The sequence below is a fragment of the Adelges cooleyi genome, unplaced genomic scaffold (assembly GCF_023614345.1).
Source record: "Adelges cooleyi isolate 19-005CV unplaced genomic scaffold, UGA_ACOO_1.1 ACOO_flye_CR_arks_rails_tigmint_CR_PRNA_247, whole genome shotgun sequence".
Taxonomy (NCBI): Eukaryota; Metazoa; Arthropoda; class Insecta; order Hemiptera; family Adelgidae; genus Adelges; species Adelges cooleyi.
In genome coordinates this window covers 765377-909555 of record NW_026095912.1, presented here as the reverse complement: position 1 = coordinate 909555, position 144179 = coordinate 765377, and the positions used below count along the sequence as shown (strand labels likewise).

At 34.3% G+C, this 144179-nt stretch overlaps 4 protein-coding genes and 3 pseudogenes across 8 annotated transcripts in view; 5 read left to right on the top strand and 2 right to left on the bottom strand.

Annotated features, from left to right (window-relative positions):
* The window catches only part of LOC126836976 (protein BCL9 homolog), a 13544-nt gene extending 2393 nt beyond the window's left edge, over window positions 1–11151 (top strand). The window contains exons 3-11 of one of the 2 annotated variants that reach the window (XM_050570697.1): window positions 3983–4343; window positions 4419–4508; window positions 4919–5130; window positions 5203–5454; window positions 5521–5707; window positions 5788–6270; window positions 6328–7086; window positions 7199–7418; window positions 7601–11151. In XM_050570697.1, coding sequence (XP_050426654.1) covers window positions 4034–4343; window positions 4419–4508; window positions 4919–5130; window positions 5203–5454; window positions 5521–5707; window positions 5788–6270; window positions 6328–7086; window positions 7199–7418; window positions 7601–9566 — 4479 coding nt within the window. In that variant the 5' untranslated portion in view covers window positions 3983–4033 and the 3' untranslated portion in view covers window positions 9567–11151. The remainder of the gene's footprint in view (window positions 1–3982; window positions 4344–4418; window positions 4509–4918; window positions 5131–5202; window positions 5455–5520; window positions 5708–5787; window positions 6271–6327; window positions 7087–7198; window positions 7419–7600) is intronic. The other variant, XM_050570698.1, reaches the window with a different exon arrangement.
* Window positions 11152–30001: 18850 nt separating this feature from the next.
* On the top strand, window positions 30002–78532 carry LOC126836977 (probable nuclear hormone receptor HR3). Of its 4 annotated transcripts, none has more exons than XM_050570701.1 (9): window positions 30002–30608; window positions 63536–63763; window positions 66827–67325; window positions 67422–67804; window positions 72646–72824; window positions 74719–74851; window positions 74976–75200; window positions 75316–75508; window positions 75766–78532. In XM_050570701.1, the coding sequence occupies exons 1-9, from the start codon at window positions 30590–30592 to the stop codon at window positions 75869–75871; spliced, it is 1965 nt and encodes a 654-aa protein (XP_050426658.1). In that variant the 5' UTR covers window positions 30002–30589; the 3' UTR covers window positions 75872–78532. The 4 variants fall into 4 exon arrangements, with proteins under 4 accessions (XP_050426658.1, XP_050426660.1, XP_050426656.1 ...); XM_050570703.1 differs by lacking the exon at window positions 30002–30608 and adding an exon at window positions 37089–37165; XM_050570699.1 differs by lacking the exon at window positions 30002–30608 and adding an exon at window positions 48603–49442.
* Window positions 78533–82980: 4448 nt separating this feature from the next.
* LOC126836927 (uncharacterized) lies at window positions 82981–101615 on the bottom strand. Its single transcript, XM_050570645.1, is given in 22 exon segments — window positions 82981–83145; window positions 83204–83330; window positions 84253–84479; window positions 85268–85488; window positions 85864–86096; window positions 86192–86397; window positions 87415–87486; window positions 87488–87736; window positions 88233–88571; window positions 88641–88790; window positions 89481–89638; window positions 90640–90769; window positions 90847–91010; window positions 91961–92288; window positions 93428–93504; window positions 93852–93911; window positions 94402–94488; window positions 95077–95202; window positions 95459–95800; window positions 96561–99265; window positions 99325–99384; window positions 101540–101615. Coding segments are annotated over 22 exon segments (6261 nt in total). The 5' UTR covers window positions 101575–101615.
* A 2367-nt stretch (window positions 101616–103982) lies between these two features.
* LOC126836926 (pseudouridine-5'-phosphatase-like) lies at window positions 103983–110576 on the top strand (annotated as a pseudogene).
* A 105-nt stretch (window positions 110577–110681) lies between these two features.
* Window positions 110682–113398, top strand: LOC126836978 (cytoplasmic dynein 1 light intermediate chain 2-like; annotated as a pseudogene).
* A 22435-nt stretch (window positions 113399–135833) lies between these two features.
* On the top strand, window positions 135834–137594 carry LOC126836925 (putative nuclease HARBI1; annotated as a pseudogene).
* A 127-nt stretch (window positions 137595–137721) lies between these two features.
* Window positions 137722–139627, bottom strand: LOC126836923 (uncharacterized; the record flags this gene model as incomplete). Its single annotated transcript, XM_050570644.1, has 6 exons — window positions 139608–139627; window positions 139342–139487; window positions 138941–139057; window positions 138795–138869; window positions 138446–138565; window positions 137722–137927 (listed from the first exon to the last, which is right to left on the bottom strand). Coding segments are annotated over exons 1-6 (684 nt in total), but the record flags the coding sequence as incomplete, so codon positions are not given.
* Between the last annotated feature and the right edge of the window lie 4552 nt (window positions 139628–144179).

Sequence of the window (144179 nt, the reverse complement as noted above, 5' to 3'; positions counted from 1 at the left end):
TATTATGAATATGAAAAACAATTTGTCGTAAATTGAATTTGTAATAATTAATAACTATAATAAAATCATATGAAAAAATAATAATAATTATAAACGTTTGTGTTTTACAAAACCGATTGTTATAAATTGTTTAAAATATTATGTAAAATGTAGCATTGAAAAAACATAAAACTTAACTTCTAAACCGTTCTAATCGTAACCTGTAGAAATATTTAAAACAGTTTTTATATGCCGTAAAATTGTCAAACTAAAAAGAAAATTTATTAAACACGTAAAAACTATATTTCTGTTTTTATTGTTTTGTGCCATTTTACATTTATTTTGAGCATATTATCTAAATCTTAATCTGAATTTAGACTATTTCTTATTTATAGCAATCTCTTGTTTAAAAGGGGAATAAAATAAAACTAACTTACGACTTGGAAAAACAACTTTGGTATACCAATAATGATTTTTTTGTCGGTAATTAGGAGTGTAAATAAATGTTGTCATTACCTCGTAAGTCATAATTAAGCAATAGTTGATGTTTCCCTTATGTTGGAATTGTATTTGAATTTGTTGTCCTTTTTTCTAGTGCCAAACGAGGTAAATATTGATAACTAAAAAAATTGAATATACTAATAATAGTTTGATACGTTATTCGGTTACTTTGGTTTTTGCACAAAAAACACATTAAAAACGGTTAGTCGATTTTGTGGTTAGTCCTAATTGTACATTTAAAAAAAACAAAAGGTGTTCACACTCAATCGACACATTAACGCAATAATATACATCTTAATAAAAAGAAAAATGACTGTGCTTGACAACAGAGTTTACAATAATTAATAAGTGTAATATTTACTCATCTACAAATGCAAAATATGTTTGTCATGCATTCCAGTGTAAACACAATAACGTCATTAAAACACATGGTTTGTGCTCTAATATGTAATTTAGACAAAAACAATACACTTTTGTTCTTATCTTGTTAATGTCAGTCTAAACGCATTATCTAACGTGGCGTTAATTAAAAAAGTTATTATTTAGTCTTAGCTTTTAATCATACTCGTGAATCGTTTGTTGTTTATATTAATAAAATATGTTTACGGCTTGTACCGGATAACTTAATTAAATTTCTATAAAAACGTGCACGATATAAAATATGGTAACGATGCAAATGAATCAAGTTGCGGACACTGATTGTTGCATATGTAAAATATCCAACAGTTAGATTGTTAGAAGCGTGTTAAGATTATTATTAGCTGTAATATTATCGTTGGGCCAAGTTCATACGAGCTTAAATCTGATATTCGCTGCAAAGAGTACGATGAGTTTAGGTGTACATTTTTTGTAAACGGTATTAATGTACAAAATTAATTTGTGCATTTTAAATACAATTTGTTAGACTTGTATCGTTATATCGTTTGACATTAAAAGTCAATAAGCGGTAAAGGGAAAAGGTACTTTTTTTTTTTTTTTTTTTAAGGTTAATGCTTTTATTTGAAAAGGATACCTACTTTTTTTTTTTTTTTTGGTTATTATTTATGTCGCTATGAATTCAGTCGATATTTGTTTTGCAAAAAGTCACAAGTCTGCTGTCGTTTTAGGGGTTCGCCTAATTTATTTATTTTTTAAATAACCTGACATTTTTTGTTGTTTTTGTCTTTTTGAATCTATTCGGTCAACGCCGACGACAGGGTCGACATCAAAGGAAAAATCCAATGCATATTACTAGTAGTAACAAAACACACAAAACGGGGTTGGTCGAGAATGTAAAAAAAAAACATTAAAGGGACTTGGCTTGGCTAATAGTATTATTGTGAACACTCGAATCGCAGTAGGTCGCTTGTATTAAAAAAAAAAAAACCTTAATTAAAAAAAGAAAGACGGTCGGTTAGTTTAATAACAGAAAAAAAACAGTAGATGTGTTTTCATCGAGCTCGTGTGACAGACCGCTTTAGAAAAAAAAAATACTGTTAAAAATAAAACTACTTCACCGGGTTTAACGTTGTGTGTATATTAAACTCGGTATAAAATGTAAAAATATAATAATATTATTAATTTTAGAGTTTCTATTATAAGGTGATTGCATGCGGCCCGTTTGTAAGGATTTTTTTGTATAGGCCATATTTAAGAAGAAAAAATTTGGTTTTAATACATTTCGACCGTGTCATTTAATTTGTATGAACTTGTGTTAAGTTAAGAAGGCAAATATTATCATAACAATATTATTTCAGTTGTAATATATTTGATAAACAAAGTTCTCAACTTGGAATTTGGACAGTTCGAAAAGTTGCACCTGGCGCTTATTGTCAAGTACACATTTTGGGTTTTGACTTTAACTAAGTACACATTTTTTTTTTCATTTTGCAATGGCTATTATTATGTTTCGTTACAAATAGCATATTATTTAAAACATGGCGAAAGTCGACGCACTTTAAGACATTTTTCATCGTTTTCAGGTTGAAAAAATGGTTTTATTTTGAAAAAAACAAATTAAAACATCATAAAAAACACGATTTAAGTATAAAAAAAAAAAAAAAAAAAAAATTGAAATACGTTTAAACCAAAGTACAAATGTTTGACATGGTTTTTTTTTTATTGTTTTTAATTTTTCAGTAGGTTTTTTGTGGTTAAAAAAAATGTTTTCTAGAGGAAAAGTTAAATTTTATCAGTAATTACTTTTTGAAAAAAATATCTTCAGCTAATTGTTGCTATTGTCATATTTTATAAACGGGGACAGTAAAGGAAATTAAAAAATATACTATGTACACATAATTAACTGAGAACGATACGAAATACACCTCTTAGAAATAAATTAATGTTGTCTTTATCTTTTAATCTGGTCTAGTAATTATAGTGTTTGTGATTAGGCCTAATTACTGGTACATTACGCCTATTGTTTAAATATAATACTACATTAATAGATCTATTTTTTTAAATATTTATTCATTAGATAACCTATAAATATTATTGGTATTTAATTATTTGTAGAAAATCATAGACGTCGTACACTAAGAGAGTTTTGGGTATATATTATTTACATTTAAAAACAGTTAAGTGTAGAGCTCATGATTTTCAAATAAATTCAGATAACACCGTTATTATCATATATATTATTTATTAAATAATATAAAATACTCGTGTCTTAGATCTCTTTTTTTTTTTTTACTTGGTAAACTTTTGTGTGCTCTGACGGATATTTCAAAACAATCTAACCTGGGATGGCCTTTTCTAATTAAATACGTACACACTTTGACTTTGAAGACGAAGTCTAATTAAAAATAGTACTCAACTAATTATGAGGAAAATAATCAACAACGACAATCTTCATTGAAGTCAAGACTGATCGTAGATTTCGTCCGCCCATTTATCTAATTATTTTCTAGTCTGATGTTTTTCAAATAATTTTATCATCATCATCGGATTTTAATCAGAGTTCACAAACTGACAAAAGTACAAATAAATCAAAATGTGAGGCTCCCATTTAAGTTTTCAGTCGACTTTTTTTTTATCATAGGAAAAGTTTTAACATTTGGTTGTAAGGGTTGATATTTATTTGGTATTTTCCCATAAATCTTACTTAATCTCCGTTGAAATTTAAAAGTAATTCGTCTATTTTTCAAGAAGTATTAGCGTTTCGTAATTTAAAATTAAACTCTAGTAGCCACTCTGGTCACTTGAAAATGTAATGAATCATTATATAAATTAAATAAAAAAATATAATCAAAAATTCAATATTTCCCCCCAAAAGGAAACACATATTTGGATCATGAACGTGTCTCTTATCAGCTAATTGTTCTATTATCAATAATCTCTTATCAATTATCCAGAGATTTCCGATTTCCCCTTATCACCATCCTTTCCCCACCTTATCCTTACAAATTTTTGAAAGACTACCCCAGCCGTAAGACTTGATATTGTTATTAATTAACACATTATTGTAAAACCAATACATTTTCTCAGCTCTAATAAAAATAATGATTTTTTTTTGTTTTTTCAGCCGCCGTGCCCCGTTACCGAACGGCACTGGAGCCTGGGCGCTTAGCGTGTGATGATCAAGGAAAAGCAGAGGGCAGATAAAAAGTGTTTGTCGTCAAACAACGGTGGTGGGGGTCCTGGCGCCAGTGATGATAATCAAATGATCAAGACGCCCGACAACAATACCAGTGATCTACATCACGATCTAGACAGCATCATTATTAAGACTGAAGGAGACATGACGGCGCTCATCGACGGTGGCAACGGCGGTGACGTGACCGACGGCAAAGGCGGAGTGGGCGCCGGCAGTAACGCGTCTCCCGGATCTTCGGGGGCCGATCAAAAACCTCAGCTCATGTCCAACGACATGTGCCTCAGCCAAAGTTAGTATAATAATAAACCAATCTCTTTGTTTTTGTTTTCCTTTCATTTAACAACCAATGACTTACACTGTTTAGTTAAACACGAGGACACGGGAAGTAATAGTGGTATCAAAGTGGAAGACAACTCTGGCAATTCGACGGGGAATGCGGGAGAATCCGATTTTGGTATGTTGTTTTCCGAATAGAAGACCTTCGGCTTGGGTTTACTGTCATGTAGCACAGTAGCCCAATCAGTATCTCTAAACCTAACAAACTGATACTTGTTGGTTTATTGAACCAATAAACTACATATTTTGGTTAATGCCAAACATTTGAAGGGCTTGAACAAGAAAAATATGTTTAGTTAAAAAGCCTTTTTTTATTGCCAATTTTGAGAAGTTAAGATTAATTAAATAATAATAATGGGTAGTTCCAAAAAAAAAAAAAAGGTTGCAATAATTTTTAATCTATTTTCAAAGAGTTACTGGAAAAACCTGAAACCAACCAACTGGTGCTACCTGTTCGGTTTAGTGAATTCTGTTCGGCACGATGTCTGTCAGTTCGTCGTTAATGTTGACCATTGTCGTCTTGTTTAGGTATTAACAATGCCGGCAACAAGCAATCCAACGCTACGTCGGGAAGCAATATGGACGCGCAACAACAACAGCAGTACATGCAACAGCAGAGTCAAATATTCGTCTTCTCCACCAGTCTGGCCAACAAGTCAGCCGAAGCCGTATTGGCCGGCCAATATCCCACCATTATAGCGTATCATTGTGCTCAACCGCGAACGAAAAAGTTCCTCGAGGTAAACCGATATTGAAAATTAAATAATATAGCATAATTTTTGACCGTGTTCAAATTTGATTGGCGTACACAGAAACACCCTTTGAAAGTGAACCAGTTCAACCGCCAAAATCCCGGCCAGTGGATGAACAACGTGACGGCTTCCCAACAACAAGTCAAACAACAAAACAAAGGCATGGCTCCGCACGGAGGCCAGGCCAAGTACGGCGCCAACACGCCTTATTCGAGAATGATGAAAAACAACAACAGTCCTTCGGGTGGCGGTCCGATGGATAACCCTTCGATGATGCAACCCGGAGCCAGAATGCCCATGTGGAATCATCAGGTACGATACTAATATACATCATTCACTCGCTATAGTCTGACTAACCGATGACGGCATTGTACACAGGGAAGTCATATGAACGATTCCGGATCTCCTCAACAACAACAACAGCAGCAGCAGATGCAACACCCGTCCAACCATAACAACATGATGGGTGGACCGATGTGTGGCAGCAACAACGGCATGATGGGCATGTCCAACCACGGGGGCGGCCCTGGACCGATGGGTCCGGGTATGATGATGAATCAGCAAGGTAAACTATAACAATTTACCCAAGTAAACATTGAAATGAGAAAAATAGTTTTAAAATTATATTTTGGTGTCTTGTTGTAGGAAATCTCTGTTCCATGGGACCCGGTAGTGGCGGCGGAATGCCCATGAACGGAATGGACATGGGAATGATGGACCATCACAGTCCGCACCACCCGAATCAACACAACATGATGGACGGCGGCGGCCACAGGCAAATGATGGGCGGTGGTCCGCATCATCCGCACCACCCTCCTCCGCCTCACCATCCGTCGGCCGCAATGCATCACCGCGGCGGTCCCGGCGGCATGAGCGGCGGACCTCCGCACATGCCCTCGCACGGTATGCCTGACATGATGGGCATGGGCGGCGATCCCAGCAAGTGTCAGCCGTCGCCAATGGACGGTCTGTTGGCCTCCTCGGGCGGCGGCCCTCCCGGATCCGTGGGCTCTCCGGGCGGCCACAACTCGTTGGCCTCCATGATGCCTTCTCTGGCCGACTTCGACGACCCGATAGGAAACGGCGGAGCGGCCGCCGCAGCCGCCGCGGCTCATCACTCGCTGGCCGGTAAGTCGATAATATTGGGTTGTTGTTGATTAAAGTCATTCGATGGCGTTGTTACAGGCGTGCAAGTACCCGACGAAAATCTCACTCCACAACAGAGGCAACACCGCGAGGAACAGCAGGCCACGTTGCGCAAACTCCAGCAAATGCTGTTCCCCGAAAATTCCGGCGGCCCGTCTCAACAGCCGCAGCAGCCGCCGGCCGTTTCTTCTTCCGGTGGTCCGTTGGACAACTGTTCCGGTGGCGGGGGCATGGACGACCTGATGCCCTCCATCGACGACGACCTGGACGTGGACGCCGTGGTGACGGCCGCGGCGGCCAACAGTTCTGCGGACATGCTGTTGCCGCCCAAGACGCCCACGTCGTGTACGCCCGACTGGCAAAAGTCCATGTTCGGCGACGACGACAAAAAGAAAGACGGCGGCCGTTGCGGACCACCACCGTCTTACCACCAGACGGTCGCCCGTTCCGCCAGCGTGCCCAACGTGTCCGTGCCCAGTTGCAGTCCTAACTCGCCGTTGACCGGCGCCGGGACTGGCGTCACCAGTAACCTGTCGTTGCCGTCACCGCGCACGTGTTCCTCCATGAATTCACCGGCTGGCGGTCGACCGTCTTCCAACATGAGTCCGACGGCCGTACGGTCGCCCAGCGGAAACGGGTCCAGGCTGCAGTCCAGCAATCCCGGCACGCCTGTCCACATGTCGCCCAGCAGCGGCGGCAACTCGTCCAAACCTAAGGGACCGATGTCCAACGAGTTCTCGCCGTCGTCCAACACCAACACTCCCGGCCAACCCACCGGCGGCGGCCAACCGTCTCCTGGTAAACATTACATTTTTTATTAGATTAGATTAAATGAATAGACATATTAAATTTTGCTTAAAATGTTGAATTTTTGATCGGTGAGTGTGTAATTGTATGACACCTGTTCCAGGTTTGGTTGACGATATTTTTGATGTTTCAGACTCTCTGTTTGGCCCGAACAAATCGCAAAAACGCGGCGACGAACCCAACCTGATGCCCGTGCCATCGCCGCAACGCATCCAATACCTTAACACATTCGACGGCCAAGAGCTGACCATCCAAAAGCAGCCCAACACCGGTCTAAAAGAGTCTTCGTCCACGACCACCACCACGTCCACTATGTCTCCTTCGTAAGTATACAACAGTCGACGGCAGAGAGTTGGCCCAAAATAAACAACCCACATGGTTGTTACCCTGGTTAGGTTAGGTCAGGTTAGCCTATCTAGTTTATAGCCAACTCTTGTCGACGGCTAAGTAAGACACCTTTAGTGGAAAAATTAATAAACAATATTTTTGTCTTTGTGTGTCATAGAATATCCTTACAAAACAACATGGACATGATAATGACCGATTCGAACATGAAGTCTTCGCAAGCGGTCACGCCGTCCAATCACCATTCACCGTCGTCCATGGACTTGCCCGGCGGCGGCGGAAGTCGGTTTCCGGGTACTCCCAGTGATTTTGCGTCGCCCAGTCCGTCGGCCATGGACAATAGCGGTCCGAACAACAAACCTGGCGGCGGCAGCATGCAACAACAGATGAGAAACGGCGGCGGCGGTTACGGTTGTCCGCCGAGCCCGCAACAGCATATGATGATGAACGACTCGAGGTATCCGGGCGGCGGTTATGGAGGCAACGGCGGCCCGCCTCAACCGCACAAGCCCGGCATGATGGGCAACGACCCAAAGGACTCTCCCCTGGGATTCCCGCCCCGGCTCGGTCCCGGCGACATGCCGCTCAACCCGTCTTCGGCCGTCCCGGGCCCACCGTCGGCGCCGGGCCTCCAGAACTCGCAACAACCCGGCATGAAGCATTTCGATCCCATATCGTCGTTGGCCCAGATGAACCAACAGTTAGCCAACAACGTGGCCGGCGGCGGCGCGTCGTCTCCGATAATCAACCACGGCGGCGGTGGCGGAATGCCACCCATGCACCATCCTGGCGGTCCGGGACACCACCATCCGGGCGGCATGATGTCACCGTTCGGCAACGCCGGCGGTCCGCCTATGCACATGATGGGTAGCGGCGGCGGCGGTGGCATGGGCGACCCGATGTGCGGGCCCATGGGAATGGGCAGCGGCGGAGGAATGCAAGACGGCGGTGGCATGGGCGGTCCACCGGGCGGCGGCCGAATGATGTACGGTCCAGGTATGGGACAAGGCCCGCCGCCCCCGGGTTCCGGCCCCGGCGGTATGCCCATGGGCGGCGGCGGTGGCGGAGGAGGTATGCCCATGATGGGCATGCCCCCGATGGGCAGCCGAAACGGCGGCATGATGATGAACTCTTGCGGCGGCCCACTGTCGCCTAAATCCACGTCGATGATGCAACAACAACAGTACCAACAACAGCAACAACAGAGGCTGATGCCCAGGATACCTCCGGGCGGCGGTGGCCCTGGCGTCCAGTACAACGGTGGCGCGAACATCCAAGTGAAACCGAGCGCGCCCAACACCATACAGTATTTGCCCAACAACTCGAGAGGAGGCGGCGGCCCTAGAGGCGCGCCTCCGCCTCCCCAGTCGCAACAACAGCAACAGCCCGGCATGGACTTTTTGCAAAGGTTTTCGGGCGGTCCCGGCGGCGGCCCGGGAGGCGGCAATCCGTTGTCCAATCTGGACGGCAAAGTGCCCACGCACAACCTACAGTATTTCCCCAACGCCGGCGGCTACAACGGAGGCGGTCCCCCCGGCGGCCTAAACGACATGATGTGCGGCCCGCCGGGCGGCGGCATGGGTGGAATGCCGCCCGGGCCACCCAACAACGGCCGACCAGGCATGATGCGCGGCGGCCCGGCCGGCATGATCCGGCTAGGCGGCGGCGGGCCCGGCGGAATGGGAGGCGGCATGGCCAACAACTACAATCCCGGCGGCGGCGGACCGGACGGCATGTTCGGTGGCGGGCCGCCTCATCATCACTCACAACAGCAGCAGCAGCAGCAGATGATGATGATGGGCGGCGGTGGAGGTGGACCGCCGCCTCAACAGCACAAAGGAGGCGGCTCGATGATGGCCGGGCCCGGACCGCCGCCGGACGCTACGCAGCCGTTGCCGCCGTCGATGGGTGGCGGGGGCCCCGGGCCGGGGCCCGGACCTGGCGGGTTCCGTGGCGGTCCGGGCGGCGGCAACTCGTTCATAGGGCCCACCACGGCCGACCCCAATTACGCGCAGCAGTTTCACAATTTCCAACAACAGTTGTACGCGACCAACACGCGCGGCGGCGGCGGGCCTGGAGGCGGCGGCGGCGGCCCACAACAACAACAGTTTTTCGTGTCCAAGTGATAAGGACATAATATTTCGCTTTCCATAATACGAGCAATAAGAAAAAGATGTGTCTTATTATATTTTGTTACACTACTTGTAAATAATATCTTTTGTAGCCGACTCTAACCGAGGTTTTCGCCTTAATACATTTTTATGCTTTTTTTTGCCTTCCAATATTATTATTAATATCGTGTTGTTTTTATATTTATTTAATTTTTTTTTTATTTTAACAACAGCAGACTGACGACAATTTGAATAATGATGATTGATTATTGTGTTTTTTTTTGTATTTATTAGCATTTATAACAAAAACATTTTACGGGGCATAAAATACTTACGGCCGCGGATACGTACTAAATAGAATATATAATTTTTTTTGTGTTTGTGTGTGTAAACGATTAAACATTTTTTTTTTATTATTATTTATAATAATATTATATTTTAGAACTTGTAATGTATATTGTAAATAATATTATATTAGTTTTTATTTGACCGTAATAATTTTTAACAACCATCATCAATATTTTGAGTACACCTATTCAGTGAAATTTGTATTATTGATGCTATGTAAATAAACAAAAAAAACCTTGCGAGTAAATTAATACGTAAGTTTTGACTATTCGATTGACACTCGACGACGATCGGAACGATACGCAATTTTTGTACTCTAAACATATTTTGGACGACTAACGAGCTATATTTTGATATAATTATTATTATTAATATTTTTTTTCCTTGTTTTACGATCACTGTATTATCAATATAATAATTGTATTACAATAAATAACATGGCAGCAATAATGTGTATTAGGTGAAGACTTTTTTTCAATTTTATTTAAATTTTGTTTTGTACCGTGTAAAAAATGTACGTGGCGCTTTATTTTGGCTGATAGCAATTATTTTGTAATATTATTATTATTATTAATATAACAAGTACAGTTTGTTTATTTTTAGGCAAAGTCGTACACTCTGTATTTCATTTTTTTTTTTTCTAGCAATTTTGTACGCTTCAACAACTGTTATTAAAACAAAATTTAGAATGTTAAGAGAATAATAACAATGATTTAAACCTCGATAGTGTATTTTACAGTGATTTATTAATATTTTGTAAAAATTTGACACTTATTAAACGACGACGCACGAATAATAAATAATTAGCCGTACCTTAATTGTCTATCTATATTAATTTTTAAATATAATGAAAATATTTTTGTAAGACAACGCAATTTCTATCGAAACTACAATCATTTAAAACGGTTGTTTGATAAAAAAAAAAAGGAAATGATTTTCAGACAAACGATAATGTGTATTGTTGCGTTTGAGTCTTTTCTTAAGCAAAGTTATATTTTTTGATAAAAAAAATAGACACCTACTATTTTTGTCTTGTCGCCAATTTCTTAGACGGATACCAAATAATTGTAATTAATTAACTATTGAACTTTTTTACAATTCTTTAGTTTTTATGTATATTTATGTAAGTATGTATGTGTATAAATAGAATATAAGACAAATATTGAACTATTCATTTAGTCGCTTCAAAGTAGGATAAATATAAAATGTGTAAAAATAAACAATCATCCATACGCAAGCTATTATTATTTTTTAAATATTACAATACCAATATATTTTTGTATTATATTACATTTATAATATTATAGTATTGGCAATTTTCAATCTAATAATAATTATGCTCGATTCGTTAATTTGTTTTTTTTTCTTTATATTCTAAACCGTACATTAATATGAATAGGTTAAAGTACTATAATAATATTTTATTTATATATATATATATATATGTTTGTATAATTAAAAATAATTTTTAAATTGTGCCCATAGACAATAGGATTTTTTTTTTCAAAAAAACTAACTTGATGACTTATTGAATTTGTAGATTTGTAAAGCTTAAAATATTTTTTCTTAGTTTTTGATTTTAATTAAATTTAAAAAAAAAGAAACAAAAACGTGTCAGGTAAAGCGTCAAACAAATTACCTTAAATGGATAAAACTCACTTTTTGTTATAAACTGGTGTTTTATAATTTTTATAATTGTTCGAAAAACGCAATGCCTTAATACATTCTTATTTGACCGTTGATTTCATTATTTACTCGTTTAAGTTGTTTTTTAATTGCAATTTATTTGTATTTCCATTTGTATTAAAATAAAAAAAAACTATTAATTAAAAATGTGGAGGGGGGAAAAATAAAGTAAATGCGACTAGCTTAATAAGAAGTCAAAATGTTTCAAATTCAATTAGAGACAAACATCAACAAAATTGAGTGCATTCAAAGACTGAAGAAAATTCTAGTCTAGTGTAAATGTTTTATATTGTATGTAAGACAAATCAATTTTAATAACGCTTTTACCTCAAAGTATATATTTTCAAGGTTGTAAAATAACTGTTTTGCGATAAGTACCAATCAATTTGGAGTTTTTGTGGGCTAAAAAAGAAAAATCTATTCTGTCTGGCTGTTTCTTTTCATTAATTTTGAAGAAATAAAAAAGGTATGTATTCCATTTGTATTTTAAAAAATAAAAATAAATTATAGACAATTAAAATTATCTACTCTAATTAAATGCGAGATAAGAAGGAGGGGATAAGAGTATGTGTGATAAGGGGTGAGGGTAAAATGGCGGGTCATCGATTAGCTCGAGGGAGAGTCATCGTTGGAGAATACGAGGCGGAGAGGTGATTGGTGCGGTCAAAGTGGGGATGGACACATTGCGGTTACGCTTGCGGGCAAATCAGGTTAGCCAGTACAAAGATAATTACCATAGTTCTGGCAGCACTGTTCGTACTGTTCATTCGGAAGATGTGAGAAATCAGATAGCATTCGGCTTAGCTTGTATTTTTTGGTGTATTGTATTCAGTTTAATCGAGGAATATTTACATTAATTTTATACTACTTGTATCTACAACCGACTTATCATCAGTGGTAACGGACAAATTTTAAGCAAGAAATATCAACAATATTGTTCCATTAACTTGAAAAATTGTATCCACCCTGCATAGGTGTCATAATAATCCGGTACGGTATTAAATTAAATTCTTAAAATAAACTTAATAATCCGGTACGATATTAAATTAAATTCTGAAAATAAACTGGTAATTTATTTAAATTCTATTATTGTATCCTACGGACAGGTTGATATATCTTAGCGTTAATAATAATTTTACTTGAAAATCCATCAGACGTCACCGGGCGAGGGTTAACATAATAATAATTATAATATGCTAATCCGGCGCTGATAATAATAATATAGACATAATTGTTTGGATCCAAGAGCACAATCTGTATACTAGTAATAATTATAATATACTTTATTGTGGACAGGCTATGTCAAGATTAACTATAAAAACGATAGCTAATATTATGTTAATCTTATTTAAATTTTTTACCATGCCCGTGCAAATTTATTGTTCACAACAATAATTGTGTTCCGGTTACACAATTATAGCTCATAAACAACTATTATAAATCTTAATTGTCGATCTTTGTTCGCTGTTAAATTTTATAATTAGTATTTCACATAATAGTATACTGTGAAATGCCAATTGTGTGCACACAATCAGTTTACCGTAGACGTTTTCTATAATTATATACCTATACAAAATTCAATCTAAAGTCTTGATTATAAGGGTATTGCATTTAAGCAAATTACACTATACAACACAATTTGAAAATTTGAACACATTTTCTCAAAAATGAGAAAATGTAAGAGAAAAAAAACAACATTTCACAACCGCAGAATATACGTTTTTTAGTCTAATCTATTCTGTGCTTTGATCGTATCTAATTTCTAAGTTGCTAGGTGTGGGTGAATCAACAGGTATTTCAAATATCGTGATTGTCCTTAGGTACAATACTTTTTGATCTGAATAATGCCAAACGCTGGTATAGAATAAAAAAAAAAATGAAACAAATACACAGGTGTTTAAACGGAATTCTGATTTTTATTAAATTTGTTTTGTACCATTGAAATTATTAAATCTAAAAAATATTTTCTCATATTACTTTATTAGACATATACTTAGAGATATTACTTAAGTACACATTTATATTGCATGAATACATTTTTTTTTTTTTTTTAATTATAAACTGTGCATTATTGCTTTAAGGAAAAAACACACAAAAAAGTACTCTATTATACATAGGTCATACTATTGAACACCAATAACAGCTATGTTTCTGTACCCATGGTTGGATCGAAGGTCATAGAGTCCGTAATAGAGTTGTAGTGAAAACAAAGCAGGAGCATATGTTTACTTATATCTTCGATGTACATTTCTAATCTCCTTACATAGAAAGTGTAGACATTGTTAGATAGTTCAGATAACATTGAAACAGCTACTGAAAATATATTAGTGTTGTAAAACATAAATACAAAAACGAGTGTCTTGTTCCTTAATGTAGCATCCCCTTATATTATACATATTAAATGTAGTAATAATAAAATGAGCATAATCTGTATAATAATAATAGTTAAATTAATATTGTAGGCAGGCTATCTCAAGCTAAACTATATAAACGATAATATTATCTTTATCGTACTTAGATGGCGAGTGGTGACTATGGACAATCGAACAACCCTAATCGCATCCACCTAAATACTAAAATTGAATTTAGCAAACATTTTATTGCCATTGGGTACAATGCTTATTAATCTAAACAATACCAAACGGTGGTATCGAATTATACTGTGATCACGTTAGGGATTTCTCCACCGAAATAAAAACACAGGAATTCTGACTTTTATTCTACTTTATTAGTTATCACACATTAACTTGGCACGAATGAGTAAATGTATTTAAAGTAGTGGAAACTGGACATTAACTATGTTTCTGCATCTTGGGTAGGATCAAAGGTAATACAGTCCGTAATCTCGTTGTAGTGAAAACCGAGTTGGATCAGGTGATCGCTGATCTCTTCGACGTACGTTAGTAATCTCCTTGTATAGAAAGGGTAGAAACCGTTCTTGTAAATGTTACTAAGGAGATCACGGCATATGACCGCTAGATCGAATCGTTGGTATTCTGGTTCACAGTTATGGCTCAAAAACATGCCCAACGAATTGGCGACTTGTGTGAACAACCCGTTGATAGTCGAACCTCCCGGCGATTCGGTAAAGAATTCCAGGTTCTGCTCTCCCGTGAGAAAACCCAGGAGTGGTTTTAGCGTTTGGTAAAACGGATTTTGGGCAATGTCTTTGTCGTTTACAAAGTCCACCACCTGCAAGACGCGCATCAATTTGAACATGACGGATTTACCTCTTTCGATGCTCTCTAAAAGTTTGTGCACACAATCTTCAGCGCTTTTCCGGTTGCTCGCTTGCAATTTATTGCATTCGCCAATCGTTTCCAGCGTCATCAACAGAAACCAATTGAGTCTCACGCCATAACCACATCCCAGAAAAAAGGAAAACATTCGCAACTTGACCCCTTCGGTGGGATTGGAATTTATCGTGTCACCGTTGACCCCGCTGAACCACATCTCGTCCCAATGATACTCTTGTTGAATATGTTGGAGCATTATTTCTGCCACTGGAGGGTCTGCGCACACCTTTGTCTCGTTGTATAAGTACCAAGCCAAAACGAACGGTATGAAAAACCTAATGAACGCATTTTCGGTCATCTTAAACGGTTCGGACTTGAGTATTTTAGATTTTTTTGCCACGTACATTCGACAGCCGCATAAACGAAACGACGTGCCCGCTGTTTGTCGCTGTCTTTATTAAAACAATAAATTCAAAAAATGTCATATTATAATTAAAAATCCGAATTAAAACCAATAACAGAGCTAAGTATTGCTTTTAAACGTCACGAAACTACACAGAACATTACATTATTGTAAATAAAGTACAAAACTTGTTAGTTCTCGAGTTTTAAATGGTTAAACAAATCAATGTAATATATTTATTAATATTTGAGCAGTACAATTTTATAAGCGTCTTATTAATTTTTAAATGTTCAATTTAATCGGTGTGACCATAGGTTTGAAAAAAAACTCATTTGACAAAACCAAAACCTTCTAGGCCAAAATATTGTGTTTCGACAATCTGCTTCCATAATCGAATAATTGTGGTAATGATAACATTATCTTAAACTGAGGTGATAGCTTATACATTTAATAATAACACAAGTAGTGCTACCACCACTGGTTTGGCTGCACTGCAATGATATCCATAATTGAAGTGTCTAGTTTCAAAACCAGACATTTTAAAAACGTGTACAAGTGGCCAAACGGTGTTACATAGATATTATGAAAAGCCATTATTAAATATCAAATAAAAATTATAACTAACTCAAACTGCGTTAGGGAAATTTTGGTTGGTTTTAAAATCGCTCATCTGAAGAAATTATGTATCGTTTGTAAATATTTTCAAAAGTCATTTTTAGTAATTTTCTGTACCGTTTTACATAATATTGTTGTATTTTTATTTACATTTATTCGGATTCGGAGAATAATTAAACGTCTGATCGAGTAGGTTTTCGGACCGTTTTATTTTTAAAAGACGCTCAAGATTGGTTATGAAGGATAATGAATAGCCTAAGTCAACTTTCGTGTGGTCGACGAAGAAACCCCCTGCATTTAATTGAGGTAAGTTCTGCGAAAATCCAACTAGTATCAAAGGAATAGAATCCTTTGATACACGTTTATAATTATCATGTTTGTCCTCGTCTCCAACGTTCAAAGTAATTACAGCTCAAACGGTTTCAAACTCTAAAATTATACATGTACCACAGGCAGGTACATAATAACCGTACACGAGCTCCGTACCGAAAATAATTAATGTATAACAATATGCATCGTTTACACGAATTAATTTAAAGCCCGGAACGGTATTCGATGACCCGAAAATTCAATAAAAAAATTTTTTTTAAATTAACCAAAAATTAAAAAAAAAAAATCCAGAAAATTGCATGTGGTGTGTTTTTTTGACGTTTTAAACCAAAAAGCAAGACAAAAATCGACTACTTAAGATGGTAAAATTTGAATATTGTGTAAAAATATACAAGTTCTTTGTCACCTTCATATTAGCTGGTGATATAGAAAACAGATATTTGTAAAAAAAAATGGATTTTATTATTGAAAAAATTGCAAATTTAATTTATTTAATTACAAGTATCTGACATTTTTAAATGAAAATCAGCTTTCTACGTAACATAATGAAATAGCCAAAGAACTCTAATCTAACTGAAATTGAACCATCCTATGTAGTAAACATTTTTTCTGGCTTTTAGGTCTAAAGTTTACTAAAATGACTTTTACTAATAGAAAAAATTATTTAAATTCAAAACAATACCCCTTGAACCGTATACATATTTACCGGTCAATTAATGACTGACATGGGCATGGTCGAAATTTATTCCTGGTAATGATCACCTGGTTAAAATAATATAAATCATATTTATTAAGGAAAAAAAGTATAGGCAATTTTCAAGCCAAGACTATAATGTATTCTTAATGATACAGCAATATAACAAAAATTAGCCATAAAATATTTTTATCATAATTATAACAATTTTATTTAAATTAAGATAAATAAAGTAAACCTATTTGTTAAGAGTGTAATTTGATCATGATTAGTACAATACTATTAGTACAATCATATGAATATGATTAGAGTACAATAGATATGTACTGGTATTATAGTAATGGTATGTAATCGATATTGTTCATTATTCATAATAGCATAATAAGTTTTTATTTTCTTTAGGTACCTACTGCAAAAATATCAAATAAAAACAAAATACTGCTTATGATTTTAATAAGCAAGATTATATTATTATAATTACATTAAATTAAACATAATATTAATATCATTTTTTTTAATTTAATTTATGCCAAAACATTTTACCCTATTATACTATAATTATACCCTATATAATAGTTGTTTTTTTTGTAACTAGTTGAGTAAAATTATAATAAATATTAAAATATACAAGTCTTTAAGAGTTTCTTTTGACTATAGTTTTTTTTTTTAAAGTCTTAAATAGTATGACAATTTTTCCCAAATCCGAATCGTTACCAAAATTGCCTATACCAAACGCCTTAAAAATTTGTCCGTCTTATCAAGTTTAGTTATTTATTTAAATTTAAGCATTTTAAATTGTTATTAAATTATTATTATTCAAAAATGTAGCTCTTTAACTTTGATTGAGTTAATAAATATGTAAAAAATATTTCGAATCCTTTTGGCAGTATAGGTAAAATATCTCACCAAAGCTATAATTGTAATCTATAATGGTAGAGTAATTAGGATACTGAATTGGTAGTGATTTTTTTTTTTTAATAACTTTAGTCAACATAAAAATAATGTAAATTCTTGAGTAGACTTATACCACTTTTTTTTTTCTATATTTTGATATGTTTTCTGGTTATGGAAAACACAGTTATAAATAGCTACGGTTAATGAGCAATTAAAAAATAACCTGTACCATTCTACTGTGATTTTTCAGCACACATTTTGTATGTTTAGACTGAAACTTTTTAAACGACTCTGTTCCACCTGGAACAATTGCTTTTTCAATTTAAAAAAAGTTTTCTTTTTTTTTGATTATTGGAAATATGAGTACTTAAAAAGAACTAATAATTTCCCAACACAGGTTTCGATAATATAATGATAGCTATTGAGACTTGGGTGGCGTGTATGGGAAGCTAAGCCTCCCTTCCTAACCCCCTCTAGTAAAACCTATGTGTATTAATAATTGTAGGCATCCGTCAAAAGGTATGCCTACCTAATATTTCATATTTTGATAATTCAATAATTAACGTTTCGTTTATATACTTATTAAAAAACATCAGCGACTAGGTGGTCTTCCTCGATTAAACGCCTGCATAATAATAATATTATTATTGTTATTATGACGTACCTAGTGTAGGAATTACTATAAAAAATATTTATGTATATATTAATGTATACATATTTTATATATATATATTTAGCGTGGCGTACCGGTGTAATGCCATTGTCCAAGGCCAGTCGACTACTCCGGCAAGACACAAAACAGTATCTGCGTGGAATTTTGAACTTTTGACCTTTTCGGTGCACGTCGGAAGCTCGATTTACCAGTAAACGGACGTGAAGATATTATTATAATAAATAGTTTTTCTATTTTTATATTATATGCGCAGCCGAGAAGGTTATTGTTTTTTTATTTTTTTTTTATTTTAAAAAACGATGACCCATGACACACCTTATATGTCTAACCGCTAAACCGACGCATCTTCGTGTAGCATCCGACTATAGATCACAAAATACAAATCATTTTATCGGGCAAAAACTTTGATAGTTTCACCCCTCACCTTTTAAACTTGAAAAAAATTGCCCACTCAAAATAACGGCGCTCTTAAACTTTTTTTTTTAAAAAAAATTGTTCAATTAGTTCCGGATTTCTTAAGAATATTCTTTCTAGACACCCTTCGCCCTTTGAAGGGTTGAAAACATTTGCTTTATTACTATTTGTATGGGTGAAGTCTTAGGGTTTAATGTGTGAAAATCAGACCAAATGTAGACCTGGAATTGGGCATAACATTATCAATTTCTCAAAAATCTATAATCAAGCTGTTTTTTTTTATTAAAGGAAACCCCTCAAAAATACAAAAAGGAAATAACAGGCATTTGAAAATACATTATACCGGGTGATTCATTTGACTCTTAAAATAATTGCAATTTTGCAGTGTTTCTTTTTGAAACCATGTTTTTTGATGCTATATTTGAATATTAAATAATATTCAAATTATTGTCTTATTTTAGAATTTTCACCCTTCCCCAACCACCGTTAAAATAATTATTAAAACAATTAAAAAGTAATTATATGTGACTCAAACTGTAATAATTTTATTTTCATCCACCCGCTGTTCCCCCCTCGCCTAAACTTTAAAAGGCCAATAGCTTAAAATGTATTAGGTACCACACAAACCTGGTAATCGACCAGTCATTGTTTCCTCGTTGTGTATTTGGTAGGTAATTAAAATAAGTGTGGCGCTGTATTTTGACTTTAATTAACAATTACCCTTTAAAACTACCCTTTTTTGCTGCTTGTTTTTTATCACTAAGTACAATAAGGGTTTTGTTATATATTGTAAACCCTTTCCTCTAGAAGGGATGGAAACTTTCGTCTCGACCCTAATGTCATGGACGTTCTTTTTCAAAATTTAATTAAAAAACATGATTTAACTTTATTTAAATATAATAGAAATTAATTAGTTTTAAAAGACTCTGAGCAAAACTTGTGGTGTATAAAAACAAAAATATTTAAGTTATAAAAACTTACCCTCCACTACTAAATCGAATATACTTTTGTTGGTAATAGATTAATCAATTTCATGAAAGGGCTTAGATTGCAAATTAAAAAAAGTTAAGAACAAAATCTCAAGTTCGTATAGGGTCTTAACACATTAGACACGGGGTTTTAATAATATGTGTCTACAAAAAAAATTTAAAAGTGAATTACTAACCTACATTGTAAAAATCACAAAAATAAGCAGGTCAAGTATTCATTCAAAATTCTATTTTAATATTTCTTTTTGTATTTGGGTCACCGCAAAACCGATACTAATAACACCGTTGTGGTATCAAGTGACTTTTAGTCGAGTGTTTTATTTTTGTAGCTTTCTACAAGTGTTGTTTGAAACAACTTTTGTCACTTTTTAAAAACCTTTTTTATTTCTACTCGTCAATAGCGATTGAACATTTTTAATGGAATTTCATGAGAATAAAAACGAAAAAAGGTGTACTTATAAAACCGGTAGGTGCACGCAATAAAGTGTGCTGATTTTTATCTTCTTAAACGAGTTGTCGGTGGTTGTCAAACTTGAACAGTTACAAAAATATTCATTAAAAATAATATACACCAAAACAAAAAGAATGCTTAAAAAATATATCTTAAATCCTATTCATTAAGGTGTTAGTATCGGCAATTTTCGGCAAAATCTCAATTCAAGCCAAAGCTACAATGTAATCTTAATGTTACAGCAACGAGGATACTTAAGTAGTTGTAATGTTTGTTTTACATTTTTTTTTTATAAAATAATATTATAGTCCCAACGGCTTATCTTATACGTTCCCTACAAGAGTGTTTTGTATTGTATTTAATCTTGTCCCAGGAAATATAAATGGTTCCCTTCGAGAAATCAGAGATTAAGTTTCTTTTTGTCAAATAAGCTGAACAAAAAATGTACTCCTAATAAACAACCCTCGATGCTTTTAATAATAGATTTACAGTTAAATTTTAGCTTTAAATTAATATTTTACAAAAATTGTCAACAAACAATAACAACACTTCCAACATAACCAAGTAAAGTAGCCAAAGAGTTTAATTTGTGATTACATATTTGAAACCGGACCGTTCTAAGTAGTCCAAAATTAGACTGGCTTTTTGGTCTAAACCCGTATAAAAAAAAAAGACCACTTTCCTTCTCCCCTTAAGCCTATTATAGTAATCCTCCTGGTTTCCCAATATAATCATTGTTGTTTGTCGATCCTCAACTAACGACCAGAAAAGAGGGAGTGTTCCCTATAATACTTTCCTTAGGTAATCCAGTACAAATATAAAAACGCACAAACCGTGATGAGTCAACATAGCTTAATGCTTATTAGTTATATAAAATAGAACAGGATAATCCATCTCAACCTAAGACGCTTATTTTCCCTGAAAATAATTACAATTATTTTTAGTTGATCTTTTCGGAGGTAATTCAGTTGATAATTGTTTTACAGTATCTCAAACAATTTTTGAATTTTGATTTTTTTCGGTAGTTCTGTCAACTTTTGAAAGTTAAATATTTTTTTATAGTTTAAATATAATTAAAAATAATTTTTTGAACATTTCAAATTGTAAACTGTTGATGTAATTATTGGAAAATTGGTTTTTACCAGTCAATATTTTCACCGAATTATACTTAGTTAAAATGTTACCGTATATAAGTTGCCGTTTCAAAAGTACATTGAACTCATTGAAAAAATAGAGATGAATAGGTATTAAGTAATTTTATATTATTTTAAGATTTTTTTTAAACGATAAAATTTGAAATTATATTACGGAATATTAACAGTCTTAGGTGTTTAGACAAAATGTATTGATCAAACTTTATTACTTATCAGAGGAATACAATCAATGGAAATGTATAAATTGTATGTTATATGTGTAAATTCAAAGAATTTTCCGTTTAAAAACAATAATAATATACAATCATGGTGTTAGCACAAATAAGATGAAACAAAATCTTATTTGTGGTCTTAGTAAAATTGCAGTGGTACCAATATAGATAGTAAATTACTTACAGTTACTGATCAAGAATAAAGAAGTATTGAATACTTAAATGGATAACTTTTAATTATTGGGTACTTAATTTTTCATTTTTATCATTTTTGTTTGATTGACATTTGCCTATTGTTTTTATCAAGTAATAATATATTAAATATTATAAAGTCAGTACGGTGGAGTAAGGACGTAGTTGGGCATAAACCCTAAAACTATGCCTAAAAAAGGAAAATAAAGAAAAAAATTCCACCCCTATTTTAAGGGAGAGGGGTTTTGGTTTGTCAACGGTTATCGGTAGATTATTGTTGAATAATAATTATTCGGATAACGTTTTAAATCCAATTTTGTACAACTCTTCCTACAGCTACACTTTTTGTATGTTTGGTAGTAAAACATACTTTTGCACAAGAAAACAAATATTAATCAGGTTTTTTTTTTTTAATGAACTTGGAATGCTGTGCGAACGTGAAAGCATTCATTCAGGAAAAAAGAAATACTGTACGGGAACGCGTTACTATTTAAAAGGAATTTTCCAAACGCCGTGTGTCCTAAGGAAGTAAATGGATCACTGAAGGTATTATATAAATATATATTTATTTATTAATTTATATTACAGTGCTGTGGTCTTTAAATCTTCTTGTTCTTATTCTTAGGCTTATTAAAACGGACATTTAGACCCTTTGCCGCATGTGAGTAGTATTCCTGTCCATTTTTCTCTGTTCACCACACTAACACTAATGTTTGGGTGTTCATTTATTCTTGTCAAGTCTATTTTCAAAGTGTGAAGCCGCCTTTGCCGAGGTCTCCTTAATGGCCCTTTTCCACTAGGTTTTTTCTACTCGGTCGTGACTGGTCTGTACGTTTTTTTTTCTTTCCAAATCCCAGAAGTTCCCAGAAGTGGAAAAGTTTTTTTATACAGTCGAATACTATACCGTTTCCTTTGTGTTCGAAGATTTTTTTTTGTTCTTTGTAGTAAGAAAAATTATTATTTTAAACGGGCGAGCGATCGCCCTGCAAAATCAATCAAATTATAATGATAGGTACACAAAAAAAATGTAATTTACTTAACAGTCTCTTTGTGTTTTGGCTCTCTAATTCATTGTGCTTATTAAGTACTTTTTTTTTCTTATGAACGTAAAATCTTTTAAAACCTTTTTGGTATCAAATTCGAGCCTGAAAGCTTCCGAGAAAAATAAGCTGATTGTATTTTTTAAAACGCATTTAAAATATTGTTAATTTCGGATAACGTTTTTGTTAAATATAAAATATTTTCGAGCTTATTTATTTTGAGTATAAAATGCTATTTAGAAAAGCTGGCCGATACGGGTTTTTTTTATCTTAGCGCCCCAAAACGATTGGAAAATGATTGTAAAAAATACTAAAAAAAAAATACCATTATTTCATTTTATAAGCTAATTTGGGTGTAGGATTTTCTGAAAATTTTTAACACAAATCGTGTTTTGTTAATAATGACAAAAAAAAAGGTATAATTTCTGCGTTTTATAGAAGAAGAAAATAGATAGAAAGATTTAGACTACATATAGATAGATAAAGACTGTATATTTTGACTGTAAATTAATTTGTGTATGACTAAAATATATTTCAAGATCCAAATATAAAATATCTTAAGGGGATTTTTTTTTTGTAAAACAGTTTAATATTTCTCTTAAAGTGGTTAAAATGCCGGTTTATAATTTTCCTTTTTTTAAATGTATTATAGAAGCCTTCAGAGCTACTTGTGATACTGGAAATGTTTTAATGAAAAATGAAAAATTGAAATCCGTCCGACAGATACGCCAGAAAGAGTCTTCTTGGAAAATCATAGATTTTTATCATTAAACTCTGGCCATATCTCTGAGAAAAATAGCTTAAAAAGTTCTGTAACTAATATAACAATAATACTTATTCATCCTAAAAATAGCTGACATATTTGAAACGTCTCTTCGATCAATATTTCCTGTCGAATGTGGCCATAACCGTACACTGCGTACTTAGTGCATATACATTTTACAATATTATATTATGTACCTGGCGTGTGCTTAAATTCAAATTTTCTTTTACTTTTTGTCTTAGATTAATTGTCTTCGGGCAGAGTTGTGCATTATTCTCTAAATAGTCGTCTAGATAACACATTATTCAAATAATTGTTTTGTTTGAATAATTTATCAAACATATTCAGCCGATTTTACCAACATTTATTAAGGATTTCACTTGTTGTTAATTATATTTAACAATTAGTTAGTGAAAATTGGGTTTCGTAGAGATTTGTTAACCTTAACACGTTGTTAAAAACTATTGTTAAGTCAATCAGCCGAAATTAGAGCTTGTCAAAAAGTTAATTGACATGTTAAGAAGCCATACCTACATCGAATTATACATTACTAATAATTGAGTTTCGGTTATAAAATTATAATATTATCACTTATCAGTTATCAGTTATCACACTTTGGTAACCGACTAACATTTTGTTAACTCAACAAATATAATGTAATAATAATATTGTTATGGTGGAACTTACTTAGTTTAACCAAATGTTTAATTTAAATGAATTTATTGTTAACTAACATTATGTTAATAGTGTATTTAATAATAGTTGGTGAAACCGGCTGAAATTATTTTAATAATAATGTATAAGTACTTTTTTATGTAACTATTTTTCAAAACATTATTTCGTATAAATACAATTTAATATACTACATGTACAATTATTTAGGAAATAATTTTTTTTATTCGAATGAACTGTAAAAAAAATTATTCCAATAAGAACATGCACAACCCTACTGGGTCTACAGGGTGATTCATTAACAGATGATACTAAATTTTTCTTGGACCGATTGCAATTTTATATTATTTCATTTTGGAGAAATGTAAGTTTTTGTTGTTTTACTACATTCACGTGTGCGTTATTAGTTTTTTTTTAGTCACGCGACCTAAATACGTAATGCGAACTGGGTTTATTTTTGGCTTGTTATTAAAGAGCCCCTTGCATTTGTCGAGGATACAGTATAATATACACGCCGGGCGACATGCAGTATACTTTGCGCCTCGCCGTCGTCTAACGGTAATGCGGTACATATGCAATAATAATTTATTATAATACCTGCACTGTGACCGGCGCGCTTATACCTTATTATTTATTTTAAATATTATTTATGTATACATATTTCTTAAGCCTAACCAAACCCGCAATTTTTACGTAACACAGCGGCAATCGCATAAGCAGGCACGTTTAATCCGATTTGCGGTCCACGCCAGGGTAAATCCCACCGACAGCTGTAAACAACAATAATGTATCTACTTACGGTTGTGGTGAAAAAAAAAAAAAAAAAATATCAATAGTAAAAAAATACAGAAAAACAAGAAACCCATGGCTGACCTGTACAGCAATGAATTGATTGGTACACCTGAACGTGATTAAAAATAATTTCCAATTAAAGGATGCGAATCTTTGACGCTATAAATTGTTCTTTCGTTTTGTTTCTTCAATATTTTCATACATTTGGCATATTACAATAAAGAAAACGCAATTAAAATATAATATTAAATTACTTTATACTAAGTGAAGTCGGTCACACACACACAAACAATATGTAGCGGGTTACATTATTATTATTTTTAGGTTATATTCTTATCATATTTACAATCATCATCATTATCATCAGTACAGTGGTACCACACAAATATAGATAACGGCAAACGTTTGTCGGTTGTACTGGGTTTTGTGCGCTGTATCTTCAAGTTCGATAAAATCAAATATAAGAATCATTTTTTGGGGTATTTTTGTTGTTGAATAATATTGAATTGTTATTTTGGTGTTTTTCTCGATTACTAAAAGAGATGGGTTTGATTTTTTCAGATAAAAGTTCTGATCTTTAGAGCTGCTACACACGAACAGGAATGGGTTCACATAATAATATTTAACCGCTATATAGGTAGACGGGCAATTAATCTGGCTTTAGAATAATTGTCAATACGATTGCAATGGTTTTTAATTATTACCGTATCAATCATATTATGGCAGGTCATTCGATTACGGGAGGTGTCTACAAATCATTAAAACACAAACACACCACACACACATATTTTTTTTAATAATCGCAAAATTTAATTTTAAACGGTTATAACGAGTTGCGATTAATTAAGACTGTGGGCGAGAAGACGAAGAAGAAGAAGAAAATAAGGTGATAAGTCGATACGCGTTAATTGATTTTTCAGCAGAAGCGTTTAACTGTAGTATTGTCGAAAACGATATTATATTATCTAGTATTATTTTGGTACAGGACAAAACAATTTGAATAAATCTTAGAAATCGAGTTGAAGATTTCGATTGAAAAAAAAATATATATATACAAAAATGTTTTTAGCCGGTTGGGACGGATTTGCATTTGAATAAAACGCCAATTGAATAATAATTTGGATTTAAAAATATTCAAACGGTTCAATTGCTTTTAGGTTTGAAAAAAAAAACTGAATAACAATTCAAAAATAGGCGTTTGAAATGTTAAAATGTTTTGACCTATACATTCGTTCAAAATGAAAAAAAAAAAAGTTGTGTAAGCATACTTTTGATCGTTTTAAAAAGTGCTTTAAGACGTTTAAGTTCGTTTGAGGGCTAGAAATATATTTTTTGTAATTATTTCGACATTTACAGTTAAAAAAAAATTCGTTTTTGTTTTTATTCAATAAGAGTGAAAATGACCTGTACATAAAATGTAAAGTCAATATATATATTTTTTTTAAAGTGAAATTACCGGTTGGACGATGTGAGGAGAAAAATGGTCAGGTTAAGTTAGGGTAGGTTATGTTATGTTTTGTTAGGTTAGGTTAGGTTATTTTAGGTTAGGTTAGGTTAGGTTAGGTTAGGTTATGTTAGAAATGGTCAATTGTCGATCAAAAGCCCTCAGTTGGTCATTAAGGGTGTAATTTTGCATTTGTTTTCCGGGCGGTGGCTATAAATATGCTCGTCTAATCAAATTGGCGGCCATTGCATTGTGTTTTATATAATATAAAAACCCTACAACCGTCAGTACAACCGAATAGTGTTCACTCCAGGTTATTGATCAAAGTCTGTTTCAACACCTTCTGAAAAATGGCAAGTACTTTAAACGGGTATATAGGTACTGGCCAAGACGGTCCAGATCTCTGTTTGATACCATTAGCCGGTGTAGGTACACAGTACACACACCCCAGACAAGCTTGTCTGTTTCCAAAATAAATTATCCCGTTCCTCTTTACACACGGGGTTAGCTAGGGGATGTTCTCTACCCTCCCCTTCAATTTGGCTTTTAATCAGTCGAGAGCTTGGCCGGCACGTCGGTTTATTTATGTGCATTTCGTTTAATCAACCAGTCAGCGCATAGATCAAAGTCAAGTCCAATTAAAAAGTAATACCTACTTATAAACAAAAAGCTTATTGCTTATTCGTCGTCGGTCAAGTCAATGACTTCGTGTGTGTGAGCTTTGGACAAAGTTATTGGCCACCACAGCTAGTCAGTCATCAGCTTAGCCATGTCGTTTTGTAAATTTGTATTTAATATCATCAGATATAACTGCTGAAACTATTATTGTTATTGTGTTGATGAAATTAAATTTTAAAAAATCGACCAAACGAGACGCGACTTGTGTATAAACTAATATGGCGCGCCTGAGTTTATGCCACAAGCCAATTTCGGACGGTCGCCTAAGACATAATATTTTGGGTGTATTGTAATTTTGTTCGCAGATGCCTACACTATACAATATTATCATTGGTAAGACGTTACATTTGAATTTGAAAGACGTTGGCCACAAGTGGGGGGAAATAGTCTTTACGGTGGTCATACCGACGGGGTCATCGCCCTGTATCGCTCGAAACGGAGTAGGGGACCATACTTAAATAGTTTTAAGCCATATATTCCAAATTTGAAGTGACTAAGTCGAATAGTGTGATGTCAAGACAATATTATACCTATGTGTTAAATATTTATAGTATTTGCTTTATGTTTAGCCCCACCCTCACTTCCAGGTCTCTCAGTTCCAGTTAGGTGCGTTATAATATTGGCATAATGTAACAATAAATACAACGCACAAAACTATTAGAAAAAGCATTACATTTTTAATAATACAAACTAAATAAACTACCTCCTAACTTATAGCAACAAACTTATTACAATTGATGCAGCTACTGGATACCCAAATGATTTATCTGGTGACTTAGTTCACTGCTAATTTTCCTGATTTGTGTTACCCGTTACAGTATAATAATTGTACATTTTAATTTCCTTAATTCTCGAGGCCAGCTGGGTATTTTCTTTGCACTCTATTTACATATTATATCTTATCTGAACTAGTATATTAAATATGAATTACTTAGACAATAGTGTGAGAATAAAAAAAAAAAAATCATAACAGACAACCGTTACGAAACAGAAAAGCAGAACTCAAATATCAGAAATTGGACTACCAATGAAGAAGGAGTGGAGAGAACAGCGAAATTATATTATATGCATTTAAAATGAATATTATTAGCCAAGCTAGATATATGTCAATTATTTTAGCCTTAACATAAGACTATTTACAGGTAGATAGGCAAAATTGAATTAGATTAGCACTACGTTTATTTTTATCTCAACAAATCTCTCGCTAAAAACATAAATGTAGGTATTTTGAAAAGCGCTAATTTTGAGTTTTAAGGTTTTTTCTGTTTTCAGTATCCCAAGCCCCCCCCTGATCTCCAACAATGTTACTGTGGCCCTTTAAATATGAGTTGGCATAAGAAAAACCCAGTCTAAAAAGCCTGGGCTCTATTTTTTCCTGACTAAACCCACACAAACCTGGACTTTATTATCTAGGTAAAATCCCAGTAAACTTTAAAAAAAAATAGACACTTGGAAAAAGACCGTTTTTCTGTATTTAATTGAAAAATTACATCTCTTTGGTACTTTTATCCTTGTTTGGTGAGCTTTTATAAGTAATATTGCATAATAATAATAATTAATAAGTCTAAGAAAAATAAAATATTTATAAAAAACCTCATAATAAATAATGTAATCAAGGTTTTATTTTTAAATTATAGTTATTCGAATAATTTTTTAGTAAAAATTAAATTAAAACAATTTTCAATGATTGAAATATATTTAAAAAAAAATTAAAGAAAGTTGGGTTTTGAATGGGGTTTTCCGGACAAACCTCCATTAAACCGCTCAGGTAGTGCTTCATATAAAACCCGTCGGGTTGCCGGGTCTAAATACCCGAGTGGGTTGGGTTTTTATCAACTCTGCTCTGAACTGGGGAGCCACTTGGGGCCACTGGTTAATTTTCAAGTTACGCCACCGGGTGATGTCCCGCCGATCGTCCCGCGGCCCGGGGCAACACGGCCGCGCCCCGAGTGGGCGCCAACCGTTTTTGGCCCGGTGCGTAGGGTAACGGCGGCGCGGCGGCGAGTGGGCCGTTTTTGGCGGACAGAGGTTTTTCGAGTTGGCCAGCCACACGGTGTACGACGGTGATAATAATATTACGGCCGTCTATGTAGTCATATATGACTCGCGGGAACGGCCGGTATTATGCGCGGTCGCCGGTCCATCGCCGGCACGCATAATAATATAATAATAATAATATAATCGTAACCATAACCATAATAATAACGCAAGTCGTATAGCCATAATATAATATAATATTATAATACGGTTCGGCCGTCGTGGATGCGCGCGCGGTAACGGTATACGGGACGCAAGGTACCGTTGGGTTTCCATTTCCCCCGGGGTCGGTGACGGCGGCGGCGGCAACCGGTAAAAACAACGGTTGTTGCGGCTCGGACCGTGCGGCGGCGGCGTCTTGTAATAATAATAATAATAATAATAGTATGCACACGGTGGGTCACACGATTTTTACCGCAAACCAACCCGGTACCGGTACCGGTGGCGGCGGGGGCGAAAAATCCGCGTTGTGTTTTTACGTGCCTCCACCCCCCGCCCGCGGTGCCCCCGCCGAAAGTTGCGGTCCTGGGCACGGCCGGTTTGCAAAACACGATACGCGCCGCGCGCACAAAGAAGAACGGGTTGTAATGGTGAGTAACCGCGGTGGCAAAGAAGGAGGAGGCGGGAGGGATGGAGGGAGAGCGGCCGCCGCTCAAGAAAACCGGCTGGAGGGGACCATGGACGGGCCTCTGCCGCCGCCACGGAACCAACCTCGATGGCCCGCGGTTTCAAGTTCAATGTCTGTCGTGGTCGTCAGTGGTCGTAGCCGTCGCCGTCTCAGTCGTCGCCGTTTTTAAAATTTTCGCCGCCGCCCGAAAACTCCCCCGGAAATTGGTTTTTTTTTTTTTGGAAAAAAAAACATATCGCTCGATTCACATTGTGAGTTTGCGTTTTTTTTTAATTAAATTAATTAATCAATCGATTGCCGACCGATCGCCGACTATATCACACCGGCCGTTATAATAATATTACATATATTATACATTGTTATTAACGATATTCGATAAGTCGTCCATCGATCGTCACTTTAAATGCGCAACGGAACTAGCCGCCCGTCGTCCACGCCATGTCCGGGCCCGTCGTCGCGCTCGTCCCTGTAACAAGGACCGGGTCCCGCAGGCCTTTGCCGTGCGTTTATCGTCCACGCCGAGCGGAAGTGCAGCAGTCGGCCGACCGGAAAAGCTCGACGGCCAACAGCAGCTGACGAACATTTCTTCACGAAACACACTTTTTTAAGACATTTTTTTTAAAGGCGGTTGTTTTTTTTTACAAATTTGTTTAATTATTTTTCCAATCCGATCACTTATAAACGACCATCAACATGCCGAGCACTATACGAGGTAAGAACCAAGTCATTCATTAAAAACATAAATATAAGGAAAAAACGTTTTTATACAATATATATTAAACAAAAATGTGTACATACATTATAATCGTGTGCACAATTAAATAGTGTACTATATGATATATTTAATTCTAAACGATTCACTAATAATATGTATGAATATGCTAATAGTAGTGATCCAAGCGCAGTCAGCGCAAAAATACAATTTATACATATAAGTGTGCACATATTATGTTACTCTGTCGACAATTTAACAATTTTTTTTTTTAACAACCGTTCATTCGCGCGGGTACGACGACCCAGGGCGGCACGCGATCATCGCTTTATAATATATTATTATTATTATTATTATTATTGTATACAGTGTGTATTACACACACACACACACACACACGTTATTACTATAAATAATAATATGTCGTCATTGTGCTTGCGATCAGAAAATAAAATTAACAAAACCGAAAAATAAAAAAACTCATCCACGCGCGTTAAATTCTCGCTTGAGTCGACTAAATTTGAAGGAGTTGCAAAAAACAATACATGTATGTATATATATATATGTGTGTGTGGTATAAAAAAATTATAAAAAATTCGGTTCGGTCGAATTACTAATAACAAAAAAAAAAAAATATTTGCAGCAATAATAAAATAATTAATAATTTCTATATTATTATTGGTATATATTGTTTGACCGGCGACGGCGGCAGCTTTTGCTGTATATTACCTATTTTTTTTTTTTTTAATAATACTATACACACACTACGTGTATGGGAATAATAATATTAGGCACTATAATAATATGTGTTATTATATCGCCATTTCCCCTCTCTCCCCTTCCCCTCCCCTTAAAAACGTCGACGACGGACGAACATGTCGCTTTTCTTAATTAGTCGCCCGTCGTCTGATCGTTATTTTTACCATATAATATTATTATTATATTTTAATTAGTTAATTATTAGCACTGTAAATTATCATCATCGAATCCACTCCCAGTAATAGGTATATAGTAATATAATAATTATTGTATTGTTATTACACATTTTTTTTGGCCAATCAATAATGTGTGTGTGTGTGTGATTTGGCCGGATAAACGACTTCCGCCCAAAAACCAAACCGGATACGCCGGGCCGTTAAATATAATGGAAAATTAATGTTCCCGGCCCTAATCCGGTGATAGTCGGTGGTAGGAGATTATAGGAAAAAATGAGCTAAGAGGCTCGAGCGCGTTAAGCTCCTCAGACAAATCCGGATAGAGAAATTTGTATCTAGTCGGCACCTTTGTCGTTACTGGACTTGCACATAGGTTCGCCTACCTGCTGCGCCATCGTCGAGCCCAAAGTATATTGCTCCCAAAGTCTGTGGCTGCAGCTAAAAGCCAAAAGATGATATTATGTGCAAAAAAGTGTCATTTTCACATTTTTGAATATCTCATTTGACATTAGAGCTACATAATATATTAGATACTACACCCATCATAACGTGTAGACCATTTTCTGCACTGAATTGAGATTATATATTACTGTTTTACCCTACTCTACGTTTTCCATTACCTACCCGGTTCGACCTGACCCCAGTGAAGGCAGTGAAACCATTGCTGTAAGAAAAAAATGACTATCTCATGCATAATGAATCACCATGTTGTGCAACCAATATCTCTGACAAATCGTCAGAGTACAACGTCTTATCGGTTTGCTTGGGAAGAATGGGATTTCCGATTAAAGGTGCTTTTTTCGTCCAATACTTCAACAGAGCTACCCAAATACCTATGGTCAATACCGACCGTACAATGCTTTGCTCTAGGTCGGCTTTGGCCATCTCCGTGTGTGTGCTGTGCTGTGCTCGTCCTCGGGGCGGCGGCATACCGGATACAAATTTGTATTGTCCATCGTGTAACAGTACAATTTCAATTGGCCGCTGACTAGTTTTTGTAATCAGATACGGCTGCGGTAATAATAATAACATTATCTATCGTTGATAATGTATACATGTGTACACGGTTAACGAGAATCCAGTTATTCATCCAGTGGGTTTGCGGTCAAACTGGTCTTCGTCTAGGAATTCAACCGTCGGCTTTTGAGAGATTTAACTACCAAACGAATTTGTTACAGTATAACGTACACAAGCACACTAGATATAATTACCAGGGTGGACGGATTGACAGAATGAAGAGACCTCCCAGTGGAGGTAAACAGTTTTGATAAGAGCGAGCAGAGGATTTTCACAACGGATTTGAAACCGTCTAAGAATTGGAAAAGAATGTCTTCCAGGTTAGATGTACCTGGATCAGGTGTAATGTTTTGTGCAGTGATGCAGTCACATTTGCATAGGATTGGTAGGAATATGACTATACCATTAAAAAAGAAAGCATCATACAACACAGTGCCTTTTGATGTGACCATTACACTGACAATTTAGGCATGCCGTTGTTTGAATGGATCTTCTGTTTTTCCATTTGTGTGCAGAAGATGCACTGGTTTGGAAATGTTTAATTGTTGATTTGCAACCAAAACCGATAAGCTCTGAAGTGAGAAAAGTTTGTTAATGAATATTGGTGGAGTTAACAAGTGTAGACCCATCGAAATCAAGTATAGGTACTCAAGTCCCTAGTATTACTCTCGACCGTTGTGGAAAACATAAGGTTTGTGTAAGATATGAAAAACAATGGTGGGTTTTAGTGGGCCGCCAAAAAGATAATTTAAAATAAAAAAAGCGTTTTTATTAAAAAAGTTGAAATTGAAAATGCTACGGATGTAATAAGGCCGGCAGGTATCTATACCGTAAATTGGTTTTTCCGGAAATTGATACACTCCATCTGCCGGCGGTGTATATACATAGCTGCAGTTTGTGTACATTGTTATTATTATTATTACTACTACTATAGTGCGAGGGAAGAATATAATTTTATATTTTGCGCAGTTATGAAAAAGTTCCCGTTAACATAGTATATATATATATACCTAGTGTTGTTTACCTCTCCAGAACGCCAAACAACAATATATCAAGTCAGTTTATGTAATGTTATTATTATTATAAATTGGACGTCTCCGGCTAAGCCAAGACGGCGCGCAAAGTTAACGCATATTCACTTTAAAAGTGTTAAATATGTTTTTTTGATAAAATGAAGCTTTGATCTTGTTAAACGTGTCTCGATCGTTGCATAAACCGTCTTTGAGTTTTGTACCAGCAACCGGAAGTGGTTTTATTCAAAGCCGTTGTTGGGGGTTAGCCGCCACGCATTATCTCGGATGAATAATAAATAATTACGTTTTTGAGAAAAGATGCCAGTGGCAGTTTTTTCAAAAAAAACCTAACCTATTTTTCTTACATTTTTTCTATATAAAAATAAACAATTGCAATAAACCGCACTCACGACACAAATTAAATTTTCTCCCCCCGCCCCTTTACAATCACCGCTTTTGATTTTCACCACTGTAGCAATGTTGTTGTCAAACGACCGTGTGTTTGGCCGTTTTGTCGTGCAATATTAAATCAACACAACCGCTCGTGTCAACAAGAACAGATTCAAAAGGAGCTCCCTGTGGATTCCAATTTGTACACTCGAAAATATGTTTTACCCCAGGGGGTCGCCGCACATAAGTAAAATGTCCATTATCAAGTACCTTAGGGGGAAAAGGACAGCCCGGCAGTGTGGTACCAATTGAGTTTTTCCGCCTTTTGGGCAAATCTTAAAAAAAAAAACAACACAAAATAAATATACTTTTTGATTTTTATTTTTTTGAAACATTGTCCGTTCGCGTGACCGTCGAAACCCTAATCGAGTGTACGGTAATTGATAATAATAATAATAATAATAATAATATCTCATTACATTTGACGGGCAATCGACATTGGACACCACCACCGCGATGGGCTTTGGGTTTATTTAACAACAATATCGTATTATACTCTCGGTTGAACGTCACACCAAAGCTATTCCAAAAAAAAAACAATAGTAGTGTGTAATAAATATATATATAGTTTCCGATTACTGTCGTTAATCGCACGGGCTTTGCTCAAGTATAATATACACCACACACACACACGTGTATTATAGGTAATAATGACTTACACGGTTTCCAATAGCTCGGATGGCGTCACTGTTGGCCGGTGTGTGTGTATGTGTGTGAATCATAGCGATCAAAACGGTAATTTTTTTCCTCTCAGGTCATTCCCCTCGGACCCCCCTCGGACCCCCTCAGTCCCCCCTCGCCGATATACAACCTTGAAATCCGCGTAAACCGTCCAACTGTCCATGACGAGGAGATATTAACGCGATGGTCGTTTTGTACAAACCGCAGCGGAACAAAAAACAAAAAACTACTTAAAACTATTAAAAATTAAAAAAATTAGAAAAAAAAAAACAAAAGGGTTTGGTCCAAAACGGCCAAAGCTGACAACTCGTGTAGAGACGTCGGAACGATTTGAACCTTTTGAAAGAATGAAATTTAGAATGCAACTTTCTGGTTGGGATAGGGTATTTATTTTTCCTTGAAATTATTGCAATTTTCTAGTTTTTGAAAGTGTGTTTTCCGAATGGCATGCCAAGTGTATTAGTTATTATGGAAACTATCGCCATAAGGATATCCTCTATTGACCGGTCGACATTTTCAGAAAAATATTTATAATTTATATAAAAGAGCTGAACAATTCTTCCTCTTGGACGTTTTCGACCGATGTTTGTTTTGTACGATCCGTTATTTAGACGTTTAATAATCGTTTCAAAACAGTTGGTTTCCGGTATGACAATAATATTTAGACGAGGCACATTAAAAAAAAAAGGTAAACTTTAGTCGATTTTACTTCCTATGCTTACTTTAACGCCACGATGAAGTATTGAAAAACCGCACTAAGAGTACTTATCAAAAGGAATATTCGTCATTGTCTTTTTGGGCAAAACAAAAGTTTAAGTTTTCGACTTTGTTATAATAAAGTTGCCGCTCGAAACACTTAAGTGCAATCTTCAAAGCAGTCTCCAAAGCGTCGTTGTTCCTTTAAACAAAGTTTCCACATTTCTCGAGTGACCTATTTATTTTGTTTAATTATTTATCTGGGGATTTTTTTTAATTTGGACATAACTCAATAATTATGATTTGGATCTACTACTAGATTTCCAAATAGGTATTCCACGTTTATTGGATTTGTTACTAAAAGGGAGCTAGTTTTACTCCTTTCAAGTTAATCCCACGTTGATTTATAAGCTATTTGCCTAAGATCTGTCCAAACCACTCTGGGGGCTGTGGGACACATCAACTGGGCACAACAGTAATGCACAACAATACAGGGCGGCAATTCATTAAGAACGGGACACGGTTTTTCTTTTAAAATAACTGAAAGTATGTAGCTTTTCTTTTAGGAAGATATTTTGAGGTTGATGTTATTTACAGAGTTCTATTATCTCTGCACACTTTCCTGCTGTCCAAAAATTGTTTATCGACCAGTGAAAATTTTTAGGACGTTTTTGTCAATTTAAAAAGCTAATTCAATGTATTACTTTAGTATTTAAATATTTAACAGTGCTCTAGAAAATACTTAAAAAAAGAGGGTTAACTAAATTTTATAATATTTAAAAAAAAAAACATATGACAAAAATGTTTTCAAAAAAAAAAACTACAAAATCGCGATTATTTTTAAGAGAAAATTAGCGTCCGCAACACCCTGTATGTATTGGCACAAACCAATTATTATTATGCTAATGCCGCCGTACAGAGTGTGACACGCACAAGCCGCAAGCAGTGCACGATTGGGGGAATCGGCATATACATATATGATAATATTATTGTTAAGGGATGTTTGCGGCGGCGGCGGTGGCGGCGGCGGCGTTTGTCGATAGCAGTCGCAGGCCTACGCCGACGCACACGCACACGCACTACAACGGCCTCGCCGGGGCGCATCTGAACGGCCTGCTCGTGGCCGCCGCGGCTGCCGTTGTTTTGTTGTTGTTGTTGTTGTTGGCGTGCAGGTACTCGCTTGCGTCGTGTGCCCGACTTCGGTTTTCGGCATTTTCACCCAGTTTTTTTTATTTTTTCCACCCGCTCGCGTCGTCGAATCGTTTTTTTTTTTTTTAACAGTTTTACTATCGTTTTTGGGTTTTACGGCCGTCGTTTTTGGCGGTACGTTGACGGCGGCCGTTTCGCGCGCTTGAAACCCTGTCGTCCCGCGCGCCCAAGTCCGAGTCGTCGCCGCGCGTACTGCGGTCGGCATCCAAAGCCGTAGTGCCGCACGACGACAATGCGGCCGGAACGGTCCGGCCTGCCGTCGTAAACGCGTCTCCCCGGGCCACCGACAACACGTCCACCACGACCACCATCATCATAGTGCCGGCCGCGACGGCCGCGGCTCTTGTCGCGGCCGCTGCGGCCGCCAATGACGCGGCCAACGCAGCGGCAGCCAATAACGCGGCCGCCATCGCGGCGGCGGCCGCAGCCGGCGACGCCAAGCCGATCGCCGCCTCGCCGCCGTCTCCTCAGCCGCTGGCCATCACCGCCGTCGACACGCCGGCGGCCGCAGCCGAGACACCGCCGCATCCGCCGCCGCCGGCGTCCATCAGCACAGGTATTAAACGTTAATAATAATTGTAGAAAAACAATAGAATAGAATATTGTCGTTTTTAAATTTCGAAAAGCGTTTTGTATTTTGTCTTTTATTTAAAAAATGTAAAAAAAACGGGGGTTGTTCGGGTAGTCTCGGCCGGAGTCGTGACCGCGGAATTAATATGTAGGTGAACATCGGGGCCAGTAGGTAAATGCATTTTCCGCGTTGAACCGAAAATACCCTACAAACGGGGTTTGCAACGGGCGTGGGAGTGATTTTCAAATAAGGGGGCGGCCAGAGGGCGAGGGTTGGCACAGTGGCCGGATCGATCACCGAGGCGTGCGCGCCCTACGCTCGATTGGAGGGGAAAGTGGAGGCGTTCCACTCCGTTGTTGACGTTTGTATTTATATGTATAATATATATATATATGTATATATATATATATATATATATATATATATATATACACACACCGCGTGCAAAGCTCTGTCCGTATCGACCGCTTAGCCTGTATTATATTTTTCTGCGGCCAACGTTCGTGGAAATAAATACAAAAAAAAAAAAAAAACCGCACAAACGCATACGCCGGCGGCATACGTCATAATAATAATAATATAGCGGCCGCCGCCGCGGTTATGCAACCGTTTATATTTTTATTTTAATCGTTCTATGTATTTGAAAAAATAAAATGTAATACTTATTTTACACGGTAATTGTTATTATAAAAAGCTATTCGCACGGCCGGGGGAAAAAAATCGGAAATTCGGCAATGTAAAATGAAAAAAAAAATCCGACTCCGGCCGTTATTATTATATATTATATACCTATATATATATATATATATATATAAGGTATATTTTTATTTACCGAGACCTAACGGTAGGTACGGCCACTAGAAAAATACCTTGGCGAGCTGTACATAACGGGTTACCCGACCGCGTGACGTCATCCCGGCGGCTTACCGGTCGGTCGGTCGGTCGGTCGGTCACGTAACGGGACAACAAAACGGTACCATCCGTCGGCGGCGGCGGCGGCGGCTGCGGCAGAGGGGGATTCATTCTTCGCTTCATCTTCGCAGCGAAACCCCCGCCACCACCGCCGCCGCCGCAGCTATTCTTCCCACCTGTCCGCCGCCGCGGCCGCCAACGTGTAATATTATTATTGTTTGGCTCGTAAAACGACGACGGCCAACACACACACACACGTACACACGCGCGCACACAGATTTTTTTTCTCTCCTCCACGTCCTCCTCCTCCTCATTGCGTACACCGTCGGTGAGGGTCGCTGAACTCCACAACCGCGCGCGTATAACGGACCCGGGGAGTACTCGCAACCTCGCGGCACCTCCGCCGCCGCCCGCGCGGGTTCCGCTGGCCGGCAAGGACGTTGGACGGCCATCCGCACGCGCCACCGCCAACACACGCGGACACTTTGCCAAATTACCCGCCGGCGAGAGGAGGGGAGGGGAGGGGCAAAATACCATAACGCTTAGTTAGGTAGCTCGGTAGGGTTTTTTGGGTTTTGAAAAGTTCAAAATATCATACTCACAGTAATATAAAAAAAATCAAAGGGGTAAGTGGTGGACAAAGGCGCCAACTGACATTTTTTTTATAAAATAATTTTTTAAATTTGAATTGTCATAAAAAATGGTCTGAACGAAAGTCAGTGTTTACACAATTTAGCAAAATGTTAGAACGGTCGAATGTGTGTCAAAAAATTAAAAAAAGTTCCAAGCATTTGAATAGATTATTATATATATTGACTAAATCGTTGCCCTCTGAACGGTTTTGAAATATTGTCAGTTAACACCTTTCATTCACTCACTCCCCCTTTATTAGTGCATTTTAAATAGTGCATTTATAAGGCGCGTTGTATAGGCAATCGTTCACAGAAACAACATTGAGTTAAAGGTTGTAAATATATGTGTATATATATAATCGATATAATACACACACACGACAATGATAGGGCTATTTTTTTCATGGTCTTAATATTAATATATGTTTTTAATCGTTTTGTCAACGACCGTCAATCGACGTGTAGTCGATGATGTGCAAGGTTAAGTGCAGCGCCTGAATTCTAGAAGTATAGGCAGTACAATCGACAAGTCGGATAAAAAAATGTATCTTATATATGTTAGTGTCTATTGAATTACTTTTACAATAATTATTATCGTACTCCAAATGACCACATTTCCACGCTGTTCTCGGTTAATACACTTTGCCCTTACAAAGACCACAATGTTTGATTTTATTAATTCAAAACTCTTAGTACAAGCCAAGGGCTAAAAAAACCCTAGCCCCTCCCCCTGAAAAAAAATCTGTTGTGTTTTAAAGTAAACATAAAAAAAAAAACGTGTACTACTCGCTCTTCAAATACACAAAACGATTTTGTGTTTGTTGGTTTTTTTTATACATTTCATAAAAATAATATGCGATTTCAACATAATATCACATATAGATGTAAACAACGAGTGCGTTTAACGGTAAATAAGAGCTGCGGTTTATTTCTATAAAGCAACGACAAAACATATTTTTTTTTTTACATTTAATACCTATTTCGCCTACTCTTCGACTGCTTGGATATAATATAATATATCATAAATCATACTTAAGCCACAAGCAGTGATAATACTTTAAAACCAGTTTTCTTTTTCAGCGTTTCGGTTATGTTATATTTGACATTTTTTAGAGGCAATATTTTGTATGACGTAAAAAATAATATTATTATTATTAAAATTTATCCAATCGATAATACTGTTTGTTGTGTTCAATGTCCGTTTGTGGTGTAGATGGGTATACATAGTTTTTAAAAATAATTAAAACATATATTATGCAACAACACAAAAAATGATCGATTTTCGACTTGTTGTGTCACTCAAAGGACACAATAATATAACAAACACAGTTTATATACTGACATTGATAGTCTGATAGATAAATATATCTGAAAAATAATCCTTTTGTACAACAGTGTGGTAGAAAAAACGTTATCAAACACCTATGTAACGTTATCACCTTCGGTAATCAAGCACTTGTTATCAGTCATTCTTATCAGTTTAACTTATCATTGTAAAATATACCGTGTACAATATTTTCGGCACTATAATTTGATAAAAACCAATCAAAAATCCTAATTTAAAAATCTATCGTTTCACTGGTGAAGTGTACTATCTGGTTTTATATTTTAATCTGTGGTTAAAATTATGTGCAAAATGATTTGTTACATAATTTTAGTGACTTTTCGAGTGGGCGCTGTTCAAGGTGTACCGTTCCACACTTAAGTATAGTGCTATTTTTTAAACAAATGTTTCCTTCGGCGAAAGGAAGGTGTTTTTTTTTTTAGTCTTTTAATATTTTAAAAGGCATTTCGAACGGGTGGAACGTCTAGTGTCTAGGTCCGACCTTAGTGGGAAAACCTTTGGACGACCTCTCGTTTAATATATTATTATTATGTATTGGGTTTTGTCGAAACATGCTTGTGTTTAACGGTTTTTTTTTGGACTTTGGTAAAAAAATCAAATCAAAAATACCACAATAACAACGTGTATGCCGCTTTGGTTCGTGACCGCCGTTGACCGTCATCGCGACTGCACGTGCCGACCCGACCGTGTAACGTTATACACTGCAGTATTATAATATTAATATGTCTTCATATGTGTGTGTGTGTTATTGTGTGAGACATTTTAGTTTATCCAGAGCTGTTTAAAGTTTCAAAAAAAATTAAACGGTAAGGTATATAATATTTATTACACCTAATGGTGCTCGTGGCATTCCTCCAGGGACTGCACTTGTCTTGAGATCAGCTGACTTTCTGTCACCATCCCCTACCCACCAGCCCCAGCCATAAGACATCATGTCCATTGCACTGTCTTTGGTCGTACAACACCCCCGGTAGTATAATATAGATCTTAACAATAATATTTTGTTGTCGGTTCAGGTATTGTCTCAAAGGATAAACGTTTTTGGGGGGGGGGGACAGGTGCGCCCTGCACGGTGTAATCCGACGCTAGCACCGTGGACGTGAAGTGGTGCGTGTGTACTTATAAAAATTGACAAAAAAAAAAAAAATAATAAAACATAACGGGTCTCTATAGGCATGATAATAATATGTAACGGGCGGTGTTATTTGTATACGGATCGGGTATCGTCTGCTCCGGTCTGGTGTGTGTGTGTGTGTTTTGTGAGCAGATGGTATTTTTTTGTATGATGCGGAAGACATTTCCTGATGCGAGACTGCCACTCGATCAGGGATTTCCTTGGGAAATTATTGAAAATCACATTTTTCTGGTATATACTTGTAATTTAAAGAGGACATAATGGAGCAGTTAGAATAGCATTGGTCTGGAAAAGGAAGAAGACCAAATCTATTTATCTAAAAACCCTAGGAGTTGATGGCTGGGGAGACCGAGGCGGTTCAAGATAGAGACAGGCGGATGAGTGTAGTAATGCCAGAAGACATGTTGACTTGACGTGGTTCTATTAAAATGAATCCAATCTTACCTAACGTTACATTCAGCAGCTTTTTGGTAAATTTTCATTGAAATTTGTACTAACATATATTTTTTCTGCGAGCAAGTCTTTCTAATGGTCAACGTGTGTTTGTATACATTCTATATTGCTTAGATAGGCGCCACGGGAATGATTATGATTATTTAAACAGTTGACAGTTGCGGTGTAAGAGAGGATAGAGCACGGCGGCCCAAAGACTTTCCCGGAACACATTAACAGTGGGGAAAAAATGTGTTTTTCGATTTAATTAAAATAAAGGACAATAAACAATTATTCAAATTTTCATCATAACAGGAAAGAGACCGCATAAATTGTGTAGTTATGGAAATGTGAACACATTTTTTAGCGAAAAACCAACAAACGCGCCATCGCGGTTTTCGTTAAAATTTTCTGGGAAGTCCAACTGCGAAGCGCCAAGATTTTGATAAAAAAAAAAAACCATTGTTGGTCGTATATAAGATGATTGTGGAGTGGGCAGACCGAGGATATTCAAGATTGTCCTTTATTAAGTAAAACGCAAAATACAATACCAGTCGTTCTTTTTTTTTTTAATACAAAATTATTACTTTTCCGGACGAATTAATATTTCAGGAGAAAAAGCTGCCGGTCTCCGATTCGGAGAATGTAGTAATTAATTTTTAAGTGACAAACACTCGATGTACATAAATACATATTTTTTTCGTTTCTTAATATAACGGTTTTTTAATAATAAAACTGTTGGGAATAAAGAAATAAATGCTGCAGTTCTCCAAAAGTCGAGTACACTTCCGTTGGCCTTTGTTTGAAATTTTAATTGTAAACGTTAATTAAAAAAAAAAAATAAACAAGAGTTGATTAAATCTGATAGCGACTAAGAAAAAAGGCAGACATCAAAATAGGATTTTTCTCGGGTAATCAACTGCGCGTTTAACGAAATACTTACAAATCGATTAAACGGGGCGACCATTCAAAATTGACTCAAATAAGTACCGAAGCTGAGTAATCAGAAACGTGACAGTTGAAAATTGCTTGAAACTTGATCAAAAATATTTTAGTTAATTCGAATTTATTAGTTTATCAAGTTGGAATGTTTTTAACAAAATCAAATTCTCATATTAATAGAACCATATTGATTTTCATCCCTTTTTGTTTGTCACTGCGATCTCTTATCATATGTCCCTCATCAGAAGCCGTTATCAGCTATCACATATTCTCTTATCACCACAGATATACGGGAATCAAAACCTTATCACATGTTTATAACTGTTATCACTGTTTATTACAATTAACAATTTATATTATTTTATACACACATAAATCCCACAAAAATGGACTTTAATTCTTATCGATAGTTGGCAATTTGGTTTATTATATTTTTATCTGTTCTCATCACTTGTATTTTATTATCAGCATCTGCAATAAGTCTTCCATATCACTATCGGCGACGGTTAGGTTAGGTTATGAGTACCGTTTAATCAAAAATAGCCCTGTACCTAATAATAGCAGTGTAGGAGGTGTATTTTTGCACCTTTCTCTAGTCGTTTCTGGGTTATGATAATAACAACAACGGTAACAGTAATCGTATTGCACGTTACCACCCGAGGGTAGGTTGGCAAGGGGATGTTGTGCGGTGGTGGGTAGGGTGGTCGATGAGAAGAAAAACGAGGGGAACGTGTCTCCATTGACTACCGACTACCACTCGACGACTGTGTGTGTGTAGGTACAGTGTCCTTGAGATGGTTTCCGCGATTGCATTGCATATTATTATTATTATTATTATTATTATATAAGAAGACACAGTGCGCAGGGCTCTCTCCTTGGCCATATTGTTTTTTGTCGTCATAGGTCTTATACTCCTCTGTCTATGTTGTATATCGACGGGGCAGTTGCATCCGCGCGCTCTACTATACAAGTACAACCAACCCCCGGGGCCGAAGGGTGGGTTTTCCCGCAACCCCCTGACATAATTAGGTGTATATATATATATATATATTGTTGTGTACAAAGTTGACAAACGCGGGGCGGCGGCGCTCCGGGAATACACTGTTTTATTATTTCCGGCTAAACCCGGGATCGACCTACTTACGGGCTGGCTCGGGTATAAAAGTCGTATTTCTAGAAAATGCCGCTACAATGAAAACACTACTGAAAATAAAAGTACATTTCATAATATTATTGTAATACTGTGTACCCACAACGAAACGCTAGAATGGTAAAAAAAGTCAAAAAGTTCTAATCCAACAACAGCTGTGCACCTATATAAATATAAACGACTCGGGAAATGTCTCGAGAAAAATTAACTGCACTTGTCTTCACTTGACTACTTGGCTGATGTGTTGTTCGACATATTTTGAGTTGTACACGCTTAGGAAAACAATCTGTTTTCAAACACCATTTTGTTCGCTCGTGTTCAATATAAACGCTTTTTGCCAATTATTTGACATTAATAATAAATTCTTAATCAAATTTAAGACGGGCCAAACTTTAGTGTGTACACGTGGGTTATCAATACAGAAGGAAACCGTTTCAAACTGTACAAGGACATTGTAGATTTCCGTATAGTATAGACCGTTCATGTAAGTAACTTAATAAACAAAAAAAAAAAATACAACATTATGTCACATTAATATTGTCAATCTACTGCAAATAACAACGGTTTGTGTATACTTTGAATACAGTAATAAAAATTTGATCGTGTCAAACCGGCAATCGAGTGCCAAATTAAAATTAATTGCTGTATTTTCGTTTCAAAAAAAATACAACAATTAATATAATAATATATAATAATTATAGATATTATCTTAAATCGTTCCGGAGTGTGACACCACTGAAAATATGAAACTCGTGTCGACAAGTGTTATGAATTAAGCACAAACTATTATTCCAATATTATACTTTTTATGGGTTTTATCGTATTTCTTTTTCAAATTTCTCTTTTGTGTTCAAAGCATAGCTGTCGCTATATTTCAATCAATACTATTGCACGCATAGAGCTAAATTAACGCCGCCTGTTTAATTGTACTCAAGTTTTAAAGGAAAGCAAAAAAAAAACAGTTTCAATAATACATCACAACCGTGTAAGCATTATTCGACTTTAGCGTTATCTGTTGATTGTACTGTAAACCTAAGTCGATTGCCCGCTAAATTTGAAATAAAACAGTGAAGCCAACTTGATTTGGCCAAAAGCACGACATGAAACGAGGTGTTGCATCTTAACGAAAATGATTCGAGGAAAATTGTGTTCTCAGGGCGGTAACTAATCATTTAAAATGTAATTATTCGGCAATTATGAATTCACATGAAATTTAAATGCATTTTCCAAGACCTTGGGTAGACCCGGCTGCCTATGGTATATTATACAACACGATAATAATATAATCATGTTAGAACGCCATTGCACAGTCCCTGGTGATCCTGTTGTCCTAGATTCGCCGGCCACTGCCCACTAGTTATATTATTATTATGGGAGTAATAAACTCTCATATAGAGAGGATAGTGTGCTGGCCGGGAATTTATATTGCACACAAGGCAAGCAAATCCACACAATGTCCCGAGGGTACCTGGTTTAATTTTTTTTTAAATACAAAGGGTTATTTTTTTCCACCCGGAGAATACCCGTTGATTGCTGAACCTTTAGGTGTTGGGTTAATAAATCATGAAGTATAAATTATTATAGCTGCCATCGATTCAAATGTAAGATCTCTATCATTGGCTATTGGATAGTGGGTGAAAATGAAATTCTCTAAACCAAAGTTGAGCTTTTGGTCGTCCACCAAAGCCCCCTGTGTAATTCCTTATTACCATTCGGTCTGGCCTTAGGGATTTGGCAGAGGGGAAATGAGGCAATGGGAATCACAGAATACCTGTTTAACTTGCTTCCCTAAACTCTGTCGGTTTAGGGTATATATTAGCTATGTAAATCATTTGACCAAAAAAATACAGACAAATTACCTTCCACGCGGTTAAACCACGTCGGTCGGACACGGATCAATAGGATATTGATCAGGAAGGCAGCGATGCAAGGCTGCTGGCTGTTTTTAATATTAATATTATTATTTTATTGTTGCGAAACAGACCAATACACAATTTTGCTATGTATACATCAAACGAACGTTGGACCGCACCGTCGCTGTCTTTATTGTTTTAAGGCACGTGCATAGAGATAAGAGTGTTTGGGTCGACGACAATCGCATTGATATTAAAAAAGAAATCATTTTTTTTTTAAATAATTATTATAATATTTAAGGAAAAAAAAATACATAACAGCCGACCCGAAGACGTTCGTGGGAACGCCTTTGACGGGAAACCGTGAACTTTTGTTAGTTGTTTATGTTGTCATAAGTCAACACCGTCGACAATAATACAATTTTCTACGCGCATATTATTACAGTAATAATAACAATTATTGTAAAAAACCAGTCTCGAGCTAAACAACAACAACTGATAACGGTGTGAGAAATCCCATGGTTGTCGTTTGATACAAAAAAAGAAACATATTGTATTTTTTTATATAGATACAGGATGATTCGTTGAGGAAATCTGTTAAGAGTCTTAGTAGTTAAGTCTTAGCATTTGTTTTCCAGAGCTCTGTCGAATTGTTGAAACTCAAACTGCAACTTGTTAAACTGACAATATAATTTACTGATAACCAGTTTTGGACAAGTTGTTTAAGTATAAAATATGTATGACTTGAGAAAGTACTGGAGTGTAGTATTATAATTTGTTTTTTTTTTTGCACACATTACTTCACCTGCCATCCTAAGTTTTAGACTTGAGTGACTTTCAATGCGTTTTCAGCAAATTATTACACTTGCCTTATTAAAAATATCAATATTGTATAGTATTGTAAGACTACACATAAACCCAGGTGTCTCGGAAAAGGAAAAAAAACCCTAAAAAATTGCAATAATTATTTTAAGAGAAACCCACTATATATTATTTTACACTTCTACCTTTAACGAACCGTCCTGTAATAGTTATTATTGTTATATTAACATAACATAACGGATAAAACGGGTTTCTTTAAATTTTGTAAATAATCAACCGTCTACATAATAATATATTATTCAACCGAACCGACTGGCCATTGTCACACACAACGGAGGAGCTAATAATATGGGAATGCAAAAGGGACATTTTTTTTTTTGGGTTAGGTAAAAAGAGTCACCTCGTTAAGTACACACCCGTTTTGAATGCCAGTTAATCGCTGCTATTCAACAATACAACGGTACAAAAGTGTTAAATGGTATTATCAGCAATGCTTGTACTTATTTGCAAGTCAGTGTTTTTTTTGTATTTAACAATTATAGTAAGCTGTGTTTGTCTGTGTAGTTCTGCAGTAAACCTAACCTAACCGACATCTTTCAAGACTTAAAGCCAGCCCTATTAATACCAGCCGCACCCTCTTATCGCACCTAACCTCACACAAACAGACCACATGGCCAAAAACATTGTACTTAGGTCAGGTCAGTGTGTATCAACTACTAATTGCAGAAAGGAATAATATGTCCCCATAAAATTAAATAAACCAATGTTACAGGTGACACGAAAAACCGTCCAGGCCAGACTGGGAAGACAACTAGGTGTAAAAATAAATGACTGACCTTATTATCTACTTAGGAAAAAAAAATCCTCTCGATATTTTTTGAAAAAATAAAAAAATCAACACCAGCGTGCAATTGGCAGCCATTTTGAATTGGTACATCGTTTAAAAAAGCAGATATTGTTATTGACATACAGTTTTTATTAATATTAAATTCCAGTTACTGGACTTCTGTCCTATCATAACAACATCAGCTCATCTGCATACTATTATTAGTGTAATATTAATATTATTTATGTGCGATTATATAATATACTACTCGATAACATCCTGTTGCATAAAATCTCAGTGTAATCGTCTCATAGGTGTTCAGGTTTAAAGCTCTTGTTCACTAAACCATACCATGGGCATCAAAACATTAAAACATAAAAAAGAAAATTGTAAAACCTAACCTAACCTAACATTAAATGTTCAAGTAAAATTGATAGGATCTATTCTATTTATTTTTATATGTTTTTTACACTCTGTTTTGTACTGGACGATTTAAATATTCATAGTGGCCATCAGTGCCTTAATAGTCGTGCTTTATTTATATTTTTGAACAATGTCTTTTTGTACAATTGGTTTATACTGATAACATGTTATTTTGACCATAATTTGTATGATTTTTTAGAAATCTCTATTATTTCCTATCATTTGCGTGGTATTACCAGTTTTAATTTTTTTAAATTTAAAAGAAATATTTTACCTGATTTTAAAAATCTAAAACTTTTGACTAATACCTAACAACTTTAAAGTTAGAATGGAATAAACATGAACACTTTTGGACTGCTATTGTCCCATCTTCCCCTACCCTAACTTATAGTTTTCTTGACAACTCATAGTGTGTGTGGCAATCCTAGTGTGTTTTCTGAATATTGCTGATTATTGTTTTTTTTTTTTTCGAAATAACATATTATACAATATTACCTACTCGAGTGTTATTTATAATAATGATGTTTACAACTATACAAGTTTTTTTTTACACTATACTTAAGCCCCACTAAGGATCCATATGATCTATGAATACAATAATATTATAGTCATGCCGTCTGCGGTCGGGCGTTAGCTCGGTCTATCTATATACACACACATACGGTATTGCCTTGCGCCGCGCGTTCGTGTGTGTATGTACACAGTAAACACACACACACACACACACATTGCGCTTACACACAGATAATATCATAGAACCGTGTGTCCGTGTGTCGTGTGTGTGTGTGTGTATCGCAAGTGTGTGTATTCCGCGCGTTCGTACGCGTCCGCCCCCACCTCCGACAGGCCCGAAGACGGTGAATGGCCATTACGCCGCGCCGACTGTGCGCCCGCCGCCGCCGTAGCCGTAGCCGTAGCCGCCGCCGCCGCAGCCGCCGCCGACTACGTCAGTCAGTCAGTCAGTCAGCCAGTCGGTGAGCCGTCCGTGCGTTCCATCGACCGTGCGCCGTTGTCGTCGTCCGTTGCGTGTCCGTATCGCGGTAAATTTGGCCGCGCGTTTACAAAAAAAAAAAAAAAAAACAATATTTTTTTTCTCTCCAAATTTACCACGACAAAACAAATAATTTAACGTTATAATAGTCGTCGTCGGGTTTTCTCTGTAAAACGATACCTATTTTATTTTTCTACATATTACTCTGCGTGTAGTCTAAACGGATTGCACGTGCCCGCGTATTTCGTTATAAAAAAAAAAAACGCATATATAGATATATATTTTTTTTTCGAATGTTGCCGTTCCGCCTTGTATAACCCGACGCGATAACGGTACACCGGAGCCCGCCCGGGCTCAATGCCCTCGTGCCTAGACCACCGTCGCCGACTCTGAGAGCCTTGCACAACATCATAATATTACAGCGGACATGACCAGCAGCAACAGCACCGCGGACGACGAGGACAGCCGCAGCCGGTAGTAATAACCCTTTCCGGTTTTCGGGGTTGTTTTTCTTCTTCAAATCATTTTCTTCGCCATGTCCACTTCCGGTGTGGTCGTCGTCGTCTAGCGGTGGCCGCTTTCTTCCGTGTCGTACACCCGCCGCCGCCGGTCATGTCTTCGCCATCCTCGTCGTCGCCGTACTACTACGGACACCACGGCGGCGGCGGAGGCGGCGGTGGCGGCGTTGGCGCGACCAACGCCGCCGGGGGCCTGTCCGACAGCGGCACGCAACTGCAGTGCTGTTCGCCGCCGCCGCAGCCGCCGGCCTCGGCCGGATCCAACGGAGCCCTGAGAAAAGGTAAACCACCCCCGAGTTGTCCAACGGTGTGAAAATTGGTCAAAAAACTTATTTTATAATCATTTATTAATAACGTTGTTGTGTCTTATGTTGTGCGTATTATTCAACTTTGCTTATCTCGTTTCCCGTTGGGTTTCCACGACGTTACGTTGGCCCGGGGAAGGGGACGCCGCTCTCCACTGTGTCGGAACTCTCTCCTCGATACCGCCCATTGCGTAACGCGGCGGTCGCGCGACACGTAATAGCGAAAGTTTCTCTAGGCGCCGCCTGGGCGGTTGATCAGCAAAAACAAACAAAAAACACCTGGGAAAATCCAAAAGAAAACCTCAAGACATCCTCGCCAGCACCTTACCGGACCCCTTTGAAAGTCCAGCGAGTCCCAGCCTATCGTTGGGGGTTTAAATGTAAAAAAAAAAAATGGGTTTTTTCGGTACATGTATACCGTGCATACTACCCACGGTTAGCTGTTTTTTTGCCCGAGAGAAAGTCTGTTGCGCAACCGCATCTCCTTCGCGCCGTTCTCTTTGGCGGTTGTTGCGTGTAAAACCGGTATGTTATCCGTCGCACAAGTCCACCGCCGCCGCTGCCGCCGTATATATTTATACTTGTTGAACGGCTGCAGCGTTTGCGAGCGGCCCACACGCCCATGAACCCCCCCCCCCCCACCGGAGCCCCAGAGCCCCAAAAAAACGCCCCAGGTGTAATGGTATAGAGGTGCTGGTCCAAAGGTCTCCAAACGTTTATCTCTCCCTCAAATCTTTTCCTTATCTCTTTTCACGCCTGTGCCCAGTGTCAGAGTCCAACCTGCGCGTCCAACTTGCATTTTGACATTCTCTATATAGCCTGTGTAACCTAACCTAACCTTTTTGGCGATGGAAAACGAACCGGCCGTGAGAGTGGCGGTCCACATCCCTTTGGTTAGGGCAAGCCAGTGTCTGTATTGTACCTTGGGGTCAGGGGACAGTTGTAAAAACGGTCCTTTTTCGTACGCACAACGCGTGTAACGGTAAAGGGCGAACCCTTTACCGTCTTGTTATTTGTCTTATTGTTGTTGCGACGAGGACCGGCCGCTAACCCGTGGCGTCTACCTGCCTCCTCCTACGCACAAATGTATAAATACCCTGCGTTGTCGGTTCGCGTGACACCTTGAAATCGTCGTGCCGTCGCCTTTGGCAGTGATTGGAAGATTAGATACGAGGGAAAATCACACGACGAGGGTACGAGGCTTTAGATTTTTGTTTGGGTCAGGCGTTTGCCCGCCTTTGTTTGTGCCACCTACACGGAGATTGGCAAACACCGGGCCTTTGACCGCCTGCTAATGATTCAAGTGAAAGCATTTTGACTTGTGGCAATTGCGAGTTCGCGTGACCGGCTTGCTGCCCAAAGTCAACTGCGAGGGCATTGCCGCACTCAAAACGCATTGGCATTATTAGCTTTAGACGGTTTTTATACACCTTTTGTCAGAAATCGGACATTGCAAACGTTACCAAGCCAAAATGATTCCAATGATTAATGTAATGTGACAATTAGATCCAGAAACAATATTTAATATCGTTCCAAATGGCATGGCTGTTAAGTCACACTACCAATCATTTGAACCACCTTTTACGGCAGAATATGATGAGTTCGACAGGTGTTGTTGTAGAAAACAAATCCCAACTGGGATGTGCAAATATATACACAATAATATGTTGTACAACGACCGAAAATAATGGATTTTCAAGACAATACAACGCAAAGGACGTCTACAGGAAACCGAACGGGCTGCGTTAATGGAAGAAGAGGATGCACACGTGTATTGAAACGGTTGTTCAATGGAAATCCCTGCGGATCGGTTTACACGGATATATGATAATCGTAGTGGGCGAATGCGGAATGGCTAAAATGAAGAATCCTGGCACCGTAGCATCGTCAACGGTGTCCATTGTTGCAAGGGTTGAGTTTCAAGCATGAAAAGTATTCCTTAACCCTAACCCAGCGCCCGGTGAGCTTCTCAAAGGTCGTCGATAACTCTACCGGCGCAAATTGGTGACAGTCAAGGCTAATTTAGCATCTGGCCAATCTAACGAGGCGGTTTATGATGGCAAGCCAGGAGGAACAACAACTAAAAAAAAAAAAAAACGGTGTCGATCCGTCAATTGTCTGGCGTCAACGATGCGCCGCTGTAAACCGATCCGACCGTCATGTTACACTCTGCTGTAGCTAAAAAATTTTACTCGACCGTCTTGGAACGGCTAACGGGATAACGGTACCGTGCCGAACAGCTGCTGCTGCTGCTGTTGCTGTTGCCGTCGGTCCAATAGAATATTGTATACCTATGTAGAAAATCTTAAACACACATATACCTAGTGTGTGTATTCACTCGCGCCCACACGTACCCACGGTCGAACCGTTAGGATTTATTGTGTGTGTGTGTCAGTGTTTTTTTTATTTTCCTGTCGGAATCGCCACGAGAAAGCAGCGAACCCGGACTCGCTCGTAAACTTATTATAGTATACACATAATTATCATATAACCGCACGCTTTACCCAAAACGGCATCGTTTACTTGCTAAATGTCCATACACAGTAGCTGTTAATAGGCAGTTTTTTTTGTTTGCAAAATCTCAATATACACCTTCGACAAGTACAAATTCTTTCACCGTGCGAAAAATGAATACTTCAATTGGGAAACATCGGATCTTTTTAGCCGAGCACCGCAAAAATGTATAAATAAATTAACATAACAATACAACAAAGTGTAAGTCCAACCCAAGGCAGGCAATACAATCTGGTCAAAGATCTGGCAAATTCGAATCAGACATAGGCACCTTCAAATAACGTTTTTTGAGAGAATTTCAAAAAGGCACAAACTCCAATAGCCAGGGAAAAAGGGAGGCGGCCCCCGTAGAGCGATCGGCGAGACAGTGTACGGTTTAGAAAATGAAAAATGCATTTTTTTTTTTACACTACTTTAATATTTTTTAGTATAGCCGCCTTCGTTTTTTAGTGTACTTAACTCCGGTGCCGCGGACGTCGCTTTCACTTCCCCTCGACCGACCACCGCCTTAGCATAATAATATAATACCTTGTTTTTGTTCGCCCCCTTTGGCAAACAAACGGTAATTTTCGATTCGATAACGCCGACCAATACGGTATTGCCGGGCGGACCGTAATAATTATCGCCGCCGTGGTCGTTATTTAACATTGAAAAACTGGTTGAAATCAAATATACAAATAAATTTAAAATTCAACCGAATAACCAGACAGAACATTGCTGTGGTCTATAGGTGTATCCGATCCGAGACGGAGGTTATGTAATAGGAAAGACAAAAAAAAAACTCACCTTAACGATAACCCTTTACAAAAACAAAACCAATCAAATCTGAATTACTTAAGCCAAAAATGAAAACGGTTGTGTTAGGTCGCGGTTATACCTTATCACCGGAAACGTCTAGTCTTTATTCGTTGCTGTGTCAAACGACAAAGGTACAAATGCCCACACATTAAGTATAAAATCTAGGCTAGACGAGCCGGCTTGGAAGTTAAATCGACTACTTAACAATTGAATAGTTTTGATTTTGAAATTTAAATTCAACGACAGCTGATACACGCTACCAACACTACTGCCACCATAAATATACATACTTCATACTTGTGGTCATGCTTAATAGGTAATGTTCTTGTGGTGGAATTTCTAAATAATAATTTTCATATTTCGTCGGTTTACACATACCGTTATTTATTACAAGACCCTCTTGACGATGATTAGAAAATAATAGAAATTTGTCTGCTCGGTCGTTGGTTTTTTTTTCTCTTTTTTGGGGGGAAAGTACCAAACCATGAAATCGGTTTTTCTCTCAAGTAGGCGCTGCCCACACACACACAGTGTCTTTAAGTATAGCAAACGCGTGCACGAGACCTTTGTCTGTGCCGGTCGGGTTAGGTTAGGTCAGGATTACTCCTGTTGGCCAAATTAAAAAACGATTTCGACTGTTTTTTTTTTTTTGTAGTGTAATTCGGTATCTATGTATATATAGCAGCAATTGTAGTAAAACTACTTAAACGGAAAAGTGAAAGCGGCGGCGACCGCGTAACTAGTCGAAAAGGAAACGCGGTGCTATAGTGGTAAAAAATATAACTGTACTCTCGTGGTGTTGAGAGTGATGTTAATTTTTTAGGAATATATTTTAGAAAACTACACAACATTACAACATACAGCTCGGCGGACCCTATGTACGCCTTATTTGACCAATGGGGGGGGGGGGGCGTGGACCGTGGGGCTCCCGGAAGGGTTTTTTTTTATCGACTTCGGGTGGATATGCAATAAAAAAACAATATATATATATATATATATAAAATTATATTACGATGCCGGACCGGAAAAAAGTTCACGGCGCGCCGTGGGTTATATAATATTCTAGTACACTGCGCAGTGTATACACCTCTCTCGTGTCTATCTATCTATCTATATATATTATACTTGTATGGTACATATATATATATATATCTGTGTTTATAGCCGTCATGTAATATGCGCCGAGATTAAGTCGTGTTAGAAAGCTGCGCTATACGCGATTTCACGTAATATAGGAAGAATAAAAATCAAATAAAATGCCATCGTGTGAGACGTTTTTCCACCAAAAAAAAAAAAAAAAATCTTACGTGACGGCCGCCGTAAAATATTTGTATACATTATACAAATTAGATGTAAATAATTGGGCAGGGATCATAGCTAAGAGACTGCACAGCAGCAGCAGCAGCTCCTATAAAATATAGCTGGAGCGAATATGTTATAATATTTATGCCTTCCGACACTTGTGACCGTGTCACGCACAAGGGTCGTCGGTCTCGGGTTTAACCCGAGCTTTTATTATTAAAAGAAAAAAAAAATAGAAAAAAAATACTCAAGTATACTGTACACAGCTCTTGTCGACCGAGCCGCCGACCTCTTGTGGTCGTCGAAGGTGGCGCCGCCTGGGGATTATTTTCAGGCAAGGGTTAAAGTGCTAAAGTGCCCGACAAGCATGCGAGAATCCCTTTGAGCCTTTCAGCGTTTCTGCTGACGACACACGTTCACCATACACCGTTTTATTATAACCTGACCGGATTACCTCGATCACTACAATCAATGCTAGTCCATCCGTTTTACCCTATGGAGCTTCCTCGACTTCCAGAACACACACACACACACATACCGGCAGTGCGCCTCGTTGCATCTCTGCTGACCGAATTAAAATCTTCCTATTGTGCGGTTTATCCTTTTGCATTCATCGCCGGTCGGGGGTTAGGTTCGTTCACGTTAGGTTAGGTCGAGCACTGCACTTCGATTTTCCAGTTCAACCGTTTTGAAAATTAGCGTTTTGTCATCGTCCAATGTTCACTGAAGCCCTTACTAATATTATAATAATATCTTGAACTGAACCGATTCCCAAGTTTGCCACGTCTGGGTCTGATCCAGAAGAGCTTCTCAATCACATGCCTCCATATTCCAACGGTTCATTTCTCATCCCGGTTGTTTTAAGCGAGGAAGAGAGAGAGAGATGTTTCAGGGCTGGGGGTCTACGTGGAATAGATTTGCTACACCCTTGGGATAAACGGGGCAGGCAGTGTGAAGCTAATATTGCTATTATTCTGTATTGTTTTTTGGCTGCACTATCGCATCGCGCTCTGGTTATTGGGTAAGAAGGTTTTCCGATAAGAAACGGCCGATGAAACAAGAACGAACATGATGAACTCGACGAAGACGATGACGTCACCGTTTAACTGTGTCGGCATACAATGTTTTTCCATGATGCGTAGAAAAACTAATGCACTTTTTTGAGCATCACACATCCGAGTTGTTTGCTGCCAAAAGCTACTATTTTCCACTCGTCTCTCTCGTCGATCTCTGTCTATACTCGGTTCTGCAACTCGGTCACTAGTGTATTTTATAAATAGTTCCACCGTGCGTCCACCGCGGTGCGGCCGGTCCTCCGTGGCAGCCCCTCTCCGCGTGTAAACTGAGCTAACACGGGAACCCTGGACAAAGTTCAAAGGTCGGCTTGGTTTTAGTCTGTAGCCGGGCCGTTTCTCGGCGGTCATGTGTTTGTTGGTCGATCTTAGCCGGACAAAATTCAAATCTCAGCCTGGCCACGAGATTTCCAACGTCACGCACAAATGGTATTGCCAGCACGCGTAACCCCACGGTGAAGTAATGTACCTGTTGTAGTAATGTAGTAATGTGTGTGTGTGTGTGTGTGTGTGTGTGTGTATAGGCAGGTATACAGTAATAATGATTTCTCGGTGAAGTAACACTTAATTGTCGCCGGTGCCACCTCCACCGGGGCAACACTGCAGCCAAAGGCTTTCCTCTCTACGGTTCTCTCACCTAGACACACACCACAAAAAAAAAAAAAAAACACTCACTCTTTGTGTCTGCCGAGGTCGTTATTGTGCTACAGACGCCGGCTCGTTCGCCACGGGTAACCGATTGGTTATTATGATTTAAATAATAAAAAAAAAAAAAATTTGTTTTTTTTTTATATTAATATTATTCGTATATTATGTTTTTTAATTTTTCGCTTTGTTTTGTTATTTGATTTCTTCTTCAATTTTCTATAATACACCTATCCGTCCGAGACGACCGCCGACTGCAGCGATGACGGTAAAAACTTTTTTAACACGCAATAGGTGTCTATATACAGTGTATACATGTTTCCTGCGCGCATGTTGACCTACATTTTTAAACAGGCAGCCGGCGCGACCCGCCAATATATTATTTTTATTTCAATATATATTATATTTTGTGTTCTTATCAATGGGAAATTTTCACGAGAACTTGAGCTCTATCCCGCGTAAGAAAGGTAGTGCGCACAAATCAAAACGCGTTTATCTCTCGTTTGTGCGCCTGCGCGACCCGGAGTGACGCGTTTTCCGTTTTTGGCGCTTCTACCTTTCTTACACGGGACACGGTACGTTATGGATAACACTGTATCATGTGCGCGTTATTTTTCTTGCAATGTATTTTATATCATGTTCTACGTTGTCCAAATATATATGTACATATTGGGCGTGTTGGAAAAAAAAATAAGTTGGGAGCGGCGGTGGCGTCGTAGTCGTTGTCCGCGGAAACACTATCGCTTGGGAGTCATTGGCCTCTACACAACACGCAGAGTACGCTAGCTGCTGCTGCTGCTACGGCATAGACAAACACACTTACATAGAGAAAAATATATATATATATATAAATATATTCCTCTACTTACAAATAGGTATTTCTATCTGTGGTGCGGCTCGATTCCCCGTCGGTGTAGAGTTGGAATTTTCAAGAAACAAAACAAATAGGAGAGGGACAATCGGACGACTTAGCCGGGGAGCCGGCACTGAGATTAAATCCGGTCGAACCGACGACAATAAATAAACAAACAGAAAACAACCCCTCGGACGACGTTTTCCAACCCTTCTAATGAGTATTAGACATAACCGCCCCTAATTGCAAGTCTGGAGAACTATTCACAGCCGAAGACTTTTGTAAATTAGTCGAAAAGCATACAAAAAAAAAACCACGTCTTAAAATACACTACAACAAAGTTACAAAATATGCTTCGAAAATAGTAAGAAAAGTGTTTAAAAAAAATCATATTACCACCCAGTTACAAAAATATTACAATAACGTTACATGAATATTCCAAAATTCGCAAAAATATTACAATAACGTTACGAAAATATTCCAAAAACATTACAATAACGTTACACATAACCGCCCCTAATTGCAAGTCTGGAGAACTATTCACAGCCGAAGACTTTTGACCAAGTTACACAGTAGTTAAGTTTAATTACATTTTCGGTCAGCTCAGTTAAGTTATGAGATATGAAATAGTGTAAGTCCTTGTTTGTGTCAAGTTTTCAAAATTAGTATTCTGTTTTAAATTTCTAATAATTATATTTGTCTAATGAAAAAAATAAGTGAAGCTTATGATTAATTAAAATTAAGTAATAATGACAAAAAGTCAATCCTGCCTAACCCAACCGTTCTTGAGGCTATGTAAGTTTCGTTCATTAAATAGAGAAAATATTGTACTGATGCTTTTAAATTCTGAGACACGTTTTGTTTGTCAAAAAATCCATTTTTTTTTCATATTTTTTACCAGTGCTATTATACAGTGAGTGTATATGTTGAATATGTTTAATAGTACTTGAAACAAATATTTTTCCGCCGAACCTCGACAAGATATTTCTACTTCGTGTGGGATAATATTATAATGTATTCGGAGGTCGTGTACCCCACCATGGACGAAGGGTGGGTGCAACCAAAAGCAATAGCCCCTCCTGTCGCAAAACAAACAGTCTGTCGGCAATAGTCCTATTTCGTTTACAGTATACACAAAAAAAATCACCTATCCAAATACTGTTGTAAAAAAAAAAAAAAAACTATAGCTATTATATCTTTTTTTTTTTTGGATTTTTTCTCATAATTTTTTTTTCGATGTCTGACCTTGGTCAATGATTTGAGTATAGCTGTATTAATGATTCTATTATCTATTAACCTATCTACCCGTCGTTATTTTGATATCTATGGATTTATTTAAATAATCCAACGGCCTTTGTCGCTCTTTAGTAGAGTCTAGACGAATAGACAATATATTATTATCATAACGATTGCCTAAGAGCTTTCGAGACCTGCCCCTTCTGTATTACTGTGATCAAGGCTAGGCACCAACACGTTAGTACTAGTAAATCGAGTTAAGAACGTCGTCCGTTCAAGTCGACTGGTCGTATAAGCAATTTTTTGTAATCAATTTGAATGATAAACTTTACTTATTCGGACGGTTACTTGTGTGCTTATCACGTGCTTTTTTTAATATTATTCCAAAAACCAAGGCAAAGGCAGTTTTCGTTAAATTTGGTTGTACGAAAATGTGACTGAACTTTCACTTGTGAAGCAAGTAAATGTAACTACCGATGATACTTGTATACTTGTAACTTGACCCATGAGATTTTCTTGTCCATCGATTAGCTGGTGGTTAGGTTGGGTTAGTTCATCATCATCATATCATTATCGTCACTTTTCATTGCATTATTTTAGACCATTAAAACAGTGTGCGATGGTTGTATTCCAATGAAAAAAAAATATATATAAATCAAGCGCTCGTTGACTTCTCTACAGACCACAAACAATTTTCTAGCTCAACAAAATATAGTAATTACAAAAAAAAAAAAAAACAAAAAACACCAAGCGTTAACAATAATGACAACAATAATAGAAATAATAATGGGTTAAACAAAAAAAAAAAACCGGTAATTATCGCGTCACCTAAATGAATAGCAATTCGACCATCACGAGGACCAGAAAAAAAAATAAATAAAAAATTGTGTGTTCTCAAAATCACTTCAATTACAATTTGAAAAGTTCCCAAACAAAATAAATCTAACCTAACCTACCCGTTTGGCAAACGGGAAAGTTCCCAATTTTTTTTTTTTAATAAAATATAATCTACATTTTTCAAATTGGTTTTATCATCATCATAATATTATCCTATTAGATTTTATGGAATTTTTCAACAAGAACAATCGTCGACGAATTTTTCCACGACAAATCTAATAAAAATAAAAAATAAAACACAAAAATGTCACTACCATTAAACGTGTAAATACTATCACATGATATAATAGTACAGGCTTCGTTTTTCAGGAAAAAAAACACACACACACAAGTTGTACTCGCATTTAATATGAAAACATTTTTAGGAAAACCATTTTTTTTCGCAATAATAATCGACTGGATTTTTCCACACATCGTATTGAAATTGTTTACATCATTTTTTTCCAAATCAAATATCACCAAAACAATTGTTTCAACAACAAATACTTCTCGAACGGTATAAATATATATAAATTATAATAATTCAGTAGTTTTGTACGTACATCAATTTTATCCAAAAGCTCAAACCTTATATTTTCCTCGAGTGTAGTAAAACATAGATAATAAATAAAAAAACCACATTTTTCACGGTTTTTGTCGATTTTTCCAATTTAATTCTTACCGTTTTTGAGATTAAAAATCGTTTTAGGGTCGAAAAGGGGTTAAAAGTAACGCATCGTTGACATTGCACAACGTTTACAATAAGTAAATAATATTTATGTATTTTTTTTTTCATATAATAGTTGAAAACCCAACGTTTATATAATAAAACATTATTGCTCAATGATTTCCCGGCGTTTAATCGTTCGAAAGCCGTTTATTATCATTTAGTTTTTTTTTTCAATTGACGTACACACGAGCTAGCTACCCATTTACCTTTGTGTAAACATAATACTATATGAGTGTAATATAACTGTTGTTGGATCGTTTTGAATGCTATACTCTTATTTGATTTATTTATCATAACATTGTTATAACGGATTCTGTGTGTGTCTCTCTCTCTCTCTCGCTGATTAGATTTTTTTCTTAGACTTTTTAACACAATCTTTTCTACACAGAGAGAGGAAACTATATTAGATAATAATAATATTATTACATATTACAAAAGTTAACGACGGATTATTTTTGAATCGTTACAAAATTTCCAACGGGCTACCGCTTTGTACTTACACAAACGGCCACTATGTGTGTGTGTGTGTGTGTAAGTGTTTAAAGTGTATAATATTATATTGTGCTGCGCTGCGCTACCGTCGCCGCTACCGCCACAACTTATCCCCCCGTTCGCTGCACCTCGTCGCGTTTAACACTACTGACCTACTTTCTATTGCAACCGAGTGGGAGAGATAGATAGAGAGAGACAGAGTGAGAGACAGGGAGAGACACTCTCCGTGTACTACAGCTCTTATAATATACACACACACACACTACACCGACACAGCTAGGCTCACGCTAGGCTGTATATATAATAATAATATTAATAATATATATATATTGTATTATACACAGTAACGGTCGTTCGAACGGCAGCGCTAATGTACTGCTGTGTAATTTTATAGCGCAGTAGATCTCCGCCGCCGTCGTTGTAAATTTATGGTAAACAGACAGATTGCAGTTGTCCACAAAGACAACGCAGTTGCACTCATATAAGATTAAAAATAATATCCAAAATATACACAGATAAGCCCCGCGAGCCGTGCCGTGCCGTGCACAAAAACGGCTAACGATATGCGACGGGAATCCCGCCGTCGACGGGGGTACCCCCGTCCGGGTCCGTAGACGGGCGGGTGGTAAACTACGGCGAGGGTACCCCCGTGGACGGCGGGATTCCCGCCGCATATCGGTAGCCGTTTTCGTGTATACCGTGGCTCATCTGTAGAGATTTTTTTTTTAATTAATGCCCAACGATATATATGTATATATATACATACTATTCGATTACTATTAAGCCAAGATTAACGTACGGGTTGGCCATTGTATATTGTGTGTATGTGTGTTTGTTGTTGGTAACGATCCGACCAGGCAGGGGCCTCGCGCTTAGGACGGACAGGCGGGTCGTTGAACCCGACCGTGTTGGCCGGCTATAATAGTATGTGTGTGTGCATAACAGCTGACTGTAATGTATTATAGTCCATTTTTATTTATTTTTATTTTTTTGCAAACTCGTTTGCCTATCGAAATGATCGAGAACCGACGACGACCATGGTGATGATCGTCGCCATCGATCCACGACCATTTTACAACCATCATCCGTTATGTACACCGAATAATAATATCAGACCGGTTTTGCGCGTATTGTTGCGAAACCGGAAAAATTTCTGTACACAAAAAAATAAAAAAAAAAATCCTAAACAAATACATTACAAACCGCTTTTTTGTGTTTTCAATTTTGTACCGAGCCAAAAAGAAACGTCGCAAATAACGCGTTATTATGTCATTGCGCTCGGGCGTTTTGGATGGTAGGTGTAGTAGTACTTAAACTCGATATTAAGTACACAACGATAGTCGGATATTAATATTGTATACAGATAAATAATAATAGTAAAATATATAATAATAATAACAATAATAATATTGGTCTGTGCGACCCGCGGCGGCGGAGTTATAGGCAATCGTAGTAGTTATTTTTTTTAAGGTCGTTGAACCTCTTACGTCGCCACCGCTGCTGCCGGTCGACGCTGCCCGCGTGTGTGTGTATGTTATATACAATTGCTACTGTACAAGCTATATGTACCGTTATTACTGCGTATCATGTATGTGCATACGTATATAAGGTGTACCTATCGAGGAGGCGCCGCAAATCGCAGTTCTTGTTCGCCAAAAAAAAAAAAAATCAATTTTCAAAGCCTGACGGTAAATAATTAGTCGGAAAGCATATAAAAAAAAAACCCTTAAAATGTCTTAAAATAAACTACAACAAAGTTACAAAATATGTTTCGAAAAGTTAAAAAAAAATTACATTACAACCCAGTTACAAAAATATTCCAAAATTCGCAAAAACATTACAATAACGTTACGAAAATATTCCAAAAATCGCAAAAACATTACAATAACGTTACGAAAATATTACAACAATCGCAAAAACATTACAATATTAAATTATCGATTTCAGTTACCAAAATTTCAAAATAAATATCACAAAAATCGTTCAAGACATTAGAAATAAGTTATTTAATTTACCAAAAAAGTTCTTGAAACAAATATCTTACTAGATTTATACACCGGAACTGCAAATTACTAAATAAATACTACAAAAAAAATATAATATATAATGTTAAGTAAACAATTAAAAAAAATGTTAGCACACGTTTTACTATATATTTTTTTTTGCTCTATTAAAATTGCACAAAACAAACGTAACTTTAATTAAAACTTACAACTTAACGAGGGTTTTTTTTTAGATCTTAGTAACTTGATTGGGTATTTCTACTTAACCTAACAAATCAAAGTGCTACTTAAAGAAGTTTAAGGTAAACGTACCTAACCTAACTCAACATATCTATATAAGCACACCGCCTAAAGCTGTAACGAGACAAAGGCGGTAGAATTATTTCGTTTCGGTTAGGTTAGTTAACTTACTAGTCACTTACGTGGCTGGTCATTGACTCGTTAATGTTAAAATTTGGTTTATGTTAAAACAATCAAGTAAATTTGAATTGGTTAACCTAACAAGTTATTATTATTTTTTTTTTTGCTATATTCATGACGGATTGCATGAACGTTCGCTTAAGGTTTAATGAATTCACATAGCCGTTCATTATTAAATACCGTTTAGTTATCCGTGATTGGTCCATTCAATTTTAATGAACCATTAAATTTATTAATTAATTTTTCATGCAAACCGGCATTAATATTGGAAAATATACTTAATTATAATTTAGAATTTTTTTTTATAGGCGAACGAATGACGGATTAAAATTATGCATATTATTTTTTCACATAGTTAACAATATTATCTTTAATCTTAACTTGGAAATTTCATTCGACTAAAAAATAGTGCGTTACAGGAAATTTCAGTCCTTTTTTAAAAACAGTTGAACATTTTCTATTGTATTTTAGGTTTTATTGAAAAAAACGTTTCCCATAGTCTCAGTTAACAGAACGTTAGCTATGATGGTATTTAACACCTTCACGGTAAGGGTTGAGACCTTGTGGTGCTTCGGTTCGACCAAAGTTTTCGGAATCGAGATTATTATTTTAGACCCTTTTGTAATCATCCATGAACCGACACTTTATGTGCAAAACCGCAATAGATAGCTTATATAGTACACAGAACTTGGGCAACAACTTTACACAGTTTGTGAGTTTAGCAAAACTTATGGGATTTCCTTTGCCGAACTTCGAAAACGGAAACAAATGGAGATTAGGTTTGATGTTCGAAACAAAAGGACAATACTATTGATAACGGATATCAAGAGACCGCTTTTTTCTTAGATAATTCAAAGAAGGAAATCATCAATGTGCTCACTACGGACATGTTGGGATAGGTTAGGTTTGTTTAGTCTTCTAGGTTAGGTGCTTATCTGTATACTTTAAAATCAGTAACCTGCTGCACCTGCTCGATTATATTGAGTCATTTAGCACAACAAAAACAAAATCAGTAAGGTGGCGCAGTCGAGTCTCTGGACGTTGACAAAATAGAATAACAATGTGTAAATATCATGTTTTTTTTTAAAATGTTTTTAACCATTTTTTTTTTATTTCCTTTTAAACAGCCCAAATCGAGATCATACCGTGCAAGGTGTGCGGCGACAAGTCAAGCGGTGTGCACTACGGCGTGATCACCTGCGAGGGGTGCAAAGGGTTCTTCAGGCGGTCCCAGTCGTCCGTGGTGAACTACCAGTGCCCGAGGAACAAAAACTGCGTGGTCGACCGGGTCAACCGGAACCGATGCCAGTACTGCCGGCTACAGAAATGCCTTCGCCTGGGCATGTCCAGAGACGGTAAGAGACGGATTAGTGTGTTTTTTTTTATCAATTTCTACGACCCTCCCTGAACCCCCCCCCCCCGTCTGGCCCCGGCGCGGGTACTTCTAAGGTCAATGTCGCAAGCGGTGCTTAAAGTAAGCACCATAAAAAAAATAATAACATTATTACCAGTAAACGATTGGGCGCGCACGATAATGGCGACGGAATTGACGGAATCTATATGAACATTGTTAACCGTTTGGTAATTATTGTTGTAATAATATTATCGTATTTATTATACAGATTATTATCGTAGGTCGAACAGATATATATAAAAAAAAAAAATTGAATTAATTAGCAATTTGTAAATTACTGGCGGCAGACATTACATCAGTCCCGCGAGCAGCGCCTTCCCCGCTTGCTGCTGTTTTTCCCCTTCCGAAGGGAGTCCATTGTTATGCAATAATTGTAAACTGGTTACAGTGTGCATATATAGTACAGTAAATAAAATGTAATATAAACGATAGCGATTTCGCATACGGTCGTTGATTCGGAATTGGTAATTATTGTAAATTATTAATTCACTTTCGATGGCGATCCGCGAGGTTAGTCGGTTCACTTTTTTTATAGTCTTGTGTGCATGTTGCATCAGAAACATGCAAAAACCGACACCGCTTTCCGAACCGTTTTCTCCGCCACACTCCCGCAAGTCCAACGACCTGAATGAAATTTGCTTTTGGAAAACCTAACCTGCGTGCTCGAATCGTGCCAGGAAAAAGCATAGAAGCCCATTGGATACCTTTATGCTGTTGATTAACACTTGGAGGTGGTCGGCAGGATGGCAATCTGCCGCTTGGCTTAGGTTGGGTCGGATTCGATTTGGGTTAGAAGAGACACTTGATTGCCTCCTCTGATTGCCCGAGTATTCTGCATGACTCTTCAAATAAGGAATGCATAATATATATTCACCGGGAACTCTGCTAATGCCTGGTCCCTCGACAAAAAAAGGACCTACCCCGCGGGAGGGGTGGGTTTTGAAGAGGGTATTGTGGCGAAGGGGATGGTGGTAACTGACGTTTGGCCGACTTACCGGGGCACGCGGAGAGAGGGTGAATCCGTTTAAAAGTCATTCGTCAACGCGGCTGAGGTTTTTTTTCCACCCCACACGGTTGGCGGTTTTCCCATTGGCACGACCGTTTTCTATAGGGTTTTCCCGGACCGCGGGTTTCCGTTTATTCGCGTTGAATACATTATATATATTTTTTTTTTATACCGAACAATATATATACATATAATATAATTCGGTGCATATTAGGTATATATCGCCGCCATCGTTGTGTTATTTATTGTCATGCCCGGAACGGGGTGAACGTTCGCCGAGTCAACGAACCCACCACCTATCCGGGGGTTGGCCACTCGGGTCACCTATATAATAATAATGTATACAATGTATAAAAAATATGCTTATACATTTTTTTTTTCGCGGTAATTCCCACGAGCCAACGCGCGTTTTCAGCGGGGAATTCCGGGCTTGCAAAATTTTTTTCCCAAAAATACCTCATAACGGTTATTGTCGGGCGACCAATCACAATGTATTGTGTCCTCTGCCGCCATATTTGTTCGTTTTGGCGCGCGTTAAATCCCATTCGAAATAAACACCGCCATTTTCTGATCTGAGATTATTGTCTCGGCCATTGTAGCCCAAGTTGTAGCCCGACTGGAGTTCTGGCGAGATGTGCCATAATAATATAATTTTTTTATATTAAAATAATATTGTATACATCAAACTCGGATCGATTGTTAAGGTTCTCTCTCTATTATCGGTCGATGATATTATTATATACTTGAGTGAGGTCATTACACCGGTATCTCATTATTATTATTATTTGCGCGGGTCTATAGTCTGATCTCTAGTCGGTTGGAGTGCCCTAACCGGCAAAAAGTTAATAACCAGATAGTGTGTGTTACTGCGATTTTCGCTTCACACACAACAAGCCTCCGGCGCACGACGACGTCATGATCATGAAAATTATTGACCCACGCCAAAATCATAATAATATTTTTACTATTATGTTCGGCTGACAAAAGACACACAATCTGGTTTGAGAGGCGGAAATATTTCTACGGGCAAAATAAAACGATCACAGGGGGACGGGGGGGTACTTACAGGGGGCATAGGAAATATGTTCACAATAAAAAAACCCAAGTAAAAAAATAATCTAAGTGTTTTTTTGCTACGATTCTCGACTTGTACTCCAAGTATATTATATTTTATATACATTATTATTGTTGTTGTTGTTGTTGTGTACATTTGCAGTAGGTAACACTTGTATTTAACTTACTGCAGCGTCTCCTCCTCTACCGCTATACTTACACGGTAAATATAATAATAATGATAATAATAAAGTAAACTCGTTGTATAACGTCATGGCCAAAAGCAATCGCCGTCGATCGGGTCGGTTTTTTTTTTTAATGAAAATCACATATTTTAAAAACACCATCGTCTTGGCCAGCCTTTGCCAGCTGCTGTCTGTCAGTTTTGTTGCCGACCAATAATTAATAACCGGCAACGGTCTTGGAGAATAAAAAAAAAGTTTTCAAAAACATAAACATTGTAGGTAGTGGGTAGTCGACGTTGTCCAAAGAGAGAGTTGATTATAGATTATTATTATTATTATTACAAAAAAAAATATATATATATGAATGTTGCTTAATTTTCCGGCAAAGTGCGTTGTACGTTTTTTTTTTTTTAGTCGGCCTTCAAATAACATCTAATGTCGTACAACGCGTTAAGACACTAAACTAGAAGCGCCCAGTTTCACACCGTTTAACATGTCGTTGACTGAACCTGTATAGTGGCGGTTTATTTATTTTTTACAATTGCACGTGCAAACCAAAACCCACTTCAACCTAACCTAACCTGACCTGTAAACTTTCCGTTCGTTCAAATTAAAAGCTATTCGCACTACAAATGTCAGTTAACGCCTTTGTCCACTCGACACTTCAATTAAAAACACCCAAACCTCTCCTCTTGTATGAGATATATATAGTTTTTTTAATTTCCCAATTGCTTAAGTGCGTTTTTGTTTTTGTCCACAGCCGTCAAATTCGGACGCATGTCTAAGAAACAAAGAGAAAAAGTGGAGGACGAGGTGCGGTTCCATATGCAATCCTCGGCGGCTGCAGCCGCGGCCGCAGCGGCGGCCGTGTCGGTGGCCGCAGCCGACTGTTGTTCGACGACCACGCTGGGTGGCGGCGGCGGCGGTGGTGGCGGTACGGCCGCCGTGGCCGCCGACTCGTCCGTGTTCGACCACGATCAACAGCAGCAGCAGCAACCGTCGCAGATGCCGTCCAGCACGGCCGACCACGGTGGTGGCCTGGCCGGCCACATGCAGCACCATCATCAGCAACACCACCACACGCATCTCACTCAGCATCAACACCAGCACCACCAACAGCAACAGCACCATCTCAGTCTCAACCAGTTCAACGGTACCGGCAACGTGGCGTACGCCGCGGCCGCCGCTGCCGCAGCCGCAGCCGCCGCGGCGGCAGCCGTCAACGGAGGCACCGGAGGATCGGCCGGCGGAACTGGAGGGTGAGTATGGGGCGCAATCGATAACATAACGATCAATGATCGACGACGATCTAGGGGACAAAGGGAAACGCGTACTTAACGCGTGCCGTTTTGCAGATATAACGGATACAACGGCGGCAACGCGGCCGGCGTCAACAACAGCGCCGCGGCAGCCGCCCTGGTGGACACATTCAACGCGTACGCGGCAGCGGCGGCCACGTCGACGGCCGCCGCGGCCAACGGCGGCGGTGGCGGCAACGTGCCACCGCCGTACGACACGAGCGGCAGCAACTACGTGGCCGACAGCACTACCCCGGCGGCGGGCGGTGGTTCCGCGTCCAGCACGACCCCATCGTCGGCCACGTCCACGTACGGCGACCCCTTGGTGGGCGGTGGCAGCATGGAAGTGTCTTCGGTGGCCGCGGCCGGCGCCGGGCCACCGGAAGCCGGTATGATCGCCAACAACGCTGGCGTCTCGGCGTCCGTCACTGTCACTTCCGGTGAGTACACATTCCAGCGAATCCCAATAACAGCAGCTGTTGTCAGTCAAGTACACACAACGTTTAGGTTAATATCAAAAATAGGTTAAAAATCTAACCTTTAAAAAGTTGCAAAAAAATATTTGCTGTTTTATTTCGGATAAAATTAATAATTTAACTCAACTAAAATCATAAATTATTTCAAAAAAAAATAATAAATTCAAATTCAAATTACACCTCCTAAAGTCAACACAGTCTAGTCCGTTTTTTAATCGTTTAACGGTAGATAAATAATAAAACGACAAACAATGACTACCTACCGAACAATATAAGGTTTGACTATAATTGACGGATTGTTGTTTACTCACAAATTATTCAATATAACGTTTACTTCATTATTCATCCGGCCAAATACACAAATTAGTAAAAATCAATTATTATTCAATCAATTTTCCCACTTGAACACTTCATTCATTTCAATTATTCGACTCGTCATCATTCCCCCAATTCGCCGAATAAAACTATGCAATAGAACTACTATTTTTTTTTTTTATACATTATAATATATTATAACCGGGTTGATACGCGGTGTGTTTGCACAGCTTGTGACTCACTAGTCGGCCATCCGCTAGATATTTGGCTCCGGGTTTATAATTAGAACGTGTCGGCCGAATATCGAACGGTTTCTTTAATGAAAACTTTTCGGCGGAATTATTTAAATATTATTATAAAAATAGGCGCGCTCGTCCGTGCGGCCATACCGTAGCACACTGGCACACGGGTGGGTGTGTCAAGTTGGCAAATATTTTCATCGTGGAACCCCAGTAAGTTGTATAATATGTAATAAGCATGCGACGACTTCACACGGATCGGATAAAACCTCCACAGATAGTGTGCACTACTCCTTATCGAAGCCACCTAATTGCTGCCATAAGAAACATACCGAGTGTACCTTCTGGTTTGTAGATCAACGTCTTGATTGATGATGGTCTTCTTTTTATTCCCGGTTAGACTTTTCCGTCGTGCAAAATGCTGATAATGTATTTTATTTCGCACATTTCCGTTCCAAATTCCTTTGCAATTAAATCAACGTTATTTGTTGCTATTATTACCGTTGTATAGCATTTTTTTTTCTGCAAAAAGAGTACAAGGTACGTTTATAATTGAATCGGATAGATAGGCTTTTTTCATTCAATTTGTGGAAATTAACCTATTAAGCCTACCCACTTGGGCCAAAGCTCGGTCAGATAACATAATAATTCTTATTGTTTAGACATCATAACCTCAATAATTGCCAGCAAAAGATCAATTGTTATTGTTATTTTTTTTTAATGCAACGATTTAGTTCTAAAATCTATTTGGCGAATCTGAACAGCTTTTACCGTGACAAACGATAAGAATAGCACATATTTTGCTGGTTGTCTTATATGTTAAAAAATAAATAAAAAATGTAGTTTTTACTATTACCAAGGGTACACGTTTACAAAGTTTAAGTCGGACGTCCTTGACAGATTTGTACTTTTTTTTAGCTAATTATTTAAAATAAACGAAAACGCCAAATCATCGAAAAATCCTTATCTTTATTGTTATTCGATTAGAAGAAGAAAAAAGGTGGACTTGTCTTCTTTTCGCAGCCATATATTCTAATCTATAGGTTGCACCGGCGGACCAAAACAATATTACAATTGGAGGCCAAGACGGGACCGTTCACACATTGTTGTAGGTCCGCTTTTGATGAACTATTTCCTGCGTGCGTTCGGTTAGCACGCCGTTTGTGCTGTGCATATTATACTTGGAAAAAAATTAATAACAATAATATACATTTGTAAACGCTTTACACCGTTTTCCACTACCGGCAAAGCTCGTTTAAGTGAGCTGCTCTACCCAGAGCCAGTCTCGAATAAAATGTATATTATATATCATGTTGAACACATTCCAAAACGGGAGCCCAAAAAAACCCGACGACGATTACTGTACACAATAACAACCGACCGTGTTACCGTTTAAACAAATACGGCAGACATCTGTTCGCAACACGTTTTAGAAAACGCCGCCATGCGATTATTATTATGTAATATACCTACGCCGTGTAATAACATATCAATCGATAGGCCGCATTAAGTATTAACGAAAAAAAAAATCGAAAAAAATACAAGCCGTATATGTACGTACGAGAAGCCTGGATTGAACCGATAACAATATCCAATGGTCGAGCCAAGTTAGGTTAAAGCGGATGGGAAAAAACCAACAATAATTGCCCTAAACTCGACTCTGACCGAAATCCAATACAAACCCAACATGAATCTTATCTAACCCGAACTGTCTAATGAAAATCCAATCCTAAACGAGGCGCCTACGAGGGGTATGAGAAGTGACATTAACTTTAGGTGTGTGATTTGCACTTTTTTTTTTTTTTTATTAAAATATTTTCTTTATTTACAATCCATACAAAATATAAGTATAATCAGCAAGTCTGATGACAAAGATACAGCGACAATAATGTATGAATAGGAAGGCTCTCGGCAGTGTCACCTGACCAGAATATGATTTGCACTTGTATATAATATCTTTACCGCCAAATAAAATGGACAATTTGTAAACTAGCTGTGGACTTGACTCGGATTTTGTATGAACGTCACTTGTACTACTTGCGTTCTAGGCGCCTCAAATAGATAAAGCTTTTGCCTACCTTAACGAATCTAAATCTAACTTGAATCTAACCGGAATCTAATCCAACCTTAACTATCTTGTCAAAACCTAACATGAATCTTATCTAACCATGACTATCTAACCTAACCTTTACTATATAATCCAAACCTAACCTGACTTTATCCTATCTACTCCAAATGTAACCTAAACCTAACCTGACCTTATCTATCTAATCTAAATGTATCCAAAACCTAACCTAACCTTATCCTATCTAATCCAAGTCTAACCTAAGCAGAGAGAGAAAAAATGATAACCCGAACACTACTCACTACTAAATGTTTTGTATAAAACGTCCGTTAACAAAAGACCAACCTCTTTCCACTTATTTAAAGCTCTTTTAGAGTCTCCTGAAAAGGCGAGGAAGATGTTGTAAAGCTGTGTGATATTAAATCTAGACAGCCGATGACCTAAAAAAAATCTGATAAAACTACTTTAAAATTAACCGCGTTTAGTTAAATTTTAAAAATGTCCCAAATAATTAAAAAATAGTAATATAATATTTATACATATATATAAATAAAAAAAAACTAAATTTTAACTCGAAACATTTTTTTTTTTTAGTTCTTTGGAAAAAAATCATCGTTTTGCGTATTGTGATTTTGTTTTTTTTTGAAAACTGTTGTTTTGAAAATTATTGTTTTTTTTTGCTGGTTATCCGATTGTCGAGTACAAAATTATCGATGACTATATTATTTTATTGCGCACAGTTTAAGGATAATCAAAAAAAAAAAAAATACACTCGCACGTGGCACTAGAGTAGAAGAATCTGGTTCGTTTGCGGGTTAAAAAACTCAAGATAAGATATTATTGTTTTTATAGTATTTGTACACTACCGATACCTCTCTAAGTGTATACTCAAAACGAAAAAACAAAAAATATATTTATATATATATATATATATATTGTTTTTTTGGCCTACTTAATAGTACTCGGTATTGTGAGTAAACGCGTTATATGGTTTTGTTATTTTGGATTGCCCGGGGTTTTCCCAATTGCCCCGAGGGTTTTCAAAATTCAGAATATCCAATTTCGTCCGAGCTCAGAGTAAACGACCCGTGTGATTCAGCAGCAGGTCCGCAAACTTGACGGAAAAGCGATTAAAATTATTATTTTTCAATTTGTTCACACTTCTCACCCTATACTGAACGACGGTTAATGTGGATTTTATTTTCCTTCTAAAACGTTTCTATATTATACTTTCGACTGGTACGATCGGTTTGTCGCCGGCTAATAAAAAAAATAAAAAAACTATAAACACGGTCCTATTTTTGGATTTCCAATGCTGCGTTTACAATATTATTTGCACACACTACTCGGTACTGTGCGTGTACTCTCATACATATGTAATAGAAATTAATAATATTTGCTTCGTGTCTAGTTTTAAACGCGTTGTCTAGCTAGCGTTCGTGACGACCGACATTATTTCGGATAGGTTTTTTAATTACAAAAAAAAAAATTCGCACCAATTCACTTTTGCGAATAGCGTTAAGTTATTAAACGGTTCGGAGGTTTGCGAAAAAAAAAGCATCGCCTAAACACACTTAAAGTATAATACTTTTCAATTAGAATAATAGGATTTTCATCGCATACACTAGTTTTGGAAATACGACGGCTAAATGTTTTGTCAGGAAACGTTTTTCAATTAAAATCCAACTAGTAGTCTCGTTTGTGCAATTGTTATCGTTTTAGGGACGTGTTAGGTTTTTTTACAAAATTGAACCGTCCGGTTTTTTTATTTGACAATTGCACCTTTGCCCTTTCAATTATCGAATGCGCCGTTTTTTTTGTACAGTAATGTATAACCGCCGTTGCTAATAATATAGTGACAATGTCTAGTGCCCCGTCGTTATACATTGTCAGTACAACAACTGCAATCACATATTTTCACTGTAGAATCGCGCTTGTGACGTAAGGTGTAGAGGTGTTTTTTTTTGTACAGTGTTATTCACTTGGGGTCACAAAACGACCGGAGGGATACGGTGTGTACACGGCATTCGTCACCGGATGGCCAAATAATATGCAATAATAACGGTGATATAACAAAAATAATGTGTAAATATTGACTGACACTCTGGACCTGCGATTACGGTGTGATGTTATTTATTGTGCATTTGATTAATAATGTGTTTTTTTTTTTTTTGTTGGATCAACAGACGCCGTGCAGATCAGCGAATTGCTGAGCAAAACCATAGCCGATGCCCATGCCCGCACGTGTTTCTACACACTGGACCAGATCCACGACGGCATGTACCGCACTGCCATGGCAATGGCCAACAACAAGAACGCCGGCGGCAACAATGCTAACGACAAGTTACACTTCTACAAGACAATGGTAAGAACGGGTCTGCGGGAGTAGAACTCGTGATAGCCCTAGTCCAGTCTGGTCCCATTGGGAAGCCATGACAAACCCCGCCAAGGGCACCTCGTGGAAGCCTCGAGACCCGACCATAGCACTTGAAAGCTGGCAAGTTCAGATAAGGAAGCCAATAGGACTACCCCGAGAATAGCTGGGCGGTGGCAACTGAATGCCAATAGCTTCCCCGTCGAAAGTTACCGTTTAGATGTCTAGCAGATAGTTTTTGAATGTAGAATCCATAAAGTTAGAGGTTAGGTTAAACAAATTAGCTTTCCGTGTACCGAGAGTTCAGTGACTTTTTGTCAAGTAAAAATTGGCTGATTATACGACAGTTCCCCCCTCGAATGTAATAATTGAGATGTGTATGGAAATTAATGATAAAGAAATTCAAGACGTGTACGAATCTGTAATATATGTACGGTTATTGCGCATCATGAATATTCATTCGGGTTGTCCGGCATCGCTGGCTGTTCATCCGAGTGGTTGGGTTTTTTTCAGTGCTTAGAAACCACTAATAAAAAATCACTTGCTCGAGACATCTAAAATATGATAATATGCTAACTCTCAACAGCGCTCTTATACATTCATTTCTAATTCTGTCTAGTCTAGAGTCATTACGCCCAGCTTGGGATTCTCATTTCAGCAACTTTCGTCACACTCTCTCAATCTGAACTCACACATTTTTAGACTCACTCAAGTTCTAACACCTCTTGTCCGTTCAACATTTTAAGCTTACCGCATTTTCTTTAAATTCGCTGCTCTCCAATAGTTTTCAATAAAACGAGATCTTCTTTATATATTCCCTAAAACTCTTTCCGTTTTAGTTAACGAAAATGACAACAATTCCTAATCATCACTAATTGAATACTATATTGGTTATCTATTTTTCCCGGTTAAGTTTACATGTTGTTTTTGGGGGTGCGGCTACTGCAAGACTTTACCCAAAGTAATCGGCCGATGATATACTATAATATACGTGGGTATCGGATTTCAAAACGAGTTCTACGACCTGTCGTTTAGTTAGACAACATCCCATCAATTCCAACCGCGTCATTAATCGGTAAACAGCTCTTAACGCGACTCGAAAATAGGTTGATTAAAATTATATCATAATCACATTGTCATCATGTCAATTGCCCGCCAAATCGATTAACGGGGCGAAAGGTCGACAACAGGTTTTGTGTTTATATTTCACATCGGTTGAGTTGGCCAATTCAGTACGCACACAACAATACAATACAGTCCCTAACCTCTCTAAGGGAAACGAGAGGCTATAATATTAAGAAAAACAAAATAGTGACATCAAAGGCTGCGGTGGTAGGGGCGGAGGACTATTTATGACTGGATCAAAGCTGTAACAGAATTGGTGTTCTCAGGATTTTTATCGCCGGCCAAAGTTTCGATGATAAATAGCAGGCGAATGGCCGAGGGGGCAACGAACGCTTTCTCTTTGAACTCTTTCGAGTTGAGTACACTCGGCGATAAGTCCCGAGGGATTGGTCGGTAAGACAAGGGCTCGCAATATAGGATATTGGCTTTGAAAACGGGAGGGGGTGGGAAAGAAATCTCTAAAATTTATTCATTGGACGCGGTCCAATTACTATACTGACAGAATAATATGTTATTTTCTCTAAAAGCTTTTCGATATTATTAATTTTCCGGTCTCGGGTGTATCTCAAGGGGAATTCCGGGCCGAAGCAAATGCACTTTATAGCAATAACGTAGGTCAAGATATAGTGGTGCGTTAATCCGAAAGTTTGGATTCTGAGCATAAGCTCGAACGGCTATCGATTGAAAGATGCTTTTGTGTCAGCCCTAGGCGTTGGTGTAAAATTCCACTAATGTTGATGATTCGGTTGGTTTTGTTTAGGCCCACGAAGAATTGTGGTTGGAATGCGCACAGAAACTGACGGCGGTCATCCAGCAGATAATCGAGTTCGCCAAGATGGTGCCGGGCTTCATGAAGCTGTCGCAAGACGACCAGATCGTTTTGCTCAAAGCAGGTAAGCGCAAAAGGATTCAAAAGAGAATCTCCTCGGGGTCTTAGAGGTTTGCCAAGCTCCAAGGTTCAGTAGCTTCTTTTTTTGCTGGCTCGAGTCTAACGTTCTTGTTGTTTGTCCCACACAGGAAGCTTCGAGTTGGCCGTGCTGAGGATGTCCAGACACTACGACCTGCACAGGGACTGCGTTTACTATTCCGACGCTTTGCTGCCGGCCGACGCTTTCTACACACAAGACCCGATCGAAACGCGTTTGGTGTCGTTGGCGTTCGAAGTAAGCCGAGCCGTCGCCTCTCTGAAACTCACCGAAACCGAACTGGCTCTCTACTCGGCCGTGGTCCTGTTGTCGCCTGGTAAGTAGTAGACAACGACGGTTGTTACCGTTGTGTGGGGTTCGCCAAAATATCCATATATTGTACTCATCATTCGCCTTTGCTTGTTTTTTTTTTTTACCTTCTGAACGCGCAGACCGGCAAGGCCTGAAAGGCGTCATGGAAATCACCCGGCTCCGGCAAGCTATACTCAGAGCTCTGCGAATGGAGCTCGACCACAGGACCAACAACAACAACGTGGGACCCGGCGGTGAACAGCAGCCCCAACATCTGCACAACCCACAGAATCAAGTTTGCGAAGCTCTCGTACAGAAGATACCGTCGTTGAGGTAATGTCAATCAGTTGGTTCAAACCTTTTGTAGCCAGACGGCGCGCTCTTCGGTTGTCTGTCACTCTTGGACGGTCTTCGTTCATTGCTGGCGCATCTTTTGATCTGTTTTTCACACCTCTGGCTTTGACCGACGTCCTTGGCGATTTTATCGGTTAATTGTCCTCTTGGGAATTTTCTTTGAAATGTCTTTAAAGATTTTTTGTGCACGCGATAATATTATTTTGTATTCATACGGCACCTGTTCTTGTTTGCAGACAACTGGGACAACTGCACATGGAAGCGTTGGCCAAACTCAAGCGATCGGCCCCGCATTTGGAGTTCCCGGCTTTGCACAAAGAGCTGTTTTCCGTGGACAGTTAAACGACCGAGAGACGAGACGATTGAAAAAAAAAACCAACAAAATAATAATAACAATAACGATCGCCGTTAATGTTATTATCATTTTATATAGTCTCCCAAGCGCAATATCTTAGACGTTTATGTAGACAAACGGTGTACACAAAAAATCTATCTTATCTAGTTTATAAATGTTTAACATTAAAAAAATATCATAAGGCGCGTGTGCTCGCGTGTCTGGACGTGTGTGTGTGTGTGTCTGTAATTAGGTAAACTTAGTCTTTACAATATATTATAGTATATGCCTACACATAGTGCACAATACGCTTTGTTGTTTTTTATTAAAATAATAATAATAAAAAGTACAACACACACATGACACACGTGCACGCCCACACACGCAAACTCACTCATTCACGCGTTTAGCTTTAGGGGGAAAAAAAGTATATTAAAAAAAAAAAATTACAAAATAATTTAACTATAATAATTTTTTTTTATGATAACATATTATTATTAATGTTCGTGTACGGACGACGCGATCGGTATCGACACAGTCGTTCATAGATAGAGATGCGCGTTTAGGCAACGCCGATTTGTGTAATAATTATAAAACAATAATATTATATTATATATTGTATATATATATATATAGAAAGATAGTTCGGGCGCGACGGTTTTGTTTGTTTGTTATTTTTACAGAAGAATGAGTAAAATGAAATGGAAAAAAAAAAATTTGCATAGAATGTTATCATATAAACGATGATAGTGTAAGATGATTTTTTTGCTCGTCGGTTTGTTTGAACGGTTTGGACGGTGAAAAAAAAAACAAACGTCTTGACTAAAAGGTTTTTTTTTCATTTATTTTTGTTTTTTGAAAGGTTTTTTTTTGTGTGTATGTATGTGAGTGTGTGTGTATTTGTTTTATTATAATATTTTATTATCTAATATATTATAATATATTAACGTCGTTGTTGTTGTTGTTAAAAAAAAAAATTGTTGTTTTGCGCCCGTTACATTTTTAATTTTTTTTTTGTCTTTAGTCCGTACGCCTATTTTTCGTGTATAAAAATATAATATAATAAAATAATTATTAGAAAATATGATTAGGTAAATTTTTTTAGCGTAAAAAATATATTATAACATAGTAATATATATATATATACATAGGTAATATAAACGAGCGTCTTTATATTATTATCTATTATCATTATTTTAATATTAAAAAATAAGAATACATTTTTTTAGTTTCTTTAAATTATTATTATTATTAATGTTATAATCGTTGTAAAACCTGCACGTTTCTCTTTTATTTTGTAAATAATATTATTATTATGTACACAATATAGTAAATATGACAAACATATATATAATATATATATTTAAAAAAAATATACTCACAGGTCGTGTATGGCGATGATCCAATAGATTTTTTTATATTATAATATTACAAAATTGGAAAAATGTGTGTGAATCTGTCGGATCGTCGCGGTACACCCTCCTACTGCCTATTTGGCGCCAATAGATATAAAAAATAATAATAATAATAATTTAAAAAATAACGTTAACAAACGTCGGATGTAATTATATATATATTTAAAAAAAAACGTGATCTTTAATACCTAACACTAGTATGATAATTTTGAAACCAGATCGGATAAATAAATTCAAAAAAATAAAGTTTGTTATGATTGTCTTTTGTTTGGATGGAAAAAGAGGTCGTACTAAAATCGTTTTGTTTGTCATTGTGTGTGTTTTTTTTTCGGTTATGTGCAATATGTCAACTTTGAAAATAACCTTCGAGGAAACAAAATGTATAAAATGTATTTTTCTTCTTCTGAAGGATAAGGCAGAACGAGTAGAGAGGAGGATGGAGAATAATTGTTAAAGTAAAAAAGTATATATCTAAAAATAATAATTCGATACTATCAAAACGGTTCTAGGTACGATTTTCTATTCTGGGTCACCTTAAAAAAACACACACATAAGAAAAACAAAATTAATTTCACCAAAAAACGTTTAAAGCGTAGACCAAACATTTTGTCTAAAACAATATTTCAGAAAAAAAAAATTACAATAATATAGTCGAGACCGTTTGTTGTATGTAACATTTATAGATACATTATATATATTGTATAGATGTGCAAATATAAATTGTAGCCCAACACTTGAGTTATTTGATTTTTGTAATGTTGTGAAAAAAGAAAAAAATTAAATGTAATAAATAAAATTTAAAAAACAAAGCCCGTCTAATAATAAATAACAAATTAAAACACTATTTCATAAACATAATAAATTATATTATCATAAAAATATTATGGTTGTAGAAATTTGTATACAACACAACAGCTGTTTTTCTATGAGGAAATTACTTTTAATTTTTTTTAGAATTTTTTTTTTTAATGAAAAAAGTCTCGAGTACCTAATATATATATAATATGTTATATATGTATATTATATGTATGTGTGTGTGTGTTGTGTATATGATAATATGTGTGTGTGACTTTTTTTTTCTAAAATAATACCTAGTAAAATAACGTGTTTTTTTTTTTTAATATTGTTAGTAATACTTAAAATGTAATAATAATATATTATATTGTAAGAGTATACATATAATAATATATATTATATTATTTTATATTTACTATAATATAATAATTGTGTGTATACAAAAAAAAAAAAATTGTTAACGACGTACAAAACGATTATGATCGATTATAATCGATTAGAGTAAAATAATATATATATATATTTATATAAAAAAAAATATGATAGCGACTTGTCTGACATTTCTAAAAAGGGTGCGACGGCGGTGACGGTTGTGAAAAAAGATTTTTATACCCTTTTCATGGAGAAAAATGTAAATGTAAATGGTTTTTTTACCAAAATAACTTTAAATAAAGCTTTCTTGGCGTTTTTTCCCATCTAAAATAGACCCAAAAGTCGCATAGTAATAGCGCAACGATAATAGTATTATTATTATTATAATATTACAATATATATACTATGATAATTATTATTGTTAAACGATTGTTTTTAGTAGGTGCATTTGATTTGATATTATAAAAATCTATTAGGTAGGTACAATATCGATTAAATCGTATTGTCGATATTGCTTTGTGGAAATTAAAAAAAAAATCATTATTATTATCAATATTATCAAAAATTATCATTATGACACTTAAAGTATTTTGCACTTACATTTTTGCACAGGTTGTCTTGCAACCGTTACCGACCGGTTTTCTTATAATCGCCTCTGCAAAGTAAAGTGAAAAAATAATTAGTTAGACTAGTGTGTAAAAATTAAAATATTTATATATATATATATTATTATGTTTTTTAAATATTAGGTGCAGCATAAAAAAAAATAATACATTATGTATAACATAATATTATATTTTAGGAGGTCTCACACGCGCGCACATAATATTATTAATGTATATTTTATCTCGTTCTCGTTTTAAATATATATATATATATATATATATATTAATAGTAATTTATAGATAAAATTAAAAAAATATATATATAATTTGTAGTAAAATATATTATATATATATAAATAAATAACGTTTAATTTAATTTATATTATACTTATACCTACATATTAGTATATATATATGTATATGTTATCTGTTCGTCCTCTTCCCTTTTTCTCCAATAGGTAAATAAAAAAAAAAGTAAACCCGTCGAATGTAATAATATTATTATTTGTGTAATTTTTTTTTGTGTTTATTATTATTATTATTATTTTTTTTTTTTTTACTTAGAAAAAGGTGCTCCGTGTTATTATTATTGTTATTAATTATTATCGCTTATTATTATTATTATATATTATTATTATTATTATTATTATTATATATTATTATATTATTATTATTATTATTATTATTATTATTATTATTGTTTAACGAGATGATGAAAAAAAAAATATTAAAAAATACAAAAATATAATATAAATATGCGTATACACATTAATATACGTGTATGATGTCTTTATATAGAAATATATTATAGTATGAAAAAAAAAAATTTATTTACCTATGTTGTATTTATTTATGTTTCGCTCAGTACAAATTTGGGCGTATAAATAATATTACAAAAATATAAAAAAGGGTAAGTACACTTGTCAAGGCATATTTGGAAAAATTATCCTGATTTTTTTCGAATCGATTGATTTGTATAAGATTGGAGGTATTATTTTTGATTTAAGTAACTTTTTCTATGGGAAGAAGCCATTTTGATTTGTTTTAGACCAACTGGCCAGACACAACAATTTCTATTCTGCAAAGGGCTTCGAGTTCCTTAGCTAGTTTAATATGCTATGCATAGGATGTAAATTTTCATTGTAAAATTGCATTATCTTGTAATTAAATAAAAGAAAAAAAATCCAAAATCTGTTTCCTACACAACCTAGTCAAGTGGCCAAACACAACTCTGTATGTCTTTACAAGATTGGGTCGTTAATTGAAAAAGTGGTTTAACTCTAAATTTTTATTATATACGCATTGTTACTCAACGGAACCGCATTTAGTCATATCTATCCTTAAATTAACTTAAAAGATATTAGAATTGTTTTAATATTTTTATTTTCCATTTACCTATATTTTATAGGCGAGCCCAACTCTAGCTATATATTTTTCAACAATACAACCATATCCCTTTTGCGTTAAAACCGTATAAGACTAATAAATAGCAACTTATTTATTATCTTATTTTTATTTTCTATTAAGAATAATTATAATAAGCTGAACATTTGGATAGTTCGATAACCAATTTTAAAACAATACAATTTATTACTCCTAAATTTTAATCTTTAATGACTTTACAAGTAATCGCTCAAATTTGGTCATAGACAAGTTAGCAAATTTTCAGCAAATTATTAACGTTAATAATTTAGTACTAATGTTAACCTATCATGTACATTGTAGATATATTTTACTATATCATTCAACTTAATAATTTTAGATACCTACTTAAAGTATTAGAAAGGTAGTAGTAGAAAATTTAAATAAATTATTTTAACAAAATTATATACTTACATATTTTTGGTTAAAAACTTATTTAATAAAGCGATTATAATGTTTGTATACATTTGACAGTCTGATACAGTTTTAGCAACTTACAATCATAGTATAATTTAACACATTCGAATTTAATTACATATTTTGTATATTTTTTGCTAAAAAAACGAAACGAAAATCAAACTTAAGTGTTATTAGAAAATAAAATGACAAACTTCTTGAAAACAAAACTGTTTAAAAACATTTATAATAAAACAACAAACAACAAACACTTCAACTTGAAGTAGAAAAACTTAAACATAAATTGTAAACTTTTATACAATTTTAACATAAAAAAAGTCTGTAATATTAACTAATATCTCGACTGTGCATTAATAAGATATTATTAAGAACAAGTAAATTAAAACAACTACTTCAACTTGAAGTGGAAAAACTTTAACATAATTATTGTAAACTTTTATACAATTTTAACAAAAAAAATAAATAAATCTGTAGTATAAATTAATATTGCTGTAGTATATTAATAAGAGATATAACACCAATCCAAAAAAAAAACATTGAATATAAATGTTTTATATAGTGTCAATATTTTACAACTTGTTAAGTTGATAGACATAATAAAATTGTATGGACATGATAGTTATAATATAAATAATTTTTATCATAATACAAAATATATAGACTTTTTAACAATTTATTTCCACTCGAAATGTACTAAAAAATAGATAATCGTGTCATTGATAAAGCAACATGCAAAAACAGGTAAAATTGAATTAAAAAAAAAAAAAATACATCATAAAAGAAAAAAATTCATATAAATTAGTAAAGAGTGATAACATAATGGGAATAATTCTCTAATTAGAGAAATGTCAAGAAGGGCTCGTAAATATAAATGGGAAATAGACAAATTTAAAGAGATCACAATATTTTTCAATCGGTGTACATACATTTTTGGTAAAAAAAAAAAATATATATATATATATATATTAATTTCTAGTCCGGTACTTCTTTAACACGACTTTAGGGTTTGTTCCAAAATCGGTTATCATCATTTTGATTTGACCGCAACATCTGAAAACACAATAACGGTTTTTACATTGTCAACATATTATTTCAAATAATATTGTTTTTATTTAATTATTTTTTTGGCTTCGATGCGTATAGCTGAGAAGGTGTTGTTTTTACCAACGGGTATTTGGGTATGTAGTCTTATATAATATTAAGGGGCATTGTATTTTAACTAAAACTCAACATTTATGCTTAAATTTGTTAATTTGTTCAATGGATTAACACAGGAAAGAGGGGTCTATTATTGTGTTTATTTTTTCTCCTATTATTTTTCAATTTCTATAACCCACAAAGGCTCTATTTTTTTTAACAAAATAGATTTTTATTTTTTTAACAAAACATTTTGCTTTAACTATTCTAAAATATCGAAAAATAATAACAGCTTAAGAGGACGATACCCACCTTTAATTTAATTGTACACAGTGACTGTACACAATTTTTACAATACATAGAGAAGAACTTAATCTTTGGATTAGCGTTTTTTAACAACTTAAGCACAATCAAAATTATTTATTAGTGAACATTTTTTTTTCCTTTGTTTATAAAAAAATATTAAGTATAGATATCAAAAACAAAAAAATCCACTATCCCATTGATAAAGTTCTTCTCTCTACAATCTGGTAATTTGGTAAATTTACAGTTAACACTGGCCTTGCATTCTTTTATACCGCGCAGTTTTGATGGGGGAAAAGTGTATATTATCCTATAGAAATGACAGTGATAGTCTGACAAAAATGGCAATCAACAAAGTATGCTCATTACTTACTATTATTAAGTATATACTATAGTTCAAGTTCTAAATTTAAATGTTGTGAAGTATATTTTATAAATAGACCGAGTGGTATCTCTTAAACCTGATATTATTACAAACCACTGAAGAGATGATGAGAAATTTTCAACCTTAATCGTACCCACCTAACCTTAAGTACTTTACACACAATGCTCTTTTATAGGTTTTTGTAATCTTACCGCCAATACAGCAAATTCGCATCGAAGCGTTAGTTTCAAAGTGACTTTATCACTTTAAGTTAAAATAGTATATATTTATTTATTGTTATATTGTTCTATATCAATATCACTTGCATCTTCAAACGCCAACGCATAATTTTCGTTGATCAACACTTTGTTCTCTTGGTCGTTTTCTTTTAACTGCGCTTTTCTGTTTAACATTCTCAACGACCTCCTCTGATATTTGACAACCGGTTGAACCTGTAAAAAGACAACATTTTTTTTTTTACATTTTAAAACCAATTAAAATCAGTCCTACCCAATTGAATTTGTGCTGATCGTCTTCGACCAGTTTATAAGTGTCTCCCGTTCCATGGTGGTTGTCCCAACAATTCAAATCCTTGAGCGAATCCGAAATCTCACCACATCCCGTACGCTTCCACTGTCTGTACAAACACCGAATGGTTGGCATTAAGTAAAACATAATGAAAATATTTTTTTTTGTTAAAAGTGGCCACACTGTCGGTCGTCTTCTTGATTACTTCGTTGCCGAGTACAAGGCATTATAAATGGTGTTACAGCTTTATTTAACACATTATATGATCTATACTAACCTAACTAATCATTTTAATTGTCCTTTTGGATAATTTTCATATTTTCCTTTTGTTCTGTGTACCCTTTTTTCTTAAAAATTAAAACAAATATATTTCATTTAGAAAATCAAAGAGGGCCTTCTTCGAGTTTCCCATCCTCGCAAAGAAATTAAATGTTTTTAAAATATAACGTAAAAGTGTTGCAGCATTGTAATGTATTACAAAAAAATTGTAATTGGGGAATCTATGCAAGGAAAAGTACAAATTGTCCATAAACAGTAAACAATGGGAAAATATTAGCGAGCAATAATTAACTCTAAAAATATGAAAAAACCATTTTTTAAAAATGTATACTATTTTAGTTTTAGTTTACCAATTAATTGGTTACAGCCGATAATAATAATTCGTGGGCAGCTAGGTTTGTGTATTTTACAGAGTTCACCCCAATTTTCTGTTTCTATATTTTATTTATTCAACATGTAATATGCGAACAAATTTAAACTTCCAATTGGCAAAATTGTAAGCGGGACATTATTGTTTTACAACGCTAATAATAAATGTTATATTTCCTAATATTAATAAGTATGAATAGGGTGGTTTTAGTATTGTCTCATTGGCCTGTAAAGCGAAACCCACGACTTGGGTAATTCCTGTAAATCGTACAATTTTTACCGACTAGATAACATTAATATTTCGCATACAGAGACCGCTTTAAAGCGAACCACTCTCGGATGAGATGATTAAAAAATTAATGGATTTCGCGTGTCTCTCTTACGTTTTGTAATCGATTTCTTGGTACACGTGCTCTTTGAACCGACCAACGTCTTCGGTGTGGGACTCGTTGCATTTGGGACACAAGTAATGGCCGTTCGATTTGATTGTTCCCAGGCTGGCGTTTTTGTCGAAATTGTCTGTTTGAACCGATTTGCGATGGACCTTCTTCGCCGGTATGTCGATAGGCGATTCCACGGGCCTTTTTAATGCAACGGTCGCCGGCTCCGACTGAACACAAAGAAAAATATTTTACCTTATTAATTGCCATGTCTTATCGGTGATTTTCAATGGTACAAACACGTTTACGCTGATCAGATAAAAAGTAGTAACCTTTGAAGTGATTTTAGAGATAAAACGCCAACGACGAAAAGAAAAAAATAAAGGACAAAATTTCCAAAGGAACCTCGTATGCGTTTTTCAAAATATCAATCGGGAAAAAAACTACAAAGATTTAAAATCGATAAAAAAATATTATTTTTGCATTTATCATACAGGCCTAGCATTTGAGATAATGCATACAAAGTTCCAATATAAGTGTTTAATATCTAAAATCACTTTGAAGGGAACATTTTTCTGTTTCGCGTGAACATGTTTAGATGAAAAATCAAATTTTTAAATCGTTGTCAGGTTTGGTGCGGTAGTCCAAAAAACGAATTAACTACCTGAACAGGTTCCTAATTACTGAACTAAAGAAAACAATTACACAGCACAGTTTAACATTTAAATTGAGATCATAAGTTTAACTTTTTAATAAATAGCGGCTATGACAAATGACGTCAGGATTTTGAACACAGGGCGAATCATTCCAAGGGGATCTATTTATTAAGGGGTTAAGGATACGATGACAAATATTGATCTAGAAACCATTTTAAATGTGATGTGTAATTATTTTAAGGTGAAATCTATGGTTCTCTAGTTCTTACTATTTCTCTACGGGAACTAAATGGCCAATTTTTTTATTTAGCGACTAGAAAATTAGTTAGGTTCATTCGTGGCAGACCGTCGTTCACGCTTACTTGTCTATATGTTTGGAAGTATTCCACATTCAACAAAGGGTGTTTTGCATTAAAATGTTCCTTCAACGTTTCCGGGTTGTCGTGTCCAAAGAAACACACGGAACATGAGTAAGTTTTCGTCAAGGCGTGTACACGAGCGTTGTGTTCTTCGATTTCTTGCTGGGACGCTAACATGTGAGTATTACAAATATTGCAAGTCCATCTGATGGTCGACGACAGCTCTATAAAGGTATAAAATATATTATGAGAAACATTTTTAATTTTCACTTCGCGGGTCACATTGCGAATAGTATCACTGCTTTTGAGGAAATGGAAAGAGGCTTGTATTTTTTTTTACGTTTGACGCTTCGCACTATGAGGTCGATTCAGTAATGCTGCGAAAATTGTAAAATGTATTTATTTAATTACAAGAAATTGCAATTTGCAAAATGAAAATCGGTTTCCTACACAACATAGTAAAGTAGCCAAAGAACTCGAATCTTTTTACATAATCGAAATTGGACCATCCACTATTTTGTGGATCGACTATTTTGGTCTAAAATTTGTATAAAAACAGACCTCGTGCAATGATAGAGTTAGTACAACGAAAACATTACCCTGACGGTTATCCGATTTGGCTTTTCCTCTGATCACGATAAAGCTGGACAGACGTTCTTTCGGGGTCCGACACAAATGTTCATTTTTTAAATGCAACTTGACTTGGGTGCTGAAGTAGTGTATGTACGGACAATAATAGCAACGGTACAAGCTGTTGCCGTGGTACGTAAGATGGTTGCCCATCTCGTTTAGACTGATTTTATGGTTGGAATCCCGCGGGCAATGCGGACATCTAGGAGGCATATACGTTTATATATATATTATATATCTGGTTACACTATAAACATTTTTAACAACCCGTTTTTTTATATATAATAGTATACTCACGTAAAATAACTGCAATCAACGTGCTTCACTGCCAAGTGGTCCGTGAACATTTTCAAATTAGCACCGGTGAAAGTACAATTTCGAACGGGGCACATGTATCGAGCCGGTATTTTGACAAATTTTGGATACTCCGGATAGGACTCGTGTTTTAAGTTCACCGGCAGCGATATTTCAACACAGTTTTTCATATCCATCTCGGTCTGGGTCTAAGCAATAAGTTACATACAAATTTTTCAGTAATTATTACCAAACCAACAGCCGCCTTCACAATTATGAAATTAAAAAAAAAACAAGTAACTCGTAACGTCGATAAATCTATAAGTGATTTAATTTTATGTCGATTTCAATACACAAATAAGAGACTGGAAAAGCAAATTAAATGTTTGAACATAAAATAATTACAGGACCGTTTAAAATTAAAAATTAATAACCAACAAATGCGGGGCTTTGAAATCTTAATTTGGCTTTAAGACTATGTCGAGTGGAAAACAATAAACTATTAAATTTTTTTTTTTTTTTTTGTCGTCTCACGCCAAATCTTACTAAACATTATTTTTATGTTTGCGTATCAGAAATTTTTTTCACTCTTGGTTAACATAAAAAAGACCTACATGATTTCAAAATTATAACAACCCGTTTTAAAATCATAAATCTTTGCGTAACTGAGTATATTTTCTTTCAAATATAAATCTTAATTTTTAAATACATTAAAAAACCATAAATTTATTGCACTGTGTGTATGAAACCTTTGGGAATCTTTAGTTGTTTCCTTAAACTTTCATTCTTTGAACATAACATCACTTTTAGGTTTTTTATAATCTCCTCTATTTAAAAAAAAAACCAACGAGTAAAATACAGTGTAGTACTATATGATTTTTTACCAGCTCATATATCTAGAAATTAATATTATAATAGCTGTCTATTTTATATAGAACTTTCCCCACATCATTGGGTACCTTTTTAAGTGCAATTTCATAATTGTTATGGAAAATGTAGAACTTATAATTGACGGTTTAGAAGTTCGTCTACACGTTTGGATAGACGTTTTTTTGTTATCGATCAAAAGATGAATTTTAACCCGTCCACCTTGGTAAGTTTAACTTACTGTAATTATTAAAGGCAACGACTTAAGATCTCCCTTTAGGTAACGAAAGATAATTATCTCAATTTATGAGCATTGTGCGTAATTGACAAATAATAATAATACATTTAGTATTCATTACCTCAGCAGCAACAAATTGCTCGTGTGAACTTGCTGAAGGTACTTTCATTGTAAACGGTTTGTGTGGAATTTCCAATGGATGGAACTGGATTCAAGATTTCTACATTAGAAAAATCCTGGCATTTATCGTGACTTTCGAGATGCTTTACAAGATTCGATCGGACTTTAGTGCTGTACAAACATATGCCACAACTGAGTGGCTCCGAGAGAATATGTAACTTGGGAATCTGGTCAGCAGTCCTCGGGGTGAACGTTAAACGCTTCTTGCATAAGTTTAGTGATAAATTAGCCGTCTTAACGGATTTTTCACAACTGGCAACAGCCTAAAAAAAAAAAAACAATACCGTCAAATCGAATAACAAAAATAATGTTGTATAACCGTTACACTGGTTTATAATATCAAGAAATTTCTATCTTTCCCCCTTAAAAGAAAACACATAGTGGATCATGAATATGACTTATGGTCAGCTGTTTTTCCGTTTTTTATCAATGTTTTATCATCTCCAATCAGCTTGCTCTCTTACTATTTCTCCAATAAATAGTTAGCAACGCTAAATTTTACTGATTCTGAATAAGACATATACATTTCCCTAGAACGAAAGACATGAACAGGTCTTGTGACCAGCTGATTTTCTGTCTCTCATCAGCCGATTCTTTTAGACTATCGATTCCTTCTCATTCACATTTATTAATATAGATATCATCGCCCTTCCCTCATATCACTTCCCGGTTCCCATCCTCTCCCCTTACCCTCCCACGACATGTTTGGTTTTTATAATTTTAACTGGTGGTTATTAGTTTAGAAACGCTTGAACTCACATTTGAATCTTCAACCGAACGCTTTCTCTTCAAACCGGAACACTGTGGCCGCGTAACTTCATCGTCTCTTAGAGCTATCATTTGGCCATCGTCCATTGTCGTTGGTGATTTTACCGACGTCACAGGATTTTGGTTGTCGGAAGAAGAAGATAAATGATTAAACGACGGTGTACTTATCGTGGTGTCGTCGATGGAATCTGTACATTGTGTCTGTTGTTGTTCGGTTAGGCCCGCTGAGATTTCCGGAAAGGGTTTGGGTAAAATCATTTTTTTTAAAATACTTTTGTCTATGCTCGATTCCAATCGAACGATTTTTAGATTTTCGATTTTCGTTGAATCCTGTAAACGGTAATATGTCTTTAATTAATTTTAGGTAAACCCTTAAGTTGTGTATGGTATGACACGTACGCTGCAATCGTTCTTCAACCGACGTTCGATACATATTAAATCATGCACGAAATGTTCCATCGCCATGTGTAGTATTATTTTTTCAGTACTGTCCGCTCCAAACAAACAGAAAATACACTGGTACGTGGATATGCTGTGAACTTCGAAATGCTATTAAATGTATAATAAAATACTTTAATTATTATAAACGTAACAAAGTCTTTGGAAGACATAAAAAAAAAATAATGTCAACTCTACAAGCAGAAACATTTGGAACATGCACATGTATTATCCCAGAGAGAGGCACTTAATGTAAGCAATGATTTTCGGATGGAGACCACCGTCTTCTCTTTTAACCTAAAATTATATCTATACACAACTAATGTATAGAAATAACATCATACTCATTGATAAATGTGAAGATGGCCGCCACGTTTTTTAGTGATAAGTATATCCACCATGTTAAACTTTGAGTGTACACTGTCAACCCCTTGGTCTTATCAGCTATTCTCTAATCACTCATCTCCTATCCAGAATTTAACTACTTTCTCTTATCACCAGCACATTTCCGTCCCATCTCCTTCCAACCCTATCTTCCTCTCTTAAAAATGTCAGCTACTACATTACCCGTCAGCCATTTTCCCCCCAAGAAGTCCCAAAAATATTTACTAATTTTAAAATATTCAAATTTCGTTAGCTTAGCTTAAGTGCAAATTTAGTGTTTTTTTTTCATTTTTAAAAGCTAAATTTTAGGATAAAAATATTGACAACGTGAATGAGAGTAAATCTTAAAAAAAATTATATTATCTATAATATATATATATATTAAAATAAACATAAGTACAAACAATTTCAATTTACCGTTTTAATACTTGTCGACCAACGTAAAGAAAAATTACATTCTTTTTTGAACTGGTTAGTGCATTCGTAACAACTAAACGTATCACGTTTTCCGTGCACGTCTTGCAAGTGAGTTATAAAATCATCGACCACATAACAGGAAAACAAACAGGTTTTTTCTATAAAATATCAAAAGAATAAAAAAAAAATGTTTGCAAAGTATCAAAAGCGACCCATGTAATGATTATACAAGGTGATTCTTTTATCACGGACCTCGCCAATATTTAATAGAGTAATAAGAAATTTAACTGTTTTATTTAATATTCTTTTATACAATGTGATCTCAATTTTTCAAAATTTTTTGGTTTTTACCCTCCTCCCCACTTATTTTTTTTGATAGCCATTTTTGAAACTTAAATGGTAACGCTTACATTTCATTAACTTTTTAAATTAAGAATAATGTACTAAACATGTTGACTGGTCGATAACCAGTTTCGGATAACTATTTTTTAAGTTATTGAAGTTTTGAGTTTAGGGCAAGAGGAAAAGTGGAGTGTAGTATTATTCTTATCTGCGCGCACTATCCTCCTAAATTTTAAACTCTTATAAAAAAAAATGCAATTTCTTATTCAACCCTATGAGATAATTAGTGGTCCAAGAATCGCTCTGTTCTCGTTTTAAACAATGACTACAATGTGTCCAACCCCCAATCTATATTTGCATTGACAAAACCTCTTTTGTCATTATCTACCTTATCAAACATATTGTAAAATGAACATAAATTAAAACGTCCTTAAAAATAAAATTAGCTACAAAAATGTAATAGCTTTTATTTTCATTTTAGAAAATGAGTTTTCTACGATAAAGTGATCACCCCGTACACATTTTGGGGTTTATTCCAAATAAAAAAGGCATAGTTATTGTGTCTCACAATTATTAAAAACAATAGATAAACGTAGAGTGATTTTTACCAGTAGCTGTACTGGCATTACCAGAATGAAAATGGTTAGCTTTGATGGCGATGAACAAAGCTGGAAGAGAATAAAGAAAAATAGTGCTGAAGTAGAAAATGCGATGGATGTGCAATAGAAAAAGAAAATGGTTTAAGAAATAATATGTCTAATAAACGTTATCATCAAGTGTAATCACTATAATAATAATAATAGTATTTGGTACTTACCCTGATCGCAAGTATAAGGCAAAACGAATTTACTATAATCCACAGGCAACACATTTTCTTTTAGCAAACCTCTGTGATCGTCGATTTCCATTTGTATTACTAGAGGCTTGCGTTTAGGGTGCAATTTCGTCTGAATGTTTAACAATCAATAAATGTTATGTATTGTTCGGTTGTATAAAATTGTATATTTTAACAGTATTGTATTACCTCGTGGGCCAAAACATGTGCCGGTGTGTATGCACGGTACAAACAATACTGGCAAAAGTATAGGCAATGAGCGTACTTCTCGACGACATGATCGATCAATGAATCTAGATCGTCAAACGGCTTATAACAATAACAACACAATTTGTATTGTTCGCCTGCTCTTTCTAAAACAACAAGAAAAAACTGAGCATTTTCTTTAAAAAAACAATAAATAAAATACATAATTATTTATTATTAAAATACCATTAAAGCCATCTTTTTATGGTAAGTTTATATAAAGTTATCATTAATTATAAATTAATATTTTATTTTGTATTTAAGTCAAATTGAAGTAATTTTAACTTATAATACTGTTTTTAACGAATTTAAAAATAAATAAAATGGTAGGAAATTCTGACTACACCGAAAATTTACCATTTAAAAAAAAACCGTCGATTACAAAAAAAAAATAGTTTTTTATACGACAAATTGTGTCAGTTACAATAAAAAATCTTATTTAAAAAAATTAAAATAACAGCAGAGTTTAAGCTTGAAAGAACCTCATGAGTTTTTTAAAATACCAATTAGAAAAAAGTTACAAATATTATAGTTAAAAAAAAGTGTTTTTGCAAACATCATACTGACTTGTGTAATTTCTATAATGTAAAACGTATACAAACATATTGCACTATATCTTTTTTCAATGTAAGTGCTTTATCATTAAAATCACTCATAAGAGTACCTTTTTCTGTTTTGTGTAAATACGTTTAGACGAAAAAAACCTAGTTAATTCCTCCTTCCATGGAAAAATATTCATAGATATGTTATCTCTTATCACTCATATCTTATCACGTATCTCCTAACTCTTATCTCCAATTGTAATTGAAAGCATTGACATGACATGTTTTGTATCCAGCCATTAACATATAATCCGTGATAACCAATATTTAAATCGCTGTCAGATAAGCTGTGATGGTCCGAAAAATAAATTAACTACCCGAAAAATTAGCCCTAATTACTGAACTTTTAATTACTTATCACAATTTAACGTTTAAAGAAGATTTTTGCAAAAAAAAAAAATACAGCTATACCTACCTAACGCATTATAATAAATATGGATGGTAAAGATAGTTACTTTGTTTCGGTTTCGGTTGAGTGTAATGGACGAGCATGTGTCGTTTGTACGATTTGACATCCGTGTAAATTCGTCTACACCTTTTTTCCAAACATTTGAAAAGGCCCAATCGGTTCGGGACGGTCATCGTGTGTAGGGAAACGGATTTCGACATTTCATTGTAACATTGTTCAAATCGCGTTTCATTAATTTTTGTATCGTCCGTGTCCATTAACTTAAATTCGCCATCGATCAGCTGCCCGTTGTTGACGATCTGTTGATCATCACTATCGTCACTTTTGATATTTTCATTGGAAACACTCTTCCCGTTAACATGGTCATCCTGGAACTGTATAAAATCATGTAACATTCAAATAGGGAAATCAGTTCAGGTTCAGTATTTTAAGCAGATGTTGAATCCGAAGAAAAAGATACTATTATCGACACCGATATTTGCTTCCACAAAAAAGAAGGTACGGTTTACTGGAAAATTTGTTCGGCCAGTATACTTTTCGACAAAACAACCAACAACCGAATGGCTCATTTCTGCCACTTCACTGGTCGTAAAAAGTATAATGAGTTTTTTGTCTTGACCCCTCTATTTTATCGGTTTTTTTATAGTTATAAAAAAAATTAAAAACTAGTTCCTTGTGTGAAATAATCAAGTCATTAAAATTGAGTTTATAATTTAAAAAGTTGGTGTTATCGTTTTGCTTAAAATTTAAGAATTTTTCTAAAAAAATTTTCAGAAAACTGAATTTTTTTAATTACAATGTGTAAATTTCAAATTGGAATCTCCATGAAAATGTTTAGAAAAAAAAAAGAGGTAAAAACTCATAAAAAGTCGAAAACGGAAAATTATCTTATTTTTACACTCAACTATTTCAACTATTTTAAATACTTTGGTTGTTATATATATATATATATATATATATAATTGAAACAGGGCGATCAATTTAACTTAAGACGCTATTTTTTTCATAAAATAATTGAAATTTTGAAGTTTTAAACATTTAGGGATAACATGTTACTTTAGTATGTTAGAAAATATTCAAATTTTTATCTTTTTATTTTTTTCCCAGCCATCAATAAACTTTTTAACACCTAAATGATAACGTTTATATTCAAATGACTTTTTAGATAAAAAATAATTTGCTGAACATTTTGACTGAGCCAATTTTGGATAATAACTTTTAAAGTTACTAAAGTTTAAAATTTAGAAAGGAAAGGTTTGAAGTGTAGGATTATTTTTATCTGTCGTCCTAAATTTTGAACTTTAATTACTTTAAAATTAAATATCCAAAACTGTTTATCGACCTGTCAAACTTTTCTGCAAATTATTCGAAATTCAAAAAAATAATTTAAAGTTTAAAAAGTTGATTTGAATCGGATTTAAAAATCTAAAAACGTAATGTAAAAATTAAAGACTAAAAACCAATGTAAAAATATTTAACTAATAACTTATCTATTAGTAATTAAAAATATTACCTCATTTAATGTCCTCACGTTATATATTCGAATGTTGTTTGTAGCTGTTCTACTGTCAGAAATATCCATTTGATTGTCTTAAAAAACAATATTTTCAAATTATTAAAATTATTCATAAATATTGAAATATTTTTACAAGTACCAGATTTTAATACTTGTTAAATTACACTCTAAGTAATCAAATTCGTAAGTGAGATTTTTTTTTCATATAAAAATAATGTTAAAAAAAACATTTTTTTTCCATTTGAGTTTTTGAAAAGTTTTAAATTGTATACTATGAACAAATACAATAAAAAATAAATTGAAAGTACATTATAAAATTGAGAAGGGAACATTTTTTTAGTTAAACCAGTTGAACTTTTATATTTATATAATTTAGCAAAGTATTATATTCAAGCAGAATATAATTATTATTTATACACACTTGATTCCAGAAAAGAAGAAACATCCGATACAATGTTGTCGTCTGCAATACTTGTTAGATCTTGTTAAAACAAAAACAAAAATTAATTAACTAAATAATATTATAGATTTAACTAGTATAATTGTTTTTATTTTTGAATCTTAGGCATCATTTAAATTGAATAATATAAAACAATAAATAATTGTTTTATTTCAAATTAAACTATTTTTAATGGTAAATAGTTAATAAAAAAAATATATATATATATATGTTTACATAATAAGTCATCTTAGTTAATTAGAAATAAATTTTCAAAAACAATGAATATAAATTTTTTTTTAATCTTGAAATCTAAATCAAAAACTAACTTAAAAAACTTTCTTTGTCATACTTGTTATATTTTTTTCTAAATATTTAAAAATAAAAATAAAAATCTAGTTAAAAAAAATATTCGAATAATGCCCAACTCCAGTGATGTGTTGCTAACAAATAAAAAATTAATTCCAAAACCGTTTGCTAACTTTCTAGTTGCTTTATAATAAATTTTGTATTACACCATTAACGACCTTACCTGCGTTACTGTCATTAAATTCAACAGATAAATCTTGATCAAACAATTGCAGAATATTTGGGCTTGTCTCTTGTGGATAAACGTTTACTAAAAAAAAAAAATCCATAAATAAGATTATTATATATTGTATTCTTCCTTATAAACGGACCATAGCCAACAGAAACAATTTGTTTTACATTTACCATATAAAGCCATAAGCCCAATTCCAAGAGGCACAGGGATATAATATTTTTCACAAAGACTGTGATTATTTTAGTTGTTTTTGGTACAAAAAAATCGAATTTTAATGATACAGGTGTACTGTCAGATAACGCCCGATTCTAATGTCCAAAAAAAAGTCAAAACTACCCACGTGATGTGACCTATGATTGACAAGGGAGTGGGCTGAGTAAAAACTACAATTTTACTGATAATATACTGTTTACAAAATCAACGTTATGGTTGGTTTAGTAAGAATGTAGCAAGATTGTAAGCGACCTTGATCAGTCATAGATGATGGGACAATTGCCAGGAGTGCGAGGAAATGGCTATTTATTGATTTTTTTTTTTTTACCTTCGTTATTGAACCATATTAACGATTTGCCATGGGCACAAAATATGTCCTACTTTCGGCGAAATTACCCAAAAGCTAATAATAATAACCTACTAAATTTCTACACGATAAGGTTAACTTACGAGGAGATGAAAGCTTGTCGCCGGGTAAATGGCGAACCCGTAGTTTCACTGCCGTTGCAGGTTGTCCAATCGCATCTTTTTTAGCGTTTTCATTTTGTTCTGTATCGCTCACAACGATTGCGTTGGCTATAAAAAAAATAAAAATCATTCATAAAGCATTTAATTTTAGGTATGTTATAAGATGTATTGACACAAATATGTCTATGGCTGGGAGGCTGGGAATGGAATAGTTGTAAACATGAAGTGGGAATGTAATGGTAAAAAGGGGCAAATCGACCATTCCCGGATGACTGATAAAAGATAAATAATGAGAGAATTGACAAATAATGATTGATAGGAAATTGAATAGATCGAACCGGTTTTATCCTAAAATATTACATACCCGTAGATGGTTGATTTCCTTTGCATAAAGTCAAATGGAATTGAACCAAGTGTTGTAGAGCGTCCAGCATGTATAAGCGTTCCGTACTTGGTTTAGTTTGGCCTATACAAACGTTGCACACTCCATTCCAACTCAACGACTCGTGACACATCTGGATATGCTTAAGGAACTCGCTATACAAGACTGTTGAAAACGAACTACCCATGCATTTTGGCACCAGACATTGAAACAATACAACGGCTTTGAGTTGCAAACAACTTAACAAGTTGAAAAAGTAACAGTTTCTCACATTTTTTTTCAACATATATTTAGGACTGGCCGTATCAGTAGATGATGTCGCACCTGTTAATGAATAAAATTGTTGACAAATGTAAAAAAAAAAAATCAATATTTCTCTTATGACCAGTTTATTTTCTTATTCTTTTATCGATTATCTTATCTCTTGTCCAGGCATTATCGATTTCGCCTTATAACCATTTCATTCTCACCCCGTTCTCTTATCACTAGATTTTTTTCGTCCTTTTCTCTCTCATTCCATCCAGTCATAAGACATATTTAAAAAAAAGACTGAATTAAATCAGGCGGTGTTTACGATATCGGATATACATAGTTCTAGCTTTTATTGATCGTTGTATTATTTTTCATCTTTTCGGTTATGTCCATGTCAACGTTTGAGTTCTGACCAAGGTGGATTTATAAGATGAACCCTTCACGCCTCTAAGAATATTATTAGTAATCAAATAATAATAATAATAATAGTACATATTTTTGGCATTATTAGTTAAACAAGAATATTTTTTATTATACATTTGCCCAAGTTAAATAAATATTCGTGGATGCGACGTTTTATTTGAGTATTATTTTTTTCTAACTGGGTAAAACTGATTTTAGTCTCCCTGTTAGCATTACGTTAATACTACTATACCCACCCCTGCTGGTTTCAAAACACCGACATGGATATAAGCGGAAAAAATTAAAAATAATGTAAAGCTGTTAATTAATAAATAATAATGTATGTCTTAAAATAGTTTTTGGTAAGCCGGATATCGAAATGTACCGCCCAGCCTTAACTAAACGGGGGTTTTTTTTTTAATGTACTCACCCAAATTATTGTTGAGCAATTTTTCATAGAAATCATCACTCAGCGGATTCCGGTTAAGATTCATTTTATATTTAGAGGATATTGAGGTAGTTTTCGATGTATCGCCACCAGAAACGTTTGCTGCAGTTGTTACTGAATTAAGATTTTCTTCATAGTAAAGAGGAGGTCGACATCCAACCAAATTGCTATAGTCCACACTAGACACACTGTCCCAAACGTTAAACTTGTCGAAAGACATATTGATCCGGATCACGGTCCACCGGCCGTTGGGTTTCTTGTCCTCGGCGGAATGGTATCGGCCCATGTGTTTGATCATGTTGGTGTAACTCAACTGAGTGTAATTACAAAACGGACACAGATACCCGTACAGCGTTTTGACCGGGATGGGGTTCGGGTAGACAAGTCGGAAGACATTCATACGGGTGTTGCTGTACTTCGTCGGATGCGTTGTGCGGTGTTCCTTCAAATGATTTGCACTCGCACAGGACACGTGGCAAAATTCACATTGATAACTGTACTCGCCAGTGTGAGATGCCGTGTGGTCGGAAAAAAGGTCAATATCGTTAATAGTCTTACGGCAAAATATACAAGTGTAGAAGGTGCTCAAGGTTTTACGTTTGCGTTTACCCCGTCCAACCCGGTTTTCTTCCAGTCGCTCGCAATTCATTAATCCCAATTTGTGTGCTATAGAATCGTTTATTAATTTTTTAGCGCAGGTGTCCGACACTCTGGACGGCAAGACTTCCTCGTCTTTGTGCATTTCTTTGTAGTGTTCGACTATTGGCAGATTGGTGCCGCGGAATTGACAAAACTTGCACTTCAAAACGTTCTTGGCCGTTGGAAAATATTCTTTATCGATATGGTTGTGTTGTTTATTGACTATCGGAGACGTTTTTGATTTGTTTTTTATCCACTCGAGTTTTCGCGATTTTTCGGGTTCTTCCGGCTGGTCGTGGATAATTACTACTTGTTTTTCACTTAACGAACGGGCTACGTTTTCATTTTCAGGTGTTTGTACCTCGAGAGCAGATTTCCTTTTCCTTCTCGGTTTTTTTGATTTCTCAGATGGTTTGGACTGGCTGACGGTAATTACTTGTGTCTCGGTTGACTGAATCGTTTTATTTGATAAAGCGACATTTATATCGGAGGCGATATTTGCATCATTAAATTTACTTTGGTTAGGTTTGATAGTATTCGAAACAAACAAAGGGGTTATGTTTTTTTTTATCGGGTTTTCTTCTTCGAGAGGCTTGTTTTTTTTCATTTCGGGGATTGGCGACTTCCTTTTAATTGTGGGCGCTGTATTTAGTTCATGTAGTATCCTATGTTTTGACGGATTTTTTTTAGTAACTTCTTTTGAAAGACAAATATTCTCATAACCGACGAAGTATGACTCAAGTATAACGTCAGAATTTTTCTTAAGTTTTTTGCTTGTTTGTGTTCTCGTCTTTATTTTTTTCGCACTTAGTGTTTCCTTTTTCCAAAAAGCTAATTTTTTACATAATGGCCCAACAAACGTAGACTTCAATTTGATTACTTTCTCTGTGCGTTTGTTTGTTTTACGATCATCAATCTTCGGAGTTATAATTCTTAGTTCTTTTAATTCGGTTACATTATATTTACACTTAACTCGGTCAAAACTTGTACTTATTTCTTGTATTGATTTATCTGAATTTACAGCGTTTTGATCCAACACATTGTCAGTGATTGTATTATTATCTTTGTCAGAATCATCAACATCTTCTTTCCTTTGGGTTGGGTTTACCTGATTAGTCGAGTCGAGGCAAAGTATGTAACAATTGGTCGTTTTATCTTGAGTTTGCTTATGTAAAAAATCATAAGTTTCATCCAGAACTTTTTCCTCTCGAATCTTATCGACCACAGACATAAATTTATTATATTTTGTTTGGCCTAGATTAAATAACTGAACCATAACATCAGCAATTACATCTACTCCAAGCGATGGGAGAATTGTTGGTGCTTGTCCGGCAATTTGGCCGATAGATTTATTTATTTTGAAATTCAGAACATTGGACGTCGAAGAATTTTGAGTTTGTCCCACGTCCGTTAAACCTTCATCGGAATTCGAATTATCATTAGCTGTCTGGAGCTGAGACTCTGGAGGTATAGAAGTAACGATAACTTCATTTAAAAACGGCTCTTCTATAACTGAACTCGGCGGGCTAGTTGGAACAATCCTCTGTCCGTTATCAGACGTTTTATGAACACCACCACTCTCATACAACGATTTCGGATTTATAACCAAAAAGTTGTTTCTACCACCCGTGTTGCTGGTCGATTTTTTAACAGAGTTTTTTACATTTTTTGAATTTTCGCGTTCAGTGTTTTTCATTGAGACCAAACCACCAACGTGCTCAAGAAAATCATCGTTTACTCGTTGGATATTTGATTTCCCCAAGTTCTTGGTCACTTTAATCATGTTTCGTTTGTCTGTAACAGCGTCAACACCGACGTCACAAATCTTCGGTTGACCGTCTGAAAAATGTATTCGATTGCAGTCATTCAAAGTTGTCGGGTCAACACTGGGGTTTTTTGTTTTAAACAAGTCCTTTTCGAGGTTTTCCTGGTCATATTTTTGTTGATTCGAAACGATAAGGTCATCACTAGTTTCCGGTAAATGAGATTTGTGATAGTTATGATCGAACGTCGGAGTGCCTGACATTTTTTTCGGCTCTGTCCACCTGCTGATGAAAAAAACCGGAAATGAAACAAAAATTAACAAAAAATCATCAATCGATCATACGTTTTTTTATTTGGTCCTTGGATTGATTCGCCTTTTTTCTTTCGGACAAACCAAGCAGATCTGTTAAAACATATAAACCAAAATATTTTCCTTGATTTTCAAATTTACCGTGTAGATAATAATATTTCAATGAAATTGCATTACTATGTTATTAAAGTCAAAATAAAAATCCTAAAACCAAAGTTTCACTAAAAAAATATAATATTTTCAACAATTGAATGTATATTAATAATAAATGTGTATTAAAAAAAATGTTTAATAAAATGTACTATATATAATAAATTACATACAATGCAGTGAATTTATTAAAAGCTTATTAACTATCAGTCTTTAAAAATGTATATATTTGTGTGCATAATTATTTTAAACACTACTGATAAAAACAGCAAAAATGATTAATCTTCTTTTCAGGAAGTTATTAGTTTTGAAACTCGAACCTTTTTTGTTTTTAGTTTCTTTGTTCTAGAGTATATAGAAAATTTGTTTGTTCAATAAACTGTTTTTTTTTTTTAAAGTGCCGGTGTTTTAAGAATCATTAGAAAGAAATTTTATTTTAGTCTCAATTTTTTCAATAGCTCAAAATTTGAATGGATGGTATTTTAATTGGCACGCTCAATGAATTGGTTCAAAATAGATAAATTAAAGCACATAAACAATATTATGATTATTGCTTTTTCCTAGAACTAAAATTAATGTCACACTATATAAGCATTTTTTTGTTAATCTCAAAAATGTTAGTTTATAATTTTTCTTATAACAAAATATTGGTATAAGCAAAAAAATTATTTATACTACGTTATTTTCTACAAAATACATTGTCATTTGTCATTCATAATGTTGAAAAATAAATATTTTTAGTTTGCTAAAAAAGTTAACATTTTTGAAATTTTGAGTGACGCATGCATTTATCAAATCATTTTACAAGAAATATATTGAAACAACTTTAGTTTCGATTATTATTATTTTTATTATACTATGACGTTTGTTTATTTCTTTTGTGTTATTGAATTGATTAAATGCGAATAGAGATAGGCCACAGCAATGTAAATATTTGAAACAAGTCATATACCTCTAGTGTTTTGTACTATCAATTAAATACGAGTACAAATAATTATTATATTATTAAGCGCGGAACGGAAAGAGCTATATTAAATAATATGCTGACTAATTTTAAGGTGAATGAAAAAGTAACAAGTTTTTACAGTTAGGTACAAAACAATTAAAGTTTTTTGTTCTTCGAGTGTTACGACTAAAGTTTGATAATAAATTACCTTAGTAGAAGTCATTTTTTTACATAACTATTGGACAAATTTTAATTTTTTTTTTATGTGAAGCATGCCATTTTCTCTTGATTTAGCCGTTAGAAAATTAGATAAATTTTTTAGAAAAAACTAGATAATTATAAAAATAAAAACGTTTATAATAAAATGTTGAAAATAAAAACAAAAAATCGGCCTTTTAACCCTCATGTACAAGATGTTAAATTTCATAACAAAAAATCGATTCGATAGACACTTCAGAAAGTGACTGAGTTTAGTCTTTATTCGTATAAAATTTGGCGCATTCCGATCCTCTTAGTCAGATTTTATAAGATGGCATTCAAAACTACTTGTAAGAAAGAAAAATATACGAGTAAAAAATAAAAGAACGACGCTAATTTTAAATTTAACATCTGCAAACGGAAATACATTATTCTTGTAACGTTTTTTGTTTTATCTGATTAGATTGAACAAACGTTTACCTTTTCTAATATAATATGTCGATTTTGTTTCTAGTTTTTTTTCAGTAGAGATATAATAAAATTGACAAGAGGGTCCTGGCATAGCGCCATTATTTTTCAACGTCACCACTGGATAATGGGTTAATTATCTACAAATCATTATTCGAAGTGAGAAAAAAATCTCTATTTAGAACATTAACGCTTTGGAATTCCATAAAGTTGCATTTATATGAAGTATATGCTTAACAGATGTAATTAAAAATGTTAATTGAACCGCAAACACTGTAATTAATAAGCTAACGGTACGAGAATAATCGCTTAATATCTATTTAAACCCATGTACGTCACGTAGTACCCAAAGACATATTATCGTATCAAACGGCTTGAAAAACTCAAATAAAGTATTATAATATGAGTAAAAATACACTTTGAGATGGTAATATACTATGTAAAATGGTGGAAAATTAAACAAAATATAACAATTATATACGTTACTCGCAACTGTCGTTGATGATGTCTCCGGCGTCCATGCAACACACTATGCGTCGGTTAGGTCAGGTATATTCTTGTGACCTTACTATAATATTATTATGTAGGTATATATAGGTAACATATATCATTATGTCGTGTACAAACTCCTTTGCGACAAAACGACGAGCAAAACCCGGCGGCGGCGGCGAATCACATAACGATAATACCAATTAATATCTTGAGAACGCTCGGCGGAAGCTGTGGAATAATACACAATTAAAATTCTGACATTCGACTGCAATAACAGCTAATTATCAGTAATAATAAACAATAATAAACATTTAACAATTGTCTGACCGTCAAAAAGCACAGCGCAATCGACACGACCGACGAACCGTTCAGACCGGGTGAAACAAACGCGGGTTACGCGTCCTCGACGAACATGTACCTGACCAATCACCAAACGGACGCTGTAAAATGGCGGAAGCGTCTCAAACGGGACGGCCCGCGGTCGTTTGATCGCCGCCGAATGGGAACGCGTTGCGCCACACGGCCGCAGTGTTGCCAAATGTACAGACATTTCCCTTTTTTTTTTCGTTGCAACCGCCCAACTGTTTTTTAGCCAATAATTGTAAAACCTAAAAAAAAATCGGTTAGGATTATAAAATATTAGATTTTATATTTTTATTAATTAAACCATAACATTATAATGAATTGTAATAAACAAATATCACTATAATATATTATATACTTAGTAATAACAAGAAGAAATTATGAGAATAACTATTAGTATACATTGTGAGCAATAATTCTTATCATACTTTACATGTGAGAAATCAGAGAGTCTGTCTTGAAAATCGCACAGACACTTGAGTAACTACGAATTACATTTATATGAGAGAAGTTTTTCGTATAATATTGATGACAGAGCTTTCCTAGTTTCTAATATTACAACACGACTATTTAATCTACAATTCCAGCGCACAGTGATTAATTGTATATTCTACATATACCAATATCTACTAAATTTACACTATCATGTTTTCATTTATTATGTAAGGATTTTTGTCAAATTATTTAATTTTATTAATTTTACAAAAAGAAACAATTTATTTAAATTTTTACACTATAGCCATACTTAAACAAACATTTTATTTCAATAATAATAATCTAATATAATTTAAAAGAAAAACTTGTATAAAATTATTATAGAAAGCACACGATATTTATCGAGTATAAAACTGTATTTAACATTTTAACGCAATTATTATAAAATAAATAAAAACCTAAATACAAATAATTTTATTGATTTAAAAATACGAATTTCCTTTTGGCGGGTTTTTTCGTGAATTTGGTTTTGGCACAACAAATAATTTCAGGTTATGTAACATTTGGTTTTTATCACGACTAATCAGCTGTCAGAAAAACTGCTTTCGTCCGCTCTTTTGCAGGTGTTTACCTAGAATATAATATTTTAATTTATGTAACGTTTCCATATGCATTGTTTCTCAAATTTACTATGAGTAAATATTGATTTGTTGTGTAATCTAATGAGCTGCAAAACGTAAGTACTTTATTTTATTTTATTATTGATTATAAATTCTGCACAGACTTCATAAAAATAAACGGCAATTATACTTCCAATATTGTGCAAGTAGCAATAACATTATTTTAAAATTTAGCTTAATAAAACTTCTCTATATATATATTTAACTGTTTAAATTAACATTACATTAGTTATGTATTATTTTGTAATCTTATCATATTATATATACTTGGGTGAAGTAATTTTAATCCGACTGCAGATAAAGAGTATTATCGTGGGTAGGTGTTCTTAACTAGGTTTAATTATCGTTGGATTAAGTATGGCATCTTAGTTCTGCAATTACTTGACAATACACAATTTCAAATTTGAGTTGTATCCAAATTATCTTTTTTTGTTTTATTCCAAACTTTCAAATAGACATTTTGATTTTAAATCAATTATTTTTTTCCAGTTCATTATTCGAAGAACTAGAATTTTAATATTTTAAAAGAACAGTTTTTATTTATTTTTTTAACATGAATTTGTGTACATATAATAGACATCATAAATAAATATAAATACAAAAAAAGTGGATTACTATTAAATTATGCTAAAATCTTATGATCATTTTTTATTTTTTATATGACTAAATTGAAAAAAATAATATTAAAAAAAAAGTTGTGCACATTGTAATGTGCCTGGGGACTGGATGTGATTTTATTAAATGGTCTACAATTTCCGAGTGAAATGTACTATAATTAATTTCATCTTACCGTGTTCGGGTTCTTAGTAGAATTTGTACAATGTGGGAAAATGTGAAATTTCGTTACCGTGGAAAACTATACTGACTAAATAACAATTCCGTATTATATTTGTAAAATATTTTTAGTCGAAAAACCACATTTGACAATTATTTACAATTAAATATTGTTACCGTTTTCAATGGACGCCCCAAAGAAGACAATCGAACCGGTGACACATGTTATTTTCGATATGGATGGAACATTATTAGGTATTTATTATTTTTTTTTTTTTAAATATTATTTTTGTAGAACTTTGGTGAAAACATAATTTACTCATAAAATAGTCTTTAGTTATTAATACGAATAGTCAATTTACCAAAGTTGTCATACGTTTTACTTTTTAAGGCCTAAAATTAGTTTCGATGATAATTATTATTAAAAAAAAAAAAAACAATTGTTATAATAGTTTGTTCCTTTCTTTCGACTGAAGGTTTTTAATATGGTATCATCATTTTTTGATCTGGTCTGTTAATGGTTTTATGTCTCTTAGCTGATTTTCTTTTCAATAATCTCCAGAGTAACATTTTTTCAGTTAGCCGATTTCCCCTTTCCCCATCCTCACTTCATCCACGCTTCATCATTCCCACCCTCTATCCTTTGTCCAAAAAGCATCAAATATTCGACAAACCTACAGCCATAAGACATAATATTTACGACAAAATTAAAATACATTATTTCGGTCCACCATAATCGCCTTTATCATAGTTCATTTTTTTTTTTTTTGTGATATATGAGGCGCTCAGATGCCAAACCGATTAACTCCACTTTTTTCAAATTGCGAATAATAAAAGGATTAAAAAAGTGTATAATTTTCAGTGTCCTAGGTAAGTAACTCCATAGTTGAATTTTTCACCACTAGGGTGCACTAAGAAAATTGACAATTATACTTGCATACATTGTTTCAAATAACTTTAACTGCCTGTCCTGAAAAATTTCATTATATGGAGTTAAATGGTTTGGCATCTGATCGCCTCAAATGTAGGTATGATAATTTGGCAATTTCACATCGTGTTACAGTTAATAATAGTTACATTAATTATCCGAAACTATCCTAACTGAGATAATATGTTGAAAACTAGTACAAATATCTATAAAAACTATATATTGTATAATGTTTTCTATTTCATTACATAAAAATATGACAATATTTGCACACCACTCCCCCCCTCCAGATCAAATCATGACTATGTCACTGCAAGTAGTGTTGTTACAGTACTTGATGGTTTCAGATACCGAAAACATTCACAAAAAAACGTACAGGATCATTGCTCAAGAATTTGGTACGACGTTTTCGCCGGAACTCCGTATGAAAATAATCGGACGTCCAGAACTGGACGGAGCCAAAGAAGTAATAAAAACACTGAAATTAGAAATAAAGCCCGAAGATTATGTACAAAAAGTGAAACTTCTAGAAGAAAACTTATGGACAAAAGTGCCGCTGTTACACGGTAATATTGCAGTCATATTAGTTATTATTTTTGTTCATCTTACTATTCTTCTTTGCCACTTATAAAACAGTACCTACTTATGGTTTGTCCATCATGACTATGAAATACATTTTTCCTAATAAATATACTTAAGTTAAATAAAAAACGCTTAGCGTTGTATCGCAACATCAAATACACTTTTTTGATTACTAATTAAAAATTCACAACTTTTAAATGATAAGCAATTCAGTCTTTCACCACTAATTATTCTGTTTATCGTCGCAAAAAATATTCTAAAAACGTTAGGCACACCTCAAGACGTTTTATTGTTGTGGTTGTTGGAAAAAGACAATATTTAGCCTCGAGTTTAAAAATACTAGTGGTGAGAAACATGTGTATCATGAATATGTTGTATGGCACTCACTCACACCTAATCTTAACTAAAATATATCAAACTGAATATAATCGGGATACCGCTGATTATAATAAGGGATAAGGTGGAGTGGTAAGATATAAAGAGGGATAGAAAGAGATAATGATTGATAAGATTTAAGATATATGGAGGCACATCTAGGTCAGATTTTGAACATACTGACAACTGCAAATGTTAAACTGACTCCATCCCAAAACATGTTAAAACTAAAGAAAAATTAGGAGAGTATTTTTTCATAATTACAAATCTTTTCGGAGGGAGTCGACTGCGATTTTCTATAAAACAAAATAATAAGGACCGCGCTAAATTATACATAATACGTGTTATCGATTCAGGAGTACGGGATCTAGTAACGCATTTGCACAGCCAAGGGATTCCCATGGCGGTGGCGACGAGTAGTAGCAAGAAAAGTTACAACAAGAAGACTTCTAGCCATAGGGAACTATTCGGACTGTTCCATCACATAGTCACAAGTCCCAGCGATCCGGAAGTGAAGCGCGGCAAACCGGCACCAGACATTTTTAAAGTGTGCGCTTCTAGGTTCCCGAGGGAGCCCGACGTCTCCGAAGTGCGTTACAGATTAAGGGGGGAGGAGGAGGGGACAAAAACAATAGTCTGCCCAAAAGATTATGCCAGCCGATGCGATAATTTAATTTTAAAGAAATCAATTCGATCCCCTTAAAAATAATATTCATTTCCTACCATTTATACCTTCATTTCCATTGCTCGAAACGTCTCTCAAAGTCCATGTTCAAGTCAATGTTAATGGCGATAGTGCACTAAAACAAATGGAGATGATTTTAAAGGGGATTTAAGATGATTTATAATTTAAAATTTATTGAATATAAAAAAATTCAGTTACCTAACGTATTTTTTGGACAGGCCTACAGGAAGTATTATTATAACTAGTGATAAAATCACTTTCAAATAAAAATAGAGTACAAAAACTGATAAAAGCATTGTAAATTCTAATGAATAGTCAATTTCAAAAAGGTATCATGTCATATTTTTTACGACTTTTATTTGCATTTTCATGAACTGCTGCAAAAAAAAACCAAGTTAGTTATTCCATTAGAGGAAAAACATTGGATCATGAATATGTCTTACGGTACCACCGCCACTTTATCTTTATCCTTCCTTCTCTTATCCTCTCTATTCTCTCCACTCTTCTCTTGATGTCACAAATTCAGGTTAGGTTAGGTCAAACTCATGAAGGAAATTTTCGGCAGACCCTCTAGCCATAAGACATATTATTATTCATGTCAAAAAAGGGACATGTCCATGTTGAGAAGAGGAGGGGAATGACCTTTAAATTTTCGAGCAAGTTTCGAAAAGGCACCCGTTGGGGAGAAAAACTTTTTTTTTTCATTTCCTGTAAAATTTAATTTTAAGAGACATGACACATGACCGGAATTGGCTAATCGTTTGGAAATTTATCCGTACACTACTAATTGTAATTTCCGTTGTACGTACACAGTGCTTGGTGATAGAAGATTCGCCAAACGGAGTGGCGGCGGCCGTCGCAGCCGGCATGCAAGTTGTCATGGTGCCCGACCCGATGATGCCTAGGGAGCTGACCACCGAAGCCACGTTGGTCATAGACTCGATGGAGGACTTTGAACCGGAAATCTTTTCGCTGCCGCCTTACTTTTATCTAAAAGAAACTAAACATCCGATTATTAATGACATATAAATAAAACAAAATCGACGGCTGCATCGATTGCCGGTCGGAACGCAGCTCTGGCCACCGATTTGCCTTCCACTTGTGCTCATAATATCGTTGTGACTTTGCTTTGTCCACTCATTTGCACGGACCTTAATAAATTATCGTGTAACCGCCGAAATCTCCATATTATTTTTGCCGACGAGCCCATTGTCTAGTCCGCAATAGCTACCTAGTCTAAAATATAAAGCAGCTTTGAATAATCGCTTACCGATCATACAATTTGCAAATACAGCAAACTACACGATGCGTATCGTACTTAGACTACTAAACGATCACTTATCGATCCAGGTCATTTCTTGTGAAGTTAAACAAAACCATAATAATGTTAAATTATATCAAGTGAAAGCTATAACTCAATGGTCAGAGCTGTCGACCGGCAATAGGCGACAGTTCTCTGTTCGACTCCCAGTAATATACCTACTAGGGTGGCGCAAAAAAAAAATCGATCTACAAAATTGTTGATGGGCTAACATTTAAATATGTTCTATACATAAAATAAGAGACTTGGTGAAAATTTGAGGTAAAAAAAAATTGTTTACTGGTCGCTCAACGCGTTTAAAGTAAAATGACCAAAAATTCTCAAAAAATGACTTAAATTATAAAATTTTGGTCAAAAATCATCCTTAGTACAATTAAATTGTAGTATTTTTCGCGTTGAGTACAACTGTATAAGTTTTAAAATCCTAAGTTAAAAATTAATTACGTAATTAACAAAAACTCGTAATTAAAAGGTCAATTTTCAATTAAGCTTAAAGTAACTAAAAAAAATGTTTTTTTTAATTTTTAATACTTTATTTTATTGAACGTTATGTATGTTTCTAGTGAAAAAAATTTTTTCACTAATGTTAAAAACTTATACCATTTTTTCGTGCACCAAAATTAACGTTTTACTGAAAAATGTGTATTATGTGTGAAATAATAAAATACTTATAGTTATGAATTTCAGCTTTATGAAATTATTTCACAGTTTGTGAAAATCAATTTAAAAAAAACATCCACGGGATGATTTTAAAGAACTTTTAGAACTTTGTTTATTGTGCATTGGAAAACTACACACAGAAAAATTACGTTTCCGATCTCCAGGAGTGTTTCATAGAGCACGATGGATGGCAAAAATTATTTATTGCTTAAAAATGTATATGTTTCAAAAACAATTTAAATTGAAAGGTATTCAGCAGTTCAATTTGTTTATTTTAAGAGTTTATATTAAATAGGTATTGGTTTACTAGTTCTTGTGCTAATAAAGCACCTAAAAATGATCTAAATCTATTAGTAGCATATATTATTTTAACTTTTCTCTTTGTGTGTTTAAAATATTTAGTATTTGTTAGAAAATAGATTTCATTACATTAGATGACATTATCATAATTTTAATAAGAGATGATAAAACTTAAAATAAATAGTATTTATCGTATAATTATATATATTGATGCTTTGTGTGTTATGATATTGTCTTGTTTGTCGTGTGTGTGTTGTCTGATTATTCTAAACTCTAGTCTATATTTGTAATAAAGTAAGTTAATAGCTTGATTATCTAACTTGTAAAGATTGATTCTTTACTCATTCTTTTATTATACGGTGATTCTTATTTTCATTCCACTTAGTACTCTGCTAAAAACATTTTTTTAATAATAATGTATATATATATATATACATTATTATTTATTTCCATACTAAAGTATCTAGTTGATATTATACAAGAATGTATTAGTAATATGGCAATTAATAATTTTTTATTAATATTAATACAAATACTTATTATATAATCGTTAAATTTAATTTATTTTTAAATATTTTAATAATTATGTACATCAATAATGCGTTTCTTTTAATATTCTTTACTTATAATGAACTTTCAGACTTATAACTATTATATTTCCATTATACATATTATATTATAAATCATAACTTTATTATGATGGTACTAGCATTAAGGGTTTTTACTATAATTATTGTCTTACTCAACTGTCAGACTTGTGTCTTTTGCATACATTTTCTTTGAGTTTATATTAACATTGTCTTATGGAAATGTATGTATTATATTTTTAACTAGCTAAAAAAAGGTATTATTGTCAAGCTGAGAAATCAGTTACGGTAACATCATACCTACCTATTAAAGTAATATTGCAAACTAAATTAATCACTAGCATTTAAGTGAATGATATGTTCTGTCAAGTGTTTAACCTCCACGTACTCGCATACACGTCATTAACACTGCGACTTATGATACTTATAGTACTTTTTAAATTCAGAAATTATGTTGGTGGTGTAAATATTGCTGAGCGACCATCAACGAGATTTTTTAAGACACGAGTGCTTGGTGGTTAAATATAAATATCTAAGTATTGAAATGTTTTTGATTTTGTCACTTCATGTAATAAATACTACTTAATATAATATTGCTTAAACATATTATGTTCTATTGTATAAAACTGATCTATATTCGTAGATTAACCTAACCATTTTTCCTTTGAATCTTTGAATATTATGATTTTTCTTATTTCGGCATAGCGTTAACCCAAAACGCCTGTATGCCTGTTATATTATATAATATGAGTCAAAGCCAAAATAAATAAAAAATAATCCCATTTCTAACCATGACATAAAAATTTCAACAAATATTTAAGCAAATAAATGACAAAATCTTATATGAAAGATTTTTGTAACTTTTCTTATAACATTTTTATGTTTACAAAATAAGAAATTTTATTTACTTTTTTTTTTTATGGAACGCTAAGGTTATTGCCAACGGTGTACATCACATATGGCAAATTAACTTTATTATTGAATTATTTATTTATATGAATAATGTTAGGTAACTTTTTCGCAGTGGCGTAACTAGAGACTAAAGCGCCTATAAGCAAGTCATTTTTTTTGTTCGTGGATGTTTTATTTTCATAGTGGAATTTTAAGTATTAAGTAGAAAATTTTTTTTTATTAAATAGGTAAAATCAAACTAGTATAACTTCCTAAGTCATTATTTTCATTCTACCACTCTTAAGGCTTATCACTTATCATATTTAGTTTTACTGATAAGTATAATAACTGTTATCATCTCAATTTAACGGTATCAATGAAATATTGTGATTTTTATCATATAAATATTAACTGGGAATATAAAATAATTTTGACTGATGTATAAAGTTTAAATTCGTAGGTAGTGTTTTTAAACATTTTAATACACATTATTTTTTTTATCTTAAAGAGAACACATTATATTTTATGTTATACTGTGCATCTACCGTCATTCGCCGAGAGCCAAAACCCTAAAGTACAAATTACAATATCAATAATGACGATGCAGGAAGAAGAAAACTTATGGTAAGAAAACGATCGGGTTTAGCGGGTTGAACTTGATTTTTGCGGAAACGTTTAATTCGCTAGCCGAGTTTACTTTACTTGACCATTTGTTGTGTTTTTGCCGCAGGAACTCTATGTTGATCTCGCTAAAGGAAAAGGGAGGAACGCGTTTACCTACTGACAAATCTATGATTATCATTGGTAAGTAACAATAATACTGTTAGGCTCGTTTCACACGAGCCACTTTTTGTGCTGCCACAGAGAAGACACTGTGGCGCCACTGTTAAAAATATATTGTTTTGAATTGATGGTTATACGTGATGTCGCACCACAAACGCGTCTTGGTGGTCGGTACCCGCTAGAAATTGCGCCGCAGAAAGTGGCTCGTGTGAAACGAGCCTTATGTATGGTATTGTTGGCCGTTTTAAAATTTAAAGTTTCTTCAGATAAGTTAATTATTGTTAGTCTCTCTTTATTTTTTTATTTTTAGGCGACAAAGAATGTGGTAAAACTACTCTTGTAGCTAAACTGCAAGGAATCGATGACTTAACCAAAGGTATCGGTTTAGAGTATGCCTACATTGATATAAGAGATGAATATAAAGAAGGTAATTGTTTTTGTTATTGGTTGATAGTTTTTATTTTTGATAATAATATTCGTATTGATAAATTATACCTATATATTTTATTAGCCTTCATAAAAATATGTGTAGAAGAAACTTGACTACCTATTGAATACTTTTAACTATTTAGATACTTATTTTAACATACATAATTGCTATTTTTGATTTCAGATCACACCAAACTTAATGTATGGGTTCTAGATGGAAATTCTAAGTATTTGTTTTTATTGAAATTCGCCTTAACCCAGAAACAGTTCAAAAACACATTAATAATGTTTGTGGTGTCCATGAAAACACCTTTGAACATTATGGACCAATTGGAAAGTTGGGCGACATTGTTGCAAGATTATATTGACAATCTTTCAATTCCCAACGAGGAACTTATGAAGTACCGTCAACAATGTAAATATACATACTATATATATAAACAATTTAACTTATTAATAATTACTACTTGCTTTTTAGACACACAATAATTTATTAAATATACATTTACTTGTTTTAAGGTATAAAAAAGTGGAATGAATACATTGAAGAAAATGTTGGCGATAAAAATGGCTATTGGGAACATGCTCTCGGGGATGGAGTGCTTACGAGGAACCTCGGCCTTGATGTCATAGTTGTTGTAACAATGGTGAGTTAAATTTAATTATTTATGCTGGGTTTTGGTTCTCTTTGTCTTATGTGTATATTTTGGTTTTTAGACCGACTATATCAGTGTGTTAGAAAAAGAAAACGACTACAAAGACGAACATTTTGATTTTATACAACAAACGGTTAGCATCGCTCTTTTATACGTCAGCTAAGGAAGATAAAAACTGTGATTTACTATATAAGCTTTTAACTAAGATTTACAATTTTCCATTTAAAACGCCAGCACTAATTGTCGAGAAAGACGCTGTATTTATGTGAGTTACTTCAATAGTTTAACCTTCATTAACGGTATAGAAATTAAATTACTTCACAGTTACATTGGACGTTTTGTGATTTCAGACCATCTGGCTGGGACAGTATGAAAAAAATCAGTATTCTCTACGACAATATGCAATCAATGAGACCGGATGAGTTTTACAATTCAGTCATCAGCAAAGTAGTCACGAGAAAGGTATGTTTATTTAGGAAAACAAATGATTTTTTAATGCTTTGTTAATTTTTACGTTTACAGACGTTTACCAAAGACCACGAGGTCCAAGCAGAAGACGAACAAAATATTTTGAACAAACAGTTGGGTCTGTTGAACCAAAGTGCGAACCAACAATCCGCGATTGGTATTCCCAGACAGGACTCGGTAATGAGATCTCTTACGGGGGTGTCCAAGCCAGGAGAGAGACGCGTGTCACTGACGAGTCAGGGTCAAGGTTCGCCGACTAAAAAGGTGCGCTATTAAATTAAAATTATAATTGTACACTTAATCATCAGCTAAACTATACCGTGTATTTTTAATGTAGATTGATCCGGTCAAGACGAACAATACAGCCACACCGGGCGAGGGTGTTTTAGCAAACTTTTTCAATTCCCTTTTACACAAAAAGTCCAATCAGAGTCCGGTCATGTCGAAGTCTCCAGGTATCAACATTAGAAAACTTTAATTCTATTATTATCTGCGACTCGTTTTTTTCGTTAGGTATTTTCATAATGCGTTATAACGTACATTTTTAGATGAACTATCGGGCTCAAAATCATTGTCGCTTGACCACACAGAATATCCCACAGACACAGCTGCCGAATTAGACAAATTAGCCAAGAAAACGTTAAATCTTTCTAATAGTCTTTCAACTGAAACAAGTTCTATTGACAACGGAGCCGGAGAACTAACTACATCTCTAGCCGAACAGTCGTCTTCAGAATGTTAGTTCAGGGTTACAACACACTATTTGTATTCTTTCCTAAAATTGTGATAACATGTATTTAACGTTACGTGCAATTCTTATATATTTTTTAACCCATGACCGAACATATATATTTTATAACATATTATTATTAATATTAATTTATTTTATTAATCCTATAAATTTTACTAATTTATTATTAACGTATTACCCCAAAAAAATCTTACCTTTATTACATACTTCTTTCATAAATCAAGTTTTTACTCTTCATTAATGTTTAAATAACAAACAAAAGTATGTTTTAAAAATTCACATGCATTATGTAATGCATTTTTATAAAGTATAAAAATAATAGTGAACTGTTGACGAAATTTGATGCTGATACGATTAATTAATAAGCATTTTTTAATTTTGTTTGCTTTTAATCTATTTTACACTTGATTACGATATCAATATTATGAAACATTAGTTCTATACTAAACGTTTTGGATGATATTTTATGTCCAAAAAAAATTAATACTACGATACGATATATACAAAGAAGCAATACATTTTTTTTTTCATACAGTTATTAATTATTCTTTCTAAATATTTATTGAGTAAATCAAAATGTGTTTTTTTGGCTTTTGAAAAAAAAAATTGTCTTTAACAAATGTGTTATGAGCACCATATTTTGTATTTTAATTAAAATCCCTTATATTACCATTACAAAAAAAAACTGTCCGTTTTGATATTTTTCATATAGTAATCAATAACATTTGTTTTTATTTAAATAATACAAAACAAATTTCATAACTTCGAAATTCGACAAAGTTTTGTGTAGGGGTACTAAACGATCAAAATGTATGTAAGTAAATAGTAGTTAGTTACTCGATAGTATTGAAAAAAAAAACAAGGAAAATATGTTCACTTCTGACTATTGTACAGGTCGGTTACACCTTGTATAAGTGAACACTTGGATAAATTCTGAAAACGGACTTCTCAAGGTTTTCGGGTAGACGTTATTAATTATCTTTTAGATGTCGCTATGTATATTTTATTTTTTTTTACAATCAGAGCGTTGCGTTTTTAACACGATCCTGAAAGAAGAATGTGCGGTATACATTGTAATCGTGACTTGTTTATTATGACAAAGTGGAAATGAAGAAAATAATTGATCCCTGTTTTGCATTTTGACTTCTCCATCACTCCGAGTGGGTCAAGCCCTACCACTCTAGGATCTTACACCCAAAAAATCGCACCATTGTTCGCAACATCCCCATTCGAATCACTTCTCTTAATCCTCACACTTTGTGCGAATTTTAGCTCGTTCCTTTTTATACTTTATGTTTTTTTACCAGCAAACAACTATACCTCTCGTATCTTTTTTTTTTTTTTGTTCCTATAAATCTCAAAACCTCATTTATCCATTCTTTTACGTTTGCAAAGGTTTCCATCAGTATCGCAATCTATTGTCAATAATTCGGCGTAGAACAATGCCCGTGGTTTTATGTTGAAAAATTACACAGCAAAAATATGTCAGTTTTTTTTTAATAATTCATATTTAATTTTTTTCAACTGTAAAGACAAGTAACACCTATATTGGATATCTTACAATATTGATACGAATTTATATATATTGAGGTTTAGCATTGCAGTTTGTTCTTAGTACCAGAGGTGGAGTTCAAACTAAGTTCAGGTCGGAAATTGCACTTCATGCTGATTACCCAAAACCATTTGAATGGCACAGGGAAAAAACGGTAGTCACAATATGACATTTTTTTTCAATTAGTTTTTTTTTAATTTATGCCATTATTTTTTTAAATTTATGTCAATAAATTGTTTAAATAAATACATTCATTATTAGAATAGCATTTAATGGTTTTTTTTTGTTCTTATTTAAGAGGGAGAGGAATTCACGAACTTTGTTTTTGCAATACTTTAAAATTTTCATAATGTGACTACTACCGTTTCCCCCTGTGCCCTTCATTTGGTAAAGGAGATTATGAAATTATTTTATCATATTGGCAACTTTTTATAGACTGTAAGTGATTTATAACATATTTTTTTAAATACTCATAATCAGCACAAAATACATCAATTCTATGTAGTTTGTCTCGCTTAATCGTAATTTAGGGTTAAATTTGTTATTTCTATAATTACTTCAAACTATAAGAAAATAAGATTTATGTTAAAGTTCCACTAGACTCGAATCTTATTTCTTAAAATCGCGTGACCTACAATGTATAATAGGTTCTGCATTTTTATTTTTATCATTCCAACTTCTTAGGTGAGTCTGTTCACGGGACACCAAGAACTTTTCCTCGAAACTTATCTAATAAAAACTCATATGCCGTTTGTCTGGTAGGTAAGCGTGGTTTTGACGAGTTTTCGAAAAGTTAACCGAATATATTTGTTCTTATTGTAAATCACTGGGTGTCTGGTCGGCTCGCTCACAAGTAGAAAAATTGAGTTTTTTTATGATAAACGGAAAACACGTTTCAATATTTTTATTGTATTTCCATTTTTTCTCTACACATTTGATCATACAGTTTAGGAATTCAGAGCGCCTATAATAATTTAAATGTGAGCGAACAGCTGGTCGTGAGCGTGCGTGCAGTCAATATATTTTGTTTTGTACATTAACATACTATTATAATAACGTCTTGTATATATACTATACACATGCGTTTCGTTTGTATAGCCAAGAAGAAAAACAAGTATGTTCGATAGAAGTTATTGGTGTTTACATTTTTTACCCACTTTGTTTTACACAACTCGAGAAGTCTAAGAAAATATGTTCGATTTGAAAATATATTTATCGAAGAGCAGCGTCTACCAGTGAAATAGCTAGGATTTTATTATAGAAGCTATGCGAGACCACACCACCTCATAAATAAATATTTTATTCAATATAACGGGGTTATAAATCTGATTGTGACTGTTTTCAAATTTGTATGGAATATTCTTTAGATATCATAATATCAATAAACGTTGACAGCTAAAAAAAATAATAAAAATCGTATTCCCTAAAAGAAGTGGAGATTTTCTCTTTATTTCGTTTTTATTTAGGGTTTTATGGCTATGATTAAAAAAATTAGACTGAAGTTAAGCTAAACATATAAAATTTCTTAAAAATCTGTAGTAAAACGTTTTTTATTAAGGACAAACAAAAAAAAAAGAAAATTACACTTTATTTTATGTGAGTCATAAAAAAAATTGTCATTATATCATTTATAAATGAAATAACTGTTTAATATATTATATATTTTCATTATGTTAATTTGTTTTTATTTAATATTTATTTATTCATCACACTTTTCCCCACCAAAGATTTAAAAATATGCCTTATAAGAAAATATATTCATTAGCTTAGCTTAACCGGTAACAATAAAAATTTCCAACATTTTGGAACGGCAACGATTGTAGATTAAAATACACAATATCGTTTAATTTTAATAATATTGTATTTTTTAAAGTTTTTATTTATTTATGACCAAAGAACTTTTTATCAAAAAAAAATTGTCACACTGAGAATTGTCGAAAAAAAAATAACGCTGGAGCCGAGTCAAGGCGAGTAGAGTTGGCACGATTCGCGCAGTCTACCCTCCGTCTGCCAGTCGGTTATTATTTTGAAAATTTCGCTGACCCCCTTTTTTTGGCTATGCGAGCGTCGTCTCCTTTGTCCAACGTTTTGTTTGTATAACCGCAAAACGCCTCTGAGATCCGAGACTGTGAAATTCTCACGGTATTATGCGTTAGATTATTATTATCTTCGCCCCCTAAACACCTCTCCCTCCCCTTCCTTGGCTGCCATTTCTTTTCAACTTTAACGGGGGGTTTGGTTTAACCGCAGTACGGTGCGTGTGTGTGTGTGAACTTGTATACAACACTTATATATTATAATTATTATAATATGTATACTCTGCGGTAACCTATAAGAACCGTTTCGACCCAACGGCCACTTTTCATGCCACCTCGAATAAACGTCATGGATCAGATCCAAGGAGACGGGGAACAATATTGTAAGGCAAAAGCTCGTCGTGCCTCTCTACCATTATATACCTACCAGGGATGTTTAATAAAAACGACTAGAGCCCTTGTCGCGTTTGAAAATGTTGACAAATCCTTTGATTTTGACTTTGATTTAGACACACCAGGAGACACTATAGTATAGTGACTATACCGTGTAGGAATGTCGAGCCCGGTGACCTGGAAGAGGGGTCGTTAGGCGAGAGGAGAAGGGTCATGGGGAGGGAATTGATGGGGCGGGAACAAGAAAAACTGAACGACCAAAGTAATATTGTGCAACGGCAACCTACACTTCGGTCGGGTCTTAACCATACGACCATTTTTCTTTAAAACTGATTCCAATAACTTACAGATCGTTTCACTGGGAACCATTCGAGATTCAATAAATAAAACTTAAGCTATAATCGAAACGATAAAATGTTTATTATATGAAATTATAACAATCTCCTTCTCGCCTTCTTCTTTGCCTTATCCCATACAAATGGTAGGCATGAAATTACAACACTAAGAACTACAATAGATCAATATAATTGTGGTATTAAATTTTGAATAGCACATACAGATATTGTCTAAATGTTAAAAGATGTTCGTCAAGGGTATATTGTACGGCATACTAAGTACTAAATAAGTTTATTATTTATAAAACTGAAGCTATTATAGCTAGATTTTATCAAAAAATTAATAAATGTATTTGTTGTTAATGAAATGGAAATAAAAGTACTATGTACTTGAAATAAAAATGTCGGGTTATAAGAAAAAAAGTTGCTCCAAACGAACGAAAAATGAGAGTGAACAGATAGAGATAGTGCTGGTAGGTACTAGGTATGTCAAATGAAGAGAGGATTGTAAAATAATAATAAAACAAGTAAGTAAAAGAGTTTACATTAGAAGGATTTAGATATAGGGTAGGTACATTAAGAAGTTGATGATTAAAGATTTTCGGAGAGAGAGATTAGTTTTGGCAAGCTGCTTTATTCTTGTATGGGATAAGGCAAATAAGAAGAAGATACCGTTGTAAGTTGTAACTATATAGATTGCCAGGAATTTAATTTTGATTATAACTCATATATATTTTGCGTAGTTTAAAAATAGTCGATGCTATTGTTTACCTACTGGAGACTTAATCGCCAGTAATAATAAAATTTAACTAAAAAGCATTCCTTCGAACGCAAGTTTTGATCAAATTTTATTAAAAGGTCGTCGGATCGTTTAAAAATGGATATTTGTTTTCGAAATCAGATTTTGCACGGTACAATTAACAGCTCAAACTCGTAGAAACTTATTTTTTTCACTGTATCACGCATAATGCATGTGTAAGGGTTGTTAAGTTCGATGTGTAAAATATTCTGTTAAACTTTTCCTCGCTTGTATCTTACGTTAAAAGTGTATACTCGGAAATTGTATTAATGTATGCACTAAGTTTTTCGCAACTTTGCCCTTGTGTTTTTTAAAGTTTAATATTCCAAACGGTTATTTTATCAAACATGCTCGACATTTTTCGAATTTTATTAATATGTCATTCGACGGGCTTGTGAACAATGTGTTGAAGCGATCGATTTTAGCTTCGATGCGGAGCTGAGAAGGTATTGTTTTTACAATGTTGTGTTTTTATTTTTTTATTTTTGTTTCTGGACCCACGATATCTCGTAAACCGCTGAACCGATTGCTTTGTGTAGCAACTTTATAGATCAGAAATCATACTCGGGAGGTACTTAATTGAGCCAAACATTTAAAAAAGTCACCCTTTCCCATCAAAATCGAGAAAAACACCTAAAAAATTTACAAATTTTTCAACTTAAAATTACGATGCTCTATAACTTTTTAAAAAATAGTCGAAAATGTTCCAAATTTATATGAATTGTTCTTCAAACATAGTACTATCGATAAACATTAACAAACCAAAAAAATATCATAAACCCTTTCCCCTTAGAAGGGATAGAATTTTTTTCTTTATTTCACTTTTTCAAGCAAAGTTTTAAAGAAATAGATCTGAAAATTAGACCGAAGGTAGATCTAAAATGGATTTAACATATACAAAAGTCTGTAGTCAAATTTTTTTTTTATTAAGGAAAAACCCAAAAAATAGGGTAAATTTACACTTTGGCCGTAGTCAGTTTCTAGATTGCTATGTGTGCGAATCAACAGTCAACAGGTAATGAAAATATTTTCATTATATTGTTAATTACGATATATGGGTAACTATGACAGAACATTTTTGTAGACAGACGATCAACCCTTATCGTATCCACCCTGCACAAGACTAAATATTAAATTTTAAGTACATTATTGCTGGTCCCACGATATCTTCTAAACCACTATAACACACTATAAAACTAGTTTGAACATACTATCCACAGATTCGCATCGAAGCGTTTATTTAAAAGTGATTTTATCACTTTCAGTTATAATAAAATCTGTAGACCTGTGACCTCTCCGACCCCACTATGCCCCGACACCATTGTACTGGCTTTTTTTTTTTTTTTTTTGGTTTTTGTAAATGTAAATCGGTTTATACTGTTGTTTAGGTTGAATAAAAAGCGCACTTTCCTGAAGGGGATGGTCGAGGACCGCGTAATTGCTTTGCGAAAATATTCGGAATAAAAACTTTTGAAAGAGCTACACGCCTCTTTCATCACCCTCCTGGTTTCGACAAAATAATGAAAAAAAAAAAAATATTATGACTGCTATAGGTTGAAATCCAACATCTGAAATACTAGACATTAGTTTAATAATTGAAACGACTTAGCAGTATTTTAAAATATTTTCTCATTGTTAGTAATGAATATTTATTGTACACCGAATAATTTTAAACTCCACCGTATACGAAATTCGTTACTAATGTTTTTCGTTAGTTAATGTTTATAAGTGACCAAGTACCTAGTACCTATTTACTAAACTTTCACCCGGTAACCAATATAAACCACAGAACAAGCTAATATATCTACTCAGTATTTGATGATGATATTATATCCGTAACAGCTGTTGATACTGTGTATGTTTATAAACACAACAGTGTAAACCCCGGTTTATTAGTGTTGTTCAAAGTGATTATCGTCTTCCTTTATTTTTAACTTTCCTAATAACTAAAACCAATAATTGTTTTAATTATTATACATACACTGCCCACTGGTAAAACAATTTTTTTGTAACAATTCACTGATTTTTTTTTGTTGCGTTTTTTACAGTATAAGATCTTTGTAAAAATATATAGACCAAATAATTGCAGACAAAATATTTTAAAACACTAATGTATTGTTTTTCCAAGACACCGAAACAAAATCGTCAGACAACTACATCATCATACCTTGGTTTACAGAAGTATGTAGAATAAACAAAATTAACGATAAAAGTGGATTATCAATATTACGGTTTTAAGTTAATAGGTATGCTGTTTAATAATTAAGAACTTTTGAAAAATATTAGTATTAGTATTCCACTAATTGTTTATACTCTTGTTTTCAAATGTATATTTTTTATGAAATCTGTTCTGGAGTTTAGTAATATATTTGATGTATGTTTTTTACAAAAATGATTTAAAGAATACACATAAAAAAAGAAATGATTGTTTGTTAGTATACAAACATGTATTTTTTTAAATGAAAAATGGAGAATTTTCTAAAAATCACTCGACCTTTAACAGTAAATCCTAAAACTAATATTAACCCTGTGTAAGTATTATGGCCCATGTTTTTTTCATTACAGTTCGGAAAACGCGTTTAGATGTATACAAACTAATAACTATATTCATACAATGTATTTAAATTGTTTGCCGTTTTGTTAGCCCTCGCTGTGTGCATTTTAATATTGCGCTTGTACCCCAAGTAGAGTTTAAACATGTAGGTAAGTCGATACACGCAAGTATTATTATTATTATTTTATCGTTGAATACTACAACAGTAATAATAATATATTATGCAAACACACGTTGAGCGGCTGTAGAATTTGAACGAAACGCGTTTAGCATGGACCAATATTTGCACAAGGCGCGAAAATGTTTAAGTTTGCGAAAAAGCTTTTTCGAAAAACACTGTAGCTAGTATATTTTATTATGATAATGTGACACTTAAAAGTGGTGTGCACGCCGTGTGTTTAAAGTGTGTTCTTGAAAGCCGAAAATGGTTGCCTTTAAAAGCAATAACGATTTTATCGAGATTCGTTGAATTAATAACAAAGTATTTGCAATTCCTTTTTAACCTTACACGACTTGTATTGTGCTTTCACCCTTCTACATAAACCTACCCAATCATAGAATACTTTGTTCTAGCCTTATCTATGGCATAACTCAGTCAAGTCTGATTCTCAGATATTAACTATTGTCTAACTAGAGTCAACATACTAAGTTTCCAGTTGAGAGTAACGGATACTGAAAGATCCTTTCTGATAATGTTTTGTTATTTATCGATAATGATTTGTATTGTAAAATACTATTTATATTTATAAATATGACATTTTATATAGTACGATCTGTCTAAAATGTTTTATATATTTTTATCAAAGAACATATTTTGTAATGAAAATTAAAAAAAGTTTTAATGCGAAGGCGTCCAAATTTTCAATTTAATATTTCTTAAAAATATAAGCATTATCAGAGAAGAAATACCTTTTAATATGAATTATTTTCTCAGTCGTTTATACAAATTAATCTCGATAGCCTTAGCTTTAGTTTTAATATGAGTTCTTGTACGTAAATTGTGTCATGTTTACATAAATCATTTATTCTATAAGTGAGGAACTAAACATATTTTGTAATTAAAAAAATACTGGTTTTTCAAATTACCAATCATAAATCAATTAGTGTAACGTCGTCTGATATAAATGTAGTACTAATATAGATTTGAAATTTTTATTTCTTCAGTTTGGGTCTTGGAAATTCATTTTTCAATAATTTTGTTAAAGTTTGTACAGGATGTATTGCAAGGAAAAAATATTGGGGGTATACCATGCATCGACTTATATAACCTGTGCCAGCGGAGACGATCATTTCAGTGTCAGTCTACAAGTTTTAACGGAACGAGTAACATCGCACCAGCAATACATTACACAGAAGATGGAAGATGAAAATCTTTTGAAACGTTGGCAAAGCCATTGTGTAAGGATAGGCTGTAACCATAAACTTTGTAGATAATTTAATTAATTTCCAGTACCTGTAATATTTTTATTTGGACACTTGTAATTTACTAACTATAAGATCAATTTTATATCATCCAGACTTTTGGAAGTTTGTCTTAAAGTTAATTTTACTCACCTGTTTCAAGTCTATGTTCAATGTGACGTATTGGTAACGGTCACCGGTTTGTAGTGAAGGAATCTGCCACCAAGTGCCTGTGCTGTTATCGACCATTTTGCCTGGCCCATGGGCTTTGGCTGGGTCTCCTGCCCGGGCGTCAGAGACACTACACGTTTGAACGTTGCTGGCACCGCTGAACCGACAGTAAACCTCGGGACCACCATTTTCTGCTTGCCCGCACGTGGCGTTGGCTGTTACCAGTGCCCGAGACGCCAAGTTGAAAATGGACGGGTACAATGCCTTTCCTTCTGTGTCAAAACCAAATCACGTCATTGGAATAATCAAAAACACAGTTTTATATGTTGATCATAAAAAGAAAAATTAAGATAATCAATGCATGTCGGCTAAAAGTTTCATCTCTACAAAGCTGGGAAACAAATTGTTACTTTACTCGACACGGGAGAAGAACACCGAGATTTTTTTATGTTAGTTAAACGAAATAAATTAGACACTTTGACTGACTATTCGACCTAATAATTAGATACAAAGTCTGGAATTTTTTCTATATTTAGCATCTTTTTCACACAATTTTAGACGAGTGTAATAAGTACAACTTTATTTATAATAGCAATTAAAATGTTTACAACTCATAGATAAAAGAATACGATACATATATGTGTATAACAATATACTTATGGTCTATATAAAAATAAAAATATGAACAATATTCAATTACACACAAATAAATGATTATGCTATTCAAATGTTGATTCAATATCCATTATATTTCAGTATTTAATGCTTCAGTGGTGGCATCGCTAGTGTCCGCATTATTATCTTTTAAAGTTAGCGTGAACCTTATAAACGATTGTATTGCCTCGAAGTTAAAATCTCTCCTAAACAGTTGGACGAAATACACAAAAACTATGGCACTCAATACGCTAATAGTTAGAGGACGTTTTGCCGAAGCAATGCGCATGCCGTAAGTTATATTCATATTTTTGGAAATGGCTTCAATGGTTTCTAAAGATTTTTTAAGGTATTCTTCACTCAGGGACGTGGGGTATAAGAGTTTGCTATCGTAAAATTCCATCGATAGCTTATTTAGACTTGTTGTTACATGTCTGATTACGTCTTCGTTGTAGTTTAAGTCAAGAAAGTTCAATATAGGACGATGAAATAGTCTCCTTACGTACACCAATTCGTCGTCGTTATGCAAGTTCAAAAGGCTCTCAAATTTTTTCAGTTGAACGGACATACTTATATTAAAACGAGCCAAAGTAATGGGGATGTACATCAAAGCAAATTGCAACGGCGTGCTCACCACACAATCACTTGAACACAGCAACAGCTTGTTAACAAAGTGCATGTGCTTTATGATTATCTGCAATATAATGATTTTCAATAGACAAATAAATTTACTTTGGAATCGTCTAAGGCTCGTGAACCGTTCAATAATGTGTTGGTTATCTTTTATCGTGTTGTAATCTTGAAACATTTTGCTTAACGTCAAATCACAATCGATGAGCTCTCCGAAATCGCACACTAAGTATTTCAATTTATTTTTAGCGGGATTCATCAAATTACTTAAATTCAGCCGATTCCATGAGAAATATTCTTGGCCATAATTCATGTCATTCAAGTTTTGATTGTATGCTATCTGATAGGCGACTTTTTGTGCGTGTGCTAAGATCGAAGAAGATATCTCTTCAAACGAATCCTCAGATTCCTTCAGATCAGATTTTCTGAAATTTTCGTTTGTGTAGTTAGATGTAGTGTTTGGATTACATTGAGTCAAAAATTTCAAGAGGTTCGCTTCGACGTCGTTACACGTGGACGACACCACTGCTCTATTGTACTCTATATCGTCGGTTACTAACATTCTAAAGTACACCGAGTACATGTATATCCACCAAATAGAATCCATGGACGCACTCTGACCGTAGTTTTGCAGTATCGTTAACATAGACGAGGCTGAATTGTCAAAGAAAAAGTGCGGTATATCTTTGATAACATTGAAAGTCTCTTGGTTTCCGTTTTCAATTAAATATCGACTGAGCTGGACGTAATGGAAACCGCTAAAAGTAAAACTGCACTTGAGGTCATCGATGATCTTGCGTTCTAGCTTTTTGATATCGACCTTTGTATTTTTATCTGACAAAGTACTTACTAAATCCTTGTAATTGTATCCCGTGTCTGTCTCTAGTATCGTCTTGTATTCTTTATCATCGTCTAGGCAAAAACCTTGGTTATCTACACACAGGCACGCCAAAGTCGCTATCACCAGTAAATGTTTCACTGAAGTCATATTTTTTTTACCTTAAATTACAACAGTTATCCTAACGTAATGATTTTACACCGAACCCATAGTAATTTACCATCAGCACATGAATTGTTTTTTTGATATTATATAGTTTCTTGCATAAAAGATACCAAGGTTATAAGATAAGAAATGTTAATTTTATTTTTTATCGTTCTTTCAAAACAACAACACTTGTTCCCTGTAATGGTTTGGTAATAATTCAGTATTGTTTTGTAAAACTTATAGCTGAATATTTACAAAACCAATCCAATCCAAACAATGCCTACCTATAACGTTTTATATTTATTCTACACAAATGTTTTACTTATTTGTTTTTTAGCTTTAATGTCAAAAACTACGACGGTCTTAGTTTTACAATGATATATTTTTTTGTTTCATACTTTTGTGTTTGGATTGACGATAACTTTTAAACTTACTCGATCTTTTAATAATACGGCCTTTATATTAGAAATATTGCACCGAATGTAGTCAAAAAAGCAGAATATAATGGGGGTATTTTAAGTCTTAGGATCTATAAAATAAAACGATTATGTATTAATTATGATAATGTGTATTTATTTTTTCATGAGTTATTAAATACAATAATGCTTGGCAATATATGATATTATAACACATTTAAAATTCAAGTTTTAAGCATTTCTAATTAGTTTTCCTCGTCGCTATCTCCTTTTTCATTTTCAGAATCAATTTGTATTACATCTACCATACCCGAGAATCGAATAAACGATTGAATGATACCGAAGTCAGTGTCTTTTAAACTGGCAACCAGGAAATCGACAAAAACTGTAGCTCTCGTGAGACTATCTTTAAATGGAAGTATTTCCGAAGAAACTCCCTCGTCGACCATTATTCCCAAGCGTTTAGTCTCCTCTTCAATGTTTTTTAACGATTGTTTCACATGCTCTTCGTCTTTGGGTTTGGTGAATATAAGTTTGCAACCTTCTAATTTTCTTGAAAGGGTTGGCATAGTCTTAACGATTTCTATTAGGGCATTTCGAAAATCAGTTGACGTAAAAACAGAATGCTGAAAGAGGGATAGTACAGTCACGAAGTTATCGTCGTCGGACCTTATGTCTAAGAACTTTAAAAACCGATGTAATTGAGTAGACATTTTCATAATGACACCGGTTACTGTGGCATTATCGTGCAACAAACTTACGCAGGATTCGGGGAAGAATATTTTATTTGAAGTCCGTAAACACTCAATAATATATTGGATGTGCTTTTTGATAATTTGGAGCATAACGATTTTCAATATAGAAATGAATTCACTTTGATATTTCGCAGGACTTTTGAATGTTTCTTCGAAGTCTTCGCTACCAGCGATTTGGCGGTAGTTTATGACCATTTTCCTTAATGTTACATCAATGTCATCAAAATCGCCGAAGGTGCGCATAATGTAACCCAACAGTAACACTTTTTGATCCATATCCGTTTGTTTGATAGCAAATCCGGTATGGGTGTTGCCAGACAGATTACTACTTGAAAATCCGGCATTCCATTTAAGATCGCCGGAAATCGTACCAATTAGATTATTGATGGCAACAAATCTACGTTTACTTAAATATTCGCTGTTTTGCTTTCCAAAAGCGATCAATTGATCATTGAAATTGTTGTTTTCGTCACAAACTTTATCGCGTACAGAATCAGAGAGGCCCTTTTCGATTTTTAAGCAAAACGAAGACACGGTTTCTTGATTGTATTTTATTTCACCGCTGACTATCTTTTCAAAGTACATGGCGTACATGTAATTCCACCAAACCCGGTCCAATTCTGAGCGTTTGACATTGAGGCGCATAAATGTAATCATCTCCGTGGCCAGGTCCGAAAAATATTTTGATATTTTATTTACCTTTTCAAACTCTTTTCCGTTTTCCAATACACTACGTGTTAGCCAAACGTAAAGCAAACCGCTGTACAAGTGATTGCATATGAGCGCATGGCTCACTTTCCTTTTTAGTGTTTTTATGTCTGCAGGAGTTAAATTTGAAATATCCAAATTAGGTTCTTCTTTTGGGTAACCCGTGCGAATCTTTAATAGTCGGGTATACTTAGCAGGTAGATTATCAGTTCTAACACAACGAATCTCTTCGACCCATTGGCCCAATAAAATCATCGCGACTAATAAATACTTAACTGACGACATTTCTTCTATAGATCGTTACAACAGACCAGAGACAATGGTTTTACCAGACTGTTTGATATTTCAAAAGGCGAAGCTATTTGTCGATTCTTTTGTTCTGCTTCGAACAAATAGTATAATACACAAATACACAAATAAAATAGCAATATCTGTTGTAGTTGTATTCTTATTTGCATTAGCTATGTTGTACAATATCGCAATGACAATAGTATATTTTGTTTATAAATCATAAAATATATAATATTAATAAATTTAAAACGTATCATATTTAAGATTTTTGCTGTTATAAGGTTTTTTATTTTATATTTATCGCTATTTTATAGTAGATTATAGTGATGGGACTTGGAAAATCCGGATTTTCACAAAAAAACGCTTTTTAAGCTACTTAAAAATCATTTAAGTGTTAAATAATTTTACAATATAAAGCTCTATATCTAAGTAACATTTTTTTGATAAATATGTGAAAATAAAACAAAACACCAAAAAGATAAACTGCTTTTGAATTTCGGATTTGTTGAAATCCGAAAATCCGAAAGCATTTTATAGACAAAGTTAAGAGTTTTTTTTTTTTTAATTTTTATCAACAAATTTTACTTAAGTACACATCTTTATATTGTAATAGTATTTAACAATTATATGATTTTCAAATGACTTAAAAAGCGTTTTTTTGAAAAATCCGGATTTTCGGATTCTCATCACTAGTAGATTACTATATTTTATAACTGAATGTTTAGTATTTTCTAGTTTTATTTAAAAAGTATGTCATTACGACTTAAGTACACCAAATCGACCTATACCTATTTTAACCGTTAAAAAAGTTTATCTGTTTATTTTAAACGCCAGTAGTATATTATACCACAATTATAGTTTTATGACAAAAAAAAAATTAAAAAAAAAAAGAGTTTCTTACCGAATACAAAATTCGTTTAATATTCTTAATAGATAAACGCTAAGCACTATTTTTTAAAAACATTTTTCTTTAAATAAAATCTTAGATTCAATGTATTTTATTTTTTATGTATTTTTATTTTAGACGCAATGTATTTTTCTACATCAAAATATGGAAAACTATTACTTGCCGAAGAATAGTCATATTTTTACGCAAGAATAGAATTCAAATTTGTGTTTACTAACTTTTTAGTATTTTTGTTTCAGGGTTAATAACGGTTTAAATTTTATCGGATTTAGATTTTTTGATCCGGTGGTCTATTCGTTCTTACTCCCTAGATTACAAAACTAATATCTAGTTACATTTTTTATAAAACGTTATTATTTTACTGAGATATAATATCGTTAACACATTTATCACGGGGTTATAAATTCGCACGTAAATTAGGCGGCGGTCTATCTTATCTTTTTCTATGTAAGTCGTTTTCACATCATTGTAATATTTACTTTTAAAGTCATATTTTAGCTGTTTTTGCCAAACGGCATAATTGCCTGGAGACATTTCGCTGTATCTAGGCGAAGGCAAATAATATCGTATGGGCGACGCCCCGAGTATTCCGGTCACGGAGAAAAACGGTTTTTATCCTGCCTATGCATTTGCGCTCCAGCAACCCCCCCCCCCCCTTTCCTCTACCCGTGATCTTCTCTGCAACAGCCTCCCCTCCCCGCCTTCACATTTCCCATACACATGAACTATAGTATGTGTTTGTGGGTACGGCGCGGCTTTGACGTGAAAAATCATCGACGCACGTCTCCAATAACATAATATTTACCGACAAACTGATACCCCAGTATAATACTTACAGCGGCCTATATTACGTACATGTATGTGTATAAGTGTATATTATACCTTTTAGAGAGAAGAATCACAGCATGCATACACACATACGTCACACGTTCGATACACACACACACACACACACACACACACACACACACACACACACACACACACACACACACACACACACACACACACACACACACACACACACACACACACACACACACACACACACACACACACACACACACACACACACACACACACACACACACAATAAGGCCTTTCAAACCTTATAAGGCCGTACACGTGCCGATCTGCGGTATTATTAAATAAATAATATTCTAAAATATAGTGTAATATTATGTTATTTACTCGTGCCGCGTACGCGCATAAGCTCTCGTTTGTGTATCATTATTGTAACAGCCTTTCGTTTTATATTAAACGGTTTTCAAGTATATTGTAAGATTTAGGTAACGACGATGTTAGGTTTTTTTTTTTTGAATGAAGGTTACTCTTATAAGTTAATTACTTATACTTAGACATTTCGCTGAGATTCAAACGCAATAATCAAATATCAAAAAAAAATATATAAATAATAATAACAACTAGCTGCGATACGTTTCATACAGCTGAAAGACTTTTTATTATTTAGATTGTATTTGAAATAACGATCAGAATCAAGCAGCAATGCGATATCGCGTTCCTACTAGTTTAATAAAACGTTGCTTCTTTTAAAATTAATATTATTAAGTAAAACAATAACAAAACGTTGCAGATTGTATACAGATCTACTCGCTTTAATTTTTATGAACAATAATTATATTCGAATAAAATTGTGTATTGTTCAAGTCGTCCTACATCGTGTGGGGTTAAGAAAAATATAATGATATTCTCGTGGTAGTGAACTACTTAGCAAAAATGTCTAGTTTAATTTATTCCACTGTAAGGTGTACGAACAATTGTAATATACATTTTTTTTAAAAAAAGGCCAAATTATAATTATTAGCATACAATTAATAACCGTTAGTCAATGGTGTAAAGGGGATTCAGGAGGCCTAGCACCCTTAAAATATATTTAAGACCTTCGAGAAAATATTTCTAGTATGGGACAAATATAAAACATTTAATATTCCACGATAGATTCTAAAGTTATCCTAAGATAAGTTTAAAAAAAATACTGCTTAATCTATTGTTTTTTATTTTCAATACATTGTTGACTTTAAGACAAATTATGCTTTTGCAATACAATGTTGATTCATGATTGATACAGCTGGTATATCTTATACACTATAGTAGGTACGTTGCTGAAATGTATATTTACATAGCACATACATATTCTTGTAATTATTGCACCGGGTTGGCTGTAAAACCCTGGTGTTTTATTTACCTGCTGAGTATACACAAGTTAAACTACCTTAAATGTCTCTTCTACCGGTATTTCATTAACGGGGGCCGCATCGATCAAGATTAAAAAAGGGCTCCTTGTCTCCGCAACTGTACACTCAATAATATTTATCCCTACAATAATATTAATACAAATCCCTATCTTGTATTTTTTTTTTGTGAAACAGTAATCTAGTAAAACAAGCCCTGCTTTTATTAGCGTTCACGTTTCTAGGAGAATTTATACAGTCCGACAAAAGCTGGAAATTATATAAAAACCATAGTTAAATTCATTAGGTTGATGATTCATAAAAACTTTTATAGCTAAATAAACTCTAATTGGATTTGTGTTTGCATACGCAATTAAAGCGGGCCTATGGTAGATTCTACTACGCTCAGATCAGTCTTTTTCGTATGACGGCTCAAGGGAGGAGCGTTGAGTATAATAATATGTAGTTAACTTTTAAGTTTTAACCCTTGTCTTTAATCCGCAGATCGCACTGTTTGTCTTGGCTGTCGCTCACAAAAAGTTTTAAGTGCTTTAATCTAGTATCCCGAGTCTTATTTAGTACAAGAGTATTCCGATTGAAATACACATATCCATTTTCACTACATTTCAAGCATTTATACAACTTGAGATATTCATTATGGATACTAAAAAAAATATATTTGCAATAATTTTGGCTCTCCAAGTTCGTACTTGCATGTATCAATCATACTTAAATAAATGGCAAGATTGCTGAATGGCAAAAAATAATTATTTGTAAAGGACATTTTGTTGGGCATTTTCAGTTATTACTCAAGAACACTGTTTTATTGGATTTTTGATGACGCCTTACATCAAATCGTTAGCGTTAGGATGCCCTCAAAGTATATAAGACAAGATAGGGATTTGCCTACGTTTAAACGAAAATCTTCTAGCGACAATGTAACAGCTAAAAACACTAGTTCTAACAGAATATTTTTTAAAACCAGTTTTTCAACTAGTATTTACGTATTTACATTGCAATGTGTTGTTAAAGCTATTATTCTCATTTTCAGCGTAGTTCCATAAATACATTGTATATTGTATCCTTTAACGGTGTTATTCTACTATGTAGCAATCGTTGAATTTATTTTGACATAAGGGACAAAAAAAAATGTATTTTTCTTTTTCTTGCGGAGTGCAAATCTAGCCACAAATAATTTTTCTAAGTTTGTGGATTTTTATTATTTTTCAAGTGTTTACCTCAAAAGAATTGAGATTCTGGGTCTTTGATTAAAATTAAAACAATAGTAAGGACATGTACGTCCAAGTCTGTTCAATACTTCTTAGTCAGCTGCTGCCAACATGAAATACATTCCATACAGTTGACTGGTTAGGTGTAGTTAAAATTTTTATTTTGCTGGTGATCTGTATTTCGGTGTCTCGTCAATGAGTCATTCTACATAGTTCATGGTCTGCGACAGTCGTGTATAATAGGTAGTGTATAATTAGATAACGTTCATTACAATCTATACATAAAAAAATGGCTTGAAAAAAGCTTTAAAACATAATATATACAGCGCAGACGATTTCTATCCGACTAAAACTTTGTATAATAACAATAAATATGAAAGAATAAACATTCAGTTTTATTATTAAAACTCTTTTCTTTTACATTTGTTTTAAAGTATTAGAATACACCTATACATATAAATCCAAAACGTAAGCCCGCTTTAATTGCGTATGCAAACACAAATCCAATTAGAGTTTATTTAGCTGTAAAAGTTTTTATGAATCATCGACCTAATGAATTTAACTATGGTTTTTATATAATTTCCAGCTTTTGTCGGACTGTATAAATTCTCCTAGAAACGTGAACGCTAATAAAAGCAGGGCTTGTTTTACTAGATTACTGTTTCACAAAAAAAAAAACATTATTTTACGTTTCTTTTTATGTACAGGTATATCCTCTCGATAATTATTGAATGGAAAAACATGTCCAACGCATGACAGTGTAATTATTATTTCACTACACTGTCGTTTTATTTTATTATACTAAAAAGTCTTTGTGTACCTTGGGTGCAGTTATTTCTGGGCCAGGAAGTTTCAAGTAATTAACTTATAAGAGTAACCTTCCTTCAAAAAAAAAAAACCTAACATCGTCGATACCTAAATCTGTAATTAAATATATTTCAATCATTTATATATATATATATATATATATACTTCGGGTACAATCGGCTATAAATATTTTTGAGTGTACAGTTGCGGAGACAAGGAGCCCTTTTTTAATCTTGATCGATGCGGCCCCCGTTAATGAAATACCGGTAGAAGAGACATTTAAGGTAGTTTAACTTGTGTATACTCAGCAGGTAAATAAAACACCAGGGTTTTACAGCCAACCCGGTGCAATAATTACAAGAATATGTATGTGCTATGTAAATATACATTTCAGCAACGTACCTACTATAGTGTATAAGATATACCAGCTGTATCAATCATGAATCAACATTGTATTGCAAAAGCATAATTTGTCTTAAAGTCAACAATGTATTGAAAATAAAAAACAATAGATTAAGCAGTATTTTTTTTAAACTTATCTTAGGATAACTTTAGAATCTATCGTGGAATATTAAATGTTTTATATTTGTCCCATACTAGAAATATTTTCTCGAAGGTCTTAAATATATTTTAAGGGTGCTAGGCCTCCTGAATCCCCTTTACACCATTGACTAACGGTTATTAATTGTATGCTAATAATTATAATTTGGCCTTTTTTTAAAAAAAATGTATATTACAATTGTTCGTACACCTTACAGTGGAATAAATTAAACTAGACATTTTTGCTAAGTAGTTCACTACCACGAGAATATCATTATATTTTTCTTAACCCCACACGATGTAGGACGACTTGAACAATACACAATTTTATTCGAATATAATTATTGTTCATAAAAATTAAAGCGAGTAGATCTGTATACAATCTGCAACGTTTTGTTATTGTTTTACTTAATAATATTAATTTTAAAAGAAGCAACGTTTTATTAAACTAGTAGGAACGCGATATCGCATTGCTGCTTGATTCTGATCGTTATTTCAAATACAATCTAAATAATAAAAAATCTTTCAGCTGTATGAAACGTATCGCAGCTGGTTGTTATTATTATTTATATATATTTTTTTGATATTTGATTATCGCGTTTGAATCTCAGCGAAATGTCTAAGTATAAGTAATTAACTTATAAGAGTAACCTTCATTCAAAAAAAAAAAACCTAACATCGTCGTTACCTAAATCTTACAATATACTTGAAAACCGTTTAATATAAAACGAAAGGCTGTTACAATAATGATACACAAACGAGAGCTTATGCGCGTACGCGGCACGAGTAAATAACATAATATTACACTATTTTTTAGAATATTATTTATTTAATAATACCGCAGATCAGCACGTGTACGTCCTTATAAGGTTTGAAAGGCCTTATTGTGTGTGTGTGTGTGTGTGTGTGTATCGAACGTGTGACGTATGTGTGTATGCATGCTGTGATTCTTCTCTCTAAAGGGTATAATATACACTTATACACATACATGTACGTAATATAGGCCGCTGTAAGTATTATACTGGGTTATCAGTTTGTCGGTAAATATTATGTTATTGGAGACGTGCGTCGATGATTTTTCACGTCAAAGCCGCGCCGTACCCACAAACACATACTATAGTTCATGTGTATGGGAAATGTGAAGGCGGGGAGGGGAGGCTGTTGCAGAGAAGATCACGGGTAGAGGAAAGGGGGGGGGGATGCTGGAGCGCAAATGCATAGGCAGGATAAAAACCGTTTTTCTCCGTGACCGGAATACTCGGGGCGTCGCCCATACGATATTATTTGCCTTCGCCTAGATATTATTATTACAGAATAGATAGACAAACGCACAAGCACATACAAACAGAGAGAGAAAGATCAGAGACGAGAGCACCAGCGGCCGGCCAAATCCAACGGATTTCCGTCGGTATTGCATTTTTTTTTTTTTTTGTTGGCATCTGCAATAGGATTACCAATTACTTTTGGCGATAAAAGGTTTTTGGGATTTTAACCACACGCACACACATGTTGTAAGATGTAGCGCAGGTTACAACCGTACTCGTTATACGGTGGCAGTGGCTCTGGCCAAAGTATACAAGCTGGAGGAAACCGTACCTCTAAAAGTATAGCGATAAATTAACGGGCAGCAGGCGCGTTAAAAACGAATAACGTACCGGAAAACATTATTGCCACGCGTGGTGTTCGGCCTAATTGTTTACAAAAAAATTTAAAAAACGTACCGTTTCCGGCGTTTACCGTAATAAATAGTTTTTGTACATTAACGCGGGTTAAACAGTTGGTCGGCGTTTTCGCCATCGTTGTCGCCGCGTTTAATGGTCGACAAACGACCGGTCGTTTATAGTTTTTATTTATTACTATTATTTTAATTTTTCGCCTATAACTATTTTACAACTCTTTCAACAGCTTTTACACAACGACCCGGGTCTTTGCTCTCTCTCTCTCTCTCTCTGTTTGTCAGCTCCTTAAATCCAAGGAACTCACTATAGTATAATGATATTATAGAACGTCCGACCGTTTGTCTTTTACCGGTAGCCGCCGCCGCCGCCGCCGGTAAAACGTGTTTCGTGCTGATGTCGTACTTGGTAGAAGAAAAAAAAAGGAATAGGAAAAAAATGAAGTATAATAATTACAAGACGGCCGAGTGAATAATAATAATAAATAGAAATACCGGAGGTGCCTATACCAGGATTTCGATGAACGCGGGGGAACGCGCTGACAGATCTCTTTATTGTTATGTGTTATTAAATACCAAGCACAAACAAACGCATTAGGCGACCCGTACTTAGGACGATGGAGATGATGTATTATAATACGTTTTTCTAATGAAACGACGTGCATGAAATCTCCCGGTTCTCCGGTGTTAATCTCGTAATAGAAAAAACGACGCCGGTAAAACGACTGCCATTTTATATACTACAAACAACACAGAAAATTTGTTTACATTTAACTCCTACATTTCTATGTGTTTATTTAGTCTGGATCGTCCTATGCCATCGACGGTCCACCAAGTCGTCGACGACCGTCGGTCATTCCGTTAAGTGGTTCGCTCTTCATATGGAAACTCATCCTGTGGAATGCCGCAAACGTGCCCAAGTGCTTGTGTGTGTTTGTACTTGGATTTATGTCAGACATAAGTCTCTAGCGCTGACGCGAAATATTCGTAGTACTCGGCAGCGTGCGTGGTTAGCCTGGATAATATTACTTATTATTATTATTATTTTTTTTTTGACAAAAGGAGTTCGAGTCCGGGTTGGACATCGCATACGAATTAAGAGTTTACTTTAGTCGTCCTCCCGGGCTTAATCGGTATTAAACGCCAGTTACATCTTCTGAAAGTGAGAAACGATCACTTTTGTATTAAAAAATAATAATATCAAAATAAAGACTCTATGCCCGAACGATAGAGGCGAATGAATGGCTTTTAATGCAGTAAATGAGATTACACAACGAAAACAACAAACCACGTATCTCTTAGGCCCGGTTTTTCAATAACATTTATCCGTCAGATAACTCAAATTATCTGACAGATAATAAAAAATTGACAAATTTCGGGTTTTCAATGTCGGGATAACCCTTATCCGACGGATAAGTTATCCGTTACTTTTTGTATCAAATAAATCTTATTCGACAGATAACTAACAGCTGATAACAGAAATATGGTTTGTTATCATAATTTATCATATTATTATTAATTTTTAATTAAAGTCAAAAAGTATTACCAAGTTCAATTGAGCACCTTTTTAAACTTTTAAGTTTAAGTAGTATGGATAATGTGGAAGTTGATTTTTTGTATGATGATGACGAGGAAATTATTGAATATTTAAACTACCAACGTAGACCGTATACTATACAGCAAAGAGTGGATCATTTTACTAGGTGGGATGACTACGATTTTAGAGTTAGGTTTAGACTGTCTAAAGACGTTGTGGAGCAAATATTAGCCTTAATTATTGACGAAATAACATCACAAACCAATTGGTAAGATTAGAAAGGGGGTGTAAAAATATATAAATTTTTAATAATGACATATAATAAAGTATGTTAACTTTGTAGGGCTGTTAACATTGGAATAATATTATTAGTTTAAAAGTTGACTGTAGGCATTATTTGCTTGCCATGCGATTTATTTTAGTATGAAATTAGAAATAAATTATTACAAACAGCTTGAATATGATCATATTAAGTTAGTGTGAGTAGCGAGTGTAGTATACATTGACAATAACTAATTTGTAGCGACATAATTAAATTGAATTTTGATTAGAAAGAGTATGGACTATTGTTTAGAAAATCTTAATTTTTTTCAACATCCTTCTTTTAAAAAAAATTGTATGTATCCTAAAGGAACTCTGCTATATCTCCAATGAATAAACTTCTATTAACACTCCGCTTATATGCTACTGGAAGCTTTCTTATTACTGCTGGAGACTTCCTTGGTGTGAGAAAGTCTACAGCTTACAGAGTTGTTAGAGATGTAAGCTATTCGATCGCTCGGCTTCGTTCTCAATTTATTTGTATGCCTTCAACGGAAGAAGCTCTGAACATGCTGCAAAGAGACTTCTATAGAATCGCTAGATTTCCTAGAACTATTGGTGCTATTGATTGTACGCATATTATACACTTATTAAATTATTACTTCTTAGCTTATAGCCTGTCCAGTTAATTTTGACCCTTGACCTAGATTCGGCAATATGTTTCGAGTGAGAAAAAATAAATTTACGTAGATGTTGAATATGGAAAATGAAGAGGGAAATGTTTAAAAAAAATTGGAAACATCTAACCTTTTTATTCTTAATTTTTAATAAATATTTGTATTTAAAATTATTTACTTTTTATTATTAATATAAACACTACCTAAATGTCAGAAAGGTCAATATGGACAAGACAGGTTATAAAACCATGTTAATTTTATTCAAATTAAAAAAAATCAAACCACTTGAATTGATTTGTTTTTAGGAGGCCCCGATGCCGAGTATTTTAGGAACCGTAAAGGCTACTTTTCTTTAAATGTCCAAACGGTTGTTTCTCCAAACCTAAGAATTATGGATATTGTAGCCCGTTAGCCTGGTTCTTGTCATGACCAGACAATATTTAGCAGTTCTAAAATTTACAGGGATTTAAACAATGGTAACTGGGGAAATAGCTTAATTGTAGCTGATAGCGGCTACAAAAATACTCGATTTGTTGTAACACCTTTTTTAAACCCTCAAAATAATATTGAAGAATTATATAACGAATCCATAATTAGAACCCGAAATCCTGCGAAAGGTGTTATGGAGTTATTAAAAGACGATTGCCCATTTTATCACTTGGATTGCGTTTAAAATTGGAAACTGCCCAAGCCGTTATAGTAGCATGCTCTGTGTTACACAACATTGCGTGTGAAAACAACGATGTAGAAGCCCCTGATTTAATAAATATAATATTGCCACAAAATGAGCAAAATGTTGATAATATTTTACATGATGCAGCAGAGGTAGGATGCGCAAGGGCACAGTTAATTGATGAGTATTTTTCACAACTATAATTTGTTTAACTTTTATAACCTAAAATACAAAATAATAAATTAATTCTTATATAATATATTTTTTATTATTTATTTAAATAATTATAAGGCACAGAGAATTAATTTAAACAAGGTTTAATATTTTTTTTTTACTTTCAATTTCCAACTTTAATAATTCAATTTTTAAAGCATGCTCTTCAGCCATATATTTTAATTTTGCCTCATGTTCAGCAGACGACTGCAACATTTGTTGTTCTAAAAACTGCTGCTGTAAAGACACTAAATCCATTTTATTGTCTGCTAGCTCTTCAAATTTTAAGCCAGCTGATGACATACAACGTTTCTTATTTACAGCTTAAAATATATAATAAAAAAATATTTATTTTCATTTAGAACATAGGACATTTCATTTAAATTGATGCTTGGATTATATTAGTTTTACTTATACAATAGCTAGGTAACTATTTATAGTTTAATACATTGAAAGTGAAGTAAAAAATTGTAGAAAAAGGACTCTAATTTTTTACTTTTAATGTAGATCACCTATTGTACCAATGCTATTTAAAGTAAATATAAATAATTTATTGTATATACTTACTTGATTTCTACTTACCCAGAGGCTACATTTTAACATAATTTTAAATATCAAATTAAATATTAACACTAATTGTACAGTCTACTTCCTTAGTATGTACATACTTGATTTATACTTACCTACAGGCTACATTTTTACATAATTTTAAATATTATATTAAATATTAATGCTTATTGAAGTGTTAAATAATTGGTTAATTCACATTGTACAGTCTACTTACATCAAACACTCTACTTACTACTTGTTTTCTTACTTTTACTAGGTTTAAGACACTTACTTCGTTTTTTGAATTTACAATTATTTTTACCAACAGCAAGTTTTGAATTTTTTTCTTTGGTCCTTAAACATTTTGTTGCATTAAGAGGAGACCACAAACTATCATCATTATGTGTATCTACTGTAACATTAATTTAATATTTATTAAACTTAAAATCTCAATTACACACAATTTTAAACATACAAATATAAATTGCAAATGGTTAGACAATAATGACTAGTGCATACAATGAATACTATCATTCATAAATCATAATGACCGAACCATTTGCAATCGTTAAACGTATGGTTGTTAAGACCAAGTTTTATAAAGCATACACTAAATTTAATATTGGTAAAAATGTTTTTACTTTGGCTAGTTGACTGTACGTTCTCTGGATCGACATGGCTGGTGGTCAAACATGCTGGTTGCGATTCTTTGTAAGCTGTAATATTAATATAATAATTTTCTTACATGAAAGACTATAGAGTGAATCAATAACTGTTAAGTAATTACTGTTATAAGAAGATGGTTCATTATATATTAGTATACCATCATGATCAAGCGAATCTTCTTCGCTTACAACCAAAACTTCCTCATATTGCTCGTGTATTTCGGGAGCAGACGGAATTACTATACAATATTTAAAATAAAACAATCACCCAATTTAATATTATATCTATAATTTATAAATTGCTAAATTCAAATGCTAAGGGGTTATTGAAAATTTTTATAAATGTTTGTATTTACTGCATGCATGCATAAATCTACTTCGCAGGGTTAAAATTAACAATCATTATCATTAAAAAGGTATAATTAAAACCAAATAAAACTATTACAAAAATTGTATAGTAAAATGAATAGTATTAACTATTTAAATATCTTTCTAATAAAATATTGTAAAGAAAAAAACTTACATATAGGCGCATCACTATCAAAAGTACTCGGTAAACCTTCAGCAGAAATTTGTATAGTCGAGTAGAGATTTTTTTCTAGCTCACTTTGCGCCTCATAAGGTTTTATATGTGGACCACCACCAGTTTCAAATAAGGTTTTTTTGGACCTCCCTTAGCATTTTTTTTATACTTTCGTATTTTTGACGCAAGTTAATAGAATCTCTTGGCTATAAAACAGTTTTAATACAGTGTAATTATTATAATATATTAATATAATTCATACTTACACAGCCATTAGTTTTAGCATTATAGAATTCAGCAATTTTTATCCAAGTTTTATTCTTGTCATTCCACGTAACTGCATTAGACGTTTTATTTTCTAATATATGCTTGTAGTCTAGAGCTATTTTTAGTAACAATTCTTTTTCAAGAAATGAAAAATTACTAGACCTACTTCTTTTGTTAGACATTTTAAAAACAATTCACAAACATTAAAATTTCAAACTGAAATCGCCGATCCGGTTTATAGTTTTTAAATTGTTATTTTTTGATAACACACAATCAGCGATATCGTCCAATCACAATCGACACAGTTTGTACCATGATCAAAAAGATCCATTTAATACAATTTCACCTTCAGTTAACTAACTGCAGGTTATCTAACTGTAGGATGAAGAGAGAAAAACGGAAAGTAAGCTTGGTCGTAGCTTTAAATAAAGAAAGTGAAATAAATTAAAAAAAAACGAATTTCAGTTGATACAATAAACGAAAATTATGGTTTACAGCGATTTGTAACTAAAAATACAAAACATTTGTTTTCGGCGCTTAATATTAGTGACGATTTTTTGAATGACGATCCCAGTACTTGGTCTATAAATAAAAATTATATGTCAGCATATAATAAAGTGCAATCATTATTTGTTGTGAATGATCCTGTCGAAAAAGGAATTGCTTTAATGACACAATTTAACAATTCTTTAACGACAGATGAGGAACAAAAACAATATATTTTACAAGTAGTAGAAAAACATAGAAATGAGTTTCCTGATTGCAACAAATCAGTTTTAAAAAATATTTAGAAAAAGTTGTTTCTGAACATTTATACTAAAATAATAAAGTGTTTGATTAATATTGTGTTATGTATAGTTAAAAATATGTAAATTAAATAAATTGTAATCAAATATAACAGCTAAAATTCATAACGATAAGTATTTTATTATTTCACACATAATACACATTTTTCAGTAAAACGTTCATTTTGACAAAATGACAAAAAAAAGCATAAGTTGTTAACATTAGTGAAAAATGTGTTTTTCACTAGAAACATACATAACGTTCAATAAAATAAAGTATTAAAAATTAAAAAAAATTTTTTTTTTTAGTTACTTCAAGCTTAATTGAAAATTGACCTTTTAATTACGATTTTTTGTTAATTACGTAATTCATTTTTAACTTAGGATTTTGAAACTCACACAGTTGTACTCAATGCAAAAAATACTACAATTGTAAAACTGATGTACTAATGATGATTTTTTACCAAAAATGTTATAATTTAAGTCATTTTTTTATTTTTTGAGAATTTTTGGTCAATTTACTTAAAACGTGTTGAGCGACCAGTAAAAATTTTTTTTTTATCTCAAATTTTCCGCAAGTCTCTTTTTTTGTGTATAGAACATATTTAAATGTTAGCCATTAACATTTCGTTGATCGATTTTTTTTGTGCCACCCTAATACCTACTTACGTTTTGTGCTATTATTTTTTTTCAACTTACACTTGTTTAATTATATGCATTATATAATTATATAATATATTATTATTATTATTATTATTATTACATTATTATATATTATTACATTATATATTATATAAACATATAAATCAACCGGGATTTGGGGAAATGGGTCCCGATAGGCTACATATATTTTATACACTTGTTCATTGATCAAAACTCGACTTGAAGTAAGTTCAGGGGTTCAGTAAGTTCATCTACACGTTGAAAATTCCTCAAATCATTTTGCTTAAACATGTTGTGATTAAAGAAATAGCTCAACTCCCTTGGAGTGTAAAAACAAAACTAGAAAATCTACATTAATTCTTAGACAAGTTTTGAATTCAACAAACAAATATTAGAAATCAATTTTCAAAAACTATTCAAACATACAAAACGGTAATATAAATTTCTTACAACTTTGGGGGGGGGGGTCGATTTAAATAATAATTAAAAAGTCGTCAAGTGATTCAGGTTAAGTTTAACTCTGTAAAGACATACCAGTTCTTTGGCAACGTCACTAGGTCATGTAGGAAACATATTTTTTGTTTTTTGTGTGTAAAAAAATCGGGTTTAACTTTTGAAAACGTTTCAAATTTAATGTTATTTAATTACGAGAAATTGCAATTTTCAAATGAAAATCCGCTTCCTACATACCTAACATAGTAGTAAAGTAGAACTCCAATATCTTTACAGAACTGAAATCGAACCGTGTTATGTAGTAGGCATTTTTTTCTGGTCCTTTAAGTTTACTATTTCCCGTCTTATGTCATTGGTCGGTCGCCTTTGCCGAATCGACTGGCAAACGGTACTCGGTTTATGCGCTCCTGGTATCCGAGGGGCCCAAATAACGGAATTTTCGGTACGATGGGATAGCTTGGCTCGCTCCCGGATCACAAAAGGGGAAGGCACCCTCGGGCTAAGTGACGCTAACGGTACCAGGAGCGCATAAGACGAACGCCGTATTCGTCAAAAGCCATCGCCGGCAAAGGTAATGCCGCCTTTTTGACCTTTTTAGCAATTTTTGTACAGCGAACGATTGGTGGCAAAATAAATCGTAGATAATTATCAATTTTAAAAAAATAGCTTCAACATTACCTATATAGATTAACCGGTAAATTAATTGACATGGTCGGTTAGGTTACACTCTCTTTCTTCTTAAATATTGCCATTGCAAAACTCCTTAAAAACAGACCGCATGCAATCCCCTTAATGGTTTTATTTCACACATTCATTCGTTTATCTTACATACAGAGTGATTTTTTTTTTTTTAACATAAGACACTCAATATCTCGCTTTTAAACTCTTATAACTGAGGCGCATAGAGCCAGAACAGCCTAACCCACAAAGGACGTAGGACGGGCATTTAAAGTTTTGACTACTTTTTTAATTTTTTTTTTTCTTATTAAATCCACTCCAAGGAAAATAACAAAAACTCATTATTATGTATAAATCCTTGCCTTTTAAACCATCTATAGAGTACTACTCAATTTAAAGTTATAAATTATATTTCATAATCACAGTGCCAAAAACAATCATGTGCTGCCATCTAGTGAATAATTTTTTTGTGGGATAGCCATAGTGCATTTCAAATATTATATCAATCTGAAACGTTTTATCACATAAAACAGATTTTGATTTTTTGTGGGTTAGGCTGTTCTGGCTCTATGCGCCTCAACTTAAAATGTAATTATCCAAAACTGGTTATCAAGCAATCGACATTTTTAGTGAAATATTCTTAATTTAAAAAATAATAAATATATATACGTTACCGTTTAAGTTTCAAAAGTTGCTATAAAAAAAAACTATTTTTGGAGGGACAAAAGAGAAACATAATAATTTGTGGAAAATTGATATCACATTATATTATAAAAACACAATGGAAAAATGTAATCATTATTTAAACCCAGTGAGATATTGAGTGGGCCATGATAAAAAAAATCATTCTGTATTATACAATGTATTACACCAAACACTATTTTACATGTACCTATCTATATAGGTATACAGTACCTTAACAGATTAATGTCATTTTTCTGTGTCGAGTAAAATTTTTAATGACTAAATTACATAGTTTAATTATTAAACAAATTAAGTATTAAACAACTTAATGCCTGATTGAATATCTTATTTTGTATCTGAATATCAATATAAAAAAAAAAGGATTTAAAATCCTATTAAAATATATTGCCCATTCCGACCACAACTATAATTCTTAAGGTATTATGAACACCATTTAGGTTTGTATATCCTCCCTGTATTTTATGGGAGTACAAAACTATATTTTGTAGACATATTACAATATGTACAGATATAACGGACTCAAAATATGGATCACAAGTCTTGAATAAAACCAAATTATAAGGTTTCCTGTTTTATTGCTTAAACTTAAAACGCTCAAGTCAAAACCATCACTTTTCTCGTAACACATCTCGTTATTTATATGAAATTATTTAATTAATTCATTTTTTAACATGAAATATGTCTTGATTTAAAAACAAAATTAAATTTTTGTGTATAGGTACCTTTCATTTTATATTTTTAATAAAGAAAATATTATGTTTTTTTTTAAATTAGCATAATTGATAAGCTTTTTCTACTAGGTAGTATGTGGTCCTAATAACTACTAATGTAAAAAATATCATATTAAAAAACTATAGATACATAATTATCGCACAAAATTAATATTTAGAAAATAAAAAATGTGATAACTAGTTTATAGTTTGTGTATTTAACGCTCTTTCATACGCAAACGAGTTACGTATTCCAGTTGTTGTAAAATAACAGCTGAATTAGGCACCACAGGCTTTAAACCTCAATTCAAAAACAAATCACAGTAAAAAATGTTATTAAAAAAACGAGCAGAGCTTAATAACATAATACATTATATTTTATAACATTTATTAAGGGAAAAAAAAAATCTTATGGCGAATTCACTACACATGACGCTGAAGGGGAACGGCACTTTTCCAGCGCTCTTCGATAATAGTAAAAAATATCAATTGGTAAGTCACAAGACATTTTTTAAAATTATAATGTTTACTTATGAACAATAATATAATAATTTAAAAAAGTTGCATTCAACAAAAA

What these genes read in the sequence shown, in the direction of transcription:
- LOC126836977 (XM_050570699.1), top strand. Translation starts at nt 49,256, where the DNA reads ATGTCTTCGCCATCCTCGTCGTCGCCGTACTACTACGGACACCACGGC. An exon ending in TACACTTCTACAAGACAATG is followed by an intron (nt 72,825 to 74,718) that starts GTAAGAACGGGT and finishes GGTTTTGTTTAG; the next exon opens with GCCCACGAAGAATTGTGGTT. An exon ending in CAGAAGATACCGTCGTTGAG is followed by an intron (nt 75,509 to 75,765) that starts GTAATGTCAATC and finishes TCTTGTTTGCAG; the next exon opens with ACAACTGGGACAACTGCACA.